The 101,526-nt window shown below is 45.3% G+C and overlaps 6 protein-coding genes across 10 annotated transcripts; 3 read left to right on the top strand and 3 right to left on the bottom strand.

Moving 5' to 3' along the window:
- Positions 1-11,298: 11,298 nt before the first annotated feature.
- GDF11 (growth differentiation factor 11) lies at positions 11,299-18,267 on the top strand. The gene is made up of 3 exons (XM_052640913.1): positions 11,299-11,740; positions 16,851-17,248; positions 17,778-18,267. The coding sequence occupies exons 1-3, from the start codon at positions 11,299-11,301 to the stop codon at positions 18,156-18,158; spliced, it is 1,221 nt and encodes a 406-aa protein (XP_052496873.1). The 3' UTR covers positions 18,159-18,267.
- A 7,084-nt stretch (positions 18,268-25,351) lies between these two features.
- SARNP (SAP domain containing ribonucleoprotein) lies at positions 25,352-73,187 on the bottom strand. The gene is made up of 11 exons (XM_052640236.1): positions 72,993-73,187; positions 63,935-64,034; positions 62,317-62,363; positions 62,023-62,090; positions 56,651-56,702; positions 55,713-55,786; positions 55,243-55,271; positions 52,679-52,704; positions 51,475-51,543; positions 29,052-29,141; positions 25,352-25,620 (listed from the first exon to the last, which is right to left on the bottom strand). The coding sequence occupies exons 1-11, from the start codon at positions 73,026-73,028 to the stop codon at positions 25,579-25,581; spliced, it is 633 nt and encodes a 210-aa protein (XP_052496196.1). The 5' UTR covers positions 73,029-73,187; the 3' UTR covers positions 25,352-25,578.
- Positions 73,188-73,385: 198 nt separating this feature from the next.
- On the top strand, positions 73,386-76,274 carry ORMDL2 (ORMDL sphingolipid biosynthesis regulator 2). Its single transcript, XM_052640688.1, has 4 exons — positions 73,386-73,441; positions 74,510-74,684; positions 74,832-74,983; positions 75,852-76,274. The coding sequence occupies exons 2-4, from the start codon at positions 74,511-74,513 to the stop codon at positions 75,985-75,987; spliced, it is 462 nt and encodes a 153-aa protein (XP_052496648.1). The 5' UTR covers positions 73,386-73,441; position 74,510; the 3' UTR covers positions 75,988-76,274.
- A 224-nt stretch (positions 76,275-76,498) lies between these two features.
- DNAJC14 (DnaJ heat shock protein family (Hsp40) member C14) lies at positions 76,499-83,447 on the bottom strand. Its single transcript, XM_052640042.1, has 7 exons — positions 83,316-83,447; positions 81,405-82,870; positions 78,741-78,847; positions 78,432-78,539; positions 77,901-78,061; positions 77,716-77,818; positions 76,499-77,505 (listed from the first exon to the last, which is right to left on the bottom strand). Exons 2-7 carry the CDS (start codon positions 82,812-82,814, stop codon positions 77,295-77,297), a joined length of 2,100 nt encoding a protein of 699 aa, XP_052496002.1. The 5' UTR covers positions 82,815-82,870; positions 83,316-83,447; the 3' UTR covers positions 76,499-77,294.
- A 248-nt stretch (positions 83,448-83,695) lies between these two features.
- On the top strand, positions 83,696-89,086 carry LOC128047938 (transmembrane protein 198-like). 5 transcript variants are annotated; one of them, XM_052640367.1, is made up of 5 exons: positions 83,696-83,865; positions 85,856-86,115; positions 86,687-87,268; positions 87,709-87,866; positions 87,992-89,086. In XM_052640367.1, exons 2-5 carry the CDS (start codon positions 85,941-85,943, stop codon positions 88,148-88,150), a joined length of 1,074 nt encoding a protein of 357 aa, XP_052496327.1. In that variant the 5' UTR covers positions 83,696-83,865; positions 85,856-85,940; the 3' UTR covers positions 88,151-89,086. The 5 variants fall into 5 exon arrangements, with proteins under 5 accessions (XP_052496327.1, XP_052496325.1, XP_052496326.1 ...); XM_052640365.1 differs by lacking the exon at positions 83,696-83,865 and adding an exon at positions 84,060-84,509; XM_052640366.1 differs by lacking the exon at positions 83,696-83,865 and adding an exon at positions 84,748-84,897.
- A 396-nt stretch (positions 89,087-89,482) lies between these two features.
- Positions 89,483-95,309, bottom strand: MMP19 (matrix metallopeptidase 19). Its single transcript, XM_052640737.1, has 9 exons — positions 95,120-95,309; positions 94,737-94,822; positions 93,737-93,867; positions 93,283-93,498; positions 92,564-92,809; positions 91,848-91,991; positions 90,905-91,069; positions 90,627-90,754; positions 89,483-90,436 (listed from the first exon to the last, which is right to left on the bottom strand). The coding sequence occupies exons 1-9, from the start codon at positions 95,207-95,209 to the stop codon at positions 90,131-90,133; spliced, it is 1,512 nt and encodes a 503-aa protein (XP_052496697.1). The 5' UTR covers positions 95,210-95,309; the 3' UTR covers positions 89,483-90,130.
- Positions 95,310-101,526: the final 6,217 nt, after the last annotated feature.

Below are 101,526 nucleotides of genomic sequence, written 5' to 3'. Positions count from 1 at the left end.
ATCAAAACGGGGTGACTGCCCACCTGTGGGAGCAGAAGAGGAAGTGGGAAGAGTCTGAGATAACTCAGAGTTTCCAGACCTGGGAGCCCAAGGGAGAGGTGGTGGTCACCGAAGGCAGGAGGTGCAGCCGCCGGGGAGAGATGCCCCACCTGGAAGTAGGAATGTGAGACTCAGGAGAGAGGAGCAGCCAGACTAGAGACAGAAAGTGGTACTGAAATTCACAACAGTCAGACTAGACAGAGAAAGTGGTACTGAACTTCACAGACAGGGTGTCCCTGCTGACTCAGGGGTAAAGAATCCACCTGCCAATGCAGAAGACATGGGTTCGATCCCTGGGTCATGAAGATCCCCTGGAGAAGGGAATGGTATTCTTGTCTGGAAAATTCCATGGACAGAGGGGCCTGGTGGGCTACAGGCCATGGGATCGCAAAGACTCAGACACAACTGAGTGAGTAAACAACAGCAAATGCACAGATGGGTGAAGGCCAGGGCGAGAGAACATTGAGACAGGATTTCAGAAAACCCTTGCGTTTAAGGAAGATGGGGGAGGGGTCAGTAGCAGTAAGTGATCCAAAAGGGAAAGGAAGTTGTGGAGCTGGGCTCCTCACTCTGCCAGGCCCAGTGCCAGGCACTTGGAGCCATGAGTTCTCTCAATCCTAATGACAACCCAGTGAGGGCTGTGTGATTTGTCCTGTTTTGAAAGTGAAAGTGTTAGTCACTCAGTCGTGCCTGGCTCTTTGAAACCTCATGGATTGTAGCCGGCCAGGCTCCTCTGTCCACGGAATTCTCCAGGCAACAATACTGGAGCGGGTAGTCATTCCCTTCTCCAGGGGATTTCCCCGACCCAGAGTAGGAACCCGGGTCTCCTGCATTGCAAGCAGATTCTTTACCATCTGAGCAGAGATAAGGAAACTGAGGCTCAGAGACAGGGAGTGACATGCCCTGAGTCCAAGCTAGTAAAGGGCATTGTTAGGATTTGAACCCAGATCTCTGGGGGTTCCGGAGCCTCTGCTTTTTCCTCTGTCTCACTCTCTCAGAGGCCAAGAGAAAAGAGAACTTCAGAGCAGGAAGAGGGGACAGTGGCCAGAAGCACTGAATAGTAAAGAAAGGTGAGAAGCAAGAGAAGGCCATTGGGTGGGGTGGCATTTTCCAGAGCAGAGTCAGGGCAGGATCGTGAGCACCCCCTGGCTGAGTGTGGAGGCCTCCAGGCAGGCAGGGGCGGAGCTGGGAGGTGGCTCAGGAGGATGGGACCCTCCTAGAGGAACACCAGGGGGAGGGCTGGAAACGCACCGCAGCCAGGGTGGCGTGCTGGCAGCAGCTGGGAGAGAAAGAATGGGGCCAAGGAGACCCGGGGGAACAGATCTGTGTGGAGCTGGAAGGGGCACGGCAAGAAAAGTCCATTCCTAGTCACATTCCTAGTCATGTTCATAGACACTGTTATTGTTCCACTGAGTATACAGCTTCTGATTCGGAAGATGAAAAAAATCCGGAGATGGACGGTGGTGACCGCTGCACAACATGTGAATGTATTGAGAGCCACTGAACACTTTAAAAACAGTTAAAATGGTAAATTTTGTGTTATGTATATTTTAACACAAAATTTTGTATTGAAGTTTAGTTGACTTACAGTGTTGGGCTAACTGCTGCTGTCCAGCAAAGTGATTCGGTTATACATATATATATATTCTTTCTTATATTCTTTTCCATTATGGTTTATCCCAGGACATTGAACATGGTTCCCTGTGCCACACAGTAGGACCTTGTTGTTTACCCATTCTATATATGAAAGCTCAGGGAATTCCCTGGCAGTCCAGTGGTTAGGACTCTGTTCTTCCACTCAGGGGGCACAGGTTTGATCCCTGCTCTGGGAATTAAGATGGCATCACCTTTGCAATGGACATGAACTTGGGCAGACTTCAGGCGATGGTGAGGGACAGGGAGGCCTGGTGCGCTGCAGTCCATGGGGTCACAAAGAGTCGGACACAACTGAGCAACTGAACAACAATTGGGAACTAAGATCCCACATGACTCAACACCGCCAAAAGCATAAATAAAAAGTGGAGGTAAAAAACCTTACATCTGCTAATCCCAACCTCCCACTCCATCCCTCCCCTAACCCTCTCCCCCTTGGCAACCACCAGTCTCTTCTCTATGTCAATGACACTCTTTTTTTAAAAAGAATGGCCTACCCCGCTAGCCAGGAAAGTTGGCATAGAGCTCTGGGTACCTCTGAGTGGGGAGGCATCTGACCTCAGACCTGGCCCTTCACATCACATCCTTCAGAGCCTCCAGCACCAACTTCAAGTGCTAGTATCCAGAAATGTCACCTGACTACTGGACTTCCCAGGGTAAAGAAACCACATGCCAGTGCAGGAGATGCAAGAGACAGGGGTCAGGAAAATCCCCTGGAGGAGGAAATAGCAGCCCACTCCAGGATTCTTGCCTGGAAAATTCCATGGGCAGAGGAGCCTGGCAGGCTACAGTCCAAGAGGCCACAAAGAGCAGGAGATGACTAAGCAACTGAGCACACACATATATACACACACTTGACTAGCTCAGGCTTCTGTCCCTTGGGTGCCTGGCACTGGTCAGTGGTAGGTGAGCTGGGGTGGGCTTCTCCCCTCCCCCTCCCCCTCCCCCTCCCCACACAGCAGAACCAAGCTGCTCTCTAGCTCTCCAACCAGACCAGGCTGGAGATGTTTTGACTGCTCGAGTCTGGCAGCACGAAGAGGAGACTCCAGTCACTGTGGGGCCAACCCCAACTCGGGGCAAGACCAGCTCACTGCGCTATGGTACCCAGGTGAACATCATTGCCAGTCAGCTCACCTCCTCACCGGGAGGAAAGGAAGGCTCAGAGAGATGAAGCCACGGACTCAAGTACAATCTGCAAGTGAGGACCAGGGTCTTGACACAGCAGCTCTGGTGCCGCATGTACCATGTTCGCCACCAGCAAGCAACACCCTGAGGTCAGAAGCCTTGGTGACAGACAGGCTCTGCCCCACATGAGTAGGTGACTTTGGCTAAACTCTCGCCCTCCCTGAACCGCAGCTTTCTCCCACTTGGGCAGGAGGAAGACCGCTGCCTCCCTCAAGGCACAGGACAGTTGTGAGCATCAGAGGAGAATGAAAGGGATAGTTTTGTTACCTTAAGTATTGTTGCTGTTGTTCAGTCTCAATCAGGTCTGACTCTTTGTGACCCCATGCATGCCAGACTCCTCTGTCCTCCACTATCTCCCAGCGTTTGCTCAAATTCATGTCCAATGAGTCGGTGACCTAAGCATCTCATCCTCTGCCCCCTCTTCTCCTTTTTCCATCAGTCTTTCCCAGCATCAGGGTCTTTTCCAATGAGTTGGGTCTTCACATCACGTGATCAAAGTATTGGAGCTTCAGCTTCAGCATCAGTCCTTCCAGTGAATATTCAAGGCTGATTTCCTTTAAGACTGATTGGTTTAATCTCCTTGCAGTCCAAGGAACTCTCAAAAGTCTTCTCCAGCACCACAGTTCAAAAGCACCAATTCTTTGATGCTCAGTCTTCTTTATGGTCCAACTCTTACATCCATACATGACTACTGGAAAACCATAGCTTTGACTACATGGATCTTTGTCTACAAAGTGATGTTTCTGCTTCTTAATATGGTGTCCAAGTTTGTCATAGCTTTTCTTCCTGGGAGCGTCTTTTAATTTCATGGCAGCAGTCACCATCCGCAGTGATTTTGGAGCCCAAGAAAATAAAATCTATCACTGCTTCCACTTTTTCTCCTTCTGTGTGCCACAAAGTGATGGCACTGGCTGCCATGATTTTCATTTTTTGAATGTTTAGTTTTAAGACAGCTTTTTCACTCTCCTCTTTCACCCTCATCAAGAAGCTATTTAGCTCCTCTTCACTTTCTACTATCAGAGTGGTATCATCTGCATATCTAAGACTGTTGATATTTCTCCTGGCAATCTTGATTCCAGTTTGTCATTCATTCAGCCTGGCATTTCACATGATGTACTCTGTATGTAAGTTAAATGAGCAAGATGACAATATACCTTAAAAATGATGTCTTAAATGAAATTACAAAACGGAAACAGACTTCAAGAATGAGCTTACAGTTGCCAGGGGAGGGGAGGAAGGATGAGAGGAAAGGATAGTTAGGGAGGGTGAGGTGGACATGTACACACTGCTGTATTTAAAATGTATAGCCAACAAGGACCTACTGTATACCACATGAAACTCTGCTCAATGTGTGGTAGCCTGGGTGGGAGGGGAGTTTAGGGGAGAATGGATACAAGTATATGTATGGTTGAGTCCCTTCGCTGTTCCCCTGAAACTGTCATAACATTGTTAATCGGCTATACCTCAATACAAAATAAAAACTTTTTTAAAAAGGAATGATAACTCTTGATCATACTGTTTTTATTTTATTTTATTTTTTGATCATACTGTTTTTAGACTCATGGAAGTTCAAATGATTTTGCTTTGAGTAATACCTGGATGCCACCCCCACTTTAGATGGCCAAGGAAAGGGTTGGAAGGGACAAGCCAATCTCCTTCGACACCTCCTACCCACCTTGGCCTTGGCCCAGGGTTCTAGTCCCAGCTCCACCCCACCCCAGCCCCCACTGCCAGGCTGGATCCTCAGCACTCTGCTCTCTTTTTACCTGTTCCTTTCCCTACTCCTGGGGCCCCTAGCGCCTGACCTCTCACCCCTCATTCTCCCTTGCCGGATTCCTGTCCCAACCTCCTCCCAGCCCTGTCACTGTTACCAACGGGGTCAATCAGATACCTGACCCATGCCGGGGCAAGTTGGGCAGGTCCAGCCTAAGGCCTCTTCATGCACCTCCTGGGGCAGGAGCTCCCTGATGTGTGGTTCTGGCTCCAGGACCTGCCCAAGGGGCAGAAACTGACACAACCTTGGTTTCTTCTGAGAGGGAGCAAATCAGAATCTGGGAGAAAGGAGAAAGAGGCAATATAGGCCGGCTGGTTAACTAGAATCTCTGTTCCTTGGGGCTGGGTCAGCTCATGCACCAGGGCTTAGTCCCGGAGAAGCAGATTCTGCGCTCACACCCCTCCCTTTCCCAGGCCTGCAACTGGAATAGTGCTGCCTCCTGCCAGCATGGTTGGGCCACAGGACCAGCCTGGGCCCACCGCCCCCAGCAGAACCCCACCACTTGAGCCTGGAAAAGCAGAAATAGGAAAGAAAGACAGGAAGAGGTGGGCAGGCCCAGAGAGACCAAGAGTGAAAGTGGAAAGAGGGTGCACCCCAGGACGGGAGGGCTCGGCCTGCTCTGAGAGGTAGTGGGGAGCAGAGAGGGGCAGGGGCACGGGAGGAAGACGTGACTCCAAGTGATCCTCAGGGTTCCCACTTGTATCCCACCCACCTCCACCCCCAACCCACCAGAAGCGAACTTTGGGTCCCTCCTCCCAACCTCCTACTTCTCTCAGAGTTCCTCGGGTTCAAAGAGGTTAACACAGCTTCAGGAGATCCAGGGAGGATAATGATAGTTTAGAATGTGGTGAGGGAAACGATTGTAATTACACAGCGAGCTTCTCTCTGAGGGCTTCAGGGTATGTGGCAAGGACCTGGGAGGATCCATTCCACCAGCAGACTCTCTCCAGCCCGGAATAGCCTCCTCACACCACATCCCCAGAGGCTCCTGCAAGGAAGGCCAGGAGGGGAAAGTTCCTCCCCACTAGGGAATCCTCCTCCCCAGTTGCTTCTCAATGGCCCAGCCCTCCCCCTCCTTGGAAAGACCTGCGGTGCCAGGGAATGAGTCCACCGACCCTAGAATTAGGGCCTTTAGGAGGAAGAAGCAAGAAGTGGCGGGGGGGTGGGGGGGTGGCGGTCAGGGGTCATGAGTTACTGCCCACTGACTCCAGCTCTGATGAAGGCAGTTTGGGTGTGGGGTGGCCTGAACGGTAGCAGTGCCCCTTTACCCTTAGAGTGGTTCCCCCCACGTCCCTCCCACCCAGCTTCCACCCCTTCCCCCACACCGCCCCCGCCCCCGCCCCCGCCCAGTGCTGGAGTCTGCAACTCTGAGAGTGGGCCAGGTGCCTCTGACCTAGAGCCCTGCTGACCTGGCTCCCAGGATTTACAGCTCCTTTTCCTGAGGATGAAACATAACGGCCCCGCTACCCAAGGCTACACGAGCACCTCTTTCCTCCAGCAGCTCCTGAAACCTCATCTCTGCTTCTCTCCCAGCAACTCACAACCTTCAAAGCTCAACGCCTCCCGGTGGGCTCCAACCTACGTTTGCTATGAACCAGTCAGGACCTTAAAGGAGGTGGGACTGAAGGTTGCCGGGGTAACAGCCGGAGAGGGGCACCCTAAGCGGGAGGACAGTTGCCTGGGAGACCAGGGCAGTGGGCGGGGCCACAAACCCTGGTTAGCTAGTGTTGTGGAGGAAAGAGCTAAATGTCCACATCTCTCCTAACTCCTTTGCCGTAAAGCCAGTAGCGTTCCCTCCTCGGGACTGGGTCTAGAACAGCTGGAAATCTGAAGTTCCTGAAAGAGAACTCCCGAGGGTTACCTGCAACCCGAGGGAACCCAACCCAACATTCCCAAGCTTGAGGGAACTCAAGGAAAGAGGCAAGATGTAGGAGAGGGTGGAGAGAGGAGCAAGCCTTAATACATTATGATATAGAACTTCTCAGACTAGAAATCTAAAGTGAAAAATACGCCAAGCATGGGGGAAGAAAAAAGGTCCGTTTTAGTCCCACTTCCAAGAAGCAGAAATTCCAGACTCTACCACCAGATGACAGTCTTGCCCACTCATTGGATTAAATGCAGTCCTGGAATCCGCGGGAGGAAGCCAGGAAGCAGAAATCCTTTCTGTGTCACAAGTTCCCAACTCTTGCTCTCTAGTATTTGGCAGATACTCATAACTCTTTCTGGCCATGCATATACAGTTTTCTTTCCCTAACGGGACTCTGACCAGAGCCAGCGAGCAAGATTCATTCATTCTTTATTCAAAGTCACTAAAGAAGATTGCTGGGAGAAATATCAATAACCTCAGACATGCAGATGACACCACCCTTATGGCAGAAAGTGAAGAAGAACTAAAGAGCCTCTTGATGAAAGTGAAAGAGGACAGTGAAAAAGCTGGCTTAAAGCTCAACATTCAGAAAACGAAGATCATGGCATCCGGCCCATCACTTCATTGCAAATAGATGGGGAAACGGTGGAAACAGTGGCTGACTTTATTTTTCTGGGCTCCAAAATCACTGCAGATGGTGACTGCAGCCATGAAATTAAAAGACACTTACTCCTTGGAAGGAAAGTTATGACCAAACTAGACAGCATATTAAAAAACAGAGACATTGCCAACAAAGGTCCATCTAGTCAAGGCTATGGTTTTTCCAGTGGTCATGTGTGGATGTGAAAGTTGGCCTATAAAGAAAGCTGAGCACCTAAGAATTGATGCTTTTGAACTGTGGTGTTGGAGAAGATTCTTGAGAGTCCCTTGGACTGCAAGGAGATCCAACCAGTCCATCCTAAAGCAGATCAGTCCTGGGTGTTCATTGAAAGGACTGATGTTGAAGCTGAAACTCCAATACTTTGGCCACCTGATGCAAAGAGCTGACTCATTTGAAAAGACCCTGATGCTGGGAAAGATTGAGGGCAGGAGGAGAAGGGGACAACAGAGGATGAGATGGTTGGATGGCATCACCGACTCAATGGACATGGGTTTGGGTGGACAAGGAGGCCTGGCATGCTGCAGTTCAGGGGGTCACAAAGAGACACGAATGAGCGACTGAACTGAACTGAAAGAATTCTTTGAAAAAATTTCTGGCTTTCTTGGATCTCACAGTGTGAGACTGATAAGTTGGGTGATAGTAATGACTAATTACCTCATTTAGAATTGGGTGTCAGGCAGTTAATCTTCATACCTTATAAAATAGGTCCAGTATTGTTATTTCCACCTTACAGATAAGGAATCTGAGACAGAGTCAAGTCCACACAGCCAGAAAAGCTGGACAGCTGCATCTTAAACCCAGGCAACCTCAGTTTGAGTCTAGAAGCTATGTAAGTAAGCCCCACGACACACAGGACGCAGATATAGCTAGGAGAAGCATCTACTGTACACTTGGGAGTCAAGAATGGACTCCTGAAAGACATATCCAAAATCTCATCTATACTGAGACCTGAAGAAAGAGTAAATTGAGGGGAGGGAGGGAGGGAATGGAGGTAGAAGGGGGAGTTGTTCCAAGAAGAGGAAACATTTGTGCCAAGATACTGTGGAGATGATCAACAGATAGAGGGCAAAGGCTACATCCAGGTTTCTGACCTAGTTGATTGTCATTCACTAAAATGAAATAGCAGAATGGGGGCACAATTCAGGGGAGAGACGTTCTTTGTTTACCATATTTCATCTATGATTGAGGGTGTTTCTAAATGGCAATATCAAGGAGGCATCTGGTCTGGAGTTTGGGCCAAGATTGTTTACCTAGCGTCCTATCTCCTCTATATGCTCCCTGAAAAGGAGGGCTAAGTTTTTCTATTGTTGTTGTTTGGTTGGTTTTTGTTGTTGTTGTTGTTGTTCTTTTTTCGGCTGCACTGGGTCTTTGTTGCTGCACTGTACCAGGCTTTCTCAAGTCGCAGAGAGCAGGGTGAGGCTACTCTCTAGTTGTGGTGCAAGAGCTGAGCTTCTCATTGCGGTTGCTTCTCTTGTTGCCTAGCACGGGCTCCAGAGCTTGAGGCTCAGTAGTTGTGGCACATGGGCTTAGTTGCTCAGCAGAGCATGGGATCTTCCTGGACCAGGGATCGAACTCAGTCCCTTGCATTGGTAGGTGGATTATTAACCACTGGACCACCAGGGAAACCTGGGAGTAAGTCTTGTTTTTCTTTGCATCTCCTAGACCTGCCACTAGCTACATGTTCAGTAGGGAAGTAAAAACTGGGCCACTTCCTCTGAGGAAGAGAGGTGACACCACCTCTGCTCTCAAGGAGTTTTGAATTTTGCTGAGGAAATGACATCAGAAAAACATTTTGGAGAACAGGATAGGCTAAAGTATGGGATGAAGGTAATCACCACTCTGGAAAATCAGAAAGTAGAGCAAAGAACCATGAAGAAGGAGCCTGTGAACGCCCTTACTGAATGACTGCTGTGTAATCCTCGCAACCAGTGAGGGCAGGCAAGGTGATCCTATTTTATAGAGGAAGAATCGATGAAAGGTTGAGATGCTCATGTCTTGGAAGGAGCCAGGTTTTTAGCCAGGTCTAAGGTTTTTGTTTTGTTCATTTGTTTTCCATTCTGCTGCAGTCTTAGTTCCTGTTCTCCATAGAACAGATCATCTCTTCAACGCTCCCTACCTTTGTCCTCCTCATCCCTACCCAACCTCCTTTCTTTATACCTGGGCCCGCAGTTTCCCCCTGCCTCATTCCACTCCAGTTCCCAAGCCCAACTCTGTCCTTACACCCAGGGCTCCATCTAGTCCAAAGAGGAAGCCAATGTCCCTCTGTTCTGCCTGAGAAGTCCAGTAATGTTCACCCACTTATTAAATAAACATTATGTGTGCCCGGAAACCAGAGCTGATCTGATCCCCTCAAATATGTTCCGTCTATTGGTTGTCTATTGACCTCTAGAGCTTCATTAACATAGTTTTTTTGTACAAAGTTTATTATTGGAGACATAGCACAACAACAAGTGGGAGAGCACACAGAGAAACAATTCGTTTAGTTAAAGAGAAGCAAGGCAGAGAGAAAGGATGTGGGCATCCTCCCTAGTGAGGAGGACCTGACCTCTGGGCTTTAGACTCAGTAAATCATCCGGCAGAAGCTGAGGGTCTGGGAAGAGGTATCCAAAACCAGAAAGACTGAAGCACTTCAGGAGCACTGTAGGAGCTGGGCGCTCTTCTGCTCGGCCCTCTGGCTGCACCCAGGGTTACACCTGAAGACTAGGGCTGGTCCTACACCTGGGTGTCTCCCCTGGGGACTTCACTTTCTCCAGCTGAGGTCTCTGAAGCCAGATCTCTCTCTCATCCTCGCCCCTACAACTACAAGCCCCTTCTCAGACTTCTGAACCCTGCCAGCTCCAAAACTACACCTGGGAATCCAGAGATCCCGATTGCTCTGCAAGCACAGTGGTCTCTGGCCCTGCTTCCTCTCACTCCTCCCGCAGTGGTCCCCAGTCCCTGCCTTTTCCAGCCTACTGACTCCTTTATCAGTGAATCAAGCCTCAATTTCACATTCACATTCTTCCTGGCTCCAAGTCTTCCTCTGGTCTCAGGACTTCCCACCACCTCTCCACCTTCTCAGGTTGGCCCTAGTCTCTTTTTCTCCTAGCCTCCCTTGCTAACCTCCATGTCCAGTTCTCCCATCTCTTGATCCCCCTGAGGAGACCAGCCTGAAGCTTCTCTCCAGGCCCCTTTCTGATCCTGGGGTCCTTCTCATAGCTGAGGCTCCTCTGGGCTCAAATTCTCCACTGCCTCCCCCTGAACTCTCAGTGCTCCCACCAAAGCTGACTGTCACTGCTGGGCTGTCTGTCTTCCCATCTCCGCTTTACTCTGATCCTCCGCGTCTGCCTCCTCTGTGGGGCTCCCTTGGTATCTCCCAGTCTCTGCCCGCGCCGCCTTCCTCCTCCAGATTTCATTCCCTCTCTCATTCCCGGGCTTCTGGTCCTGCTCCCATGTCTGTGCACCCCTGAATTCCTGTGGTCTGGCCATACCCCCTCTCCTCCCTGGTGGCTCTCTGCCCTGTCTTCTCTAAGTCCCCCACTCGTTATGCCTGTCACTTTCCTTCTCTGTCTCTCTAGTTAAGTCTCTCCTCCCAGTGTCTTCCCCCTCCCCCGACCCTCTTACCCCTGCCTTTGTCTCTCTCATCTCTTCCTCCTGCTCTCTCTATCTCTGTGCCCCTGATCGGTGTCCACTTCCCCCCTTTATCTCTCAGGATCCCCTTGGTCGCTCTGACTCTGACTTTCTCTCCCTTCCTCTCCCTCACCCTAGGATCTCTGTCTCTGCCTCTCTCTGAGTCCTCGCTCCCTCCCTCTCTTTCCCTCGGCTCTCTCCGGCTCCCTCTCTCGCCTCGGATGACAGCGCTGCCTCTTTTGTTGGCTCCGCAGCCAATCGCGGCCGCTGACGACACGGGGGCCGGGGCTATAAAGGGCCTGGCCCGGGCTCGGGCCCCCCCAGCCGCCCGCCCCGGCCGCCCGCCCGCCCCGCCCGCGCGCCCGCCGCCCCCGGCCCCCCCGGCTCCCCCTCGGCCGGGCAGCCCCCAATCCCCACGCCTCCCGGACCCCCTCCTCCCCCTCCCTCCGCCCCCTCCCCGCGGGACTCCGGCGTCCCCGCCCCCCAGTCCTCCCTCCCCTCCCCTCCAGCATGGTGCTCGCGGCCCCGCTGCTGCTGGGCTTCCTGCTCCTCGCCCTGGAGCTGCGGCCCCGGGGGGAGGCGGCCGAGGGCCCCGCGGCGGCGGCGGCGGCGGCGGCGGCGGCGGCGGCGGGGGCCGGGGGGGAGCGCTCGAGCCGGCCGGCCCCGTCCGTGGCGCCCGAGCCCGACGGCTGCCCCGTGTGCGTGTGGCGGCAGCACAGCCGCGAGCTGCGCCTGGAGAGCATCAAGTCGCAGATCTTGAGCAAACTGCGGCTCAAGGAGGCGCCCAACATCAGCCGCGAGGTGGTGAAGCAGCTGCTGCCCAAGGCGCCGCCGCTGCAGCAGATCCTGGACCTGCACGACTTCCAGGGCGACGCGCTGCAGCCCGAGGACTTCCTGGAGGAGGACGAGTATCACGCCACCACCGAGACTGTCATTAGCATGGCCCAGGAGAGTAAGTGGGCGGCGGGGTAGGAGCGGTGGGGTGCTGGCTCCCGCTCCGGCTCCGAGAAAGTGAGCGCCTCCGGCTCCGAAGCGGGGCGCTCCGGGTCACTCCGGCCGGAAACCCTTTTCTGCGAAAACTTGATGGATGGGGGGGCGGGGGCTGCTCCACAAGTTTTCCGAGCGGTGGAGATGGGCTGCGGAATTGTGTGCCCGCCCCGCTGCCGGAGGTGAGGGGGCAAACGGAAAGGGTTGCGAGATACCGCCTCCCACCCGTGTTGTGGGGATTCTGTAGCGGAGGGGAGGGGGCGGCAACTCATCCTGAAGGGTCCTGGTGGAGAGGCTGGAGAACAGAATCGGCAGGCTCCGGGACTCGCGCAGTCCCAGCCAGGCTGCCGTGCTCTCCGCCTCTCAATGGACCTGGCACCGACTCACCGCCCCGTACACCTTGGGCTTTGCAACGCGCCCCTCGGGCGGCCGAAAACCTAGGGCTTCTTTCCGCCTCCCAGGAGTGAGATCCCGAGCCCTGTATCTCAGCCAGGGCTCAGCAGGCACCCAGCCGGCACCCATTCCACCAGGAGCCCTTCTGACACCGGCTCTCCCGAGGGGCCGAGAAAGCCGTGCCTTCTTGGTACTAACAGAGCTCAGAGAACTCAACTCCATGGCGCTGGGGCTAAGGGCACCCATTTGGCAACTCAGACCTTAATGTTGTATCTCATATTCACCCGCCTCTAGCCGCAACCAGGCTTGAGGAGCGAAAGACTGAGAGAGGAAAAAAATTTGGTAGGAGGGAGGGGAACCCAGGCATCCTAGTCCCTGGCCAAACGTAAGATGAACATGTTAATAGACTTAAGCTGCTTTGAAATTTTATGGCCTGGAAAATCCAGGCCAACACTGTCCCCCCAACCCCACCCCCTGCAACCCCCCCCCCCAGCTCTCCCTAAGGTCAAATGATGCCCTTTCCCCCTCCTCGCACTGAGGTGTTCCCCCCACCCCCCCCCATCCCCAGCAACTGCAGGGAACCAGATCCCCTCATTCCCTTGTGGTTTGGCAAAGTCGCCCCCCTCCCCACCAACTGGTTTTATGGCTCTGAACAGAAGAGGGGGAGACTGGTTTATTGGCAAATGGGTCATAAAAAGCTGAGGGCTGAGGGGAGTCCTAGCAGCCCACCCCCAAGGGAGAGGCACAGGAACCCAGGTGTGCCTCTGGGAGGCTGAGTGCCTGACACTGCCACCAGTTTTTCTGTGACCCTAACGCCACAGTACTTGGTTAGGGCTGTAAAGAAAAGCACACTCAAAGGACTAGGAAACTATCCTGGGGTGGGGGTGGGAAGGTCTAGGATCTGGTCTTGAGTTCCTCAGTCTCCCTTCTGTTCTTAAGGTTCTGCTTTTATACAAGCAATGATCAGACTGACTGAGAGCAGAGATGGGGGTTAGAAATCAAGTTAGAAACAAGAGTGGTCGAGGAATTCTGAAGAAGAGTTTGCTGGAAGAAGATGAAGGGTATGGAGGAAAGAGATACTTTGGTCTATGTGGTGCGGGTGTTTGAGGATTTCGAGTGTGAGCGATGGAGCTGTGGACTTCCCCTTGCTCATTCTATCCCTAGCATCTCTTAACCAATAGGCCGGAGCCCAGAGATCGCTCTGGTCGTTGGGATGCAGGAAGTGAACAGATGCTGCACACACAGTTTGGGAAGTGCAGGTTAGACTCAGGGGGTGGGCAGAAGGGGGAAGGACACCAGCAGGTGGGGTTTCACCTCGGCTTCTACCCTCCAGCCACCCCAGGGCTTGGATAACTAGGGAACTGGGTCTCCAGCCAGGTATTGTACGTCCCCTTTAAGAGACAAGCTGAGCTCTTAAGAGAGGGAGGGGGAGCCGAGGGGCGGGGAGGGAGAGAGGGGAAAAGGAAAAAGAGACTTTTATAGTCTAATCCCCAGGGACCCGCTTTAATAAGAGACTTGTGCTCTGCTAATCGGGGGAGGTGTTTGTCAGCAGAGATGGCCTCGGCTCCCCTCCCCCTCCCTCCCCTCCCCCCAGCCCTCTACCCTGGACCCCAGCCCCCACCTCTCCTAGGCTGCACTGCCTGCCCTAGTTCCCTCCACCCTCTCAGGCTCTCCCACCCCAGCCTATCCTGGGAACCCAGCCCCCTTGCCCTTCAGGGAGCCAAGCCCAGCCCCTCAGTTTCTCTCTCTCCTCCCTACACCCAGAGGCCCCTGCCCTCTCTGTCCAACCTCCTGCCCCTAGGCTTTCCAGCCAGGGTGAGGAAAGTGTGTTTGGTGTTTGGGAGTGGGGGGTGTGGGAAGAGGAGGAGGTGGTGAGCAGGGAGGGGGTTGGGCTTTTGCTGAAAATAGTGCAGTGACCTCTCTCCAGACCAGAGCCGCCTACTAAACCTGACCTGCTGCCTGCCACCAACCCGATCAATCCAGCACAGATGTGGCTCCTTCCCTCCCCTTGGGAGCTGGGCTGTGCAAGCACTGGGCACGCTCTCAAGCCCCTGGTTCCCTCTGTGACTCTACCTGTTTCTTTGTTCCTCCCCCTGTATGCTATCCTTTCTCCTTGCCCCACTGGTCTTGGCTGCCTACCTCCTTTCAGCTTCCTAACCCCCATTCAACTCCTTTAGCATCCCTCCTCCTCTCCCAGTGTTCTCCAGCTCCCAAACATATTTCTCCCCTACCATGATCTTCCCCTCTGCTTCTCTCCTCCACTTCTATCTCTTCTAGATGTCTGTCTTCATCTCTAAGTCTCTTCTCTATTCTTATCTCTCTCACTCTCTCCAGTCTCTCCTTTCTTCTCCTTTCTCTTTCTCCGAATGTCTCCATCCTGTCCCCTTGTGGTACCAACTGTCCTCATATCCACTGGGGGAGAAGTGTATGATGATTCCCAACGGTGGGGATGGGGGACTCTGCCTGAAGGAACCAAAGCCTTAGAAGGATGGGGCCCTGGAACCTAGTCCCCCATCACTAAGCCTCGGGTCATGTTTAGGTAGGGATACATGTTTAGAGTTTACAAAACTAACAATAAACCAACTGAGAAACTACTACTATTTTCACATTCTTTATTTAATGCTCAGCACTCCTATGAAGCAAGGATTATTATCTGTAACAATGAGAAGCTTGGTGAATAAGGTCACATATTGGTTAATGAGTCAGGTAGTGATTAAACCCACTTAAATTTTAGCCAAAGAACAGGGTTTATGCCAGGAAGAATTATCCAGGACTTGCCTATGTAATTTAAGACGGGGAGCTTAGGGAGTTCATTCAGCATGTAGTTACTGAGCATGGCCTGGTACTGTGGGAGGCAATGAAGCTACAGTGGTGAGCAGTACAGAAGCAGTATCAACACAGTGTCTGCCCTCATGGAGATTAGTCCTTAATGGTGAAGGCAGGCAGGAAAATAAAACCATCTCTATACTGAAATTAGGCGTAGTATGCTATTTGGATTGTTGCTTGTCACTGTCCATCTCACCAGCAGCTACCCTGCCCCAGGGACTCTCCTCAACCCTGAAACTCCACTCCCCAAACTCTACCCCATCGCCCCATCACTGAAACTCCAGCCCCATCACTGAAAATCCAGCAGGAGGCTAACTGGACCACCGGTGCTCTGGAAGCTTGGAGAAGAACTTAGGGAAAGAAAGCTGCAAAGGAACTTTGTGTCTTGGTTCCTGAACATCTGAAGATCAGTGAGCACTTACCTCCCCATTTCACTTGGAGTATCCTCCTAGTATCTCCTAGGGTGGGGAATGGGGGAATGATTATGAAGCAACAAATGATAAATTCTCCATGATTATGCAGACCTGGGCATGATACATATGGACTTGGACTTCTGATCATCCTTTTATGGCTCTGGAAGTTCATTCCTAGTTCTTCCTCAGGCCCTTAAGAGTGATAATGGATATTCATAACGAATAGAAACATGATTTAGGGCATTCCCAACTGAGATTAGAAAGGGGAACTGAGAGGAACTGAAATGGAAACAGAAGCAGATATTAAGAATCATCCTTTAAACTCAAGAATGGTCAGATTATGATCTAAAACAAGGGGAAATTGGCCAAAATGTAAAGCTGGATGTTAATGACTTTTTACAGACTTATTGGCACTGGACTGAAAAACCAAAGGAAGCTCAGAGGAGAGAAGACATTATAGTTGATCTGATTTGTTGAACTTTATTTCTGATGCTTTGGGAAAGTAGGAGAAACAATACACAGAGGTAGTTCTTCCCTTTCTTGAAAGTGGAGGCATTAATGGTGAGGAAGAGGAAGCAGCTGAGGGAGCTTTTCTCAGGGTCAAGGGATTGAGCAATCAGGTGCATATGTGCACGCGCATGTCCAACTGCAACCCCAGGGACAGGCTTGCCAGGCTCCTCTGTCCATGGATTTCCCAGACAAGAACACTGGAGTGGGTTGCCACTTCCTTTCTTCCCAGCCCAGTCATCAACCCTGGTCTCTTGTGTCTCCTGCATTGGCAGGTGGAGCACCAGCCGGGAAGCCCAGATACAATTGGGAGTGCTTAAGTAGTTCCATTCTTCTGGGTGTGTTATTTCTAGTGGGAATGAGGCAAGAAGCCTAGATTTGAATTCTGGTTTACTTCATGGAATAAATTTACTCCTTGCTCCCTATCTGGACCCTGGGTTATCCATTCCCGGAGGCCGTCTGTTCTGGGCGAGGGGGCCTGTGCCAGGCTACACCTGGCCACCAGACAAAATAGAGTAGAAATGGGGCAAGGTGACCTGAGGACAGCAGGTGTGGTAAGAAGTTTGGCTTTTATGGGGAGCATCAAAGGTTCAGAAAAAGGTGGAGCCCTATATGCTGTGAAAGTTGGAGGAAGGGAAGACTGTACGTGAAGAATTCCCCAATAACTACTTTTGCAGCTTACCTGGTAGAGAGGAACCTATGCATTTAAGGAAGGGTTGCAGATTAGGAAGGCCTGATAGAGCCATTATCTTACAAGGAGAGTGGGGGGTGCTGTTCTAGGTACCAGTGATGCAACAGTGAAGAAGACAGGCAGGGGAGAAGGGTAAAGAACTGGAAAACACAGACTGAGGAGTCTGAGCAGTCAGTGCCTCCAGGGCTGCTGACCTCCTCCACGAACACTCTTTGCTGATACTGTGCCCCCTTCTCTCTTATCAGCCGACCCTGCGGTGCAGACAGATGGCAGCCCTCTTTGCTGCCATTTCCACTTCAGCCCCAAGGTGATGTTCACAAAGGTACTGAAGGCCCAGCTGTGGGTGTATCTCCGGCCTGTGCCCCGCCCAGCCACAGTCTACTTGCAGATCTTGCGACTGAAACCACTAACTGGGGAAGGGACTGCAGGGGGAGGGGGCGGAGGCCGGCGTCACATCCGTATCCGCTCACTCAAAATTGACCTGCATTCACGCTCCGGCCACTGGCAAAGCATCGACTTCAAGCAAGTACTACACAGCTGGTTCCGCCAGCCACAGAGCAACTGGGGCATCGAGATCAACGCCTTCGATCCTAGTGGCACAGACCTGGCTGTCACCTCCCTGGGGCCGGGAGCTGAGGGGCTGGTGAGCAGGGAGCCTGAGATATTGGCAGATATGCATAACCTGGCCCTGAGGAGGTGGGGTGTTGGAAATGGTAGAGCAGGAACTAAAGGGGGTTAGGGACCAGCATGGTTTTTCTAGGCCCGGAGCTGACTCTAGAGGAGTGAGGTGGTGGTGGTGATGGTGGTAATAGGGTGCTACCAGTTTTCAGAGATCCAAGGCAGGCCAACAGTTGAAAACTGTATTTGGGGTGAAGGTGTGAGTTAATAGATTCACAGGACAACAAAGATGGGCTGTTGTTGAGACCTTGGGCCAAGGGGCTGAGGAGAGTCAGGTTGCCAAGAGAGAGAATTAGGGAAGGTGAGTTTAGGGAGACATGGCTAGCTGGTAAGAAAAGCGGGTAGAAAACGGGCTGGGGAGGGGAGCACTGGAGAAGCTGAGAAACCACTGGTCTCTGTTCTCCTGCCCCTACTGAGGGGCAGGTGAGAAGAAACAGGGAGTAAGAGCTCCTCGAGGCTCTATTACATCTCTTTCTCCTCTCCCTCACCCCCAGCACCCTTTTATGGAGCTTCGAGTCCTAGAGAACACAAAACGGTCCCGGCGGAACCTGGGCCTGGACTGCGATGAACATTCAAGTGAGTCCCGCTGTTGCCGCTACCCCCTCACTGTGGACTTTGAGGCTTTTGGCTGGGACTGGATCATCGCTCCTAAACGCTACAAGGCCAACTACTGCTCCGGCCAGTGCGAGTACATGTTTATGCAAAAATATCCGCACACCCACTTGGTGCAACAGGCTAACCCAAGAGGCTCTGCCGGGCCCTGCTGCACACCCACCAAGATGTCCCCAATCAACATGCTCTACTTCAATGACAAGCAGCAGATTATCTACGGCAAGATCCCTGGCATGGTGGTGGATCGCTGTGGCTGCTCCTAAGGTGGGGGACAGCGGATGCCTCCCCAACAGACCCTGCCCCTAGACACCCCAAGCCCTGACCCCCTGCTCCCCAGGCCCTAGAGCTCCCTCCACCTCTTCAGATGTAACATCACACCTTGTTCCCTGCCCACACGGTTGTATTGCACACCCGAGGGAGGCAGGTGGGAGATTGAGGGGTGAGGGGTTTGGGGGAAAGGGGGAGAGGAGGGGCATGGTCAGGTGGGGAATGTTTGAGGTGAGAAGGTTTGGCAAGAAGACAGAGAGACGTAGAGACAGAGGTAGAGCAGAGGGATAGAGACAGAGGAACAAAAAGAGCAGCAGTGAGAAGGCAAAGGGATAGAGATGCAGGAGAGACAGAGACTAGGCAGAGATAACCATGTGAAAGAGACCGAAGTGGAGTACTAAGAGAAAGCCCCGCGCCAAGCCTCCTTTCTTCCACTGGCAAGGTGAGGGGCTTGGTATGGCTGGGGAGGTCCCCTGACTACCATTCTCAGTAAGAGAGGAAATCAAAATCCATTCTTAGCTTCTTCTCTTTCTCCCTCCAGCAGTGGCTGGGGGAAGGAAAGTGAGGGCAGGGGCAAAAGTGAGGATCTGGGAATTTTATTTATTTATTTATTATGACTTTTCATTTTTTGGTATTTCATATTTTGGTATTTGGCTTTACTTAAATAGATGGGCCCCTGCCCACTGTGCCCTATTTGTACCTTATTCCCCAAACCCTGTTCTCCCTCAATACTCACCTACTTAAGCACTTGTTTAAAGCTTCCAGGGTTGAGAATGGGAGTAGAGGGCAAGAGGGCTGACATGGAAGTTTCCAACCCCAAATCACCCTACTTAAACTTCCTGAGCCAAATGGGTTGAACTGAGTTCCAGCAGTCACAGAAATGGTAAGAGGTTAGGGTTTAGGAGCTGGGGGGGGGTGGGGTGGGGGGAGGGCGGTGGGGAGGGGCTCAACATCCAGGATCTGTATGAGAGCCACAGAACTAACCCTCAGGTCTACCCTCTCGGTACTGACTTCCTTAGGCAGAGGTGTGGCCTGCTTATGCCCAAATTCCCCCCAGTCAAGAGAGAGACCAAAGAGCCTGCGGAATGCCTCTGCTCCCTGCCTCTATCTTCAGGTCCATAAAAAGAAGAGTAGAGACAGCCCAGAGTCTCCAGGTCTGCGAAGGGTCAGGAGGGGTCAAGGAGTAGGGAGGCTGAAGGATACAGGGCATTTGAATCCAAATCACTGCTCTGGGCTAGGGAATAGAGCCAGCAGACAGAGGTGGAAGGGATTCTGGAAGGGGGAACTTTCGGTCCCCCAACCCCAAAGCTCAGGGTGGAAGGGGGTAGAACAAGGGAGCAGAGTGTCTATAATTATTTTATCTTTTATTTTTGGAATCTAGCAGTACCTGGCAGCAGGGAGGGGATGATACAGTGGGGAAAAGCATCTGACAAGGCCAGTTAGAGCAGAGGTTGGGAAGGATGGAGACTTCCTGCTTTGGAAAGCTAGAAAGCAGGCAGGGACTGGTTGCCACTCCAGGTCACTAGCTGGGCCTATTCATTCCTTTCACAATCCTGACCCATCCTCCTCTGGACTCACTGTGCCTCAGTTTCTTCCCCTCGATGGAACGAGAAAATAGCAGCACCCGCCACAGCCAAGAGATGAATTCTGAGCACTTACCACGGGCACTTTATGGACATAAAATACCTCTCGCTGTGGGACAGATAACCAGGGCACCAGAGTAGTGGTGAAGAGATGTGAGGCTTAGAGGAGTCACAGGCTTCAGAGTACAAGTCCCCCTCTGCCTCCCAGCTGGACAGTGCCTGACACCAAGGAGCTGAGAATCTTCTGATCCATACCCTATCCATACCTCACCTCCAGACCTCTTGGCTCCAGGCAGGAGCCTAGAGGATGTTAGGAGTGGAGGGGGAAAGAACCTTCAGCAAAACGCACTCTTGAGTAGAGCCAGCAGTCATGGGTCTGACGCAAACAATACGGAACACAAGTAAAACCTGAGCTGGAAAGCTGACCCGGAAGGCTTGTTCTTCCCGAGAACATGACTTTCCTGCCTGGCCCAGCTGGTGGAAGGGGCAAAGGTATGTAACCACCCTTGGAAAGGTGATGGTGGTGAATTTTGGCATCTTATTCCCATTCCCATAGTGAAAAAGTGAGATGAGGTATTTTGGTACAGGAAAGGGCAAGGGCTCATTTCAACTTGCCTCCTCCCGTGCAGCAGCAGTACTGACCCCCAGTCTCTCCTCTCTGGCCCTGTTCTTCATCACTCCTTCTGCTCCAATCTTGGAGAACAAGATGCACCTGACCACCAACGCCATTCACATTTCCTTGGTGGGAAGAAAGGAACAGAGAAGTGAAGAACAGAAGATGCCTCCTCCAAGGTCAAATGCCCATGTCTCTCGATCTTGGCACAGGGTGGGGATTGGGCAATAGGCATCAGGTGACTTCCCTCTACAAATTCTAGAGAGCTGGGGCAGTAGACTTGGAGACACTTAGAATATGCCCCTTTAATGCCACCAAATAAAGACCTTTGGGGGAAGGTCGTTCTCTTATGAACATAAACCTATGAGTTGAAGTCTCATTCCCCTGGTCTTCCTCACCCCCAAAGAGGCATGGGGTAAAGAGGCTTGGAGGCATAGCCCAGCAAACTAGTGGGAACTAGTAACCCTTCTCACCTTATGATGTGTGTGGACCTGGCCAGTGCCCCTCTGATCATAATTAGTGTAATTATTATTTACTTTGTGTATTTGTTACACCGTGTGTGTGATTGCCTTTGTTTGTTAAGGGTGTCTGAGGAGTATGGGGCTGACAGGGGCACTGGAATGCCGGGAAAGGACCTCTTCACTGAGATCAAGGCTTCCTGAAGGGAACTATTGCAAAAAGGCCATCAGGCAGTTTTCAAGTTATGTGACAGAGGGCAAAGATGGCCATAGGGTGCTCTGAGTTTTGGGATGGTCACATGACACAATCCAGCACTTGAACCTGAAAAAAGAAAAATAAAAGCAGTCAAAGAATTTAGAATTCAGCGTTAAGCTCTTCTCCCTAATCAAGCGCCATGTTTACACCTCGGAGACCAGGAAGCAGAGGATCTGAGGGAGAATGAAACTTTTGTGCTTAAGGAGTAAGAAGATGGGGGTCTTTGGGATGAGAGCTGGGGCTTGCAGCCAAGGAAGGTTGGGCAGAGGATGGGCAAGAAAGGGAATCTAAACCAACTCTTCACTGGAGGCTTGATCCTGAACAGTCCCAAAGATTACAAGACCCTCTCCCAGCCTCCACAGAGCAGAAGATCTAAGTCCTCTTGAGATATGATTCAGATAATACCTATCCTATTTTCCTGCAGTTCCATGACCCTAGGTTTTCGCAACAAAATTTCAACAAAATCCACAAAACCAACCCAACTTTGAACTTCTGGTGTTCCAAGAATGGTTAAGCATCTTAAATACTTCCATTCTACTATAAAAATGTCTCCCGTGTCGCTGGAGCACACTTCCCAGGGCATACAAATTGGTGGGAGTGGGGGGAGCAGTAAAAGAATCCTGCCTGTAACTGCAAGTAGGAAAGTTCCTGTGACATCAATCTGACCCAGAATGGGGGACAATATGGGTTCAGTGTGCCACTGTGCTTTCCCTGCCCTGGCAGTTCGGCAGACTGACCCCACCTCGGACCAACTACCAAGCTCAGGGAGGACTGAAGTGCTACACGCTGTCCTCCCCACCAGGAGCTGCTCTCTCCACACCTACCTCTCACTGTGCCCCTGGTGAAAACAGATCCCCCACCACACCCAAGGTCCACTGTTTCCTACCTTGAGAGAACACCAAGTTACAAGATGATGTTCACCCTCAAACATCTGCAACCGAATGGACGAGTAGCTACCCTATACCTTGTCTCTGCCCACATCAGGGGCCCCAAGCTAAAAACCAGCAGACAGGGGCATTTACAGCTTCTGGTGTATGGTGGAGGAGGAGCTGGGAAGTCAATGCCCCAGCCACAAAGCCGGCTTTCCTGTCAGTGAGCTGGGTGTAAGGGAACAACTGGGACGACTCCCACCTATTCTCACTCTCAGAATCCCCCAAAGCATTTGCGTATGTGGTATGCACACACATACATTCTCTCAAACTAGTACACTCAGCCCCCTACCCTCTAGCTGTAACTTATTCAGGAAAAAGAAAGTACTTCTACTATAAATCACCAAGTAAAATTAAGAGCTAATTACTGAATGATTACAATATATGATAAGCAAACTATGCTCCTCACATAAATATGACAGGTTCTCACAGCAACCTTCACAATAAGGTTGCTATTGGCACAGAATTGAAGAGTCAAGGATGATTAAATAATTTGCCCAGGGTCTTGGAGCCAGTTGAGCTAGTGTGGCAGAACAAGGAATTATACTGAAGTAGTTGCTATACAATATTTCATTCTATTAACAGATATGAGAGATAGAAAAAGGCAGGGATAACTGAAAAAGGAAAAGAAATAAAGAGAAAGCTAGAAGTACTTTAGGCTCAATGGAAGTCCAAAATCGCAAAACTTGGTATTTTTCAGTCCCTTTGGAAGGAAACATGAGTGTGTTGACATGTTGCAAGAGAGGGGGACATTAGATTTTGGTGGCGTCCAATAATCAGAGATGAGTGATACTGTCAGGGGGTCCTCATGAAAGAGAACAGGGAAAAACATTTATTACAGAATACATTCTTATATTCTTATTTATTTTAGGTCTTTCCTTCCACCTGATCTGTTTCTCATGTCAGACATGGCAACAGGACTCAACACCAAGAAGCGCTGTTATCCCCATCTTCCTTCCTTATAATAGCCCTCGCCCCCACAGAAGCTTCTAGCCTTGTATCTTCAGAAGTAAATTCCCAGGATTTGGGGTGGGGGGAAGGGCAGTTTATAGTGATGGTGGAGAAAAACAGAATGATCCTAGAGAACCATAAAAAGGTGCAGATTTACAGCGGAGGAAGCTGGCTCTCTCCCTATCTTTTATAGACTCCCTCATTAAGAGCTTCCAGGTATGCAGAGAATGTCACAGCTTCAAAACAGGGAAAAGCAGCCTGGAGTTAGCCAACTACATCTGGATCCTGGATTAGCCACACTAAAGAGACTGGAAGATAGGAAGCAAGGGTACTTGGATCCCAGATAAAGAACTACAAGGCTGGATGCCTGTTCTGCTTCTCAAAGGACTTACTATTTTAGGACTGAATTAGTAAAAATCATAGGGATCCTGAACTAGTCATGCTCAGAAAAGTATATATGGAATGATTACAGTGAGACAGGAAGAGGAGGATTTGGTGATCAGACTTGGAGGTGAGACACTTCTGATCAACCTAAGAACAGCTGCTGGAATAGGATGAAAAGGGCTAGTAAAAAACCCACACAAGCCTGATGAGCAATTCTGGGCTTCCCTGGTAGCTCAGCTGGTAAAGAATCCACCTGCAATCCAAGAAACCTGAGTTTTATCCTTGGGTTGGGAAGATTCCCTGGAAAAGGGAACGGCTACTCACTCCAGTATTTTGGCCTGGAAAATTCCAGGGACTGTATAGTCCATGAAGTTGCAAAGAGTCAGACATGACTGAGCGACTTTCACACATAGCTGTGTCAAAAATATGGGGAAAGTGAGTTAAGTATGGAGAATGATTAGGCTTCAGGAAGAGAATCCTGGGGACAGGGGATGGGGTGCAGAGTCTGAATACCTTTCTGGAACATTACAGAGGATAAGGAGACAAAGTAAAGAAAACTTCTGAAGGACTTAGCGCTCCACTCTTCTTTATGAGCATCTGCTCTATTCTTTTACCTCTTATTTTGGGTAGAAAACCCTTACTGAATCTATAATCTCTGTAAAGATACAAAACTGAACTAATTCTCTCTGTGGTTCCGTCTTCAGAGAGTAAAAGAGGAAAAGCTAGCTTTAGGATCAGGGCCTAAAGAAAAGGGAAGCAGACAGTAGAGCCCAAGAGAGAAGAGGAGGAAGTTTACTCAACCTTCCATTTTGCACATTTCTCCAAAGTCTTAGAATGGGGCAAAATTCACAACAAATGAGCAGTCTTTACATCTGCTCCCCAAGACACCAGTTTTCCTAAAGCATCTAAACTTAGGTCCCTGTCCTCCAGGAACCAAAGAGACTTTGTGGAAAGAGGTTCTTGTTAGGAAGGTGATCAAACATCTTCTATTAATTATAAAACCAGACAGAGGTGTTAGTAGAAACGGGAACAATGAATTAATTACACCACAGCAACATGAGATCTGGTCATGAAACCAAAGTCTTCAGGTAAGGTGCCAGGTTCTTAAGTTTTACTACCAAAACCCAAACAAAGCCCAACCTTATATAGATGTATAGTACTAAAGATTAAAAGGAGAAACCCTATACCAACATGTCCAAAAGATTAAGCATCAGGTCTCAGATCTACATGAAATTCAAATGCAAATAAGCAGCCCTGCTTAGGGAGAGCCAAATCCTAGTAGGAGGCTTGGCAAGGAAAATGGATTTTAGTAATATCCAAGAAAAACTGCGACCAAAACCGCAAAAGCATATTTCTGCAACAGAAGACAAACTAAACTAGCGTAGGGCTTGATCAGAAAATAGAAGGCTCTAGTCTACAGCTCATGTTCCCAACAATCTAGGCAATAATTTTTAGCACCTCTGACATCCTGTCATACTCGGAATCCCTACATACTTTCTTCTAGTTCTAAGGGGGTGCCCAGCGAAACTGCTTTCCTGAACTGCATAACCAACAGGATTCCACATGTTGGCTTCAAATGCAACCAGTTAAGTCACTCTTGAAATTAGGGCCTTTCTGGACTCCAGAATAGGCACTCTGCACTCCATTCCGTAATAGACTACTAATCTCTAACCCTAGTGTTCATATACTTTGCACCTCCTAAAACTTACACCATTGTATTTTATTCTAATGGGTCATTTCAACCTGTTGAAGCAAAGATTCACGGTGAAACCTGGCCTCTTCATGGAGAATAAAGAAGTAAAAGGATGCCTGTGAGTATAAGAGACGGAAATAAATAGGCTTAAAGGCACATACTCAATCCTTTTCCTCGTTCTCTTTTCTAAAGGATAAAGGCATTATTGCTAATTCTCTATAATATTTGGTGAGTATCTCCTTATCTGGTCTAATCTGGCTCTAAGAACTCAAAGGAGCACCTGAGAAAACACATTGTTCTTTTTTCTTTTTTTTTTTTATTAACAAGCAAAATAATAATTAAAAAACAACAACACAACAACAAAACCCTTAAAGTTGGAACTGCAATAAGTCAAACTGCTGCTGGAGTTTACAGATGTACCCAGGGTACATGCTCCCTCATTCCAAGGCAGGACCTAGGCACATAACTGTGCATTTAGGTATATATGTGACCAGGAAGAGTCAAAGAGGTGGAAACCACTGGAGAACAGAAAGCATCAAAAGTTTTTCATCAGGCAATTCCAAAGCGCTCTGCTCTTTTCCTCTTCTTTGCCTATAAAGAAGCAATAAGAAAAAAATTAGATTGCAAGACAACAGTGGCTCAGGTTCCTGGCTGCTTTAATCCAAATTCACATGGACTATCACAAGGTCCAAGAAGGAGGGAAGGCCACACTTAAACCGGCAGCCAGAGATTTAATGTCTAAATCTCTCCAGTTATCCACTTAGGGCAGTTTGGTGGAAGGTGGTGGGGGTTGCGGGGGAGGAAGAAGAGAACAGTGCTAGAAAAGCCAAGATTCCAAAAGGAGAGAGGGCCACTCAGCTGTACAGCAAGTTAGCCTGGAAACAATGGATCCTTCAACAGGCTGGGGAAAGTCTTTCAGTAAGTGGGGAAATGGAAAATTTCAAAGGACAAAAGGCTGACCAACACTGTATCATGGAGAATGTGAAGCGGATGCCCTTCTGGGCAATTAGGCCCAATCAGCAACTATTTCTTAGGCCTCCAAATCCATAGAAAGACATATAAATCTTCAATGATAACAGAATAAATGAGGAGTGGGGGCCGCCCCAACATGGATCTCTTAAAGGAGTCAGCGTTGGAGAGAGGGCACAAAATGGGTAGAGGAAGAGAAAGATATTTTTCTTATGTAAGTGACTCACGAAACAGTGCAAGTTCTCACTCTAACCACTGTCCCCAGCAAAGAAGGGGCTTTCCCAAAATTCCATTCCCAGAGGTTTAATTTAGATTAAAAAGGAAAGCTGATCGTGATGAGCCTCTTCTGGGCTTTGTTGGCTTCCTGGTGTTCTGGTTCATCCCTAAAGGTCCCAACCGAGGAGTTACCATCACTATGCTGGTGATCTGTTCAGTATGCCGCTACCTCTTCTGGCTGATTGCAGTTCTGGCTCAACTCAACCCTCTCTTTAGGCCATAGTTGAAAAATGAAACCATCTGGTACAAGTATCACTGGCCTCGAGGAAGAAGACCTGTTTGCCAGTGCTCAGTCACTGAGGTCAGGGAGAGAACTCCTCTAGACGTAAAATCACCTCCATATCCAAGCTACCTTCCCTAACACAGCCACTTTGGCCATCAGCTGCCTTAAACGTTCACACAACATCTGAATATCTTATTTTACAATGTGGTTTTTCCTGTTACCTTTTTGACACTTTGATGGATATGCCTATTTAATCTAAACTGTACTGCTTCTATAAAATGTTTATGCCCTCTTCCAAGACTGAAAGTGCTGTTCTTCTGAGAAATAACGTTACTCTCTCCTTGGAATCTGTGGATTTGAAGATGGCTCCTGTCTGCTCACAACGTAAGAATCAGCAGTGGTTAAAACCTGTTGTATGACAGACTCTGGTGGGGCAGTCAGTAGGAGAACACGTTCAGAGGGAAAATCTGTCCCACCAGAATTATACCAATGTATTTAATATATTATACTATTGTCAGGATGGATTTCTTATTTCTGCCATCTTTTGGAATACATTAATTTTCTGCTTTCTAAGGGGAAAAAAAGAAAAGTTGAGTGGGCCTTCCCTGGTGGTCCAGTGGTTAAGGTTCCACGCTTCCAATGCAGTGGGCATAGGTTCAATCCGTAGTCAGGGAACTAAGATTCAACATCCTATATGGTACATAGCCAAAAAAAAAAGCAGAGTGCATACAAGCCCAGCCCACTGCACCTGGATTGATACAATTCTTTGGAATCAAATTAAAGTCATCTGGTTCATATAAACTCCATTAGCCTCAAACATTACTACTCCCTTACAAACACTAACTCCCCCAATAAAAGCCATTATTCTTTTCTACTCAATGAAATCCTCATCTGCCCTATCTTGGAGGTCAAATGTACCAACTCAGTGAGCATGCCTGGTTTAACAATAGTTTTCTTGGCAAAGAGGGAGTGATTTTTTTAAATTAATTTACTGAAGGCAGCACAGTCTGTTGTTACATGCATGTACTTCTCTAGCTGTAGTGAGGAGGGGCTTCTCTCCAGCTGCAGTGCATGGGCTTTTCTCTGCAGAGGTTTCTCTTGTAGTGGATCGTGGGCTCTAGGCATGTGGGCTTCAGTTGTTGAGGTGCACCAGCTTAGCTGCTCTGTGGCATGTTGGGATCTTCCCAGATCAGGGATCAAACCCATGTCCCCTGAACTGGCAGGCAGATTCTTAACCACTGGACCACAAGGAAAGTCCCAAAGAGGGGGTAATTTTAACCAGAATTAAAACAAGTCTATTTCTAGCTCATCCTGGCAAGCCAGCAAGCAGGCAGACATTTACTTACAACAGGTAATGCTTTATTTTGAATTAGCAGCACAAAGAATGCAAACTCTTAGTTTTTTCTTAATGAAGAATGTAAACTGATCTGATTCTGAAATTTTCACGGTTTATTACAAAACTGACTCTGATGTTTATTCATAGGGACCATAAGATTTTGAGTGTGTAAGGTAACAGATTTAAAGAGGTCATCTCTAGAGACAGATGGAAAAAAATAAATTTGGATTAAATGGAAGAAGCAACATTTCAAATTCCTCATCAGCTAAGAAGTTTCTATCATTATTTTAACTGTTCATGTACACCTTTGCTGACACTTGGTTTCTATTATAGATACTCTTAAACCAGCAAATGATTATTGTCCGTCAATGCCCTGAGCAGTCTGCCAGTGCTCGGTCTCAATGAATGTTACTCCAAAGAATGCCAGTATATGGATGTGTATGTCCTGACAAACAAAAGCCGTTCTTTCATTTGCACAAACCATTTGTAAAGAAAATGATAATAACAAGAAGTCTCATTTGACGACTTCCCCAGTGGTCCAGTGGTTACAGACTGTGCTTCCAATGCAGGGGGTGTGCGTTCAACCCCTGGTGAAGGAACTAAGATCCCACATGCGGTGCAATGCAGCCAAAAACAAATTAAAAAAAAAAAAAAAAAGGTCCCATTTGAGCCCAACTGTCCTATTTCAGAGGCAAGTTAGGCACATTGATATTTGTGTCTGGGTTGAATATGGTGGCATTAAATAATGAAAGAAATCTGCTTGGAGATAATTAGAGATATTGCTACTTAATAAATAATTAACAATATGACAAATACTGTCAAACATTTTATGCAGAATCACTTCATGATTAAAATCCTGCTTCAAGGTACCTTTTATTATCCCCCCCTTCCAGATGATGAACCTGAGATTCAAAAAGTTACTATAACTTATACGTAATATATTGTAATACTAAGTGGCACAGTCACTTAACCAAGTTTACCTGATTCAAAATCTTGTGCTCTTTCCTACTAGGTTAACTGGCTCTAACAGTAAATTACTAAAGTATACTGCTGGAGTTCAGTAGGGTCACTTTATCCAGAAAACAGATATCAAGCAAAGAACCAAAAATCTTGTCATTTAGGCACCTAAGAAGCAGCAGGGAAATAAAACGTTTCTCCATTCTGTTTGTCTTCATTTTCCTTTCAAAGGCCCTGTGAAGCATTCCAGGTATATTTTACCTCTGTATCCTCTGTGGTTCCTGTTCCAGCTGAACTTGTGACAATCCCAAACCGCTCCTTCCTCTTTTTCAGCTTTTCGTCATCCTCCGACTGTTCAGGGACAAAGAAAAGCGTTGAAACAAGCTAGCCTCCATTCACAAGATAAATACCAGTGAAATTATAATTTATTGATTATACACTGGCCAACCCTGTGTTAGGAACTAAGGATCAAAGAAACAGAAAAAAACAGGAAACTGAACAAGCTAGCATATAGCATAATGTCCCCAGAATGACTAAAAACGGCAACCCACTCCAGTATTCTTGCCTGGGAAATCCCATAGACAGAGAAGTCAGGCGGGCTACAGTCCAGGGGGTCACAAAAGAGTCAGACACGACTTAGCAACTAAAACAACAATTCTCCTATAGCATTTTAAAGCTACTATTCATATCCAGCACTGTTCAATATCAGAATCTCATATATATTATATTCCCATCAGGACCTAAACTCTGCCACTTTATCCAACTTTAACAGTTATTTTTTCCTGTTCCACCTTCTTCTCATAGCCTGTCACCAGTAATCAAAAGCCCAGTCCTAAGATTAGAAACATCTAAAAGTAGGTGGCATTCCTGGGTATTTCTTCACCCCTAAAAGCATATTCTAGAACTTAACATATCTAGACAAAGATCCTATCCTCTCAGATATCCCAGGAGACCCTCTACTCCATAGACACATAACATTCTCATCATGGGCCAGGACAGTTTCTTTGACCTTATTTACAAAAGGTAACCAAAGAAGGTAAGGTTAAAAGTGTTGAAACAAACTTTGAGCTTATGTGTGGTGCTTCTGAGCTGGATTAAAAAAAAAAAAAAAAAGCCTAAAAAAGTTCATATTCCTGCAGTAAGTAGGCAGTGTGTGTCTCTGAGTGTCCCAAAAACCAGAGTCAAAATGAAAGGCAACCAAGAGAGCTACAGAAACACAAGAACTTTTAAAATACCTTTACTCTCAAGCCCAACAATGGAGTTGTCTTTGTTCCGCTGAGGAACCTTCTCCTAGTCAAAAGCAAGGTAGCTAAACAGCTTTCTGTGTTCAATCTGTCTAACTAGCCCAGTTCTCTGAACACAGTAGTCAGGACTACTTTCTCAGTCTTACTTTGGTTCTTTCAGCTTGAGAAACGTTCATTTTCTCCCTTGTGCTGCACCTGCCTTCTAGCAAGGAAGAAAGAAGCTAAGAAAAGTTGGTAGCTATTGAAGAACTGAAGAATCCTACACATGAGTTATCATCACTTAATCACAGTGTATTAGTAGAACAGAATACTGCCTACATATATTTGTCTGCCTTTTTCATTATAACCATCAGCAAATCCACAGTGGGCATATAATTAGTGTAATCTAAACTACTGTAAAACACTGGGCCAGGTTCAAAGGAAAAAAGTATTCTTGTCTTTAACAATCATAAATTAAAATAATCATGATTGTATTATAGCCACTATTATTTGGGTGTGGGTGCTTACTATGTGCCAGGTACTATATGAAGTTCTTTACATGCAATATTTCATTTAACTGTTTTAACAACCTTAAAGATAACAGGTACTATGATATACATAGCAGGTCATTTTATAGGTAAGAAATCTGAGGTTTAGAGAGATTTAACTTGCCCAAGTCTCACAAACAGTTAAGCAGCAGAGCCAGTAATGGAACCCAAGCCATTTTACTCAAGAACCTACTTCTTAACTTTACCAAAACCTCAGGTATCTCACATAAGCATTTCTTTGGAAGAATAGTAGCAGAATGGAAGTAGTGCTTAATTTCCAAGGGAAGAAGGATCACGAGGACCCTTAGCTCAATGCTAAGATCACATCCCCTTTCTACCAACCAGATGCCTCTACTTCATAACCAGGAATCTAGGGAAAGGACTCTAATTAGTAGTCTCATACTTAACATTTTCTCAAAGGAACTTGTTTCTAATTTCGGTTAATTGGCTATTCCATATTTTGAACTGCATGAAAAGAATTAGGGGTTCCAATGAACACAGGCCTCACTATATTTTTCTTTACCAAAACCACTAGGAAGTTTTTCTTAATTTTATCTACCACTACTAAAAGTGAGTAAGAGATATAAATGGAAATTTCAAAATGAGAATCTCTATAGAACATTGTAGATGAACAAACCATTTTATTAAGCCTCCAGGCCAAGCAGGAAACAGCTTTAGGGGAAATAAACCAGTCCATTCTAAACAAGATCAGTCCTGGGTGTTCTTTGGAAGGTTTGATGCTAGAGCTGAAACTCCAATACTCTGGCCACCTCATGTGAAGAGTTGACTCAGTGGAAAAGACTCTGATGCTGGAAGGGATTGCAGGTAGGAGAAGGGGACGACAGAGGATGAGATGGCTGGATGGCATCACTGGCTCGATGGACATGATTTTGGGTGAACTCCAGGAGTTGGCGATGGACAGGGAGGCCTGGTGTGCTGCAATTCATAGGGTCACAAAGAGTCAGACACGACTGAACTGAACATAGCCTTTCTGGGCATAGGCAGGACTAGACCGTATCTTGTTGAACTACCACCACAGGATTTTTTCCAATCAATGCAGTGCTAGGGATACTTGAGGCTTCCCTAGTGGGTCAGCTGCAATGTGGGAGACCTGGGTTTAATCCCAGGATTGGGAAGAACCTCCAGAGAAGGGAACAGCTACCCACTCCAGTACTCCTGCCTGGAGAATTCCATGGGACTGTATAGTCCATGGGGTCGCAGAGAGTCACACAGGAAAGAGCGACTTTCACAATTCACAGGGATATTTCAGCAAGTTCAAATCACAGAGGGAGATATTACTGCTGAAACCTAGCTATTCTCTCAGCACAAACCATAGACCCATTCTCTTCACAAAGTCTGTGTCCAGTTGGAATGTGTGGGACATTTTTTCCTCTGGTTCTCTACTTTGGTATATCCCAGAATGGGAGTTTGACTTTTAAATTAAATTTCCTCCGTTTCTTTTTGAGCTCAAAGGTGAGGAAAGAATGAGGGAAGAAAAAAGAAGGGTGCGTGAGGTTGAACAGATATATTTCTCTAGCCACTAAGGCTAGTTATGGATTTTCCCTTGGGATCCCTTTTTTAATCCTTTGGTGCCTCTCCTGGAGATCCAGGCAGAGCATCTGCTCCAAATCTACCAGGGGCTTTAAGGTGAGGGGGTGGGGGAAACCATACAGATGCCCCCACCTCCCATCCTTTATGAACAGTCTGTACACACCTCATCCGCAGAGACCAGTGGGGGTTTTACTTATTTTGTGCATGCCTGCTCTTCCTTCCCTACCCAGTGCCCCTCAGCTCCCTTCCTAAAGCCTCTTTCCTCCTTGCGCTACAGGGAAAGTGCACAACAGGCCCAGTAAATCAACACAGTTCTAATGATCTCTCTCACTTGACCCTTCTAGCGTGACAGTGTCACATGGCAACAAATGTACAATAAACTTCACTCCATCTTTAGCTCCTTGCTGACAGGTTTTGATTCGTGGGATGGTGAGACCCATCTGAGGGAAATTACATCGATCAAAATGCATCTCTCTCTGCATTTATCAGGCCAATGCTCCCCCAGGCCATGCTCAAGTGCATAAAAGGCGTGCATCTGCAGGCAGCTCAGTGTCATATGCATTTGCAAATCTTTCCCTTCTTCATCCCTCCCCTACTTCCCTCCCACAAACCTTCAACAACTAACAAATTCTTTTTCTTTCCAGGCATGCTCTTGAATACTACTGGAGTCTGAAGCACCCTTATTTGCTATCAAGTGAAAACTCCTCAAAACACAACTTGCATCCTAAGTCAGAAGACAAACGTGTCCTCACTGACTAAACACAGGCATTGGACTGATTGATCCACCTCACTTCCCCATTTTCTCACTCAAGACTTAAAGGCCTGACGTCAATAACTTTAGCACACACGATCCTCACTCACATCTCCCAGTAACTGCCTTGTTTTTCTTTTCAAAAGCTTGGAGATAAAAAAAAGAGAATTGTGTGAAAGAGGAGACAGCCCATATAAGCAGCAAAAGGCACAAAGTATGATATACATTCAATAAAGCCAAATGCTTTCATGAATCACTATCACTGCATTTTCCATCATGGAATAAGATAGTTTCAAACTGAACTCTTTAGAAGACATCGTCAACTTTTCAAAATTCATTTTTCTTCCTGTTTCTCTTTCATATCTGGCAAATCCTTGGATAATCCTTGTACAATGGATATGAAAGACTGAGACATCCCAGATCGCCCCAAGGTACAAATTATATCTGTGACAATGCTTAGTACATAGGAACTACCATATAGATATTCAATAAATGTTAGGCATTATTTCAACTGCTTCTTTCTGGTCCTTGAAACAAAGTTCGAGACCATCAGCAGCATTCTGAAGCTAACGTCCTTCTTCCACACTAAAAGTGAAGTCATCAGAAGCTATTAAAAGGTGGTCCAGTGGTTAAGAGTCCCGTTCCAGTCCTGGTCCAAGAAGATCCCACATGCCACAGGGCAACTAAGCTCATGCGCCACAACTACTGAGCCCGAGCTCTAGGCCCTGTGTGCTGCAGCTACTGAGCTCGTGTGCTGCAAACTACTATAGCTGGTACACCTAGAGCCTGGGCTCCACAGCAAGAGAAACCCACACACTGCAACAAAAGTAGCCTCCAACTAGAGAAAGCTGGCACAGGGCAACAAAGACCCAGTGTAGACAATAAATAAATAAAAATTAGAAAAGAAAAAAAAAAGTTGTTAAGAATCAGACTCACTATCAACATGACAAAATAATTTCCTTTAGTTGCAAGGCAAATGGTATTTGGACAGAGGATCAGATTTAGGGTTAAGTGTAGCAGAACAGAACTCAGCAAAACCAGTCTTCTCCATCAGGTACTATTACATCTTCTCTTCCTGGGAACCTAAAAAAAGAAAATTTATGCTACAAGCCTTTACTGATTTCATCATCCCTAACAATTAATGACTACCAAAACAGATATCTATATAAAGTAAGGTCCAAGGGAACTGAGCAAGGATTTGACCTCTAACGCTATAGACCCAATTCCAGGTGCTCTCAAGGCCCTTGAGGAAATGCTTTCATAAATTACACATCAGTTTCTATCAACATCGTCAATAACACTGAAACTATAAAATTAAACCATTCATCCACTAGTCATTCAAATATCCACTGAGAGTCTACTCTGGGTCAGACAATGTTCTGGCATTGGGAATAAAAGATGAGTAAGAAAAAAAAAAGATCCTTAACCTCACAGGATTTATAAATTCACAACTGAGTGACTATAAAGATGTGTGCCGTTGTTCATTATATTACTGCACTGTGAGGATCCATGGGGAATTTTTCTTTCTGAATCCCAGGCCCATAATAATTACGCTTTTGATGAGCAACTTGTTAATTTTTATTTTGAACCCTGTTGCTGTTGTTTAGTTGCTAAGTCGCATCTGACTCTCCGCGATCCCATGGGCTGTAGCCCGCCAGGCTCCTGTGTCCATGGGATTTCCCAGGCAATACTGGAGTGGGTTGCCATTTCCTTCTCCAGGGGAGCTTCCCAACACAGGGACTGAACCCTCGCCTCCTGCACTGGCAGGCGAATTCTTTACCGGAGCCACAAGGGAAGCCCTGGTAATCACTGTAAATAGTGTAATTTTGTTTTCCTCTTTGTATTGACTGCTATAAAATTTGGAGTAAAATGTATGGCCTGTCCCTGGCAAGTGGTTTTGAAAATATTTCTATTCAGAAAGGAGGGGCCAGAAGTATTGAGGTGAGAGAGAAACATGAGATATCAAGAGATGGTGATCAGGGGAACTTTCCTGGTGGTCCAGTGGCTAAAACTCTGCTCCTAATGCAGGGGGCCTTGGTTCGATCCCTGGTCAGGGCTCCCACATGCTGCAACTAAAGATTCGGCACGACACAACCTGGTGCAGCCAAATAAACAAATTTAAAAAAGGAGAAATGGTGATCAGAGAATTCCCTGGCAGTTCAGTGATTAGGACAGAGTGCTTTCACTGCTGAGGCCTGGGGGGAAAAAAAAAGAAGAGAGAGAGAGAGATGGAGATCAAACACCCAGATCCTGAGTTGAAACTTAATAGATAAGATGAAATACAGTTAGTCACAGGGTTGTTACTGGTCCTTGAAGAATTCATTCCTCTCTAAATACAATGGGATTAATTTAGGGGAAAAAAAAAAAACCCTCAATGTCCCAAGAAGGAAAAAGAAAGGGGAAGGAAGTACAAGGTTATAGCTAGAAGTTTATCATTTTTTAAAAATCATGTATTTATTCATTTATGACTGCAGGAGGTCTTTATTACTGTGTACAGGCTTTCTTTAGCTGTGGAGAGCAGGAGCTACTCTCCAGTTCCCGTGTGCAGGCTTCTCACTGCGCTGGCTTCTCCTGCTGAGGAGCACTGGCTCTAGGCTTCAGTAGTTGCAGTTCCCAGGCTCTAGAGCTCAGGCTCAGTAGCTATGGCCCACAGGCTTAGTCGCCCCCCCAGCATGCTGCATCTTTCCAGATCATGGATTGAACCTGTGTCCTTTACATTGGCAAGTGGATTCTTAACCACTAGATCACCAGGGAAGTCCTAGAATTTTCAAATTAAGAGTTCCTGTCAATGTTTTCACGGTGTATATACCATAGCCAGAAATTAAGTCCCAAGTGGAGGACCAGCTGCAACAACTGGCAGCCTGAATATCATAGATGCTTTCTAAAGTGATTGCCTCTTTTTATGACAAAAAGTACCAAAGATAAAACCTCTACCCAAATGGAGTTCCAGCTCTATCTTCCAAACAAAACCCGTGTCTTCAAGATTCAAATTCAAGTGAACATTTTTCAAAACTTACTAATTTTATCCTGAATCCAATAAAGAATACTGTTTCAAGTTTACTGTGTTGCTCTACCAAAAAGTGTCCATTTTGACTTAATTTAGCACCCAATGGGCTCTGTGTTAAAAGCATTCACCTTTTTCAATCTTATTACCGATGTCACTCTGGATCATAGAGAGAAACTAGGAGAAACAAAACAACAGTGACCCAAATATAACCCAGGCTAATGTAGGGAACCTGAACTCAGTAAATTCTAAAACACAAAGCAAGAGAACTTACTGAATTCAAATAAGAGATATCCTTACTATCCTGATAGGCAACCAAAATAATTAACCAAGCCAGGTATTTTTTTCTGGTCAGCTCACTCACATCATCCCTTCTTATACTGTGTATGAGAAGCAGAAATTCCAATCTAAATTCAGCCAGATATATCCTTACAAGTAGAAAGGGGCATTTCAGGGAAGCTGAGGTACTGCTGAGTTGGAATTGGCCCTTCTCCTATAGCTGTTTTAAAGACTGAGCTATTGTTCACATCCAACACTGTTCAAGGTAAGAGTCTCATGTATACTCCCATCAGGACCTAAACCATGCCACTTTTTAAAAATCCTTCTTTAACAGTTATTTTCTCAGAAGTCTTTTCCTTGGAGTGATGGAAAGGAGGCTGACAGTGAGCAGTAAGGATCACAGTTTGCAAAAAACCCAAATAACTGCCTCTTTTTGTAAATGAATTACCACACTAAGATGTTAACAGTTCTCAGGCCAACCCGATTTTCCAAGGGAATGTAAGGTAGGTGAAGGTGAAGGTGAAGTCGCTTAGTCCTGTCAGACTCCTTGCGACCTCATGGATTTCTCCGTCCATGGGATTCCCCAGGCAAGAATACTGGAGTGGGTTGCCATTTCCTTCTCCAGGGGATCTTCCCGACCCAGGGATTGAACCCGGGTCTCCTGCATTGGAGGCAAACGCTTTAACCCTTTAACCTCTGAGCCACCAGGGAAGCACCCCAATGTAAGGTAAGAGTAAGGCAAAAAGGAAAGCAGGAGCCTTTTGGTGACTTTCCTGACTTTCACTGCCATGTGACTGATGGCAGGATGAAAAGCAGAGCCTGGGGGCTTTCAGGCGATGGTAGATTAATAATGACATGGCCTTGACTTCCCAGAGGTAAAGGTTATGAAACACTCCAGGGTGAGTGGGCTTCTAATTTCATACTCAAGAGTGAGTGACAGCAACTGATGGTTTTTTTCTCAGAAACACTTCAATGCTTAAACACACAGCTGTCACCTCCCTGCCCCACTTTCTGAGATTCATTTGAACATGTTTATTCCTGAGCCTTTATGCCAGTCAGTCCACAGAACTTGAGGTGGTCCTAAAGACCAATGCACAGAGCCTAAGCAGGACTAAAAGTGAAGGACTGGACTAGCAGCGGGAATGCCATGATCTTAGCACACAAAGAGTAAAGAGATACTCCAATACTGCCTGCCACACACATACACAAAACACATCTCCCAATACTACAATCTTACTTACTCTCAACAATCTTTTAGCTATTAAGATCAGAATCAACTTTCTAGGGCCAGAAGGGTGCCAAAGAACTGTAAAGTTACACCAGAAGTAGAGATGACCAGGAACTTTATCTCCTCGTATCTTTACAGTATCTAAAGCCCCAGTACAGCTCCGAACCAAATACTCTCCTGAGTCACCAGCTCCCATCACTTTTTCTCTTGTCCAAATCAAGCTTCTCCAACCCCCACTCTTCTCTAACCCCCGAGGAGGTCGTCTCGGTCTTGCTCTAGCTGACTGTAGGACAAAGCAAGGAACATGGAGGAAATGAAGGCTTCACACTTGAGACCCCTGGAAGCCAAATTTCTATTAAAATCCCAACCTCCCTCACTTAAAAGCCAGGAAGCTGCTGCTCTTAAGTGATGCAGAGCTTGGCAGAAATGTCAAGAAGTCAGTAGAGGAAAGCTAAAAACTTCTGAGGGGAAGTGAATTCTGTCTTAACCAAAATACACAGAGAATGAAGGACAACAGTTACCTGAGCATTCAAAAATTTACAATGAACACTAGGAAAACAATTTCTTTTCACCTGAGATATTTTAAAAGACAGATTTCTGGCTTTACCCCAACTTAATAAATCTGAATCTCAAAAGGAAGAGCCTAGGGAACTGTAAGAGACCCCTGGTAACTGTTACATGCAGCAACAGTTGGGAGTAATTGCAAATAGCTTTGAGACTATACAGATCAACAAAACAAAGCAAACAAAAACTCCCCAATCTCCCAGCCCCAACAGCAAAACCTCACAAAACCAAATAAGGCGGCTAGTCCACTCCAAAGTTTCCCCCAAAGTACTAGGGACCTTCCAAAAAAGCTTTTGCTTCCTACAAACAGGTTATCTCAGTTGCAGGAATGTGAAGGGAAAATGAAAGGAATCACAGCTGACTCTTAAGAGACACGAGTCATGCTGCTCTCTTAGAACTGAAATAGAGGAGCAGACACTCTTACCAGTGCAGTTCCATACAGGAAGAACATGCCAAAACAAGATCAGGGAACACCTCAGGCATGTGGGGGAAGAGAGAGAGGCCAACAGGTTCAGGCACACAAAGGTTTTTTTTTGTTTGTTTGTTTGTTTTGTTTTTTTCTATAGAACTGATACAGAGGAAGTTTCAATGAAGTGGAGAACAGACAGAACAGATGCTCTTGTCTTAAGACTCATGTTTTGCTTGTTCATTTAGAGCACTAAAGAGATCCATCATATAAAACCTCTCATCTTGCAGATCTGTTCATCTCCAGTTGCTCTTCCTCCTCAAACATTTCACACCCAAGCATGAACAGGACAGTACAAATTCTAAAACTGCCTCCTCTACTCTATACCTCAATAAACTTCTCACCCAATAAATACTTTCTAATACCCAGACACCAAGCATTTCAAATATGATCTCCTTCTCAATAAGGTATCTTCACTGCTAGGGATTAATACATTTCTGTATCTGTCCCAACAATCTGCTCTGGGGATGAGAAGGTAATGGGTTAAAATATTATCTTTAAAAATATGAGAAAAGAGTAATAAAGGAAAGGGAAGGGAGGAAAGAAGTTAACATTTTCTAAATCTTAACAAGGGACTTTCAGTTCAGTCACTCAGTCGTGTCTGACTCTTTGCGACGCCATGAATCGCAGCACGCCAGGCCTCCCTGTCCATCACCAACTCCCGGAGTTCACTCAAACTCATGTCCATCGAGTCCGTGATGCCATCCAGCCGTCTCATCCTCTGTCATCCCCTTTTCCTCCTGCCCCCAATCCTTCCCAGCATTAGAGTCTTTTCCAATGAGTCAACTCTTCGCATGAGGTGGCCAAAGTACTGGAGTTTCAGCTTTAGCATCTTTCCTTCCAAAGAACACCCAGGACTGATCTCCTTTAGAATGGACTGGTTGGATCTCCTTGCAGTCCGAGGGACTCTCAAGAGTCTTCTCCAACACCACAGCTCAAAAGCATCAATTCTTCGGCGCTCAGCTTTCTTCACAGTCCAACTCTCACATCCATACATGACCACTGGAAAAACCATAGCGTTGGCTAGACGGACCTTTAGATTTCATTAAAAACAGGGTCTTTGCTAGTTTGCAAACGTCAATACCAAGGATCCTCCTATAAAACATCTCATGATCTGATGATGTTCTATCTCATTCCCATTCCCAACTCCAAAATCCATAGGATTTTCTTTGACCCGATTCAGCTCTCAGGCATAAAAAGCAACTTTACTATTTTGGTGAGTACATAAGAAAATGAGCTATGTAATTATCAAACCTTACCTGAATCAAACCCATTTGTATTCTTTAAAATGTTACCACTCCTTAGCAATGTCAACCCAACAAACAGTATTACTCAAGTATTAAAATACATCTTAAACATTCCTATGCTACTGCTCTCACATCATGAAGAACTTCTGAACACTAAAATTACGTATCCTCCCAAGAATTAATAACACAAACACATACCAAAATCCCCACCAAACAAACAAACATCACCCCACACTTTTTCCTTCCGTACAGATTTTGAAAGACTGACAGATTTGGATTCAGACAGTTAGTTCACATTTCCCCGGAGCTAGGGAGAGTATCTATGGCTTCCCAGGTGGCTCAATGATAAAGAATCCACCTGCCAATACAGGAGACGGGTTTAATCCCAGGGTTGGGAAGAGCCCCTGGAGAAGGAAATGGCAAAATACTCCAGTATTCTTGCCTGGGAAATCCCATGAAGAGAAGCCTGGTGGGCTACAGTCCACGGGGTTGCAAAGAATCAGAGAGGACTGAATGAGCAGGCACAGGGAGATTGGATACCCATTACTCTGCTTAAGACAGCCAGGCTAGCTTACCGGTCACCCCAAAATTAAGACATACAACTAGACATACAATCAGGTATGATTTACAGATGGGTTTTAAAAATCTTATGCTACTAAGAGTGGCACCTTTTAAAAAACTGGCACTCAGGGACTTCCCATGTGGTCCAGTGGTTAAAACTCTGTGCTTTCACTGCAGGGGGCATAGGTTTGATCCCTGGTTGGGGAACTAAGAAGACATGTGCTGTGAGGCACAGCCAAAAAAATTTTTTTAGTAAATAAAAATTAAAAACTGGTATTCAGAGAATGATCTCACCTCAAGAACTTGGTTGGCAAAAACAGTTAAAGATATTTAAAAGTAAAACAGACTCAAAAGAATGTAGTATTCCCCTCCTTTTCCAGAGTTTGTTTACTCCTGGGGCAAAGACTAAGGGGGACCACAGAGAGGAATAAAACTTGTTTTTTATCAAAGTCATCAGTTCTGACATGTTAGAAGAAGGAATGTGAAGACATTAGTGGGGGTGGGGTATCAACCATAGGAAATAAAAAAGACAGTGAGTTTTTCCTTACTACAAACTTTCATACCTCTAGTTCTTTGGGTTCAAATTAGATGAATGAAATAAGTGAAAAATAAAGTGAAATGGTACAAGATTCCACGTACCTTAGGGAAATATAACCCTCTATTAGAAACTTCTCAAAAATCTAATTTACAGTGAACAGAGCAAAACAGCCATAAATGTTGACATAACACCAAAAATTTCATCTTGCTCCCCCCAATTTTTAAAGTTTTTCCTCTAAAATACTCAATTTATACTCCTAACATTTCTCCACAATTTTCTTCTCATCCACAGCCAGGCAAAAAGTATCTGTCTGAGGTTTAGGGCACAGAGGGAGGGTAGAAATTGAGCAAAGAAAAACTTGACTCCTATTTCTCTAGTTAAAACTAGAATACATTTTCAACAGTCCTGGGCAGGAGAAAAATTCCATTCTGAGTCTTTGCTCTTCCAAATTCCTATAGCCAAGTGGTTCAACAGCAGTTGAATGGCACACATAATGACATCATTGATTGGAACCATAATAGAAGGGAGTGAGAAGAGCGGGTTGGGGGGGAAGTGGGAAGGAGGGAGGTAAAGATGTATTTGTGTTACAGACAAAAGACAAGTTCTGTTCCTCAGCAGGGACAAATGAAGAACCAGATGAGGGGATAAACTGAGGTCAGAGAGTTTTCCCTATTGTTTCCTCTTTAAACAGCTCCTTTACCACTCCCTCAAGGTTCCTTCCAATGGACGGGTATAGAAATGGACGGGTATAGAAATGGACGGGTATAGAAGCAGCATGTATTTTTATCTTAAAGGAGGAGGCAGAAGAAAAAAAAGACAAATATTTATTTTAAAATTATTATGAATTAGAAGGGGATTTGAAGGATTGGTTAGATTTTGGCTGGGCCCCAAAAGCTCCCAGAGATGCTGAGGACTATGTGGGGTTAGTCTCTGCTTTTCTGAAATTCATCTTCTCTTGACAGCCACTCTCAACTGCCATCTCTTTCTAATATATAACCTATTCTTATCTTTTCTTGTTGATTAATATGTTAAAATAATATAATTTTTCAAGTGGAAGAAGCATTTTTTGGGAAACTGACAATCTAGGATGGAGGATGAGGGGAAGTAAATTTTCCCCCAAAGCCCTTTATCAATGCCTGAGAGGATCTATACTGACTTTTTTCTATCTACAATTCCTACTACCTGCATTTTTCTTGATCTCATGGGGCACCCTGAGAAAAGGAAATAGAGGATTAAGTTTGCACTTGGCCCAATTACTGTTGCTTAAGTATATGTGGATAGAAAGAATCCAAGCCTACTCAGCATGCTACTTTCCCAACTTATCCTGGGATCAAATCTTTTATTTCTTTAAAAAAAATATCCTAAACTCCTCACCATAGCTTATGGTTTCTCAGGGCTCTTATAGTTTCAATGTCATATGCACTGTCCCACAGTTCTTCCTTTGTATTTTTTTGGGGGGGGAGGGGGGCAGAATGCTGTGTGGCACATAGAATCTTACTTAGCTCCTCAAACAGGGATTGAACCATGACCCCTGCATTGGAGGCATGGAGCCTTAAACCACTAAACCCCCAGGGAAATCCTTCCTTTGGGAAAGGGTTTGTATACACATGCCTAAACTCTAACAAATCCCAATTATAAACTCTGAGAAGGCTGGTGACCAAATTCTTCTTTTTGTTCTTCGTGGCCATGTCATGCAGCTTGTGGGATTTTAGTTCCCTGACCAAGGATTGAACCTAGGCCCCCGACAGTGGAAGCGTGGACTCCTAACTACTGGACCACCAGGGAATTCCCTAAAATTCTAAATCTATAGTGTGAACTTCCTTCTCTCCATATCCAACTGACTAACCTCTATATCAAAACCCAACTGCTGAAAGGGAGAAACAGACATTCATTTTTTTTCAGATGGTAGAAGGGAATCGTGACAGAATCAAATAGGCCTTCCAGAAGAGCATGAATGGAGACAAGCCATAATGAAGTCTGTATGCTATAAGACACTGCTACAAGTCCTCTTATAGTTGGAACTGACTCTTTGTCCCAACTTTCTCTTTGATATCTCAACACATTTCAGTGACAAGTTCCTCAAAAACAAGGCAGGTTCAATGTCTCTCTCATTCTGAAGTGGTTCATCCCCACCAACAGTGAGCAAAATTGAAGAATTGTACAAATGATTCATGAAACTTATCACTGCAGCCACCCAAGATTCTTCCAGCTACCAGCTTCAGCAACAAGAAGATAGTCAGTAGAGGAATATTTGTTTTCAAGCTTTTTATACCCTGAAACTGTATAACACAGAATATTCACAGTAAAGAAAACTGGCAAAACCCACAAATATGGAAAAAGTAGCCTTTAGGGTTTACAGGTCCCTTAAGATAACTCATTAGGACAGTTATCTATATGAAGAACTACAAGCAGTGAAAACTCAGTAATATCTTAGTAGAAAAGGAAGGAAGATGTACTAACATCAATATTTACTATTACTAATCAAGAATCAAGAAGCCATAACATGCCCCTCACACTGTCAGGAAGGGAGAAAAATATAAACCACACCCCAGTTTTCTGCTTAGTGCCTGGGCCAGATATTTTTGTTTCTTTGTAGTATTTACCTAGTTGGATTTTCTGCACCTTCCTGAAGCATCAGTTTTCACTTTTCCAAACATGTTAACGTTTGAAAACAAACAAAAACTATAATCCATTCAAATCAGCTACATCAGTTAATAACATATTTCTAAGCCCAGACTTAATGTACTATGACCATCATATATTAACTGAGCTGGCCTCCCACCTATTTCCCTTATCCTTTCCTTTGAGAGATGAATTTCTTACATGCCAGGCCAAGTCCTTCACTAAGAGGACTGATCTAAACATTATTTCTCTTAGGAGGCTTGGAAAACTAACTGAAAGGAAAAAAAGAAAAAACACAACCAGTCAAGCACAAGACTGAAAACTTAGCTGGTGATCAATCAGAACCAACCAGGCAGAGGTTATTTATCCGGGTTTTGTATTGTTTGAGGGGGTAGGAGGTTTCTCAGCCCAGAGTCACCATGAGGCTTATAGGAGAAAAGGCATGCCATTCTATCCTCTAATAGTCCAAAGAGTTGGAAGGGACAATTTACAGCCTCTTGTGTAAAAAATGTCTATAAATGCCAGTGCCATTCTTTGCCCTGTCACTTCCCATTATCCTAAACCAATAGGATTCTATTCACTGAGACCTGAGCTAGAAACATGAACGGACAGGCCTTTCTTGAGCAGGGGAAAGAGGGAAGATGACTGGAGGGGGGAGCCAGACTTCTTTAAGTTTCTGTGTATTGCCTAATGTGTATACTGTTGTTGTTTAGTCACTAAGTCATGTCCACTCTTTGCGACCCCATGGACTGCAGCCTGCCAGGCTCCTCTAGCCATGGGATTTCCTAGGCAAGAATATTGGGGTGGGTTGTCATTTCCTTCTCCAAGGCATTTTCCTGACCCAGGGATCAAACTCACGTCTCCTGCATCTCAGACTTTTTACCACTGAGCCACCTGGAAAGAATACAGTATACTTGTGGACCTAAAAGCTGAAATACATGAGCTGTCAAGCAGAAATCAGCCTAGGAAGGACAGCAGATATTCAACATTCTCAAATTTATAATATGCTGGAGATGGTCAGATTATGACAGTTAAAAAAAAAAATCTGTCACAAACACTATGCTCACTCCTCTCACAGATTCTATCATATCCACTGGTCTGCAGTGGAATCTACTGGAGAGAAAACAGGATGCAACAAGAACCTCAAGCTGGATCAAGGAAACACAAACTCTATGCAATGAGACAATAGGAGGTGGGTCTCTCATTGCCCCTTCTAGGAAACTAGGATGAAGAGGTGGTATTTCCACACCACCTACTAACCTCCATTATTTGTACCGTATCTGTGCTGAGAGAACTGTAAAACTTAAAAGACAGATAACCAAATTACAGAGGAGGCTATACTGGAACCCAGGACCCCAGGATGAAGTGAACATAACTGTGCTAATCTGGTTGTTCCATAAATACAAATTTTATCGTATCACTAACCTCTGGCCAACCAAATACTAGGTTGCAAATAATTTCTGGTGATAGAGAACTGTTAAACACAACACTTTGAACCCAACAACTGTTACAGAAAAAGTAGCTGGTTGCAATTTTAGGATCTAGGTCCAGGACACTTAAGCTCTAGGAATAAAAGGTTACTTAAAAAAAAAACAATACTTCCTCTTCTTGGACTTCCTCGTGGTCCAGTGGTTAAGACTCTCCCTGCCAATGCAGGGGACACAGGTTCAATCCCTGGTCTGGGAAAATTCCACATGCCATAGGGCAATAAAGCCCATGCACCACAACTACTATCTCTGCTAGTTCACCACAACTACTACAGGCTCTCATCTGTGTTCTAGAGCCTGAGAGCCACAACTACCGAAGACCCCAAGATGAGAAGTCTGTGCACCACAACCAGAGAGGAGCCCCTGCTCGCTGCAACCAGAGAAAGGTCAAGCAGCAATGAAGACCCAGTGCAGCCACAAATAAACTAATTAACTTAACTCTTATCTCATTCCATTTCCTCTAATTTCTCTCCTCCTACAAATTCACTCTGAAACTGCTTATATTCTACAAGTACTAAAAAATTCGGGCCAATGGAAACAGTGGTCCAAATAAGTGGTCTGATAAAGGATCTCTATGCTACTTTCAAGTATGAAAGCTGTGTGGGAGATATAAGATAGACTTGAGTTGTCCAATGCACATGTGGCTATTTATATTTAGAACAATTAAAAATTCAGTTCCTAGTCACAGTAACTACATTTCAGGTGATAACTACATGTGACTACTGACTAGTATAGAGGCATACCTTGATTTATCATGCTTTGATTTATTGTGCTTCACAGATAGCATACTTTTCACAAACTGAAGGTCTGCAGCAACCCTGTGTTAAACAAGTCTACTGGAGCCATCTTTCCAACAGCATTCACTCACTTCATGTCTGTGTCACATTCTGGTAATTCTTACATTTCAAACCTTTCTATCAGTTACTATATTTGTTATGGCGATCTGTGATCAGAGATCTTTGATGTTACAGTAGTAACTGTTTTGGGGCACCACAAACCATGTCTAGATAAGACAGTCACCTTAATAAATATGTGTGCGCTGACTGCTCTACCCGCAGGCCATGGCCATTTCCATCTCCCTCCCTCTTCCTGGGCCTCCCTATATCCTGAGACACAGAAATATGGAAATTAGGCCAACTAATAACCCTACAGTGGTGCCTAAGTGTTCCAGTGAAAGGAAGAATTGTACATCTCTCACTTTAAATCAAAAGTTAAAAAGGCATGTCAAAAGCTAGACAGACCAAAAGCTAGGCCACTTATACTAAACAGTTAGCCAAGATGTGAATGCAAAGGAAAAGTTCTTGAAGGAAATTAAAAGTGCTACTCCAGTGAACATTAGAATAAAAAAGCAAAACAGCATTATTGCTAATGTGAAAAAAAGAATTCAAGTGGTCTGGCTAGAAGATCAAAAAGTCATCAGTTCAGTTCAGTTGCTCAGTCGTGTCCGACTCTTTGCGACCCCAAGAGTTGCAGCACCGCCAGGCCTCCCTGTCCATCACCAACTCCCGGAGTTCACTCAAACTCATGTCCATCAAGTCGGTGATGCCATCCAGCCATCTCATCCTCTGTCGTCCCCTTCTCTTAAGTCAAAGCCTAATCCAGAGCTAAGTGCTAACGCTTTTCAAGTCTATGAAGGCTGCTGAGACAGGTAAGAAAGCTGAAGAATTCTGAAGCTAGAGAGCTTGGTTCCTGAGCTTTAAGGAAAGAGCCACATCCATAACATACAAGTGCAAGGAGCAGCAAATGCTGATGTAGAAGCTGCAGCAAACTGTCCATATATATATATATATATATATAAAACAATTAATGAAAATGACTACATCAAATAGATTTTCTATGTAGATGAAACAGCCTTATATTGGAAGAAGATCCCATCTAGGACATTCACAGCTAGAGAAGAGGTTAACGGCTTCAAAGTTTCAAAGGACAGGCTGACGCTCTTGTTAGGAGGCTAATGCAGCTGGTGAATTTACGTTAAAGCTAATGCTCATTTACCATTCTGAAAATCCTGGGGCTCTGCCTGTGTTCTGTGTATAGACCAACAAAGCCTGTATGACAGCACATCTGCTAACAACATAGTTTACTGAATAATTTAAGTCAACGGTTGAGACCTACTGTTCAGAAAAAAAGATTACTTTCGAAGTATTTCTATTCCTTGACAATGCACCTGGTCACCCAAGAGCCCTGACAGAGATGTAAAGTGAGATTAATGTTTCCACTCCCTCTCATACAACATCCATTCTGCAGCCTACAGATCAAGGAATAATTTCAACTTCCAAGCCTTAAGAAATTCTTTTCATAAGGCCACATGTAGTGATTCCTTTGATAAACCTGGGCAAAGCAAACTGAAAACCTTCTAGAAATGATTCACCATTCTAGATGACATCAAGAACATTTTGATTCATGGAAAGAGGTAAAAAAAATCAACATAACAGGAGTTTGGAGAAAGTTGATTCCAACACTCATAGGTGACTTTGAGAAGTTCAAGACTTCAGTACAGGAAGTTAACTGCAGATGTGGTGGGAACAGCTAAAGAACCAGAATTAGAAGTGGAGCCTGAAGATGGGACTGAATTGCAGAAAATTGGTAAAACTTGAATGGATGAGGGGTTGCTTATGGATGAGCAAAGCAAGCAGTTTCTCGGGATTACCCTGGTGGTTCAGCGGTTAAGAATCGGCCTGCTGATGCAGTGGACACGGCTTCAATTCCCTGTCCAAGAACTAAGATCCTTTATTACTTTGGGGCAACTAAGGTGTGCCACAACTACTGAGCCCACACTCTAAAACCTGTGCTCTGCAACAAAAGAAGCCACCACAATGAGAAGCTTGCATACCACAACTAGAAAAAGCTCTCAAGCAGCAACAAAGAGCCCAGGCGCTGCAATGAAGAGCCAGGACAGCCAAAATAAACAAACTTTTTTAAAACAGAAAGTGATTTCTTGAGATGAAATATACTCCTGGTGAAAATGCTGTGGATACTGCTGAAATGACACCAAAAGATTTAAAATGTTACATAAACTTTGTTGATAAGGCAGCAGTTTGAAAGCACTGACTCCAATTCTCAAAGAATTTATTCTGTAGGAAAGCTATTAAACAGCACTGCACAGTACAGATAAACAATGTGGCAAACCTCATTGTTGTTTTAAGAAACTGCCGAGCAATATATCTGTCTACAACTCCACACACAATCACAGAAAACTAACAAATCTAATCACATGGACCACAGCCTTGTCTAACTCAATGAAACTATGAGCCATGCCCGTGTAGGGCCATCCACGACGGACGGGTCATGGTAGAGTGTTCTGACAAAATGTGGTCCACTGGAGAAGAGAATGGCAAACCACTTCAGTATTCCTGCCATGAGAACCCCATGAACAGTATGAAAAAGCAAAAAGATAGGACACTGAAAGATGAACTCCCCAGGTCGGTAGGTGCCCAATAAAGACTGAAGGTGAGAGGAGAAGGGGACACAGAGGATGAGATGGTTGGATGGCATCACCAACTCAATCGACATTAAGTTTAACTAAACTCTGGGAGTTGGTGATGGACAGGGAGGCCTGGGGTGCTGCAGTCCATGGGTTTCGCAAAGAGTCGGACACGACTGAGGGACTGAACTGAACTGACAACTTCACACAGCATATGATTTATATTTTATTATATAAATATTAAACCACATTTAATATTTCCTTCATGATAGTACTTTTTTTTAAGCAATAAAGTACTTTTCAATTTAGGCATGTACACTACTTGTGACTCACTTTATTGCAATATTCACTGTACTGTGGTGGTCTGGAACTGAATTCACAATATTTCCGAGGTATGCCTGTATTAGATAACAGATTATTCAACAGAACAACACTGCGTAGAATATTTCTGTCATCACAGAAAGTTTTATAGAACAGTGGTGCTCAGCAAAAAACAGCAAGGACATTTTCTCGGGCGTTTTACTGGTTTATGAGGCAAATTAGAGCAAACCACTGCTAATAGGATAATTGTGAAAATCAAGATTTATGATCAATGCTAATGGAATCTATACTCAAAGAGAACATTTCAGAAAGTCACAAGTTTCCAAGAAAAGTGGTCCTTGGAAGAAACCAGATATACTCTAGTATAGTGCTACTCAAAATGTAGTCTGCCTCCTAATGCTTGACCCTCAAACTGTTAACAGCCTATAGTAAGTTCAGAAACCATTTAAAAACTTCCAAAGAAATTTAACATGTCTTTGACATTTTTACTTCACAAAAGTACCTCTCTGCAATGAATGGGAAAATTTTAAAATCTAGACTTTCACCACAGAATTTGGGAAGCACTACTCTAGAACAAAAGCGTGACAATGAATGTTAGAAAAGAGCTCATACAGAGTTCTCCCAATTACCATTATCTCATTTTAACTCCTTAGAATTTAAAATGGGAACTAAAATCTTATCAATGATCAACTGAAACACAGAAGTTAATTGACTCAAAGTGATAAAACCTGAACTGAAAACTAAGGAAGAAAACTACAGTTTATATTGAGGGTCAAAGTGTCACTATGTTAGGGAACTGCAATTATTTATTACAATTATTTATTCTCCACAACATGGTATTAGGTATTGCTCCTAGTTTTATAGATGAGGAATAAAGTTCAATAATTTGCTCAAAATTAATAAATATATCTTTTCATGTTTTACTCAGCATCCTGTGGAGGCTGAAAATAGGTCAAATATAGAGAAAGATTCCAGAGAAGGGAAAAGACTGATATCCTTGTGTAAGTTAGGTGGACAGCACAGAGCAACACACAAATTCCTTTCAGGAATGGGTCTATATGGGCTGAGTAGTAGGAGATACAATGTCCAATTCTGTTAATTTTGATTGAACATATAATGTATGGCTGTTAGCATAACTGATGCCACTTTGGATCCATTCAGCTCCTCCTGTCCTTCCACTGACCCTACCTAGACTGTACTGTTTAGTCAATCTCTTCTCTGTCACCAAGGACTTTGTAGTTAATATTGTTTAATGATCATGAGGTCTAGCTGGTCTTTGTGCTATTTAGTCTCTGAAACAATGAAGGCCTTCAACAACGTATTCTCGGCATCCATGAGACTAGTTACCCATTTATAACCCTGACTTGGAAATATACTTCCTGTTTCCAAGCATATACCCTCAAACCTTGGGTTAACTAAATACAAAAAAAGCCCCAACGGCCCCTCCACAGTGTAAAGTACAGCTGCCAATACTTTCAGGTAGCAAAATGCTACCTTATCCTATCTGCTACCTGATCTTACCTGTAAGTAAGTTACCCTATAATAAACAAATTCACCTATTATATGCAGCTAGTATCATGATACCATCTCAGTTCAGTGGGTATCTTTTGTACCTCTGCCTTCCAGCACACAAACTAATCCAAATCCCTAGAGGAGTGCAATTACTGCTGAGATTCTCAGATACCGAGGCCTCATATACAAAAGGAGACAAGATGAAAATCAGGGCCACAGATACAAGGCACCCTTCCCCCTGACCATCTAACAAAACACAAATGACTTTTCGTTTATAATAACTCTTCCCAATTAAGCTATATGTGGTTTAAGAATTATATATCCTGCCTCCCTCTCAACTCCCTTATTTCAGTCCACATAATCCCGGGGACGGGGGAGACTGGTGGGAAGCCTATGGGGTCACAGAGTTGGACACGACTGAAGCGACTTAGCAGCAGCAGCAGCAAACCACCAAATACTCCTACTGAATACCTATGGTCTCAGCATCAAGTTGGGCAAAAAGACATGATGTTGTATTTCTGCTAAACATAAAAAATATAACCCAAAGGAAAGGAAGATGAAGCACAGTTGTGTTCAAGGTTATGAGTCCCATAGGGACACAACTTTTATATGCTCAGCTCTTTTTCTGAGCAAAAGTATAACTACTGTCAGATCAGTTTTTTCCAACGGATTTCTAGAGAGCTAAATGCTTCCATACTTGAGTGGGAAATATTTTTTTTTTAATGATGGTTTTTTTGATTTAAAATAAACTTCCCTTAATCCAACTATCACCTCAACAACCAAGAAATATGCTCTCATCCTCACAGAACAAAGATTAATAAGAGACTATTCGCTCTAGCATTTTCTCTAATGTGCCTAGCAAAACTCCAAACACAACAAGGTCCTGTAGTATTGATCACTTCACAGGGCATGGTGTCAACAAAGTCATCTTGCTTAAACTAAACAGTGTCAGTTAGCAGAAGGGTAGAAAGAATAAAGTAACTTTCTCAGTGTTTTTCTATAGAACCTCCAAATTTTATTTTCAGGTATCTTTGCCTAATGACAAGACTGTCTTCCCCTGATTATTTAATTTCTAATATACCTATATCAGAAGTTAAAGCAGATGTAACATCACTGAATCCAACATCTTAACTAAGGAAAATACAGACCTTGTTCTAACAGCCAGTGTGGAAGTTATGCAAACAACATCTAGAAAAAAACAACTCTGCAAAACAATTCCCAAATTGTAATCAATAGTGAGAGGAGGTGATAGTCAAAGGATTGCATTAAATAAAGTGCTGAGTAGCCAGTTCTTAGGACAGTCATTTCCAACCTATGCAGCCCCAAGCTGCTCTAATGTTGCAAACATAGTACCTTACCTTTCTGGAGATTGAAGAGACATTCAAACCAAACCTTTGAGCTCTTTCTTTTAGCTTATCCAGGTTAACCTACAAAAACATAGGGGGGAAAACATATTAAAAAAAAATCAAAACAGAAAACACAGAGGTACAAACTATGATCCAAAGTTAAGAGTTCAAATAACCCTATACAACATCAAAGATACCCTATGTGCCAAATTAGGAAACTAAGCAGCACTCATTCATGCCACTAATTATTAAAAGACCTCTCCTGGAATGCAGTGAGAGATTTAGCCCTGCCTCCTTCATTCATCAAAGGTGGCAAAAGCCTAAGGAGGGTTTAAGATCAAAGTAAGCCAAACACTGCTTGAAAAAGCAAACAAATGTCTAAATCATCACCTCTAAACAAGTCCATCACTCACAGTTCAAAATTGTTAATTTCTATATCAAGCCTTTGCAGGTAATTCTTAACTCGATCTCCTAGCAAACAGAAACTATCGCTGAAGCTCTCCATTCTTCAGAAGACAAACGCACTACCAGTACCCAACTCAATTTTCTTACTTCCTTTTTCTTGGAAGCCTTGATATATAAGATGATATAAGGATATCTGGGACATTTTCTTTACTAGTACCACTGCTAATAACTACTACTACTACTAAAACATTTCACCTTCACTTTAATTATTGAACTGTAACTCCAAGAGCAAGATTTCATAAAGTAAAATATATTTCACAGCATCTGTTTGCATTTTCTAAGCATGCTGATAGGTCATAATAGTCCAGAAGACATACTATCCTAGTCTTTACTCTCTGGTATTTAACAGGTAGTGTTGAAAATGACCAGTATCTACAGACAGAACTCGTAAGTTGCTTCCACAGATTCTCCTGTGGTAATTAAGAGTTAGACATTATCCAAAAGCCACTGGGTAAGGTCTAAAACTCTACCACCATAGAAGTTCTATGGATTATCCTCTAGCTAACAAAATCTATTCATTTTTTCTTAAGGGGGTGGTAGGAAGGAAGACGTTTATGACTCTGAAGATGCAAGAATTTTCCTCTCAGTACCTCAAACAATTCATTCTATTCAGAACATAAAACACTGTACTGAAAACAAGTCACCAAATTCATATGACCTGTTTCCTCTATCTGGAAAGAAGGAGGAAATCCCTAACTTAAAACTAACTGTATAGAGTTAAGGTTAAAATTAAAAAAAACCAATTTCTTACCATAGGCTTGGTGTCAGACGACAGGCCTAAAGAAAGAAATAAAAAAAGCTTTATTTTATATTCTTAGAAGTCATAAAGAAAGCTGACAGTCTTGAAATTAAGTTAGATAGGATAAAAATCATATATAGGAAAAATGTCCTTTATCTAATAAAGTTAAAGAAAAGGCAGAGATGACACATAGAGACCATATCTGCATTCACTGCCACTTGGAACATAAAATAGTACAGCCAATGTGGAGAAGTCTGGCGGTTCTTCGAAGAGTTAAACACAGAACTTACCATATGACCTAGCAATTTTACTTATACGTATATACCTCTAGAGAAATGAAAACACATAACCACATAAAAACTTGTATAGGAAAGTTCACAGCAGCATTACCCATAGTAGCCAAAAAGTGAAAACAATCCAACCGTACAGTCAACTGAGGGGCAGATAAAACACAGTACACATCAGTACAATGTCATATTACCCAACAACAAAAAGAAATCCTGAAACAGGGATAAACCTGGAATACATCATGTGAGGTCAAAGAAGCCAGTCACTCCAAGACCATGAATTGTATGATGCTATTTATATGAAGGCAAACTAACATATATAGAAAAAACTTACTGGTTGCTTGTGAGGACAGAAAAAGCAGATGAGAAAAGCTAATGGGTATGGGGTTTCTTTCGGGGGCGATGAATACGTCCTAAAATCAGACTAAGATGATAGCTGCACAACCACCCGAATATATTTTAAAAACACTGGATTATATACTTAAAGAGGATGAGTTGGATGATATATGAGTTATAGTTCAATAAAGCTGTTTAAAGAGAAAGACATATCTAGACAAAGGTGCAGAGCTACTATTATAGACAGTTAAAATTATGGCTACTTAAAGCCAATGTTCTGTCCTGAAATTATCACTTAGAAGCAAGCAGCATATTAGCCTCTAAGGCTCAAAACCTATTCTAGTCAGTAATTATTTACATGAAACTTTTCAGAATTTTAGTTTAAGCAATCTCAATACTGCAACTGGCTCCCTAACCTTCCACTGTAAATTTCAAGTATAAACTCAACTGTTTTTTTTTTTAATTTTTAAAATTCATTCATTCATTCATTTTGGCTGCACTGGGTCTTTGTTGCTGCAGTGAGTGAGCAGGTCTACTCCTCACTGAGGTACACAGGCTTCTCCTTGCGGTGGCTTCTCTTGTAGTGGAGCACAGGCTATAGGGTGCACAGGCTCGGTAGTTGTGGCAGATGGGCTTTAGTTGCACACGGAATCTTTCTGGACCACAGATGGAACCTGTGTCCCCTGTACTGGCAGGGGAATTCCAAACCACTGGACCACCAGGAAAGTCCTGGACTCGATTTTTACCATAACCTACGTACTAGGAACTATTTACATATTTTTATGTTCACTCATAAAATAATTATTTCCTTTTATTGGTCAACTTTCCTTTACCGGCTAAGCATTAATTTTACCTTTAGTCTTTCTTCAAATAACACCATTAAATATATCAACTTCTGCTATTCCATTACCAATCCTATGATCTCTCTCCTGATATAATGAAATGTCAGAAAATATTTTGTTTTTAAAGCATGTAGCCACAGTGATCAGAATTTCGCTGGTCTTTTAAAAGTCATAGTGAAACTCTACAAGATCTTTAGAGGACATTTTCTTAACAGACTTGAAACTTTTAACAGGCCACTAGGAAGTCTGTATTTTATTTGGCAAGTACATTTAAAGTCTCTCAGAATAAGTACTATGTTGTTTTTAAAAAGAGTAACATTTTTCCCTTAATTTATTACAGATACATGTTCACTGTAAAAAATTTAAAAACTTTGAGACAAGCAAAAAGAAGTCATTCTAAATTCCACCAACCAGAGACAATGAATGTTATCAACTTACTATATATCCCTCTAATCTTTTTTCCTATCCGTACATGTACTTGTATTGGGATATGGGAACATACTACAAATATTTTATAACTTGCTTTTCCCACTTTCCTGACAAATGTAACAGATACAACTTTAAACAGTATTATTTTAAACATCTTCATGGTCTTCTAACTGTACTATGGTACACATTTACTTAACCAGTTCTCTATTGTATACTACATTGTTTCCAGTTATTGATCACTATAAATAATACACTGATATAATCCTTGTGGCTAAATCTTCAAGCATAACCAAGATTACTTCCTTGTAAATTCTTAAAAGATAAAAGATACTTTTTCCTCTTGCCACTCATACTAGGTAATACAACACTGGACAGGTACATAATAATTATATGCTGATTTGAGACACCAGAATAAAGCTGGTACTAGAATCTACTCTGAACATATCCAAGAAAAGGAAAACAAACGTTGGTACTGCTTCTTATTCTCTCAAACTTTAGTACCTTCTCTAAATTACCCGGAAAGGCTTGAAAATGGCTTTACCTAAACCAAAAAGGTGAATATAACAACCTTTTAAAGGCTGCCAGAGCTAGTAAGTTTACCTTAATTTGGAGAAATAAAATCTGTTGTGCCAAAAAAGTAAAAATATAAAGATGACTTTTTCAGAAGACTCTATATTCTTACCTTTTGATGGAACTGGAGAAATCCCAAATCTGTAGAAAGAAAAACAAGCTAAATTTTAGGAAGCTGTTCACACTCCTGGTTTGTATCCGTGTCAAGTGTACATATGGCACTTCTTGCTTGTGATCTCAAGCCTTGCAATCATTAGCTAATTCTAACAACTCCATGAAAGAGGTTCAGTTGACTCTCTTTCTCACCAAGAGTCCAGAGAATTAACTAAAATGTAGCCTTATCAGAACTGGGAGTAACACTCAGTTCCTGTCTTTTTCCTATTACAAAACCCCTGCTTGTTAATAAAACCCAATCTACAGCTACTACATCCAGTCAGTAGACATGTTCTGAACAGAGCCAAGAGAGCCTTTATTTTCAGCAATGCCTCTATTCTACTTAAAATAAACTATACTTAAAACCTACCGCACCCCCTCACCTTAATATTATCACTATCTCAGATCTAAATAGCTGGGAACACTCACCTAGCTGCCCGCGCAGCTTTCTTACTCTCCAAACTCACAGGTACATTGAATCGTTCAGCTCTCTTCTGCATCCTCTAAGGGATAACAGACAAAAGAAAGGGCAGAGAAAAATTCAATTCCTGGTTTCGTTCTTTTAAGAGAAAAGTCACTTAGAGATGTGTATCTTTAGAACATCAGGAGTAATTTCTTAAGGTCTAACTGAGTTATACTGACAATCATAGACGATATCAGGTTGTATCCATCCCAGGGCTTAACTCAACAGCCCTTTCCAGAAAGCAAACACAAAAAGACTATTATTACATCATGTCCTCAAAAACAAAAGAGAAGGAATAAAATAAGACCCACATTCTACATCAAGCCAAGAAGACAAAAGCTGTGTTTAGTTGACCTTTGAAAATGGATCAAAGGAACAGCTTGGTTCCAACACTAGTTGTGTACTCTCTCAGTTAGAAATGAGATACAAAAAAAAAAAAAAAAAACCCAGAAATGAAGCGGCATTGTCCTATGCCATCTCTACTTTAAACATACAAAAAAGCCCACAGATCTTGACTGGAACCCAATTTCAGAGATTCTGATACAGAATCCAGAGAAATTTCTATCTCATCAGCTAGCTAGTAGTAACTGGTGAGTGACATCTTCCCTTTTAACTTTTCATCTCTTTCAAGGTACGATCCTCTCAAACTCTAATCCCAGGTTATAAGCATCTTAAAAAGAGTTACCACTAAGACCAGAATACTATACAAAAGATTAGGGCTTCAAAGGCAACTATGCCAGCCCAAATATATTCCCAAGTGTAGCTGGCGTAAAAATGTATCACTACCTAAATCTGTCAATAGTGATTTTCTGCCTATGAGTAAATATTTTGAAGTGATGACACAGATAGAATAAAGGGTAAGAAACAGAAATATATAGACTGCTCTTCTGAAACAATGACCTACCTCAGTCTGTGGTATTTCAGATGTAATTTTTACCACTTTTTTCTCTGCTGCCCTGGAAAAGAGATTTTTAAAATCAAAAAACTGATATTCTAAAACCGAAACCTTAGAATTGTCTAAGAATTCACCTGAATCATGTTCTCTGTCCCATCTCTCTCTGACACCCTTCAGACCAAAAAAGCATGAAGCCCATCAGATTTTTCAGTTCCTTGTACTGTCATCTATTCATAAAAAAGTTCAAATAACAGACTAAGTTACATTACTATAAGAAAGCAACCAGAAAATAACTGTGGTTAAATACACTGAGCTGAGGGAAATGTTCAAAGGACACTGGAAATCATTTCATTTACTTTTAGGAACTTTAAATGTACTTCTGGACTAATGACTATTCCTCCAACCCTTATTTAAATACCAGCTCTCAATTTTCATCACAATTAATGAGTGCTCTACAAGGTCTGGTTTCCTTCTTTTACAAATCTCTTATATCTCCCATGGGAGCATAGCTCCAGCTGGAAAAGTCAAAGTGCGACAAATAAAAATGCCAAAGGGAGTGGCAAGAAAAAAAGGCTAAGGGAAGTCTGAATTAGGAAAGCACGCTAAGTTACTAGTCAAAAGGTTTAAGAGAAAACAAAAGCGGAGGGACCAGAGGGGCGGGAGACAAAGTTCGGAAGTACCCAGGATAAATGGAAGGGCATTAACCCTCCACCAAACAACTCTCATAAAACTGTGGGTCATAACCAGTCTCATTAAGGTCCCTTGTTTAGAGACATGGGCGGCTTTTGTTCCAATATCCCGGACACTTTTCCCATTTGATGCCCTGAAAGGTAGTAATGGTTTAATGGCATTTTCAGAGGAAGCAATTCTGGAACAGGAACTTACTCTCTGCTCCATCCTTTTGTTGAAGGTCCTTGGACTGACAGATGAGCAATGGGAGCCCCCTGCTGACCATAACTAAGTCCTGCAATATTTAATTGCCCTGGTTTCAGAGGAGGGGTGGGGAAAAAAAAAAAAATCAAACTAGAAACAGAGGTTATCTTTTTGGAGAATATCAAGGGAAGACAAAGTGAGGAGATCTCCTTTTGAATGTTTAAAGGATTTTTTAAAAGAAATTTCTGATTTTTTTCCATTTCCTAATCATCTTTCCTTCCCCAACCCTCTCATTTTCTTCAGGCTGAAAAGGATATGGAAGTTTAATGTTTTATTTGAAGTCCAATGCCATTAAAATAGCAGTCCTCTTCACCAAACCTCAGGCTAATGACTTCCTCCACATTCCCATCAGTACACCTCATGGCAAAAAGGGAACCTGAGAGGACACTTCCTTCAGATCTGTTCCAACTCCCTAAGGTACAATTAAGTTCAAGCAATAAATACACGTCATACTCTGAGACTCAAGTGAAATCTCATCTCTTCACTGAGAAGTTTCTCTCCTATTCACAGTCATACACAAAACATTCTCCAAACTACAGGGACCCCGAATCTTTCTGTACATACTTTAGTCTAACCACTACTATCCCTCTACAAGCAAAAACACAACCTCTCCCACAGAGTCCATTTCCTTGTTCAGAATTCACTGATAAAATTAAAGCCCTCTATAACAAGAAAATATTTTACATATTATAAAGATAACTACAAATTCTCAAACTTCACTGTTTTTAACCTACACTGGCTAATTATATCACTGTATTTACTTCACCTTCCTTCCTGCCCTCAGTTCAGTCACTCAGTTGTGTCCAGCTCTTTGCGACCCCATGAACTGCAGCACGCCAGGCTTCCCTGTCCATCATCAACTCCCAGAGCTTGCTCAAACTCATGTCCATTGAGTCGGCGATGCCATTCAACCATCTTATCCTTTGTCATCCCCTTCTCCTCCTGCTTTAAATCTTTCCCAGCACTAGGGTCTTTTCCAACGAATCAGTTCTTCACATCAGGTGGCCAAAATATTGGAGCTTCAGCTTCAGCATCAATCCTTCCAATTCAGGACTGATTTTCTTCAGGATTGACTGGTTTGATCTTCCTGCAGTCCAAGGGACTCTCAAGTCTTCTCCAACACCACAGTTCAAAAGCATCAATTCTTTGCTCAGTTTTCTTTACAGTCCAACTCTCACATCTACACGACTACCGGAAAAACTATAGCTTTGACTAGACAGACATTTGTCAGCAATGTCTCTTCTTTTTAATATGCTGCAAAGTCTGTCACTGTTTCCACTGTTACCCCATCTACTTGCCATGACGTGATAGGACCAGATGCCATATCTTCATTTTTTGAATACTGAATTTTAAGCCAGTTTTTTCACCCTCCTCTTTCACTTTCACCAAGAGGCTCTTTAGTTCCTCTTCACTCTCTGCCATAAGGGCAGTATCATCTGCATATCTGAGGTTATTGATATTTTTCCTAGTAATCTTGATTCCCGCTTGTGCTTCATCCAGCCCAGCATGTCACATGATGTACTCTGCATATAAAGGGGTGTCAAAATACAGCCTTGATGTACTCCCTTCCCAATTTGGAACCAGTCCATTGTTCTATGTCCAGTTCTAACTGTTGCTTCTCGACCTGCATACAGATTTCTCAGGAGGCAGGGAAGGTGGTCTGGTATTCCCATCTATTGAAGTATTTTCCACAGTTTGTTGTGATCCACACAGTCCAAGACTTTGGCATAGTCAATAAAGCAGTGAAGTGAAGTGAAGTGACGTCGCTCAGTCGTGCCCGACTCTTTGCGACCCCGTGGACTGTAGCTTACAAGGCTCCTCTGTCCATGGAATTTTCCAGGCAAGAGTACTGGAGTGGGTTGCCATTTCCTTCTCCAAGGGATCTTCCCAACCCAGGGATCGAACCCAGGTCTCCCGCATTGCAGGCAGACGCTTTACCGTCTGAGCCACCAGGGATGTTTTTCTGGAATTCTCTTCCTTTTTCCATGACCCAGCGGATGTTGGCAATTTGACCTCTGGTTCCTCTGCCTTTTCTAAATCCAGTTTGAACACATGCAAGTTCTCGGTTCACTGCTGAAGCCTCGCTTGGATAATTTTTCATTATCCTGCTAGTGTGTGAGATGAATCCAGTTGGCCAGTAGTTCGAACATTCTTCAGCATTTCCTTTCTTTGGGACTGGAATGAAAACTGACCTTTTCCAGTCCTGTGGCCACTGCTGAGTTTTCCAAATTTGCTGGCATATTGAGTAGGATCATCTTTTAGGATCTGAAATAGCTCAACTGGAATTTCATCACCTCCACTAGTTTTGTTCATAGTGATGCTTCCTAAGGACCACTTGACTTTGCATTCTAAGATGTTTGGCTCTTGGTGGATGATCATACCATTGTGGTTATCTGGGTCACTGAGATCTTTTCTGTATAGTTCTGTGTATTCTTGCCATCTCTTCTTAGCATCTTCTGCTTCTGTTAGGTCCATACCGTTTCTGTCCTTTATTGTGCCCATTTTCACATGAAATGTTCCCTTGGTATCTCTCATTTTCTTGAAGACATCTCTAGTCTTTCCCATTCTACCGTTTTCCTCTATTTCTTTGCACTGATCATTGATCCTTCTTGCCATGTAAGTTCCCAAAACCTCTCTATTTTAAAGCTAGCCCAGGACTCCCCTGGTGGTCCAGTGGCCAATGCAGGGAACCTGGGTCAGGGAACTAGATCCCACAAGACACAACTAAGAGTCTGTATGCTGCAACTAAGTTCCGGTGCAGCCAAATAAATAATTTTTAAAAAAAGCTTGGAGAATCCCATGGACAGAGGTGACTGGTGGGCTATAGTCCACAGGGTCGCAAAGAGTTGGACACGACTGATAGACTAACACTTTCACGCTCAGGATGGAATTTCTGGCTCCAAGTCACCCTTTGAGGAACTGCCTCATTTTGCACTGTTTTGTGCCCAAAAGCTATCCCATTGGCCATCTTTTCAAGGCATGTTATCTAAACAAAAACCTCCTGTAATGGGCAACAACTAAATGGCTTTAGAAAGCAGTAGTATTTGACAAAATCTAATAGAACACTAAAGGAATATCCTCTCTAATACAGCAAATTCCCTGCTAGAAATGTATCCTTTGGACATACTTGCATAAATTTGAAATTAATTGTATAAGGAGGTATAGTACATGTTTTGCAATTATGAATAATCTAAATATCCATCAACAGGAGGAGACTGGTGAAATTACTATTCACTTTTAGAATGGAGTACTATTAGCTGCCAGAAATAATAAAATTCTAAGTTGTTAACAACTAAATCTACGTGACGGGTTCACAGGGGTCTATATAGTATTCTCTTAACTTTTTTATAAGCTTGTACTATTGTATTAACAAGTTAAAAAAACAGAGACCTACCACTTACTAGGATAATTATCCTCACTTCATATAGCTGATGTGAGGATTAGATGAGAATATATGTAAAACACTTAGAACCTTGCCTACTATATAACTAATTTTTTTTTTTGGCCTTGCCACACAGCATGCAGGAACTTAAGCTCCCCAACCAGAGATCAAACCCATGCCCCTTGTAGTGGAAGCATGGAGTCTTAACCACCAGAATGCCATGGAAGTCTTTACATCTAATAATTAAATAAGGACATTATATGATGATATAGAAAGATCTCCATACGTGGGAAAAAAATCAGGAAACCAACAATATGCATCGTGTATGTACAGAAAAGAAGAGAGAATACAGTGTTACTTGAGACATAATCTCTGCCCCACACACTCCTCCCTTACAAAAGTCCACATATGCAGAAAATCTGCACGATTCTCTACACAGAAAGAGAAGCATCTATCATGGTGATACAATAAGGCTAAGAGAAATAAACTTTTCATGGACTGAAGTCTCTTGGTCCTAATTATTTATTACATAACCCAAAGACAACTTACTTTCCTTCAGTGGGACAATGTAGTTGAAATGAACTAGACTTTTCTAAAAATGTATGATCTAATAAGAAAAGCCAACAAGAATATTTAAGAAGTAAACAGAGTGAAACACTAAAAAATCCAGCACCATCTGCACTGTATTCATTATTAAAAAGGGATAGTTGGGACATCCCTGGTGACACAGTGGATAAGAATCTGCCTGCCAACGCAGGAGACAACAGTTCAAGTCCTGGTCTGGGAAGATTTCACATGCAGCAAAGTAACATGCCACAACTACAAAAGACCAGACACCCTAGAGCTGCAGAGCACAACTACTGAGACCTCGTGCTGCAACTACTAAAGCCCATGCTCCTAGAGCCTACGATCCACAACAAAAGAAACCACTGCAATGAGAAGACCAAGCACTGCAAAAGAAGAGTAGAACTCCCACTCGCCACAACTAGCCAAAGTCTGCACAAAGCAGTGAAGACCCAGCAGTCATAAATAAATTAATATAAATAAACAAAAAAAGGATAGTTACACATCAACAGTTTTTTCAGGAGGTTCTTCCTCTTTGACAGGCAGTTCTAAGGGCTTTGGTTCTTCTTCCTAAAAACAAATGAAACAAGATGGTTAAAATAAATCAAGAGTAAATACCTGTCAAAAGAAAAACATGAGAACTCCGAAATGAACCAGGTTTTTAGAACTTTCATTCCCCCTTTATGAGCCCCTAACAAGTCAGCATTTAAGCCCTCTAATGATTAATGCTCAGCAATGTGACCAAGGCAGTGGCACACTGCCAGGCCAGTGACTAACCTTACTCTCTCCAACTCACCTCTGTTTCATCTCCCAGTACATCTTCTTCATTTGCCTCCTCTTCAGCTAAAGAATATTAAAATATTCAGGTCAAGCCCTGCTATAAAACCATCTTGATCACTGTACTTAGGCTAAAATTATAATCTTTTTGCTTTTCCAAAACAAAATTCAATATGCTCATAAAATTTGCTCCACATGGAGAAGATAAAACTACATATTCTACCTAACATCAATAAGAGGTTGAACGCCAGCTGGACTAAAGAACTAAACAAGATGAGGTCAAACTACAACATTAACAAAAAGCAATGTGGAAGAATTTGGTGAAGAATTTCTTAAAATAAAAAAAAAATTCCCAGAAGCAAAAGCACTATGCAAAAAACCGACTTTTCAAAACTAGGAAAGGACACCACAGAAAAAAAAAATCATGAAGATATTTGTGTATAAAACCAACATGGGAATAGTCACTAGAATACAGAAGAAATGCCTATAAACTAACAAGCAACCAATGAGAATTCCAACAGAAAAATGGGCAAAGGAGAAACCCAAAGAACCATAAGCAAAAGAAATGTTTAAACTTTTTAACAATTGGAAGAATGTAAATTGAAACCACCAACAGATTAGGAAAAATGAGGCCAGAGTGAACCTTCATGTGCTGATAATGAGATTTACAGAGCAATTCAGAGAAACAGTTTGGTAGTATTTAGTCATATTAAGTAAACATTTATGAATAGCTATTTATTAGCAATCCCATCCCTGAGTATATACCCTAAAAGACTCTCACACAAGGATATAAGGAAATATCAAAGTAGTAGTTCAGGAGGCAATACAGAAGTCAGTCACTGAATGAACTAAAGAAAATGTGGTGAATTCTATAAATTATAGAATACAATGCAGGAATTAGAATCAACAGACCAGATGACGACACAGTCACAGTTCACACAAACACATCTTTGGAAAAAAGTGTGAGTACTTAAGAGAAAAAAGTGTGCAATAAAGGTTATGGCCTCATTGCCAACTACATAAAATTACTATAGATCAAACAACACTACATGGTTTACAACCGTAAAGACAAAAAATATGTATCAAGCACATTAGAATTGTTGACTAAGCGAATTTGGACAAAAGAAAAGGGAATAAAAAAATTAAAATTAGAGAGGGATGATAGTATGCTTAAATCAAGTATTTTTATCTGTTTTAAACTGAAATTACAGAATGTCAGAGCTAGAAGGGACCAGAGACTACCTAAGTTTATGGATTTCGAGGGTGGAAACACTGGTCTCACTTCACAGACCAGAACAAACACTCAGCCATGAAAACAGTGGCTGTCCAAAGTTACCTAGTAAATTTCTGGCACAGGAGGAATTCGACTTCGAATCATCCAATTCTCAGTCTAATGATACTTGCTTTACCATACTTCCTTTAAAATAATTAGCTGAAATAAAATTATAACGTCTTTTAAGGGGGAAAGGGGTATTTCATTATAACTACTGTTTTAGATAACAAGAGTTTTCTTGATAGAGTTAATTAAAATCTTACATCATCAAAAACCCAAAGGAAAAAAAGAAATCTTCTGTATGGCAGAGCCTAAAAATTAATCTCCTCACTCACATCACTCTTTGGCTCCACAGGGAACTCACCATGCTCTTCAAGATATGCCTGGAGCCTGTTGATGAGATCTTGTTTTATTCCCTTGGTCTCCAAACCACGAGCAAGACACTCCTGCTTTAGTTCAGCAAGCTGAGAAAAAAGAATAAAGCTTTTCCTTAATTTACAGAATGAACCTGGTGGGGGGAAAAAAAAAGTAACTCTTACAAGAAAGAAAAAGAAAAGAAAGTTCACCCCATAACTACTGCTCTTAATCCCACCAAGCTTTTAGGTCCACAACATGATTCACTTTCCCTCAACAACACTCAATATGCAAGAGGACTTTTCTAACAGATGGTGAAGAATAACCCTGCTTTAGTAAAATTGTTATCTATTCATACATCTATTTATTATATAAATCTTTAGCTGTATCTGAGCGGAGGGTATTTTTTTTCCCCAATTACTATACTAGTTCATACAAGGAAAGAATGAATCTTTAAGTACAATATATAATTATCTAAAAGCAGATTCTCCTTACTATTATCCCAGATTCTTTACTTCAAGCTACTATATACATGCATACAAGCCTGATCACCACAGGATTAGGTAGATATGTTAGCTAGCTTAATGTCAACAATGAATCACTTAAAGGATCTTTGCCAAAATGGAAAAAAATATGTAATGGCATGCCACAGAGTTCTGCTGAAGATTTTTAAATAAGTAATTTGACTAAAGATCTAATAGGCATGCTTACAACTTTGCAGACACCAGGAGAAGAACTGGTAAATTACTGACAGAACTAAAGCTGGGGGTGTCAGGGGGTGTTGCTGGCTCTTCAGGGAAAACAATGATCCAAAATGAAGACTCAATTTAGAAGAAATAAGGTATACCTATAAAGTACTACACTTATATTCAAAACTTTATTAAATTTATTATATTCAAAACATCATTAAAAAAAACAACAACAACAGATGAACAAGATCTGGCCCAACAGGAACTCAAAGGATAAGACCTCAGTCAGGGTTTTAGAAAGATTATAAGCGCAAAAAGGGTTAACTACCTTTTGTACTTTGGTAGTTTGCTACCAAAGTAATTCTAGGTTAAAGGTAACTTCAAAAATAGAATCTATATTAAATAATGTAATAGCCTTACTGGGCTCTTTATTCTCATTTCAAGGCACATAATGACATGCTGATCCAAGGAGAACAACAAAGAAAAAGGAAGGTTTTAAAAATCCTATATGCAGATCAGTGCACAAACAGATATGTGTCCTGGAAAAGACTTTACTAGTTTTGAAGTACAGATCTAAGACCAACCAGTAGAAATTAGAAAGCAGATTCCTATAAAAGAATGTTGTAACTAAGGAACTATGCTGGTCATCTCTAAAAGGCTTTCAACCAAGGAAGCATTTGGAAATGGAGAGGGGAGCTTTTTTTCTGATTGGGTATTCAGTGAGTAGGACAGGTAGGCAGGGAGGGATACAACATGGAAAACTGTTCTGCTCAACCCAACAGCTCCCTCTACTGAGAAACACAGTAGGCCCATTAAAAGCATGGAGCATAACAAAGCGTAACAAGGCATCTGAAGTCAGACTACACCAGGTTCAAACTCCAGCTTTAGCACTTACATCTGTGTAGCCTAGGTGAGTAACGTAACCACTCTGTGCCTCAGTTTCCTATGAAATGGGGATAATGTAACAGTACCTGCAGCATAGGGTTGTTACAAAGATTAAACCAGTAAATATCTGTAAAGCATTTACAATAGTGCTTAGCAGCTAGTAAGTGTTAGAAACTGGTTGAAGAGTTAGACAAGATTAGACAGAATCACTGTTTCTCTGATTTCTGAATTTCACAGATCAATATATTTTTAAATAGGTAGAGAGACAGGGCTGCCAACTTTTTATAGCATTCCAGGTTGCGGACCAACACTTTTGTAAACAAATCAATTACGAGAAAATCGGTCATACATTTGGTATGTAGCAGTGATGTCAAACTGCTATAAAAGTTTCTAAAAGCTTACTTTCTTTTTTTAAATTTATCTCATCATTAACCAGTAACAGTTCATGGATGAGCACTGACCTACAAATAATACAGTGAATAGGACTAATCTAGAATCTAGATTCTAAGTGATCTCTAAGGTCCATTTCTTAAGAATCTAGATCTTTCCCATGGTGGCACTTTATTTTTTTTTCAGTTACTGTGTGTGTATTTAAAGGGTACTGGGTGTTTGTTTATAACACAATACAATTTCTTTACTTTCTGTAACTCCTAATCTTCCTTTTTTCTTCTCCTCCTCTAAGTAACATTAAGGAAAAAGGAATGTAAATATTCAGGCAATTCAAATTTCAACTTTCTAACAGAGCTGTTCCTCCCTTCTCCTTCCTTCCCCAAATTGTGTGTAGATACAGACAGAAGTTTACAAAATCTTTCAGGTAACAGGGAAAGATAGTCAGTGATAGATTCTGCACAGGATGCTGATCTAGCAGACCTGAAGCAGACAGACTGGTACAACTGGCTGTTTAGCATGGACAGCATCCACCACCGCTAACCACTGACCTTGCTACTGCTGTTGAAATCTCAGCCCCCAACTGGCTCTCATTCCCTAACCTCAGGTCTTTGGCTCATTCAGCAGTCTTCTCAGCACCTCCATGTCCCCTTCTCTAGTCAAATGAGAATGTTACATACATTTTTACACACTGTTGCATCACTTTATTATTATATTGTAGGTTCCCCTCCAAAAGGGAAATTGCTGAGTGAAAACAGAATAGCTGAAAATAAAGTCATTTCACACATTTCATTTTGGCACAATTACATTAGTAGTAGAACAAAACCCTTTTAAAACCTCAAATATGGACCTATAATGTCAAATCTTACCCATTTTTATATGCATCTGACTTTAAAATGTTTTAAAAGAATGTATTTAAAAACCAAGATATATTGAGTGAATTGTACAGCATGTGAATTGTGCCTCAATAAGACTATTAAGAAAAAACAATTTATGGAATACTGTATGTAAGATACTAACATTAATGTAAAAAAAAAACATGCATACATATAACAGTCATACAATGTTTATACACAAGATGCCTGGGCAAGAAACAGATAAAACACCAGCTGGATCTCAGAAGAAACCTGAGGACAGGTAGAGGAGAGAAACCTTTTACCATATACCCTTTTTACATCTTTAAAATTGTGAAGTTGAATATGAATTACCTATTCAAAAACTAAATTTGGGACTTCCCTGCTGGTGTTGTGGTTAAAACTCTCAGGTCCCAATGCAGGGGGCCCAGGTTCGATCCCTGGTCAGGGAACTAGATCCCACATGCTGCAACTAAGATCCAGTGCAGCCAAATAAATGAATTAAAAAAAAAAACAACACTAAATTTCCAGTCTCAATCCTAAAATCTTATTTTTCAGTATTAATAAGGCACTTTTCACGCTACCTATCCAACCAGCAGGGTAAGGACTGACTGATCAACTAACGACACAATACATTTAACATTAATCCCCATTCATTGCCCTGTGATTTCTACTAATTTACTCATCTTGAATTTTGATTCAAATATTGTTCACCTGTTATCTCTCTCAACTTGGTTTATAAACCTTCAAGGACAGAAGCATTTTATATAATTTATAACATTTCATATGATAGGAATTAAATTTCAAGTATTAATACATGCCAAACAAAAGGCTGTCTTTTGAACATCATTTCCTCATTTAATCCTCACAACATCTATGTGGTTGATTTTATTATTACATTTCATAAATTAAGAAAACAAAGCTTAAAGAAACTGTTATTTGCTTAAAAAAAAAAAATCACCCAGCCAGAAAACAGCGAAGCCAATAGCCAGCTCAGATCTCTCTGATTTAAGACCAATTTTAAGTATCAATATGAAGGATGGCTTTCATGGACACACTCTATCTCTTACCTTTCCTCCTCACTCTTTGCTAGCTCTTCTTCCACCCAATCTTGTAAATACAGATATTCACTAAGATGACTTTGGCCTCCTTATCCTTCCACTTGTATCAAAGGCTTTTTCACTTCCCAGAATCCAATCATTGGCAAATCCTGTCAGCACTTCCTTCAAAACAGACACAGAATCTAATCGCTTGTCTTTCTTTCATACAAACTATTGTAAACTCTTCAGCCCTTGAACCTCATTACAGTTTATTCTCAACAAGGTAGTCAGAGTGATCTTTTTGACAATTTAAGTCAAGAACATGTCTCTCCTCTATTCAAAAATCCTCCACTGGTTTCCTATCTCATTAAGGTTAAAAGCCAGAGTCCTAATGATCACCTCTAATACTTTGTACAAGGCTCACGCTTTCATTTACTTCAAGACTTTGCTTAAACATCACCTTCTCAATGAGGTCTTCCCCTCAGTCGCCCTATTTAAAATTATAATACCTTTCTCTTTTCACAGTTCCTATTTTTATTTTTCACTACAAATTTTATCGCTATTTGACATACTATATATTTCACTTGTTTACTGTGCCTCCCTGTAGTAAAATATAAGCTCCAAAAATTTATATATAGAGAGAAATATTTTAATAAATCCCACACCTTTATTTTCAGCTCTTAGCTCCTGAGCAAAGACCCATATTTCCAAATGATTACAAGATATCTCCAAATGAGTATCTCAAAGACATTTATCATTTATGCCCCAAACTGAACTTCATCTTCTCTCCTGCACAAAACTGGCTTCTTCTCCTCCCAACTTAGACTAAAGGTATCACTACTTGGAGTCACCTTTCATTCCTCTCACATTTAACTGATCTAAAAATACTTAAAATTTTATATCCAAAATTTCAAATTCATTCCTACTTTTGAAGCCACTGCCAATAAGTACCCACTGTGTATCAAGCATTATCTTATCAGATACAGGAAAATAATCATAAGCAAAACAAAGAGTTCTCGCCCACATGGAGCTTAGAATCTAGTAGGGAAACAAGGCAAACAATGATCATACACGTAATATTTAACTGATTCTAAAAAAAGTACAGGGTCCTATAAAAGCATTTAAAAAGTGGTCTGACTGTGTGTGTAGATGAATGTAACCCATCCTACCTAAGGGTTCACTGGATAAATGATGTTTGACTGATATCTGAAGGGAAACTAACAGTTAATTAAACAAAGGCCAACCAGTCCATTCTAAAGGAGATCAGTCCTGGGTGTTCTTTGGAAGGAATGATGCTAAAGCTGAAACTCCAGTACTTCGGCCACCTCATGCGAAGACCTGACTCACTGGAAAAGACTCTGATGCTGGGAGGGATTGGGAGCAGGAGGAAAAGGGGATGACAGAGGATGAGATGGCTGGATGGCATCACTGACTTGATGGACATGGATTTGGGTGAACTCCGGGAGTTGGTGATGGACAGGGAAGCCTGGCGTGCTGCGATTCATGGGGTCGCAAAGAGTCAGACATGAATGAGCGACTGAAAGTGAAAGTGAAGTCGCTCAGTAGTGTCTGACTCTGCGACCCCATAGACTGTAGCCTACCAGGCTCCTCTGTCCGTGGGATTTTCCAGGCAACAGTACTGGAGTGGACTGCCATTTCCTTCTCCAGGGGATCTTCCCAACCCAGGGCTCGAACCCAGGTCTCCCACATTGTAGACAGATGCTTTATCTTCTGAGCCACCAGGGAAGTCCTGAGTGACTGAACTGAACTGAACTGATGGGGGTGGCAAGAGCAATGCAACCAAAAGCATGTATAAAGGTTATGAGTACTAAGGTATGGAGAAGCAGTCATGCACAGCAATTTAGAACAGGAATTCTGGAGACAGACCGCCTGGATTTGAGCCACCACTTACTAGGTACATGACCTAGGACAAGTTATCCAATCTCTTTGAGCTTCCGTTTTTTTCTCATTTTTTGTTTCCTTCAGGCTAAGCCACAAGCCATGTGGGATCTTAGTTCCCCAACCAGAGAGCGAACCTCAGCCCCCTAAAACTGAAGCATGGAGTCTTAACCACTGGACCACCAGGGAAGTCTCCATTTTTTCTCATTTTCAATAGGGACAACACAGGCATTTACCTTACTGCCTTAGGATTATCGTGAGAAATCAACTTTTGTGTACAAACTGATTTGACCAGTGTCTTCCACATAGTAAATGTTAGCAGTTAATGAACAGCCACTCTGATAAGTGAAATAAAGTCACTAGCTGGAATTTGAGAAACTAAACTAGATACTGGCAGGGATATAATAACAAGGTTCTAAGCAGGGGAGTGACTACTATAATAAAAATCTAACTGGTGAAATTTCTTCCCCTCCAGGCTCCATCCTTCTTACTGCCAAAAGAACACAAACTGGGAAATTCCTAGCAGTCCAGTGTAGGACTCTGTGCTTTCATTGCAGAGTGCCTGGGGTTCCATCCCAGGCCTGGGAACTAGGATCCCACAAGCCAAAGAAAAGTGGCAAAGAAAAAAATAAAAAAACTCATCACATCAGCTCCTCCTTTCAAATTTTCAAAGGTTCCCCACTTTCTGCCTGTATGACAAAAACCAAACACCTTACACAACTTAGAAGTCCTTTTCAGTATCACTCCAATACACCTCCAGTCACACAGTTCACCTACTTTCCTTTTCCAAATGATCTTCAACCACCAACACAAATGTACTTTATGCTTCACTATTACAAATGTCTCACTGTTTTCTTTATCCACCCTTCTAGGTCTCTCATCTGTAGTCCGTTTTCTCACAACTGACTGGAAATCTGGTACTATAACAATTCAAGGCATTTTTCACCCACAATTCAGTCTCTTTCCAACTGCGTTGGAATGACTCCATTTCTACAAAACCTTCACAAATTTGCAGTTGATGTGGCTTTACATTATCAATTCAGATAGATATTTTTCATTCCTACTTCAAAGCTTGCTCCTTTTCTCTGAGACCCCACACTATAGCCCCAAATTCCTTTTATAAAAATGGAAAGGCTTTTTAAAAAAAAAAAGAGAGAGATAAACCCTAGGTCAACCCAAAAGTAAGGATCACTCCATGATGAACAGTAGGATCAATCCATGATCAACAGTGGAACCAAACATTAACTGTCTTGGAAGTCAAAATTAAAGGCATGAGTTCTTAACCAGAGGTCCATGGACTCCTCAGGGCTCCAAGGTAATTTTATGAAGCCCCTCAAATTGCATGCAAAGTCATGTGTACATGCCTTTTTCTGGGGAGAGGTCCATACCTTTCATCAGAGTTTCAAAGATATCTGTGACCTCCAAAAGGTTAAGAAGTGCTCTAGAGAAAAAGCAAAGACAAGCAAATATGATTAAAAGAGTGAATCCTTTTTAGGCTATTAGGACTGCCTCATGCTCTCTAAGACTATAATAACCTGAAATCAGATCAGAGGACATTATCCAATCAAAACCGGATTTAACCTGGAACTGACATACAGATTTTTATGGAAGGTGGAACTCCATAAACCAAAACAAAACCTATTAAGGCAAGTCACAAGGCTAGTGACTTACTCGAGGGGTTTCAAAAAATGGAACTAATATAGGAAGAAAACATTAGATCTTATATTCATATTTCCTTTTTATTCCATTCAAAAATTCCTTTTCTGTGTTTCTTTTATAACATACAAACAGCAGTTTGTAGTATACAACAAATATGGTGTATATGTAGTATACAACATATACTAGTACTAATTTTGGAGAAGGAAATGGCAATCCACTCCAGGACTATTGCCTGGAAAATCCCATGGACAGAGGAGCCTGGTAGACTACAGTCCATGCGGTCGCAGAGTCGGACACGACTGAGCGACTTCACTCACTTCACTTCACAGTACTAATTTACAAGTTAATATACATATAATGGAAGTAGCTGCTCAATTTTTTACTTGTTATTCTCTTAGCAGAGGACTGATACAATCTACTCATTTCGGTACCAAGTTAACAGTAACTCCATGTTAACACAAAATCCCCCTAGTACAGCTTAGATTCCATGAGTAAGAAACCTATCAACTTTCACTGAAAGTCTAACTGGTGTCAACTAATGTGATTAAGAGGACCTCTCTCTCTCTACTCTTACTCTCCTTACACTTTTTTTTTTCAAGCTCATCAGACTTTAAAGAATCAGTTTTCAGCGTGGGTCAAATCAACCTGGTTTGTCAAAGGTTCCCAGGACGTGAACAAAACATGACTGAAAAGTGATGGGAAAACTACCTGTCAAACCACAAATGGACAACTTGAGATACTCTTAATTTACCCCCCCAAAAAAAACAAACCCATTGTTTTCTTCCAAGAAAATAATCTAAATATGAAAAGGCTCTCAAGATTCCCAAGACACAACTTAAAACCTCTTCTGTGATTGAGTGTCACCCAGTGGTGAGACCAAGAGATGCAGGGTCTACCCGCGAAATGAAATGGGACAGAGGTAACCCTAACCTTGGAAACGTTTTCCCAAAATATTACAGTTCTGAGTGACTTGTCTCTGGGGTGGTGGGGCGCAGGGTAGGGGGAAGGCTGGTAGGTGGAGAACCGCGTTGAGAGAACTCGAAAACTTTTCAATCTGGGGTATCTGTGCCTTCACTACCTCTTAAAGTCTCCTAAAGCCTAGGCCTCTAAGGGGAGGCCTCTCCTCGGGTTTCCAAATTTGCCCCGGGGGCGTCACTCCATCTAAAAAAGGGGGACGGAAGCATTTTCCGGATCAAGTCTGAGACCTAGACAGACAGAAATAAACGAAGCTGCCATCCTTTGCTACCGGGAATCTCCACTTTGGACAACAGACAGGAAAGCACAAACCCAGGGGAAAAAAGGGGGTCCCGGGCTCCGCACGGGGCCAAGAGGAGGGGACCACTGACGTAATGCAGTTTGACGAGAAACAAGAAGAGAGAACAGGTTGAAGGCACTTCCACAAACCGGTAGAGAGGTGACGGACGACACCACAGTGGAGGAAGGTGCTGAATAACAAGTAAGGATACAGTAAAACCGTGAGGAGAAATGGGAAAAGAGAAAAGACGTAGTGGGGGAAGAAGGGCGGCACAAAAGAACAGAACTAAGGCGAGAGCCAGAAAATGGAGTAGAAGAGCCTTCAAGGAAAAGCCGCCAACCCGCCAGCAAAATTTAGTCTCCGGAAAAGTCCGACCCGGCCCTTCCCCGCCTCACGGTACCTTCAGCTTATGAAGCTCCACCGTCTCAGTCGCCATCTTGTTACCCCTCCACTCCGCCAGGCCCCCACCCGCTGCCTCCACCTCCGGGAGCTCCCGCCTCGGCGCCTACAGCCACGGCCGGCCAATCGTTGGAGCTCTTACTCCCGCCTCTTACTATCAACTCTTTCCATTAGTCAATAGCTGGCGTCGCCCTCTCTCCTCCAAGCGGCTTTCCCCACCTCTCTCAAAAGGTGGGACCTGGAGAAGGGCGGGTTCGGCACCTTCCGAACGACGGAAATAGTGACCAATTGTGCGTCCCCGCGGCGGATCGCCAGCCAATGAGTGGTGGCGGCGCTGACCTTGCTCCACCAATAGGGAGAGCGCAGATGGGCGGGGAGGCTGCTTCCTGGAGACCGCAGGTGTAGAAGCAAGCGCCGCGCCCTGACCCGGACGGCTTCCGAAGCTGACAGGTAGGTTTACCGGGAGACTGGGAAGGGGTCCTTAGAAAAATGGTGAGAGGCGAACGAGCGGGGTGGGTGAAGCGGCGGCGAGCAACAGACCGAAAGAGGAGCGCTGAAGACAACCCTAAGGGAAGACGATGAAGGAGAGGGGGCCTGGGAGGAGCAAGGGGGCGAGTTCAAATCATTACTGGGGTTTAGGGAATTTTAGGTAGAGAGCGGGCCAGATCTGCTTCCTAAACCGGCGTCATCAACTTAAGGGCAAGCACGATTTTAAAAGGACTAAGTTCAGACGATCAGAGCCGCCCTGAAGTCGGGACTAGGGCTCCACCTCTCGAGACGCTCAGCTCACGTCCCTTCCTAGTTCAGTGCAAAAGCCCTGGGCACATTCTTGCAGCTGCCTGCTTACATGCCACGGAGATGAGAGGACGGGGGAGCCCCAGAGGAAAAGGTGGGGACTAAGATAGATGAAACCAGAAGGGGACGACAGAGGATGAGATAGCTGGATGGCATCGCCGGCTCTATGGACATGAGTTTGACCAGGATACCAGGCTTCCCTGGTGATGGACAGGGAAGCCTGGCATCCTGCAGTTCATGGGGTCCCAAAGAATTGGACACAACTGAGTGACTGAACTGACGAGTATAGATTTTCAGGTAGCTTTACCTCCTCATCCTTCCTTAGTGGTTCCTTGTTTCCCATGACCCTCTTCTGTAATTTTGGGTGTACCTAATGTCTTCCTGGTTCCTTATTAACTTCTTAAGGATAGTGAGATAGTTCTGTTACCCTTGCTCCTTGAGGTGCGCCAAGCCTATGCTTACTCCTTCAAGTTACAGCTTAAGTGTAAGGATCAGAAGAAAGATTATCATGTCTCTAACATATAGAATGAGTTCTCATCTTGCCTTCTAAATTTTTTCCCCCAAGTCTTCAGTTTTTCCTTTGTGTGTAATGGGGTAAGTTCTTTCATTCCCAATAGAGTCCGGGGGATTTGGGCTACTCAGGAGACAACTTGGAGAAACAGACTCCAAGAAGGGTGCAGAGGAAATTAAGCTGGTCTCCTGCCTGATCCCCCACTGTGGTAGGATGAATGTGGGGGTGGCTCACAGCGAAGTAAACCCCAACACTCGAGTGATGAATAGCCGGGGCATCTGGCTGGCCTACATCATCTTGGTAGGACTGCTGCATGTGGTTCTACTCAGCATCCCCTTCTTCAGCATTCCTGTTGTCTGGACACTGACCAACGTCATCCATAACTTGGTGAGCACTAAACCATGCCCTTTTACCCACCCCAGGCTTTTCCCAACCAAAAACAATTACTTGGAATTTCTGTCTTCCTTTTGGGATCTCAGCTGAGGGACTACTTTATGCCCTGGTACCTCACACTGTCCCATTCCCTCCTCCCAGGTTATGTATGTCTTCCTACATACGGTGAAAGGGACACCCTTTGAGACCCCTGACCAAGGAAAGGCTCGGCTACTGACACACTGGGAACAGATGGACTACGGGCTCCAATTTACCTCTTCCCGAAAATTCCTCAGCATCTCTCCCATTGTACTGTGAGTCCAGGGGGAAATAGGGGAGATGCTTCAAAAGCCAGGTACAGAGGTCCACAGGGAACCTTTAAAAACAGGGGATTTCTACTCACCTAGACCCTGTGAAGATACATTAGCTCTAAATCTAGTGAGAACAGTAAAAAGTAGAAGACAGTAAGCAAGCATTACTTGCTGCCTCCTTGATGGTAGGAGAATGGAGAAAGGGCTGCTGCTGCTAAGTCGCTTCAGTTGTGTCCAACTCTGTGCTACCCCATAGACGGCAGCCCACCAGGCTCCCCCGTCCCTGGGATTCTCCAGGCAAGGACACTGGAGTGGATTGCCATTTCCTTCCCCAATGCAGGAAAGTGAAAAGTGAAAGTGAAGTTGCTCAGTCATGCATGACTCGTAGCGACCCCATGGACTGCAGCCCACCAGGCTCCTCCGTCCATGGGATTTTCCAGGCAAGAGTACTGGAGTGGGTTGCCATTGCCTTCTCTGGGAGAAGGGACTAAGAAAAGATAAAACAAGTGAAACAAGTTATTTTACACTTCCAAAGAAGTGAATAAAGGCAGAACTGATGTAAATCTGTGAGAAGTGGTAGCAAAAAGGATTCTAACAGTCACACAGGCTAAAACTGCTTCAGCTGTCATTTGCCACCTGTCATTAACAATTTTTTTTTAAAAAGGCACAAATTTATAAATCTCCAGTTAAAGGTGCTGATTATCTCCCCAACCCCAAAGTAAATATTGTTAATATAGCTGAAATATTTTTAGATATTCTAGGACTGCATGCAGTAAAACTGGTTATTTAAAATAGAAAAGAAAGTCACTGGAAAGGCCTGAATATGGATAGGGAAGGCCAACTTCATTCAACCTATTTCTTCTCTCCCCAGATACCTCCTGGCCAGCTTTTACACCAAATATGATGCTGCTCACTTCCTCATCAACACAGCCTCACTGCTTAGCGTACTGCTGCCCAAGTTGCCCCAGTTTCATGGGGTTCGTCTCTTTGGCATCAACAAATACTGAGAGATGGGGCTGGGGACATTGGAACAAAGGGCTATAACATCCCCCCCTTCTCTATACAGCCTGAGAACTATGTAACTTTCCCAAACGCCCCCACTGGAAATGCAAACTTTCACAAATTTTCATTGGAAAATGGGGTCCCCTGGGCCCAGCCCTGCTAGGAGCAGGTTTCTTTGAATCAGGAAAGACAGGTGAGGTAAGGGGCAAATCACTCTCCTATAGCAGGAAGCCATGCTTGGGCAGCTTTTTGGTTGATTAAGGTTTTCCCTATCATCCACTCCCACCACCTTCCAGCTCTGTTTTACTGTGTATTTTCCTTATAATAAAGATAATTTTTTTCATATATGGCTACAGTTTGGTCAGCAGTAAGGGTAGGGAGATGTGTTCATAAAGCCAGAGAAGAAAGATGCAACAATGACTGACTTACAGAACTACAAAATTTCTTTAAGGTATTTTTTTATCCCCCTCCCTTGGTCCAGCAGGAGGTGCCCTTCACTCTAACACTTAGGAAGCAAAAGATTTTCAAATGAGAAAAAGGACTCCAGCTATATGGGCAAAGAAGAGAGGGAAGATACAGGTTGCCAGTTACATATTTATAGAAAGATAATCCCCTGGCTTTAAATAGATATGTACATACAAATATGAACAAACTTAAAAAAATACAAAGCCTTGGATCATAAGGGGGCTGCCGGGAGCCCCTTTACCCTTCCCCCTCACCCAAGGGCAGAGGGCATGAATCTTGTTTTTTAAAAATTATTAGTTTTGGCCATCCCTGCAGCAACAAGCATGAAGTTGGGTAATTACCCACAAGGTCAGAGTTCCCACTCTCTGAACTCTTATGTATCTCCTATAATTAGGGTTACATGCTTTCTTGTTCTTTTAACTAGTACACTGGGGCAAAGGAGGGGGCTCCCTCCTGAAATGAGTCAAGAAATATTAGACTCGTTTGGGGGTGAGGGGAGTGTCATCTGCTCTAAGAAGCAAAAGACAAGATAAAGGCATACAGACCCCAGGGAAATACCCAGTTCCCACACTATGGGAGATAACCGTCCAGCCCAGGTCCAGGCCCCAGGTTCTTTGTTCTAGACATTCCCTACTTCTTTGGTATTGTCAGAAGAAAAGATTCAGTTCCTGGGTGCTGGTGGAGGAGGGAGAGTGGTTCCAGGGCTTCCTAAAAGTACTGAGTGAACAATTTGAGCTTAAAATTTTCCCTTTTTTAAATATTTAAAAATAAACAAATCAAATTCCATCTGGTGCTGTACACAGCCCTTTTGACTCCCTGACATTGATTGGAGGAAAGAGAAGGGGTGTCAACGTTGGAAGGGCCTCCTCACTTTCTTCCGCCGCTTCGGTTTGGCGTCTCCCTTGGGTACTGTGCTGTTGGGCTTGGAGGCTGCAGTGGCCCCAGGGCTGGGCTGAGGAGCTGCAAAGAAGTTCCCGTTGGACATCTGGCCTGGGGGTACTTGAAAGATCCGGCTCAAGAAATCCTGAAGGTCAGCAGGAGGGGCATCTGGAGTAGCTCTGAGAGGAAAACAGAAGGCATGATGAGGCAAGAGATACTGGAGTCAAATGGTTACCTAGTTCATCTATTTATACATATGTTAAAGACATACTGAGTCAGGTCCCAAACACTTAAATGGTTAGACACCCACATGTCCTAAACAGCATGTCATTGGAAACCATATTCAGAACTAGAACAGTGGATAGATCATTGAGAGAAACACCACCTACCTCTGCCGCCCACTGGTGCCTGGCATCCGTGAACCAAATGAGATGTGATAAGGGACTCTGTGGGTATCTGGGGAGATTCCCACACGCTGGCATCCAGCCCACTCTGCAAGCATGAGAGACAATTAGCCAAAATATCATAGTTCTGAGGATATATGAGCCCATACTTCCAGAGGACAGAAGTATACCTGTGATATCATACACCTTTCCATCCATCAGCGCAAAGTAGGTGATTTTGAGGCCCAACATGCTTGACTCTGCCCAAAAGTCACCTTCCTCAGCAGGATGCAGCCTATTACACTCAGCACAGTATCTGGCACTCTTAGGTTCCCGGTCCATTTCGAACCTCCTGAAATTCAACAAAAGGACAGTTCCTTAATAATCTGTTAAGACTACCTAGAGCATTGCTACAGTCTCATCATTACTGATGTCTCCTTGTTACCAACAAGTATGGTTACTGACAAACATCTAAAATTACCGCCACTCAGTTGTTATGTATGCCTATGTACGCCCTGCCCTCAACCTATCTTAAAGCCAGAAATACTACCTTGTCTTCTTGCTAATTCAGATCTTCAATTTCTTGACAATATGGCATAAGTAGAAACTCAGGGTCTTTTTACTTACCATCTGGATCCCACAACTACCAATGATACAAGGAATGTTTTTGGTCACCCAGTCCCTAAACTGGCTGTCCCAGTCCTGTCCTATTTAAATCATACCTATGCTTTCCCTGGCATCTGCTGCACATCATAGTATTCATTGCTTCTTGCAGCTTGGACAGAAACTCATTCACTGACCGGCTCAGCTCATTTTCAGCCATTCGTTTCCTGAGAGAAAAAAGGCTATGTAAGTCAGGATATTGAGTGAGGGACAAAGAGAGACAGATCTATTGGCCTCTTGAGGCCCTTGGCCAGCTAGACAAGCCACCTCAGTTCTGCCTTGGAAAGCCTTCATCTGTAAGTCCAGGGATCTCTGCTATTGAAGGTTATTCATTTACCCTACCTAATAATTTTCTAGCTCCAACTTACATCTCATATTCCTTCCGTCTTTCAGGGTTGCTGACAATGTCCCAAGCTGCCCGCAAAACCTTGAAGGCCTCCTCAGCCCGAGGATGATGGTTTTTGTCAGGATGAACCTACCAAAACAGATTTCATTACATATCCATTCCAAACCTCTCCCCATCTTGAGTCAAAGTAACCTCATATCAACAGGTTATTGTTGATAACTTCCTAAAAGGGTGTTGATAACACCCTTTTGAAGAATCAATATAGCTTAATGGTTAATTGCTCTGCCTCTGAAGATAGATCTGTATTTAAGTCCTGCCTCTTCTGCTCATTAGCTTCATGACCTAGAGTATTTTATCTATCATGGACTGTTAGTATTAAATGAGAATACACATGAAGCAGAATACAGAAAATCTGGCACTATGGTGATCCACCATTCTAGTGTTCCTGGAACTGTCCCAGTTTTAGCATTTAAATTTCATGTTTGAGGAAACCTTTCAATTTCAGGCAAACAAGGATGGTTTATCACCCTGTCACACATACTAAACTCTTATATTTTAACTTTGTTGTCAGTCATAGAGTTCCAACAATCCTCAAATTCTGTTTCTAACTAGGAAATTTTCATATCTACTCAAAACTTCCTACAATGGTTTGCCTTTCTGTTCCAGGTGTGAAATAACATACCATGACCCTCAGGTTTTTAATCCACTTTTCAGCCTTTTCTCCAAGACAAATAATATTCTCACTTCCTACAGTTCCTTGATTTTTCCCATCCTCATTCACCAAAAACAGAGATAAAGCTAGTCTCTTGCAGAATGCTCATCTCTCTCATATCCCCAAGCTTACAGAATGTAAGTAATGGTCATGTTAGGCCCTAATAAGGGCAGTGAGAGGCTGTATAAAAGACTACAGGGACTTGCCTGGTCGTCTAGTGGTTAAGACTGTGCTTCCAGTGCAAGGGGTGCAGGTTCAATCCCCTGCTTCCATCTTAAGGAACTAAGATTCCACATGCCCCATGGCTTGGCCAAAAAGAGCCCACAGATACTCTGGCCCAGAACAAGGCAGTAACTTCAGGTTATGGGACAGTTCTACTAAGGTTCAGGAACTTTACTTCAAGAAAGTCAGTTGAAAATGAGAATTTTTGAATGACATTCCCCAAAAGACAAAATCTGCTAAAAGACATGAAGGTGAGAAAAGACCTCTACCATTAGTAACAATTTGAGAGTGAAAACTGTTCCTCACTCTCAGAATAACCCAGGCCATCCAATAAGGGGCATATATTTTCCACCAAACTAATTTAGTTATCTGGTAAGTTTCAGGTCTGGTATTTTATTGTACCTAGAATGGTTAATGGAAACTCTGGTTGCCCATTCCTCTTTCATGTCATGCAACCACTGAGGGAATTTGCACACTGGTATTTTACCAGTCAAGTTCCATACACTCAAATAGTCCTCCAATGGAATTTACACGTTACTTATAGCCGTGGACTTCTCAGGTGGCACTAGTCGTAAAGAATCCGCCCTTCAGTGCAGGAGATTTAGAAATGCAAGTTCGATCCCCTGGAGAAGGACTTGCAACCCACTCCAGTACTCTTGCCTGGAGAATCCCATGGACAGAGGAGTTTGGCAGGCTACAGTCCCTAGGGTCGCAAAGAGCCAGACACGACTGAAGCGATTTAGCACGCAGAACGCATTTATATTCCTAACAGTTTTACTTGTACAGAAATAGCAGTAACAATCATATCTAAAAATAGCAATCAAATATCTACTTCTAAAAGCAATTTGATTGCATGCTTGTATTAAACCATTTCCCTCAAGCATTTAAGTTACAACCCCCTATATCCTACCTAATCACCAATATTTTCATGTATGACATACATACATACATACATACATACATACATACATACATGCCTCTCCAAGATTTATGTCCCATTTGCCTTCCCTTTCCCAGCCCGGTTGTTGGTCTTGAGATACCTTTTCTTTCACCTGGTCCTGGAATAATCACTCACATGTACTCTCTGAATCTTCCCACACTTGCCTCACTAGGAAGGCAGTTGGATTTCCCTGTGTTCAGAAACCCCTCATTTGTTCAGGAGGAACTGATAAGCGTTCTGACTAGGCCTCTTCTCCAACCTACTCAGAGGGATTTCACCTTGATATTCCAGGGTGAGTGAGTCCAGCACTGTCTACTATACCAGGTTCATTTATTTTCATTGAGAAAAAGAATTTCATGATACAAAACTTTAAGAGAAAAGTCAGATCCCCTTTCCAATTCTTTCCTGAGAATGAAAGATAATTTTTCATCTTCAAGTTGATTTTATACTCTCCCTTCCTCTGCTGTTGCTGCCGCTAAGCCACTTCAGTCGTGTCCGACTCTGTGCGACCCCATAGACGGCAGCCCACCTGGCGCCCCTTCCCTGGGATTCTCCAGGCAAGAAAAGAGGAGTGGTTTGCCATTTCCTTCTGCAATGCATGAAAGTGAAAGTGAAGTCGCTCAGTCATGTCTGACTCTTAGCGACCCCATGGGCTGCAGCCTACCAGACTCCTCCATCCACGGGATTTTCCAGGCAAGAGTACTGGAGTGGGTTGCCATTGCCATCTCTGTCCCTTCCTCTACTCCACCTAAAAATTGTAGTGGAAAATAAAATATGGGAACAAAGAACTGGAAAGAGGGAAGGGTACTCACCATCACTGCCAGCTGCCTATAGGCCTTCTTCAGTTCAACATCTGATGCTGTGGCTTCAACCCCCAACACGTGAAAAGGGTTTAGCTCATCCTCAGGAACCCCAGCCATGGTCAAGAGTCGAGCCACTTCCTCTTCAGGCTGGCAGTAACGACCACCAGCTACAGGTGCATTCCCCTGCCTATTGGTCCTCTGTTTGACCCAAGGTAACTCCAGCCAACCCAACTGAACTATTCTTACCAGCTGCTGCCAGGGCCTGCTCTCTCTCAGCAGAATCAGGCAACGCTGCCAGGTGGGAGAAGCCAGCCAAGAGAAGAGCCAGGTGGCTTTACCCCTCCAGCCTAGCCGGTCACTCAATCCTACCAGAAACCGCCAGCCCAACTGTAAACAGCCCAACAAAAGGGCCAGAGCCAGGAGCAGCAAAGCACCCACAAGCCTAAGAAAACGGGTGAACAGCCCTGCCCCATAGCAAAACCCCTGGCTCAGAAACTGGAACATCACCTGGGCCCAGCCCCCCAGCCGCCCTGCCCACACTCCCACCCAGACACGTAAAAGGTCCAGATCACTGCCTTTCAGCTGCCTGCATGCATAGATGAGATGGCCACAAGTCTCCACGTACTCCCCCACTAATACTAGCAGTTCGATCAGCCACCAGAAGCTTGCCTGTCCAAGCTGACACAGTTCCTCTGCTCCCCACAATCCCAGTCCTCTGCGTTTATCTGCCTGACTCCGTTTCCGGCCCAGCCGATGTCGACCAGGGGATCTGGGATCTCTTCGTCCACCCTCCCGAGTGTCCTCCTTGGCTGGAACACGGTGCCGTTGTCTCCGGGGTGCAGGTTTCTTTTCACTGTGCACACGTGAAAGATCACTGGGAAACTTAAGAGGTTCCTCTTCATCATATTCCCCTTCCAACTCTTCATCTTCCCCCAAAGCTGGAGAGGTACAATGGTGGCAAAAGTTGCTAGAAGAGTTATCTCCTCCCTCAGAGTAAGGCCCTTCAGGGATTCCAGGGGTTCCCTGGCAGTTACAAGTAGATGGAATGGAAAGGAAAGAAGAGTTCCCATCATCCTGGTACCCAGCCTCATTCTCTCTTGAGAGTTCCTGGTCCACTCCTGACTCTTCTGAAGATGCCTCAGTCTGATCAGGGTCCTCTTCAGCCAGAGGGGGTCCTGGACCCCTTGGGGGTCCATGGCTTGGATCCGACCAGTGGGCTGGATTTGGGGGCTGTGTGTACTTAGGACTAGAGTGCTCTGTGAGGCAGCGGGTACCATTAGGAGCAGGCCCCGCTGAGTCCCTGAGTCCTGAGAATGAAAGTATGTCAGGGTCCACAGAGGGTCCTAAAGTCCTGAGGGAGGCACCACCACTGTGGTGGGCTCCACACAACCCTCCTTCTCCGGGGTGCTTCTGGGCCATGACCCCGGGGCTTCCTGAGGATTTTAGGTCACAGCCATCATGGTGACTTCTGATGCCTGTAACAGAGGTATCAAGTGGGGGTGATCAAGGATAGGACCAACAAAAAGGTTAAATAATCTTAAATTGGGTATATATTGAATGCACCCACCTCCCTTGTTTTAAAAATTCGGGGGCAATCATCACCCCAGCAATAAAGCCAATACTACATTAACGGCAACGCTGCTCCCTCCCCCCACTCCTCCAAGCTCCCTTATTATTGTTTCTTTCCCCAGAAAGCTATAACCCTAAAACAGGAGAAAAGGGAGGTACCGCAAAGGGTGTGGTCCTGGGGTCACTCTTGGGAAAAAGGGAAAGACGACCGGAAAGGGGGCCGCAGGCTGCCAGAAAAGGGTGGGGACCGTGCGGCGCTTCAGGAACATCTGGGGGAGGAGCTTGAGACTCCCCCTGACAGAGTCAACCCGTTAACCCTAAGGCTGGGTAGAGGGGATCAAGGTAACATACCGAAGAACGGCGGTAACTCCTCCCCCTCGAGCAGCTGGGCCGAGGGCCAGGGGGAGCTACGAGAGCAGCTCCCCCGGCTCCGCCTCCCGCTCACGCTCTGCTTCCGCCTTCCGTCCCCGCCGCAGCCGCCGATTCGCGTCTACTTCCACTTCCGAGGTCACCAGGGAAGACACGGGAAGGAAAAGTAAAAGCGATCTGCCGAGGTGCAAGCCAGTCCCGCAGGCTAAGTCGAACCAGAGGAGGTGGTCCTGGGGAAGCGCTGGCCCCGCCCTTTAAAGGGCCCTCTGCTGCCGCCCTCCGCGTGCTGAACTGGAGTCCCCGAAGGTTGCTCCACCGGAAGCGGAGCAAGCGGGCGCTGCTGCAGTGCCTGCGGACTGGGAGCAGATTCTCAGGGTTCCTCTGGCTGTGTTCTTGGGCTTTGCTGAGACCAGGAGATAGAGGAAAGCCACCGAGCCCAGTCTGTTTCCCTTGCAGACAAAATCAGGGAACGTAGAGGAACCACCGCACTGATCCCTTCCCTGCTGCCTGTAACGAGGACAGAGGCCTTTTGGTATCATGCGGGGGTGGAGCGGAGGGGAGGAAGCCCCGGGCCTGCCCCCGCCCTGGACCTCCTTCGCTGCCCCTTCTTTCCCAGCAACCCTCGGCCCCCACCCCCCACCCCAGCGCCTGACCCAGCTGGCGAACTGCCTTGTATAACTGTAGCTCCCACGGCCCGGATCCGCCCCTCTGGATGCAGCTCTCAGGCCCCGTCGCGAAGCGGGCCGGAGGACTGGGAGCGTGGCTCTGCTGGGCTTAATACCCCAGCGGAGGGCCAAAAAACACTGCCCTTATCTGCGTGCTTCTTTGCATTTCGTTTGCATATCAAGATGTTTGGTCGACGCTGACAAGCGCCCCCGCCCCGACGCAGACCCGGGCTTGGGTACCCTCTGTCGGTCCCCTGCTCTACAAACGCCTCTCCGTTAGTTCCCCTTCCAGACCCTCGTCTTGCTCCGCAAGTTTTTCTACCCGTGAACCCCTCGCCGGCGCCCCAGATCAGTAAGAGCCCCTTCCTGGGGTCCCCGATCCGGACCACCAAGTTCTCCAGGAGACAATACTCTAATTCTCTGGGAAGTGGAAGAAACCAAGCCGAAGTAGGGGGGCGCTGGGACACCAGTAAGGGATTTGAAAGCTTCGAGTTGCTGAGTCAGCGCATAGGTATTCGGAGACCATTCCCCAAACCTCTTGCGGTTTCCCCAAAACCCCTCCCGGCTATGTCTGGGGGTCTCTGATCCCAGCCTAGAGCAGTAGGCAAAATGGGTCCCCCCTACACACACAAGGAAAAGATTTGGAGGGTCCCGCCCCGTGATGTCACCCCCACACACACACCCTGTCCCCTTCCTCCACCCCTCAAGCTGGTTGCTTTTAGCTCACTGGGGCTTGGGCTGCGGTACGACTTGCAGGAGTTTAGGGAGCAAAGAACAGAGTGGCCCTAGGGGTGCCCACGCCTGACAGCCGCCCGGACGCCCAAGACTCTGGGCAGGGATGCAGCTGGGGGTCTAGGGAAGCACGTCTACCCCCTCCTTTCCTCAGCCCTGACAGGGTGGTGAGTAGTTAACACCCCCTCCCCAATCTCTCCTTGAATAGGGTCCCCAGACTTCCAAGAATTGAGCAGAGGAGCCCCAGGGACTCCTCAAACCAAGTCCCCTCCCTGCCTGTTAAAATCTTGATATCCAAAAGAAGGCAGCTGAAAGGAAGTGCCTGCACCTACTCTACCCCATTCCTTTAGTGCCCCCAATGCCAGCTCCTCCTTGGTGTTCTCCTTTCAGGAACTGAGTTCAAATCCCACTGGCAGCCCTGACACCCCAGGGAAAGGGAGAGGTAGAAAGAGTCCCACCAGTGTCCTGAGGGGAGGATGTGAGATGCCTGTGAGCAAGGCGCCTGCTTAGTCCATGAGGGATCGGTGGGAATTGGACTGTGGCTGGACGGACACCTTCCCCCAGTAACCCTATCTCCACCTGAAGCCAAGGCTTCCCAACCCTGACAAACTGTCGGTTACTGTCTCTACTTGATTCCTCTTCTGGTGTCTTGATTTTTTTCCCTCTTCCCTCTCTGGGGTTGGAGCAGCTGTTGGGAGACCCCCACCATGACTCATTCTCTCCTCTTCCTTCTCCTCCCCCCTCTACTAACTCCACCCTTCCCAGTCCAGTGGGATGATTTTGAGTCCCAACTGTAGATGGGACATGCTTTCTTTTCAACTGGAACAGGCTACTGAGCCTTTAGCCCACAGTACCCCCTTCCACAGATGGAGGACTTCCTACTCCTCCCACCCCACCCTGAAAAGCTAGGGAGCCAAGACTCATTACCTGTTAAGATTTGAAGTTCCACTTAATGTCCTTGTTTTAGAGGGTGATAGACAGCTGACCTCTCTCATCCCTGTCCTGCAGGTTTCTTCAGTTTCCCCAGCAGAACTAAGTTCCATCCTGAAATTGGCCTTTCTTTAAAAGAAAGGCATCCTCGAGGTTCATGGGCACCTGAGTTCCTGCCCCCTTACCCCCTTGCAGGTTTCCCAGCCCCCTCGAGACATTCATGGATGGATAAGAGGAGCTGACACTGATCTTCCCCTCTGTGACAACCTTCTCTTCGGCCATGGAGGAAGCCTTGCTGCCCCTGGCCATGACCTCTGACCCCAGGCCCTTTAATCAACAACTCCCAGAGCCTCCAGACCTGAGATGTGTCTTGCAACCCCAGGACAGTCCTGACCTGGCACCCGCCCTGGTGTGTGCCCTTTGCTGCTGCTTTGGAATCATCTACTGCTGCTTCGGTGAGGGCGGGGCCAGGGTTCTGGGGGGCAGCTGCCCAAGACTGTCACCCTCAGAGATGACGTTAGCTTTCTCCTTTGCTCCTGAGCCACCTCTACTCCTCTGTCGGGGGATGTCTATCTTCAGTGCGTCCAGTGCCGCTCTCGCCAGCTCTTCTTCCATCCCCCACCCACTCACTCCTTCAGCTCTGACCCCTGGCAACCATCATTTTCCCTCCCCTTGCCTCCTACTTCAAAATTCCATTCCCCAATAACCTGAATTAGCCTGTGCTGATTTATTCCCGTCTACCATCCCTGAAAGGATGAAACCTTTTCTCTATACTTATTCCCCTCAATTCATCCATCTTACCTCCTGATTTGCCCTCCCATCCCCTCACAGTTCCTGAAAAGTCCCTGCCCTCCCTAAGATGATCCCTTTCTGCCCTAGGCCTTGAGGTCCCTGGGGGTGCTGCTCCTGACTTCTGCTCCTCTGGTTAGCCATTCCTATCCCTTCTGAGTCATCAGAGCCCAGCCCTGTCGACCCTCCCCCACCCACCCCTTTCTGCCTCTCATTGCCTCCTGCCTCCCTTCCCAGGCTACCGCTGCTTCAAGGCAGTGATGTTTCTCTCAGGCCTGCTGTCAGGAGCCCTGGTGATCTTCCTGCTATGCCATAAGGAGCGAGTGCTAGAGACACAGCTGAGCCTGGAGGTGAGCGCGGGCATTGCGCTCGGCATCGGACTGCTCTGCGGCCTGGTCACCATGCTGGTTCGCAGTGTCGGGCTCTTCCTGACTGGTCTTCTACTAGGCCTAACCCTGGGCGCCGGGGTCCTGCTGGGCACCGAGCCCATCTACCAACCACCTTCAGCCTGGGTGCCAGCTGGGGGGCTGGTGGGGCTGGCACTGCTGGGAGCCCTGTTCACACTTCGGTGGCCACGTCCATTCACAGTTTTGGGCACAGCCCTGCTGGGTGCTGCAGTGCTGGTGGCCTGTGCTGACTACTTCCTGGAGGGGCTGGCGCTGGGCAGTCGGCTGGGCCAACGCTTGCAGGCACTTCCAGCCTTGCCTCCTCTCTGCTGGTATAGCTGGGTCTTGCTGGGGACCTGGCCAGCCCTGGGGGCCCTTGGGGCCCTGGCCCAGTGGAAGCTCATGGATGAGGAACATGGAGGCCACGCCAATGGTGAGTTACCGCTGTGGTATAGACAGCAGACAACCTGTGTCCCTGGTTCCCAGACTTAAAGAGGTGAAGGGAGAAAATACACTTGAGGGCAAAAAACAGAGGTGTCTAAGGTGTATTAGGCAGGCCACTGAAAAAAAGTTAAAGTTGGAGGAGTCAAAAGTCTGGGTGAGAATGAGAAGAGAAATTGTCGGGAGGTTGGGGAGCAGGGAAGAGTTACTGGGGACTGATGTGAAAGGAAAGGAAGATCTCAGGGAAGTCATGAGGGAAGAGCAGGAGGATTCCAAAGAAATGTTTCTTTAGAATATCTGGGAGGGGGACGAGGTTTGAGAGAGACGTAACAGGCAAAGCAAATGGGTTTCTCTAGAGTATGAGTATATTTGGGGGTGGGTTTCACAGTCTAAAGAGGCCTCCCTGAGTCTGTATTGTCCCCTCCCAAGCAGTGGTCTTGAGCCACCAGCGAAGGCATCTCCAGCTCCTCCGGATCCGTCATCAGGAGGCCAAGTGGCACCGGACCTCCCCTGGGGCAGGGCTGTGTGAGGGCAGCTACCGGCGCCAGCTCCCTGCCAGCACACGGAACCCTGCCGACAGTCTGGCTCCAGTGAGTGGAGGCATGAGGGCTTCTCTGGGCCCGGGGCAGAAGGCACAGGGGGATGGTCAGGGTGGGGTGGGGGGGCGGTTCTGATCCAGGCCCTTTCTTCTGCCCTGTCTTCCCTGCCCCTCCAGAGTTATTTCCAGAGCCTTCGAGAGCGCCAGCTAGGACCAGGCTGCCAGGCCACCGCTCCCCACACTGTCCTGGACCTGGATTCTGACTGTAGTTCCACTGTCCCCCTCACTGCACCTTCTGGCTCCACCCACCCGGACCTGAGCCTAAACCTCCACTGATGCCCTCTCCCTGGGAACACTAGGTGGCCAGGGCCTGGGCCCGCAGAATCCACACACAGACTTCCCCACCTCTTGAACTTGGGCATGAAATCTGTGCTCAACCCAGACCAGCCCTGTAGGGATATGTTTCAGGGACAGATAGAGAGGACTCTTGTGGGGAAAGGAGAGGAATGGAAGTATGAGTACCTACCTCTGTCCAGTAACAGAGGTGCCCTGGTCCCTAAAGTAACTGACTCCCTAATTCCCTTCAAACAAAACCAAGGAGGGCCATTACCCAAACAGCCTTCTGTATACCCGCCTCAGAGTGCCTCTCAATGATCAAATAAGGAGTATTGTTTTCATAGGACCTACCTATAGAAAATCAGGAAGGCTCCTAAAGCATTTGATAGCTTTTCCATGGGGAGAAGGGCACCAGTGGAGCTCTGGGATCCCTGATTCCCAGGCCCCTCATCAGGGAGCAATTGAGTTCCTGGTTAGCCTTTCTCTCTGGACCCCCAGACACAAGCCCCCTTCTCCTACCTCAGTTGGGGGTAGCTATCCTCCATGGTGCTTCCCTTTCCCTTCTCAATGTGGGGAAGACCACAGGGCACTGCCTGGCTCAGCACCCGCTGTCCCTCATAGCTGGGTTCTTGCTTCAAGCAGAGAGCATTGGCCCACATGCCAGAATCTTGCCCTTTTGCCCAGAGGAGCCTGGTCTTCAGGGGTGTGTGGGAGACAAGTGCCTTTTCTGTCTCTCATTATAGGGGACACTAATCTTTTTAACCAGAATATCGTCCCAGCCACTAACCCGTTCTAACTCTCCGCTCCCCTGATTCACCTGTCCAAAGTCTGTTCCCTGGTTCATCAGCATGAAGGAAGATACGACCCTCCCCTGGGCAGCAAGGTTATGATGGGAGGGAAGAAGAACATGGGAACATGTGAATAAAATGACATTGAACACTGAACCTGGGAGTCTAGGCTCTTCTGTTGTTCCTCTTTTCTTTCTTTGCTCCCCCAAACAACGAGTTAGCCATACTGACAAGTCCTCTATCCCTTCAAGATCTGATGAAGGTGCTTCTATCAGGCCAGACTACTATAGGAGTGGCACACACACAGCCAGAGGAAGAACCATTCAGCCCTCTCTTACGAACATGGTGCACGCTTGCAGTCGCTCAGTCCTGTCCGACTCTTTGTGAGCCCAAGGACTGTAGTCCACCACAGTCCTCTGTCCATGGGATTTCTCAGACAAGAATACTGGAGTGGGTTGCCATTTCCTCCTCCAGGGAATTGAAACTGTATCCCCTGCATTGGCAGGTAAATTCTTAACCACTGAGTCACCTGGGAAGCCCTGTGAACACGGAGTTAACGTTTATTAAGCACAAATGTGCCAGGCACTTCACACACAGTATTTCAGTTAATGCAACAACTCTGCAGGATTGGTGTTAACCTTAATTTTCAAATGGGAAACCTGAGGCTTAGTGAGGTTAATTAACTTGCCCAAAGTCATAAGCAAGTTGATGTGATTCTCAAGGATAACAAAACCATTGCTCATTTTACTGGCCATGCTGTTTCCTTGTTCTTTATCTAGGAAGAACAGGACCCAGGCATTCCCAGGTGGGGCCTGCTGTCAGCTAAACTCCTGATGGATGCCTTTCTTCTACCAATGTCCTCCAGAGAGAAAATGACACAGCTGGAAGTGCTGTTTAGGATGGGGGAGAAATGGACGGAGCTGGAGGCTGAGTTAGAGTCACTGACCAGAAGGGAAAGAGTACAGGGAGGTGGTGACTGGAGCTGGGTCATTTAGAGACTTGAGGTCCATGGTTCATGCTTGTGTTGCAGGAGACATTTGATTGAGGTCTCAGGCCTCTGAGAGAGTGACATTACCAGGGAATGAAAGGGTGCTGAAGTCTGTGACTGAGGGGATAACGTCCAAGATTGTATCTCTGGGTGAGCCGCCAGAGTTCAAGGTGTATCTATGGCCCAAGGAAATGGTATCCAGTGTTATCCTGTGGCCGAATGGTCTATGCCTGTAACCAAGGAATCAGTGTCCCCATCGGATGCAGTGGTGTTTGGGGGATGACAGTGCATCCAGTTGTGGGCGATATCTCTGGGAAAGCCTTTCTCTGCTTGAAGCTGCTGATTGAGGCGCCAGTACTGTTTGCCCTTGAAGAAGTAGACACGGCCATCCCGCCAGCTCATGGCGGCCGAGGGCTGGTCTGGCACTCTTGTAAACAATCCCTTGGTTGGTTTAGGGTAGCGGCTGAAGTCAGTAGTGGCCAGCTCATCCCACTGCCAGTATCCAGAGCCCTAGGTGTGGGGTAGGCAGCGAGAAGAGAAGGATGACGAGAGAGCTTAGGGAACCCCCCGCCACCCCCACCGAGGTCTACTCTCAGCCCATGGCAACTGCAGAACTTCCTTCCAGAGCAAGTCTTTGCTTTTCCATGGGAGGTAGCCCACCCCTCCTATGAAGGATTTGCCCTTCCTTTGAGCTTTATACCTTAAAGAGGAACACCTTTTTGTTGATAGGCCAATAGAGAGCAGCATCCAGATTGGGTCCTACCCTATTCAGCTTCTTGGGAAAGCCAGGAGACATCTTGAAATTAATGTAGCGCCACACCTTATCTCCTGAGAGCATATAAGGAAAGAACAAGTCACCTCTGTCCCCAGGTGATAACTTTCAGTTCCTCTGTTCCACCCTCTGAAAACTTCTCATCCCTCCCTCCTTGTATGGCATCTCTAATCACAGGCCCTCCTCAGGTAGCACAGTGTCCTTACCTTTAAAGAAGTGAATCCATTGGGTCCGAGGAGAGTAGACAGCTGCATCCAGGTTTCCTGGGAGCCCCTCCCAGAGGGCAGACACTTGGAACAAAGGACCTAATCCCGAATCTGTTATGGTCCACACATAGTTTCCCTTGAAGGCATAGGTCTTTCCCCGGGGCCCTAAGAGCAGGAGGTGTGTCAACAAGTCAAAAAGACAGGTATCAGGACTTCCCTACTGGTCCAGCGGTTAAGAATAAGCCTGCCAATGCAGGGGACACGGCTTTGATCCCTGGTCCAGGGTGATTCCACATGCCTCAAGCCCATGTGCTACAACTACTGAGCCAATGGATTCTGGAACCCTTGAGCCACAACTAGAGAGACCATGTGCCTCAACAAATTATCCCACATGAGGAAACAAAGACCTGCTGCCACCAAATAAATTTTTTTTTTAAGACAGCAGTCAAATAAAGACTTCTGGGTATCTCAGGCAGGCTGATTCCCCACATATTCATTCAAGGAGAGGATTGTTAAGGGCAGAGAAGTGTTCAGCCTCTCCTTTGTCATTCACAGCAAATCAGCCCTGTGGATAGCTGCTCCCACTTAGGGACCTCACCTTCTACTCCAGGTGGCTTCCAAGTTGTACTTCCATGTGGGTATAATACCCTCTCTAATAGACATTCCAGTCAAGACTGTTTTCTCCATCTTGCTGTATTTCCAGATGTGTTTAGTGGCTCTCATAGGGCAACAACAGAGGTAATGTCCTGCCTGGCCCATCTTGAATTCAGCTCTGAATCCTCCCTCCCCAGGCCACTGCCTCCATCCATGGCCACTAACCTGTGCCTAGAGTCTAACCTCCACTGATCACCCTGAGGTCCCATGTCACTCCCATTTGTCCAGGTCTCAAGGTCAACAGCCTGCCCCACTGCCTGCCTACAAGCCTGGAGGGAAAGGGTCTTACCCAGCATCACGGCATCCAGGTCACCACTGCAGGGGTCTGGCATGGGACTGGGTTCTGTGGGCACTAGGGGTATAGTAGGGAGTGCCGTGTCTTCCTCCTCCTCCTCCTCCTCCTCCTCCTCCTCTATCTCTGGGCTCTTCTTGCCTGCAAGGTAACATAATACTGCTCAGGGAAAGAACTCAGAGCACTGGCTTCCCCACTCTCCTACTGTAAGTCAAGCTCGGAGGTCGCATAGAGAGAAAAATGAAAACCTGGAGAGCTTTCGCTGGTGGGAGAAAAGATCACGTTGATACCAGCAGGAGACATGTTTTAGTTTTGAGAGGCACTAGAAAGGGAGAGAGGGGATTGCTGGAATGTTCATTCTTCATCCACTAGAGCAGGTGTAGGAGGAGAGAGGTCTGGAAGGAAGATTAGACCTGGAAGTGTCAGAAACAGAGCTCCTGGGAGTTCCCTGGGGGCCTAGTGGTTAGGATTCCAGGCTTTCACTGCCACAGCCAGGGTTCAATCCCTGATTGGGGAACTGAGATACCACTAGCCATGCAGTGAGGTCAAAAAGAGAAAAACAACTCCTGAAAATGAAGAAGCCTGAATAATGGGGCAAGAGGAAGAGAAAGAAGCCAAGCCATTTCCCTCCATGAAGATTAGACCTGTGTCTTTATGCTTAAAGAGACTACTGGTCAGACTGACCATCATGAGGACTAGGGGAAAGGACTGACCATAGAGAGCCTGGATCCCAGCCACATCATCAGGGTGCAGCTTGAAGTAGGGCCGGTAGCCAGCGTAGACGGGAGCCATGAGGGCCTGGGCGTATCGGGAGTGCCCCAGCCCCAGGGCATGGCCCAGTTCATGGGCTGCGATGATGCGCAGGTTCACCCCCCGGTAGGTCCCCTCAGTCCAGAGCTCATCTTCATCAAAGTGTACGCTGCCCAGCTCTGGGATGTCGGCATGGGCCAGGACCCGCCCTGGACAAAGGCAAAGGTAGACAGGCAGATCAGAGTCTCCTAGGGTGGAGCATCCCCTGCCTGTTATAAACTCCAATTACTCTATTCCCTTAAAATCCCCCCAAGTAGATTGATTATCTCTTGGACGCCTCTCACTCCTTTCAGATTTCCCTGTCACTACCCCGATCTCTCACGGGTGCCCGTCACTCCGTTCTGTTACCTCCAGTCACTCTTATGTCTTTGGCCCAGTCCTCCCTGGAGTATGCCTTGAGCAGAGGAACTTAAGCTAAGGAAGAAGGCATAAGCTTCACAGAAACAGGCTTGGTAAGGCCCCAGGGAGATGATATGTTGCTCCCCAAGGGAATATTAGAAGGTGGTTGGAGAGTGTAGGGTGCAGTTGAGCATAGAAGGGTAGCCTGACATTAAGTTTCCAGAGTCACTGACTCAAGGAGGCAGAGGTCTGTAAGGTGGGAGAGCTGAGAGCTGGTGCCTACCGGGCCCGTCAAAGGAATTGGAGCAGTACAAGCTATGGCGGCCATGGAAGGAAAGGCGGATATCAGCCCAGCCAGCCTGCACCTCGCGGAAGGTCAAGGGAGCCACGTTGCTCCAATACTGGAAGGCTTGAAGCAGGGCTGCCCGGGCTGTTGAGGATGGTAGGGTGGACGGTAGGTTCAAGATGCGGAAGGTCAGATGCTTCTTTCTCCAGCGGCCTGGTTATTGAGCCAAAAAATAGGTTAGAAGCACAGATACCTTTGCCAGCTCTGGACAGCTCCCCTGATTGTGAGCACTCACTCAGCAAAGCCATGAAACAACACTTCCAGGCAAGTGGTGATCAGTCGATTACCAGATTACCATCCATTCAACGATGAGCTGGTGCAGACTGTCCCAATGTCACCTGTGCTCCCACAGTCATGACCTCCCCCCCACTTTCCCAGGCTCAGTTCTCACCCAGCAGCAGGTATTTAAGGGTCTTCTGATTGAAGGGGTCCTCCAGGCCACAGCGGGGCTGCCTCATACGGGCACTTGTGGCGTCATCCAGCTGACCTGAGACTGGCAGCTCAGATGCTTCCTGAAAAGCTCTGGAAAGAGGGAGAGGGATGGTCCAGCAGGGTAGGGGCATCTGGAATGACTAAGAAATGGGGATAGCTCTTTGGTCCCCTTTTGCCCAACGTAATGACTGAGAACGGCACTAAAGCTCTGGAGGTGATGAGATCGCTCCAGGATCCAGTCCTCATAATTGGGCCTTCCTCTTCTGTTCTGCATAGAAGGCAATACTTCAATGTCACCTCCCTGTGTTCACACTCTTATTTGGGTAAAGTGCTCTCTGGTGTTGCCTTCTTCCTCTATTGCAATTTCTAACCTCCTCCTGCCCTGGGAAGTGTCCTACTCCTGCTCTGAGACTCTCTCACCTGCTACCACCTGAGGGCCTGTCCTCCCTCCGCTTTCTCCCCTCCTGCTGGACACCCCATTCCCAGTCCAGCCTGCCCACTCTGGGGCAATTTCATCCATCAGGCACCATAAGTATTGTGGCTTTTCAATGGACTGGGAACATATCTGAGAAATGACCCATTAGACCCAAAATATGAAAAGAAAGCTTCAAAACAGAAAGAAATAAATGCTGGATTATATGTCTTTGAAAGGCAACATCATGTCAACAATTTAGCTCCAACTCATCTAAATTACACCGCTTGCAGGATGTGACCAAATAATTGTATTTTGGATATAATGTGGGATGGAGCCTCCAAAGAAGTGCTCAGGGCCTAGGAAGATCCAATAACTGGGCCCTCGTCCTTGACTCCCCCTCTCACTCCTGGTTCCACCACACATTCTCTGGATCCCCAAAATGGATGTGAGGCAGGCAGAGGTGGGCCTGGGGAATGGAAAAGGTGAGAAGAGAAAAAGATCTTGTGAACTTGACCCTGTAGGCATGCACCTTACAACCTCTCACCTCAGCGCCTCTATGACATCTTCTGGCCTGAAGTTGTCAGGTCCTTCTAGAGGCTTCTGTAGGTAACCATATCGCAACAAGTAATCCTATGATGAGGGTAGGGGTCAGCAGATAAAATCAAAAGGGGATTAGTCTCTGGGTGAAGCTTCTACATGACCTAACAGCCCATTAGGATAGGAGGGGACAGATGTGGAAGGACTGAAGGAGAGGCATCTTAGGGAAGTATGAGGGGAGGGAGTGGGGATGGGTAGGGGTGGATCATGGACTAGAGGAGCAAAGGGCAGGGCAGGCAGTTGTAGGTCAGAAGAGTGGCTTGGATGGGACTAAGGAGCAGTTCCTCCATCCCTCCCCCAGCCTGGGTCTGGCTTTCCCAGGAGACTCACCATAGCTGCCTCCTTCTCTCCGGGCCCCACAGCCCGGCATGAGACGGTCAGCGGGAGTAGGAAGCCCAGCCACAGCCGCTGCCAGTTCATGGTCCCACCAGGCAAGAGCCTCAGAGTTTGTGCCCTCCGCTCTGAGAATCCTGGGAACCTGAGGGAGCAGGGCTGGGTTGGGGGCCTCTTCCCTCCAGTTCTTTTCACTCTCCAGTCTGTGGTCCTCTTTATAAAACTTCAAGGGAGGGAAATTGGTGGGGGGAGTGTCAGTAGGAGGTGACTCAGCCCAGAGATGTGTTGCAATTCACCATTAACCCCTGCCCTGCCAGAGAGCAGAAGTCTAGAAGAGCCTTCGACCCAGCCCCCAGGGTCCTCTGCTGGACTCAGAAAGACTTCCCATGTTGTCCTGGAGGTGGCCATCCTGCCAAGATCAGAAGCAGAATATCTGCCGAGACTAGAAATAGGGACCAGAGCCATCCTCTGAAGTTGGGCATTCCTGTGACCCAGGGACCCCTGGGCAATAAAACCCTTATCTGTAACTTTCACATCTCCCTGTATGCTCTAGGACAGGAAAAATAAAACCGAGAGGTAGGAAGCAAATAGCTTAGGTGCTTGGGTTGCAGATGAAAGAACGAAGGGTGAGATCTCAGTTTCTTTGCATCCAAGACCAAGCTGAGAATTTAAATGCTCTTGAAGCCTACTTGTGTCTGCCTTAATAAAAAGTCATTATTTCAAGCCCTTGATGAGTCTGGAATGTGTGGGTGAGAGTGGAGGTTAACTAGAGAAGGAAGAAGTAAATTCTAGAGCTTGCCCACAGGGAGGTTTCAGACACCCTGCCTACAGACAGGGTGAGATCAATTCAAATACCTGAAATAGGGGAACCAGGATATCAGGCAGGAGGTGTCCCATCCTGAGGGTCATGAGGCTGTGGGAAGGTTCGCAGAGAAGGCAGGCTTTGAGCTGGGCTGTGAAGGCTGGCTATGAGTTGGATAGGGTCAAAGAGTCCTGAGGAACAGGGACAATGCTGGTCTTAAGTAAAAGTGCAGAGAAAAGTCAGTTGTGTTCAGTGAGAGGTTCTAAGGGTCTGCTTCATTCACCACTGAGTCCCTAGTGCCCATTCCAGGCTAGCTCAGTGCTTTCGGTGGTGCTTAATAAATATTTGTCAGACGAATGACCAGGGTGGAAAACTGACTGGGAGACAGAGTTTAGAGAGGGTCTTCAATGCTATTTAACATAGAAGAGAAAAATTTACATTAGGAAAACCTACTTTAAAAAAAAAAGGAAGAAAAACCTACTTTGGACCCACCAAGTTTATATGACTTTTCCGCACCGTTAAACTTCACTGTAATAGAATGAGAAGAAAAAAAAAAACAAAACTTTGTGTCAGGTGATTTCTGTATTGTGCTGTGCTAAGTTGCTTCAGTTGTGTCTGACTCTGTGCGACTGTAGCCCACCAGGCTCCTCTGTCCATGGGATTCTCCAGGCAAGAACACTGAAGTGGTTAGCCATTGCCTTCTCCAGGGAATCTTCCCCACTCAGGGATCGAACCTGCATCTTCTGCAGCTCCTGCCTTGCAGGTGGATCCTTCACCACTTGATCCACCAGGGGACGTTTCCATTTCTATTTTATTCCATTTAATTCTCTCTGTCCTCCTATGAGGGAATAATTATTCTGGCCATTTTTTTTTTTTTTTTGTCTTTCCCATGGCTTTTTTTTTTTTTTTCAGTATTGTAGTGATTTTTGCCATACATTGACATGAATCAGCCATGGGTGTACATGTGTTCCCCATCCTGAACCCTCCTCCCACCTTGCTACCCATCCCATCCCTCAGGGTCATTGCAGTGCACCAACCCTGAGCACCCTGTTTCATGCATCAACCCTGGCCTGATGATCTATTTCACATGTGATAATATAGATGTTTCAGTGCTATTCTCTCAAATCATCCCACCCTTGCCTTCTCCCGCAGAGTCCAAAAGTCTGTTCTTTACATCTGTGTCTTTTTGGCTGTCTCGCATATAGGGTCATCATTACCATCTTTCTAAATTCCAAATATATGCATTAATATACTGTATTGGTGTTTTCTTTCTGACTTACTTTGCTCTGTATAATAGGGTCCAGTTTCATCCACCTCGTTAGAACCGATTCAAATGCATTTTTTTAATAGCTGAGTAATATTCCATTGTGTATATGTACCACAGCTTTCTTATCCATTCATCTACCGATGGACATCTAGGTAGCTTCCATGTCCTGGCTATTGTAAACTGTGTTGTGATGAACATTGGGGTACAGGTGTCTCTTTCAATTCTGGTTTCCTCAGTGTATATGTCTGGCCATTTTTTAAGAGAGGAAATGGAGAGCCAAAGAAGGAAATGACTAAGAACATGGAGCTCCTAACTGGCCTGGCATATGTTCAACTCCTTCTGCCAACTCGTAACCTATGCTCTTTCCATTCACCATGCTGACTCTTAGAGCTTTTTTCTGTGAGTGGTTAGGAGCCACTGCAGTTTCCACCATCATTTGTGCATCACACATTTCTATGCCATTCACATGCATAAGGCAGTAGGGATAGAAATGAGGGAAAGGGTTATTGAACTCATGTTCTCAGTGGGATGCCAGTTCTGAGCCCTTCCCCACACCCCAGGCTGAAAGACTGGCAGGTGACTGGAGAACCCTTCACACCCCAGGAGGGAGGTGGGGGATCCTCCTGATTCATTGTTGCCCTCAATGATGCTGGTCTTCTTGACCCACTCAGCACTCAACTGGCTCACAGTCAAGTGACTAAGTCTCAAATGACTGGTCAGGCAAGCAAGGACAGAGCCACCAACTGATGAGTGACAAAAGCCATGAGTGAGGCTGTGATCAAGGCTAATGCCCCCTGGAAATGAGAGAGCTTGGGAACCAGCCCCCTGCAGGGCTTTTCTCAGCTCTGCCCTTCTCTCCCTCTTTCTATCACTGCTCAATCCCTCTTCTTTTGAGAATAGGATGGGCCAATTGAAAATTATATATTTTTTCTGATTAAAGTCTTCTCTATTTTTTTTTCTGAATAAGTTATCCATTGCTCGTTACAGTAAATTTGGAAAATACCAAAATGAGCAAGGAAGAGAATGAAAACCACCAGTAAAACCCAAAAGAGAACCACTAGCAACATTTTGATGCAGTTACTTGAACCTGTCTGTAGCTCTGAACTCAGCTCCAGCTTTGTCCACCCAGCCTCAGGCCCTGGGTGGGTGGAATGGAAGAGAAAGTGACAGCAAGTACTGAAGTTAGTAGGGGAGGGACAGGAGCTTTGCAGGCTGTGGAGAAAGGGAAAGGAGTAAAGTAAAAAGAATGTGATGGCAGATTACTGCCTCCCTTTAGACACTTCATAGAGGAAAAAAAAAAAAAGCGGGAGTTGGGGAAGAATGTTTAAGAGTGTCTGTTAACGTGTTAGTGAGAGAGATAGTTGTTGATGCTGTTTAGTCACAAAGTCGTGTCCGACTCTTTTGCGACGCTAAGGCTTATAGCCTGCCAGGTCCTTTGTGGGATTTCCCAGGCAGGAATACTGGAGTGGGTTGCAATTTCCTTCTCCAGAGAATCTTCCCAATTCAGGAACTGAACCTTTATCTCCTGCGTCTCCTGCATTGGCAGGCAGATATTTTACCACTGAGCCATCCAGGGATGCCCAAGAGATACGGTGGCTATTATACAAGGTAAAGTGTGGACACTCACTCTGGCCCTGGAAGTCCCTGGGGGATGGAGTCACATTCTAGACATTAAGGAGCCAGAGAGAGAACAGAGAGGGAAACTGTAAAAGCTGCCAAATAGTATACCTCATTTAAATCTTGACAACATCCCTGTGGGCTGGCATTATCATTTTCTACAGAAAAGGGAGGGCTTCCACATGGCTCAGTGGTAAAGAATCTTCTTGTAGTGCAAGAGACACAGGAAGCATGGGTTTGATCCCTGGGTCAGGAAGATCCCCTGGAGGAGGAAATGGCAACTGGCTCTGGTATTCTTGCCTGGAGAATTCCATGGACAGATGACCCTGGTTGGCTACCATCCATGAGGTGGCAAAGGGTTGGACACAACTGAGCACAAGTACAAGAGATTCACAGAAAAGGGAACTGAGTCTCTAACAGGTCATTTCAGGTCACACAGCTTGGAAGCAACAGAACCTCAGGCTCAAGCCATGATCTTTGCAGTCTCTCAAGAGTTTCCACAGGCACCCAAACAAACCCCCCAGAGCCAGGAGCTGTGGACTGGATGTGTATGCAGGACTGCATGACTAACTGTTCCCATAATGGTATCAAGACCTCCCTGCCGCCAGTCCCCACCTCTAAGCCATGCTGACTCAGCTCTTTTTCCCTCTGAATTTGTCATCACTCACTGGGGGACATGTGGGAATGTGTGTGATGGGTTAGGACATGCGGTCTGCCTGACCCAAAAAGAGAACTTGAGTCTGAGAGAACTCCTGGTTCATTGGCTGACTTGATCCCATCCTGCAAACTGGTTTCCCTCTCTGCTGAAAGACTGTGGCAGAAGAGTTTGTATAGAAATATTGTTTAAATTAAAATATTTTAAACAGTAGGAGCAGGAAGTAGGTTAAGACTCTGAGAGTATTCTCTAATGTTCAGGGTCTAGGGGGCTGTCGGTGGAGGGCAAAGGTTGTTAGAGATCTCTAAGCCCAGGAGAAGCCAGTTTCCCAAAACATCCCCACCTCTCTTTGACAATATCCTTCCCTGCAGGCTGGACATCCTAGTTAGTATATAAAGGGCAAGTCCGGGGTCTAAAACTGGAAGTGAGAAAAACGTAGGCTGTAACCAAGTTAGGACTGGCCTATACACTGCTCTTGATCTCGAGAAATGTGGAGAAAACAGTGTTAGCTTCTGGCCTGTTTTCTCCTTGGAGACCTGAGGGAGTCAGGAAAGAGGGAAGTTTCCCTGGCTAAATGGGATTGATTTCTCCCCAGGCCGTTACCTTGGAAACCTCTGTTTTTAAGAGTACACCCCCTTACCCTTCCCCACACACACTCCTTTAATTAGTCATGAGTTCCTAGAAGCCAGATGGGAAACGATTTGCCAGGATTGTGCACAGCTGGATCTGTTTAGTAACTGGGAAGTAGGAGGCGCTTGGGGATGGCTCTGGCCTGGCCGGTGTATTCTGTTCCCAGGATGCCCCCAAATTCCTCAACCTCCATTACAAACACTTTTTGGCATTCCCTCCTGCTGCTTCTCGAACAGCCCCACAGACATTAGCTTGAACTGCCTCATTTGACAGGACATCAGACCCAAACCCCTCAGTTCTTCAGTTCCTGTCAAATGTTGGGGAGTTCAAGATCTTCTCCCCTTCTCCAATTCAGACAAAGGTATTATCCCACGGGACTCCCCTGGAGATGCTGGAGACTTCTGCTGGTCCGGCTGGTGGTCCCAGCACAAAACTGAAGGGATGCATGAAGGGGTAAATTCTAGTGTCTGGAACAGGAGGGGAGGAGAGGAATGAGTTTAAGTGTTCTTTCAGCATCTGGAATGACAGAGAAATGATGTTTGCTCCTTCTGGGAACATGAGCCTTTTTCTTAATAAACAGCAGCCTTTTTCTTAACAAAACTCAATTTTTTTTGTTTTCAGTTTTTCCAAATGAAGTGGGATGTTGGGGAGCACTTTCACCTCCTGTTCTCACTCTGTGACCACAGGAAACAGATCTGACTTCATGTTTGGGGACTGTCATGGGCCTAGAAATTCCATGTTTGGCTCCCTTTGGTGTTGGCAAAGTGTTCGATAGGGGGTTAGCCAGGGAAGGAGTTCAGCACTGAGTTCCCCTTTCGAAGAGGGAGGGAGACCATGGAAAAGATCCAAGCTTCTGTTTTCTGTCAGGTCAGCAACTGCTGAGGAGAAGGCTATTGCGGTGAAAAGGCTGCACTTGACCTCAGGGAGGGGCTATGTAGGAAGAGAGTTCTCCTCTGCATCCCCTTTTTTGCCCCTTGCTTAAGGATAGTGGGTGTTCACCACTGTGGTTTTATTTATATTTGTTTATTAGCTGAGGCATGTGGGATCTAGTTCCCTGACTAGGAATCTAACCTGGGGCCCCTGCATCGAGAGTGCAGAGTCTCAGCCGCTGGACCACCAGGGAAGTCCCCCACCAGCACCAGCGTAATTTTGCTTTTGCTTTTTAGTGCATTCATTAATTTGACAATGGGGTAAGCACCAACACGGTACAAGTTTATCCTGCGCAGAGTGAGGAAGAAAGAGCTAGAGGATTTTAAAGAGACAGAGACACAATTCCCATCTGAGTTGGAGCTGCCAGCCACTTTGGCATAGTGAGCACTGCCCCTCAGCTGTGAAAGAAGTTTTGGAAAAGAGAAATAGGGGGAAAAGAAATAGCAGAGGAAGAAGACCACTGATCCTAAGGAAGACTGTATTCTCAGATTTTTTTTATCTAG

This window comes from Budorcas taxicolor, chromosome 5 (genome assembly GCF_023091745.1).
Source record: "Budorcas taxicolor isolate Tak-1 chromosome 5, Takin1.1, whole genome shotgun sequence".
Lineage (NCBI taxonomy): Eukaryota > Metazoa > Chordata > Mammalia > Artiodactyla > Bovidae > Budorcas > Budorcas taxicolor.
This window is presented reverse-complemented; position numbering and strand designations above follow the sequence as displayed.

What these genes read in the sequence shown, in the direction of transcription:
- DNAJC14 (XM_052640042.1), bottom strand. Translation starts at nt 82,814, where the DNA reads ATGGCCCAGAAGCACCCCGGAGAAGGAGGGTTGTGTGGAGCCCACCAC. An exon ending in ATAGGCAGCTGGCAGTGATG is followed by an intron (nt 78,848 to 81,404) that starts GTGAGTACCCTT and finishes CTGTTTTGGTAG; the next exon opens with GTTCATCCTGACAAAAACCA. An exon ending in AGACGGAAGGAATATGAGAT is followed by an intron (nt 78,540 to 78,740) that starts GTAAGTTGGAGC and finishes TTTTTCTCTCAG; the next exon opens with GAAACGAATGGCTGAAAATG.
- MMP19 (XM_052640737.1), bottom strand. Translation starts at nt 95,209, where the DNA reads ATGAACTGGCAGCGGCTGTGGCTGGGCTTCCTACTCCCGCTGACCGTC. An exon ending in CAATTCCTTTGACGGGCCCG is followed by an intron (nt 92,810 to 93,282) that starts GTAGGCACCAGC and finishes GCCTTTGTCCAG; the next exon opens with GGCGGGTCCTGGCCCATGCC. An exon ending in CCTGGATGCCGTGATGCTGG is followed by an intron (nt 91,070 to 91,847) that starts GTAAGACCCTTT and finishes TCCTGCTCTTAG; the next exon opens with GGCCCCGGGGAAAGACCTAT.
- LOC128047938 (XM_052640367.1), top strand. Translation starts at nt 85,941, where the DNA reads ATGGAGGAAGCCTTGCTGCCCCTGGCCATGACCTCTGACCCCAGGCCC. An exon ending in AATCATCTACTGCTGCTTCG is followed by an intron (nt 86,116 to 86,686) that starts GTGAGGGCGGGG and finishes CTCCCTTCCCAG; the next exon opens with GCTACCGCTGCTTCAAGGCA. An exon ending in CTGCCGACAGTCTGGCTCCA is followed by an intron (nt 87,867 to 87,991) that starts GTGAGTGGAGGC and finishes CTGCCCCTCCAG; the next exon opens with AGTTATTTCCAGAGCCTTCG.
- GDF11 (XM_052640913.1), top strand. Translation starts at nt 11,299, where the DNA reads ATGGTGCTCGCGGCCCCGCTGCTGCTGGGCTTCCTGCTCCTCGCCCTG. An exon ending in CATTAGCATGGCCCAGGAGA is followed by an intron (nt 11,741 to 16,850) that starts GTAAGTGGGCGG and finishes CTCTCTTATCAG; the next exon opens with CCGACCCTGCGGTGCAGACA. An exon ending in GGCCGGGAGCTGAGGGGCTG is followed by an intron (nt 17,249 to 17,777) that starts GTGAGCAGGGAG and finishes CCTCACCCCCAG; the next exon opens with CACCCTTTTATGGAGCTTCG.
- ORMDL2 (XM_052640688.1), top strand. Translation starts at nt 74,511, where the DNA reads ATGAATGTGGGGGTGGCTCACAGCGAAGTAAACCCCAACACTCGAGTG. An exon ending in CCAACGTCATCCATAACTTG is followed by an intron (nt 74,685 to 74,831) that starts GTGAGCACTAAA and finishes CCCTCCTCCCAG; the next exon opens with GTTATGTATGTCTTCCTACA. An exon ending in AGCATCTCTCCCATTGTACT is followed by an intron (nt 74,984 to 75,851) that starts GTGAGTCCAGGG and finishes TTCTCTCCCCAG; the next exon opens with ATACCTCCTGGCCAGCTTTT.
- SARNP (XM_052640236.1), bottom strand. Translation starts at nt 73,028, where the DNA reads ATGGCGACTGAGACGGTGGAGCTTCATAAGCTGAAG. An exon ending in CTGAAATACCACAGACTGAG is followed by an intron (nt 55,787 to 56,650) that starts GTAGGTCATTGT and finishes GTTATCCCTTAG; the next exon opens with AGGATGCAGAAGAGAGCTGA. An exon ending in AAAGCTGCGCGGGCAGCTAG is followed by an intron (nt 55,272 to 55,712) that starts GTGAGTGTTCCC and finishes TTCTTTCTACAG; the next exon opens with ATTTGGGATTTCTCCAGTTC.